Source organism: Hippocampus bargibanti, linkage group LG01 (genome assembly GCF_051943395.1).
Source record: "Hippocampus bargibanti isolate YZ-2025 linkage group LG01, ASM5194339v1, whole genome shotgun sequence".
In the NCBI taxonomy this organism is placed as follows: domain Eukaryota; kingdom Metazoa; phylum Chordata; class Actinopteri; order Syngnathiformes; family Syngnathidae; genus Hippocampus; species Hippocampus bargibanti.
The window spans coordinates 26789657-26925195 of record NC_142734.1 but is presented as its reverse complement, the minus strand read 5'-3'; the positions used below and the strand labels follow the sequence as shown (position 1 = coordinate 26925195).

The 135539-nt window shown below is 41.8% G+C and overlaps 10 protein-coding genes across 13 annotated transcripts in view; 3 read left to right on the top strand and 7 right to left on the bottom strand.

Annotated features, from left to right (window-relative positions):
• The window catches only part of cpne5a (copine 5a), a 73515-nt gene extending 63167 nt beyond the window's left edge, over positions 1 to 10348 (top strand). For both annotated transcript variants that reach the window (XM_089006458.1, XM_089006449.1), the window contains 5 exons: positions 197 to 324; positions 4930 to 5032; positions 9094 to 9151; positions 9770 to 9843; positions 9952 to 10348. In XM_089006458.1, the coding sequence (XP_088862584.1) occupies positions 197 to 324; positions 4930 to 5032; positions 9094 to 9151; positions 9770 to 9843; positions 9952 to 10143 (555 nt within the window). In that variant the 3' untranslated portion in view covers positions 10144 to 10348. The remainder of the gene's footprint in view (positions 1 to 196; positions 325 to 4929; positions 5033 to 9093; positions 9152 to 9769; positions 9844 to 9951) is intronic.
• A 6274-nt stretch (positions 10349 to 16622) lies between these two features.
• On the top strand, positions 16623 to 18331 carry lhfpl5b (LHFPL tetraspan subfamily member 5b). Its single transcript, XM_089015997.1, has 2 exons — positions 16623 to 17038; positions 18045 to 18331. The coding sequence occupies exons 1-2, from the start codon at positions 16630 to 16632 to the stop codon at positions 18329 to 18331; spliced, it is 696 nt and encodes a 231-aa protein (XP_088872123.1). The 5' UTR covers positions 16623 to 16629.
• A 1154-nt stretch (positions 18332 to 19485) lies between these two features.
• srpk1a (SRSF protein kinase 1a) lies at positions 19486 to 39381 on the bottom strand. Its single transcript, XM_089006421.1, has 16 exons — positions 39303 to 39381; positions 37412 to 37466; positions 36232 to 36359; positions 36044 to 36152; positions 35875 to 35962; positions 35692 to 35779; positions 34575 to 34681; positions 34341 to 34506; positions 34240 to 34265; positions 33842 to 34061; positions 32289 to 32606; positions 32100 to 32200; positions 29650 to 29757; positions 29428 to 29497; positions 27887 to 27979; positions 19486 to 22999 (listed from the first exon to the last, which is right to left on the bottom strand). Exons 1-16 carry the CDS (start codon positions 39364 to 39366, stop codon positions 22815 to 22817), a joined length of 1926 nt encoding a protein of 641 aa, XP_088862547.1. The 5' UTR covers positions 39367 to 39381; the 3' UTR covers positions 19486 to 22814.
• Positions 39382 to 40898: 1517 nt separating this feature from the next.
• mapk14a (mitogen-activated protein kinase 14a) lies at positions 40899 to 58918 on the bottom strand. The gene is made up of 12 exons (XM_089006431.1): positions 58538 to 58918; positions 55392 to 55521; positions 52410 to 52468; positions 49942 to 50053; positions 49833 to 49862; positions 49112 to 49159; positions 48900 to 49014; positions 46232 to 46303; positions 45772 to 45851; positions 44111 to 44189; positions 43842 to 44015; positions 40899 to 41655 (listed from the first exon to the last, which is right to left on the bottom strand). The coding sequence occupies exons 1-12, from the start codon at positions 58654 to 58656 to the stop codon at positions 41591 to 41593; spliced, it is 1083 nt and encodes a 360-aa protein (XP_088862557.1). The 5' UTR covers positions 58657 to 58918; the 3' UTR covers positions 40899 to 41590.
• Positions 58919 to 60591: 1673 nt separating this feature from the next.
• elapor1 (endosome-lysosome associated apoptosis and autophagy regulator 1) lies at positions 60592 to 83671 on the bottom strand. The gene is made up of 22 exons (XM_089006411.1): positions 83465 to 83671; positions 79309 to 79429; positions 79046 to 79226; positions 78574 to 78721; positions 78367 to 78447; positions 78140 to 78245; positions 75875 to 76024; positions 73960 to 74048; positions 73631 to 73811; positions 72002 to 72130; positions 71804 to 71894; positions 70547 to 70652; positions 70320 to 70457; positions 69910 to 70185; positions 69637 to 69813; positions 69401 to 69545; positions 69073 to 69166; positions 68855 to 68956; positions 65215 to 65341; positions 63119 to 63297; positions 61254 to 61419; positions 60592 to 61160 (listed from the first exon to the last, which is right to left on the bottom strand). Exons 1-22 carry the CDS (start codon positions 83534 to 83536, stop codon positions 61074 to 61076), a joined length of 2946 nt encoding a protein of 981 aa, XP_088862537.1. The 5' UTR covers positions 83537 to 83671; the 3' UTR covers positions 60592 to 61073.
• Positions 83672 to 84674: 1003 nt separating this feature from the next.
• smc5 (structural maintenance of chromosomes 5) lies at positions 84675 to 108998 on the bottom strand. Of its 2 annotated transcripts, XM_089006401.1 has the most exons (24): positions 108752 to 108998; positions 105769 to 105910; positions 105579 to 105631; positions 103692 to 103854; positions 103452 to 103586; positions 103163 to 103303; positions 99908 to 100069; positions 99219 to 99290; positions 98596 to 98851; positions 98373 to 98527; positions 96933 to 97046; positions 96735 to 96829; positions 95106 to 95238; positions 94082 to 94255; positions 92996 to 93165; positions 92772 to 92895; positions 90459 to 90581; positions 90251 to 90376; positions 90063 to 90158; positions 88906 to 89010; positions 88169 to 88288; positions 86626 to 86805; positions 85683 to 85778; positions 84675 to 85603 (listed from the first exon to the last, which is right to left on the bottom strand). In XM_089006401.1, the coding sequence occupies exons 1-24, from the start codon at positions 108901 to 108903 to the stop codon at positions 85466 to 85468; spliced, it is 3225 nt and encodes a 1074-aa protein (XP_088862527.1). In that variant the 5' UTR covers positions 108904 to 108998; the 3' UTR covers positions 84675 to 85465. The 2 variants fall into 2 exon arrangements, with proteins under 2 accessions (XP_088862527.1, XP_088862530.1); XM_089006404.1 differs by lacking the exons at positions 84675 to 85603; positions 85683 to 85778; positions 86626 to 86805; positions 88169 to 88288 and having other exon boundaries at positions 88903 to 89010; positions 90006 to 90158.
• Positions 108999 to 110647: 1649 nt separating this feature from the next.
• LOC148903648 (gamma-crystallin M2-like) lies at positions 110648 to 112632 on the bottom strand. The gene is made up of 3 exons (XM_089006389.1): positions 112517 to 112632; positions 111104 to 111346; positions 110648 to 110984 (listed from the first exon to the last, which is right to left on the bottom strand). The coding sequence occupies exons 1-3, from the start codon at positions 112523 to 112525 to the stop codon at positions 110709 to 110711; spliced, it is 528 nt and encodes a 175-aa protein (XP_088862515.1). The 5' UTR covers positions 112526 to 112632; the 3' UTR covers positions 110648 to 110708.
• Positions 112633 to 116097: 3465 nt separating this feature from the next.
• Positions 116098 to 118577, bottom strand: LOC148903647 (gamma-crystallin M3-like). Its single transcript, XM_089006375.1, has 3 exons — positions 118473 to 118577; positions 118143 to 118391; positions 116098 to 116423 (listed from the first exon to the last, which is right to left on the bottom strand). The coding sequence occupies exons 1-3, from the start codon at positions 118524 to 118526 to the stop codon at positions 116148 to 116150; spliced, it is 579 nt and encodes a 192-aa protein (XP_088862501.1). The 5' UTR covers positions 118527 to 118577; the 3' UTR covers positions 116098 to 116147.
• A 374-nt stretch (positions 118578 to 118951) lies between these two features.
• Positions 118952 to 119733, top strand: LOC148903646 (gamma-crystallin M3-like). Its single transcript, XM_089006365.1, has 3 exons — positions 118952 to 119011; positions 119083 to 119346; positions 119412 to 119733. The coding sequence occupies exons 1-3, from the start codon at positions 118976 to 118978 to the stop codon at positions 119688 to 119690; spliced, it is 579 nt and encodes a 192-aa protein (XP_088862491.1). The 5' UTR covers positions 118952 to 118975; the 3' UTR covers positions 119691 to 119733.
• Positions 119734 to 120868: 1135 nt separating this feature from the next.
• Positions 120869 to 135539, bottom strand: part of elk1 (ETS transcription factor ELK1) — a 17274-nt gene continuing 2603 nt past the window's right edge. The window contains exons 2-12 of one of the 2 annotated variants that reach the window (XR_016116251.1): positions 133376 to 133584; positions 131975 to 132139; positions 131736 to 131903; positions 131542 to 131661; positions 129278 to 129688; positions 127518 to 127644; positions 125768 to 125886; positions 125618 to 125701; positions 125442 to 125543; positions 122810 to 123227; positions 120869 to 122690 (exon numbers count right to left, since the gene is read on the bottom strand). Coding sequence is in view for 1 of the 2 variants with exons in the window: in XM_089006350.1 (XP_088862476.1) it covers positions 123129 to 123227; positions 125442 to 125543; positions 125618 to 125701; positions 125768 to 125886; positions 127518 to 127644; positions 129278 to 129688; positions 131542 to 131661; positions 131736 to 131903; positions 131975 to 132139; positions 133376 to 133584 (1604 nt within the window). In the remaining variant the exon portion in view is untranslated. Of the gene's footprint in view, positions 123228 to 125441; positions 125544 to 125617; positions 125702 to 125767; positions 125887 to 127517; positions 127645 to 129277; positions 129689 to 131541; positions 131662 to 131735; positions 131904 to 131974; positions 132140 to 133375; positions 133585 to 135539 lie in introns of both variants that reach the window. The other variant, XM_089006350.1, reaches the window with a different exon arrangement.

The window sequence follows — 135539 nt, the reverse complement described above, 5'->3', positions numbered from 1 at the left end:
TTCACGTGTACATTGAAATATATGTAGATTTTATAGGTGGGAGTTATTTTAAGTACTTTTCATGCTTTTTTGTGTATTGTTTTTACTCTGACTATTTTAAATTTTGTGAAGCACTTTGTGATTTTACCTGCGAAAAGTGCTGTATAAATAAATCTTACTTACATATTTATTAATTCATTCATTCATTTTGAACCAGAACGGCAACTTGGAGAACCCATACTGCAACGGCATGGAGGGCATTCTGGACGCATACCATCAAAGCCTCAAGACAGTGCAGCTGTATGGACCCACCAACTTTTCCCCCGTGGTCAATCACGTGGCAAGGTAGCGAACAAATGAACCAACGGCACAGCGACATCTCGCATCCCTTTCCCTCGCTACCATATTTTAATATGGAAAATACGGGAGTTTTTTTGGAGTCTCGCCATTCGTTGTAATTCCTCCCAAAAAGGGCATTTTCTACTTAAAATTCTTTGACATTTGATTCGATATTTTCCCTGTACTGCATATGGCCGCAAATGTTCGAGCCTTTTAATGATGAAGGCCGCTCATAAAAATGGACGGATGGATTTTCGCTGTACTTTTCAAATCTGCAATGCGCTGCACTTTAATTGCAACATCACAGGAGGTTTGGTACACACATGCACAGACAATAAATTGGCTTTTAATGCGACGGCGCACCCCGCACGCTTGATTCGCCCCTTAACAAGCTTTGCAAATGAGGAAATGATCATCCGATGCCTTTCCTGGCAAGACCACAAATTGGTGATGGGAGATGAGTGATTGCGCAATAAACTCGCCTTATTGCAGTAAAACGGGGCGACGCGAGGCAGCGTTGGATTCGAAAAATGCAATTTAGCCGCATAAAAAAGGCATCAAATTCAAATCTATCTTAGCCGTGTGAAGCAAAGCGCAAAGTACGACAAGACCCGTTCCCATTATTCCCTTACGTGGTCGGTCGAGATTAGTCGTCATTCAAAGGGGGGGAGAAATGCTTTTTTTAAAGCATCTGGTCGACGGTTTCCACGGCAACGGCATCACGCGGTTAACATGTTACAAAGAAGCTTGATTGTATGTAATGTCAAAGCATCTCCCGAGGCAAGTCGCAATCCATTCTAAAATGCAATTAGGGTTTAGAAAGAGGAAGTAAAAAAAAAAGGACATTTTGTTTTGGTAAAAGTGTCGCAAAACATGGCTGACCGATCTGAAGTGTTGCTCGATCACGACACAATTGGGAATCAATAAATGTGTTTGATGTCCCGGAAAATGACGGGTAGAAGGACTCCACTCGACGCCCGTGATATGGAGGGAAAAAAGAAAAAAAAAACAAAGGGTGGTGATAGATGGATGGATAAATTGATCAATAATAGGATAAATTGATGGATGCATGGACGGATGGATTAACAAATAAATTGGGTTTGGGATGGATGGATAAATGGATGAATGGATAAATGAATGGATGGGTGTCTGAGATATGACAGTCAGACACTGTGGACAGACTCGGAAACAGAAAGATTGTCCCTACTGCCGGCAGGAAACGTAGTCATTCATGACATAGTATGTCATGAAAAAGAAATTTTTATTAGCCTTCATTTGGTACAACTTTCAATGCTATAGCATCAACCTCCGGAAAGCTACAATAAAAAAAATGACATAATATCCCAAATTTTGCAGCGTTTTTCAAAAACAACAACAATAAAATTACATGGCTCTTGAGGAAGGCATAGCCAAGGTCCAAGATCACAATAACTGATATATTTAGCTAATTTAGAACTTGGGAAATGGCAATAATATCAGTTTCCAAATGTTTGAAGAAAAAGGTCGATTTTTAAGACATCATTGACCTACGTCTGAATTCTGTGGCCCTCTGCCAAGATTGAGATATTGAGAGTACATGCTAATTAAAGTGATACATTAGTAAAACATCGTTTTCTTGATTATAATACCACACACCTGGAACGTTCTGAGCCCCAACAGCTGTAAGCATTAAAACATTGTCTTTTCCATGAGCTGATAAATTTGTAACCTGGCGAATGAGCTTTCCCTGTGCAGGATGTTCAACTCGTAAATAACTTTGGTGATAAAGGAGTATGCCAAGTCCAAAATTCTGTGCAAGGACAGATCTCCTAGATCACAGGTGTCAAAGTCAAGGCCCGAGGGCCAAATCTGGCCCGCCATGTAATTTTTTTCGGCCCGCGAAAGCAAATCAAACGTGAAAGTCCATGATGCTTGCTAAAATCGGAGCCGAAATTTCATATTTTTGGATGTAAACCACAACAAAAAAATATCCTGTGACTGTAAAGTGTCCTTGAAAGCTTTGAAAGGTACTTATAAATGAAATGTATTATTATTATTATTATTATTATTATTATTATTATTATTATTATTATTATTATTATTATTATTATTATTATTATTGACTTCAGATTTGAAAACTACACCATAACCATAACTACAATGTGGCCCGCGGCAAAATATGACTTTGACACCCCTGTCCTAGATGAAGCTGACAGTTTAACCTGCTGTGTCTGTTGACCTGATTTACCCCAGGTTGTCTGTGCTTCCATTGTGTATTCAGTCTCACATGTTGGCTAAGCATATAACAGCATGAAACTTTTAAAAATGATAACTTCTTATTCTGTCTAATCTCTATCAATAGGTGGATGGATAAATGGCTAGATGGACAACTGGATAAATGGATAAATAAATCAACGAATCAATGAATAAATAAATAAATAAAAAATATTATCATGTTTCCAGATACGAGTGACATCCAGCTGGCACCAAGTTTCGCAGTCTAAAGCGCCCAGAACTGCTAGGCACAAGCGCTAACCAATTTAGCACCGCGCTAGAGCAGCTAATCTTATCGCTCTTGCTGCTGCCCACGAGCGTCCATTCAAACTCCCCCCCCCCCCCTTCAATCTCACGAGGTTGTTTGTTTTGTCCGACCGTCCGTCCCGAAATGTTTTTCAGGAAATGAGAATGGAAATAGCGCAGCTCTTGCATAAAGCGTCCAGTCAATTATGCATAAGTTGATGAAAGTAGGCCATGCTGAGTGCGCGCCGTCTCCGCCGCCTTTGCTCAAAGTGTCTGCAAAGACCCTCGGGGACACAATGCGCTACAGCATACTTCACTTATTTACATTCCAGCTCATACGGAACACTTACAGAAATTGATGCGTCGCGACAAATCTTTTATTCATTTGATTGATTGATTGATTGAATTATTGATTGATTGGTTGATGTAGACCTTTTGGTCCACTTTCCAAAAAACCCGGATTGAACATGAACATGTGGCTGTTTTTGATTGACATATAACGTGGTATGGTGGTTAACTAGTTTGCACGCCCCCCTCACAGTGCTTGCGTTTGGGTTTTCCCCGGGTGCTTGCCTTGGGTTTCCTCCCACATTCCCCAAAAACGTGACAGGCTCATTGAACATCCAAAATTGTCCCTTGGTGTGAATGTGAGCGCAACTGTTTGTACGTCTCTGCCCTGCGATTGGCCGGGTCATGGTGTCCCCCACCTACTGAATGAATGAATGAATGAATCAATGAATTAACAGGTGGACGAATGGACGGATGAATACATTTCCCCACTGTGGGACCATTAAACAATAATAATAATACATTTCATTTATAAGCGCCTTTCAAAACTCTCAAGGACATTAAAGGCTTTCTGATTCTGATAAATGGATGGATGGACGAGTGAATGAATGAATAACATGAATGAACAAATGAATGAACGAATGAATGAATGAATGAATGAATGAATGAATGAATGAATAGGTGGGTAAATGGATGGACGGATGGATGAATGGATTGAATGAAAAATTAATGAATGGACATATGGATGAAGGATGGACACATGAATGAATGGATGGATGAATGGACAAATGAACGGACAAATGAACAAATGAATGAACAGATGGATGTACGAGTGGATGGATGGATAAATGCATGAATGAATGGACAGATTAATGAACGAAAGAATAAATGGACCAATGGATGTACAGATGAATGAATGAACCAATGAATGAATGGATTAATTAATGAACGGACAGATGAATGAATGAATAAATGAATGAATGAATGAATGAATGAATGAATGAATGAATGAATGAATGAATGAATGAATGAACTGGCGGATGGATGAACGAATGCATGAATGAATGGACAGATTAAGTATACATAATAAAGCTGACTTTGACTTTGATGAACGAATGAAAGAATGAATGGACGAATGGATGTACAGATGAATGAATGAATCAATCAATCAATGAATTAATTAACGGACAGATGAATGATTGAACAAATGAATGAACAGATGGATGTACGAGTGGATGTATGGATGAATAAATGCATGAATGAAAGGACAGATTAACAAATGAAAGAATAAATGGACGAATGGATGTACAGATGAATGAATGAACCAATGAATGAATTAATTAATGGACGGACAGATGAATGAATGAACGAATGAATGAATGAATGAATGAATGAATGAATGAATGAATGGACAGATTAAGTATATATAATAAAGCTGCCTTTGACTTTGATTAACGAATGAAATAATGAATGAACAGATGGATGTACAGATGACTGAATGATTGAATGAATCAATGAATTAACGGACAGATGAATGAATGAACAAATGAATGAAGCGATGGATGTCCGAGTGGATGGATGGATGGATGAATGAATGGTCAGATGAATGTACAGATTGATGTAAATGTAATGAATGAATGGATGTACAGATTAATGAATAAATGGCAGCACAGCTTGTGTTTAGCACATCCGGCTTTGTCCGCATATGCTGGCACATTGTCTGGCGACCAATCCGGGGTTTGATCCGCAAGTTTGATCCGAGATGGACGGATATGGCGTCCATCCTTCATCCGCTGTTCTGACGATGCTTCTCCCCCCCCCCAGGTACGCGGCGGCGGTGCAGGACGGCTCGCAATATTTCGTCTTACTCATCATCACGGACGGCGTCATCTCGGACATGGCGCAAACCAAGGAGGCCATCGTCAACGTAAGTGCGGTCGCCCGACGAGCGCTTTGGGAACTGTGTGGCGTTTTCTCTACCACGTCTTTCCTCCTCGGCTGCTTATCGGCGAATATTCTCTTTTATTGAGACCGCCAGGGACCACGTGGTGTCACTCGGACTTGAATAGCCTTGCATCTGAAGGGAATTCGTTTCATCCATCCAAGATGGTGCCCAATTAGAGCACCCGCTCATTATTATTGTCGGCGGCGTTGCCTAACTTGCTCCCAATTATTCTCATTTGAAAGTCACGATGCGCCGTCCGCCACCCCCCGAAAAAATACCCTGGCCGCTCTTTGACTGGCCATGAGCCACATTTGTCATGATGTGAGTTTTATTCGACGTTTTGAAACTTCCGGTAGCACATAAAAAAATTCCTTCCCATTTCTGTCCTTAAATGAACTTTCATTCATTGCAAGTGTTACTCGTACGCACACGGTGAATGACGTCGGAATAATTAGCGGCGCCACGTCAAAGATGGATGTCTCTTTCATCAACACTGACGAACTAGCGAGGTGATGACAACGTGTCCAATTAATCCCAATCCATGGAGGGACGGAACGATGGCGCTCAAAGACTATAAAATGCCCGTGGGCGAGGAAAATGCATTTTCTCATCATACCATTTAAAAAAAAATCCTTTGTGCGGTTAAGTTTAGACCTCCGTTTTATTCGTGATGGCCGAAATGGGACATATTCATTTCCATGGACAGGCACACATGCCATGGGGGTAAAAATTTACTTCTTTTCATATTTGTGCCAAGGCAAGTCGAATTTACTGCATTTGGGAATTCGGCACCTCACCTGCACTGCCATTCCCAAATTTATTCTGTTTTTTTGTTCTTGTGGGGGTGTTCTGATAAAGCGCTGGTCAGACCTCTGCCAATGTTTTTCCCTTCCACGAGGGGGCGGCATTTGCCTTTTGTCCATGTTAGGCCTTTGTCACAACTTCAGCTGTTGTAAAAGTGCTATATCATTATGTATTGCATTGTATTGTATTGTATTTTGGACAGCCGCCCCCATTTCAAGCTCAGATAACTCCAGACCCATATAACTTAGGAATTAACTCTTTCTGCCTGATGAAAGAAGTGAGTCTAAGGTGTCTTACGCTGAATTGAATATTTATGTAGTCCTAAAGCTCAATATTCTGTGGGTCTTGCAATTTGAGTGAAAATGACAAAAACCCTGGCACTGGAGTGGACATATTTTTGCACATCGCCAGTGAATGAGTTAAAAGAATCAGAGGAACTGCTTCGATGGGGTAGGGATCAAGTTGGCGGTGTTTACTCCCACAACGGCGCAAACCCTCATTTCAATCACTGTTGGTATATGAAAATAATTAAAATGTGCGTGAAAATCGGGCCCGTGACGAAAGAACAGTCATAGACAACATCCCTTGCATTGTGATTTTGGGCTTGTGGGGGGTTGGGTGGTATCACATGGCATGCGGATGGCCTCCCGTAGACCCCCAGCAGACTGGGTTTAAAGGGAATTTGCGACTGTTAATCAAACCATTGGAACAGCCACACCTTCCTTTTAAGATCTTGTCTGCTGCTCTGCTCAACAGCTCTGAACGTCATGCTGCTTCACCTGGAACTCAACTCTCCTGCTTCCTTTTTGTCTTGCTCTGTGTGCGTGTGTGTGTGTGCGTACGTGTGTGTGTGTGTGTGTGTGTGTGTGTGTGTGTGTGTGTGTGCGTGTGCATGTGTGTGTGTGTGTGTGTGTGTGTGTGTGTGTGTGTGTGTGTGTGTGTGTGTGTGTGTGTGTGTGTGTATGACTAGTCTTGTGAGGACCACTAACATTTTATACCATACATACTGAGGACATTTTTGACAAGTGAGGACCTTTTGGCCGGTCCTCACAAGTTTTTCATTCTAAAGGCTCCAAGAGGGTCTATACATGCATCTGTTAAAATTTCAGAAAGGTCCTCACAAATTCACCCAAAATAATTTTTTGGGGTGTATTTTCATTTCACTTGGATACACACACTTATTACTCACTGTGTGTGTTTATGTGTGTGTGTGCGTGGTTAATGAGAGGAAAAATATCATACCACAAAAAGTAAAATGATATTTTAAATAAAATTCACGACAGGGGTGAGGACTTTGAATGTACCCATTCAGAGTCCTTACTCCTGCTGTTATTTCAGTTTCAAGTCCACTTTTTATTTCTTTGTTTTTAAAGAAGTTGAAGGGGGAAATAGGATGACATTTAGTGTTCAAATGTAACACTAGTTCTTCTCTAAACTTATCAGCAACCGTGGTCTCACTCTTTATCTGGAGTTATCCGCACCTCACAAAACCATTGACAGGAACGTGTGTGTGCGCGTGCGTTTCTTTGACAAGACATGTTCGATGCTAATTGACCAGTAAAAGTCTCATCCGACAAATCTATTTGCATATCTGTAAAGGCAGCCTGCAGGGTTTCACACTATCTTAGATGGTTTTTTCTTGCAAATTTAACATTGCAGATAATTTTTTTTCTGGGGGGGTGGGTTTGTTTGAGGGAGTGTTTGCACACAGGAGTAAAGTTGAACCTATGCTAAATCCCACATGAGGCTCTAAAAAAGTGAATTTGATTTCAACAGTATAGTTATTTGCTGTTTTCTGATTAGAAGCGCTGCTGCGACACGTTGCAGTCAGTAACTCTGTTTTATTTTCTTGGGGAGCTGCGCGTTTTGTCTTTGAAAACATTTTCTTCTTTCAAAATGAGCAATTTAAACCGTGACACTTGTATTATTAAATTCAAACATTTGCCGAAATGTATCCAGGGGGGTGGGGTCAAATCATCCACAGCCATTTTTTTTTATCAAAGGAAGAGGGATAAATGTGTTACGAAATTATACTGGATTCAAACAGTCCACCTAAAAGCCCAATTGAGGCAAAGCGCTCAGAATGCAAAACCGGGAGCGGAAAATACCTTTGACTTGAACCACCCGTGGTTAAACGGCAGCCCCCCCTCCCCCCCCACCCTACAAGTACCCCCACCCACCCCATCAGGGCCTTCGGGGAGGAAGACTGACCTACTTTTATCACTGTAAATGTCTTTCAACGACCAGCAGGCATCAATCATTTACGACATGTAACTGCTCCGAAGGAAATCGTGAAGATGATGCGTGCTAGAACTCGGGAGGGGGGGGGGGGGGGGGGGGGGGGCTGAGCGGCATTTTTATTTATTTTATTTAATGCCAAATGTACAGTTTAGATTGAGTTTAGTTGTTACTCTGAATCGATGAACCCTCTTTGCCCCATATTATGCCCATATTTGGACATCCTGGACCTGGTCAGGAAGTCCAAATATGGGCGCAGCAAAAAAAAAAAAAGATGATTGCGGCGTCATCTTAATTGTCTCGAAATTGCTCTTTGAGTATTCAAACTGTGAGCGAATGACTGTTACGTAAGATGGTGGCATTTTGTGACCCAAAGAAAGTTTTGTGGACGCTGACGAGTGAAGGCGTTTAAATTTGAAAAAATAGAAAGGAAGTTTTGTGACAAATTTCCAGTTGTGCTAAAGAAGCGGCGAAGGTAAGTGTGCATCGCTTCATTTTCTACGATTAAACGACATTAGCCCCTTCCAGTTGTCGTCGTGTGACTACATTTTTTGGGCTATTTTTATTTCATCGGTAGACTCTGGTGTCTCTGCTCCACTCATCCCACATGGGCAATATTGGAACTCCAACGGTTCTCTTATATGATGTTTTAAAATCCACCACATTGAAACATGCACAGTAAATGGCGCTTATAAAAGCCCCCACACTCGAGAGGGGGTCCTTATCACACAATAGATTTATTTATTTATTTTCCTCCAGGCCTAGCGGCCACTTGAGACAAACTACGTGATAACACTCTCGCACACAAAGCCATCAAATATTTACGATCTCATTCATCATTCATTTTCATAACCCGCCGCCCCTTCACAAGACCCTTTTTGCGTTTCTATTATTGTTTGTAACTGTTCCTGCTCTGGGAATCAGTAAACGGGCATGACGGGGGGCACCCTGCGACTTGAGTCCTTCACCCTGCAACTGACTTTTCTTGTCATTCACCACAGGCGGCCAAACTGCCCATGTCCATCATCATCGTTGGTGTCGGCCAAGCCGAGTTTGACGGTGAGTCAATCGGTAATCAACCAACGTGGGGCGGTGGGGGGTCGGCAAGTGACAGTCAAGGTCACAACATACTCATTCGAAAATAACAATGTGTCGAATTGCTGAACTGTCAACCCAGCAGAATTTCTCAAGCATTTGAAAACAACTAGTTTAGGCTCCGCCCCACCGAGCTTTGTTCTCGTTACCTTTTGTCGTGTCTGGTGGATCCAGACCGAGAAGCAAATTGGAGGCTCTTCAAATGCACTCGAAAAAGTAGGAGGGCAGAGTAGGAGCGCTGCAAAAAAAGGCGAGGAGCGGCATTTTGGAGCAACTGGAATGAAGGATTGGATTGGATTGAATTTCAAAGTCAAGTGCGTTACAGTGATGGGAAATTGGCGTTTCCGAGTGCTGACATGCGAAAGGAGAAATCAGCTGAGAAGAATGACGCCGGGATTGAGAATGGCGTCAATCTGCCTCTCCAATTGATCCCTTAAAACAAAATCAATAAATGAATTAAGAATGAAATGAACATGATCGCCTGCGTAAATGCCAAATTGACAAAGCCATCATGAATGATCTGAGGACAGAGTGGAATGACTGACAGGTGCTCATTTGCTGCTGATTTCCTCGATTCCGCAGCCATGGTGGAGTTGGATGGAGACGACATCCGAATCTCCTCGCGGGGAAAATTGGCCGAGAGAGATATTGTGCAGGTGAAAATGAAAAAAAAAAAAACACGATCATCTGTTTTTTAAAACTGTGTTGGTGAACAATGAAGCCTGATAGGCCAGTTCTCTTATACACCCAACCCCCGCGACCAGTTTGTCCCCTTCAGGGACTACATGGACCGCGCTGGAAACCACGTCCTAAGCATGGCCCGGCTGGCCAAGGACGTCCTGGCCGAGATCCCCGACCAGCTCATCTCGTACATGAAGAGCAGAGCCATCAAGCCCAACCCCGTCCCGCCGCCACCGTATTCGCCCGGCGACCGCCCCCAAAGCGATGCCGTGTGAAGCCACGCCCCTTTTTTGCCTCCCCCTGCAAAGGCGGAACGGAGAGAAGGGACTCCTCTCGGGCAAAAAGCTTTCGGGTTTTGAGGCGCTCTCCGCCAGAGATTTTGTCGTTTCAGCGCCAAGTGGAGAACGATGGCGTGGGAAAGCGAAGGAACTGGCACGATTCAGGGTGTGAGTAGATTCTTAGATAGTGCCATTTTATATATATATATATATATATATATATATATATATATATATATATATATATATATATATATATATATATATATATATATATATACAGGTAACATCCGAGTTACGACCGGGTTCCGTTACGACAAAACGGTCGTAAGTCAAACGGTCGTAAATCAAAAAACATTCAAAATGGCCGACGCGAGGTTCATACGACAGAATAGTATACGATGTCAACCTGTTGTTTTTAAAGAACGTTTTCTATTGAATACGATTATATACCAAACTGCTTACAGTTCAATTATAAATATAATTTTTTGTGTCATTTTTATCATTTTATATTTCGTATTATCGATTTCTATTACTTTGTCATTCTGCTGACCCAAATACGCACGGCTTCTCACGCATAGAGAAGCCAGAAGAGGTCGCCCAACACACACGCTCGGACTTCGGCGGTGGCCGAAGTAAAAAAGTCTCAAAGAGGCTTTCGCCCTGGCCGAGCGTCGACCCCCACCCGCCTCGGCGTCGGTGGACACTCCCCCCACGCCAGTGCCACATCATGACACATAGCGCAACATCACGCGCTGGCTGGCCAAAATTGTCATACGCGTTTGTGAAGAAAAAGTTATTTTGTATCCTCCTTTTGTACAATGCTGTAATATTCTCTATTAAGATAAATGCGGCATGCTGAATGTCGAGCGGATCTGGCAAGGCAGCCACAACGCTACACATGGTCCTTTGACAGCGATTAAAAAAAATGTTCTTATGAAATGCTGAGAGAAGCTGTTGCTCTCTGTGCTCTGGCAAATATACATCCTATTTGTTCAATCTAAACAAGAAGGACCATCTGGAGTCTTTATTCTACTAAATGCATCGCAAACACGTTGCAGATCTCACCGGAGCGGTCCCAGACGTAGAATTTTTTAAAAAAGGGTATGGCGGGCGTGGTCGTAAGTGCAGGTGGTCGTAACTTGCACCGGTCGTAAATCGGATGTTACTTGTATATACACAGTATGCTCACACACACACGCACACACACACATGTTGTATTCATACTTTTGGGGTAGGCTTTTAGACTTTTTCCCCTGTTGATTTCCAGATTGTCTTCTTGTAATACTCCAAATCACCCCAAATAGCCATTTCTATTTTGATACTGTGTTATAATTCTATTTAGGGCAAAAAAAAAAACAAGCATGTGATGATAAAAAAAAATGATATAACGATGTACAGTATATACACCGCCGTGTACGGATTTGTTTTGGAGCATTTTTTTTGGAGTGCAAATTGTTCACCTTGGAATTATTTCACCTGTTTGTAAGATTTCTATCCAAACGTTGCACTAATGGCTACAAGCGCAAAAGCACAAAGGTTCCCTACGTGAACAATAAGATGGAAGAATTATTTCATCTCTCAAAAGATGCAAATCTTTGCACCGCTCACTTAAAAACAAATGCTCATTTTGGCACAGGGCAGCCATTCACAGCCCGGCAGGGAACTCCATTTGATTGTTCCTTATTTTCAAAGAATGACACTGTCACATCGGTTGACTGTCGCATGCTTATTTTTAAGTCAGGTGCTGATTTAAAGCCCCCCCCCACCTTGCCTTCTCGTGGTCACATTGAGCGGTTTACCCTCAAATGCAACAAGCCATTACTTTGGCTGCTACTGTTAACAGTATGTGAGAAATGTTTCATCCTGAGTCACCCTGGGCCACAAAAATAAATTAATTAATTCACAAACACAACTAAATACGTTGTTAATTAATTAGTGAATTGGATTGGATTGGATGTACCTTTATTCGTCTCGCAGTGGAGAAATTTACATTTCACAGCAGCAAAGTTATGAAGGGAAGAGGAAAGGAAAGAAAGAAGTAGAAAACTTCTAGAAAACAGCTACTCTCGCGGTGCCATCGTTGAAGTAAAAAAACAAAACTATATAACAAATAACATGACAACACAAAGACACAGGCATTCATTCTTCAGCACTTGCTGTACCCTCTTTGTGACATGAAGCAGTTCTAGATGAGAGGATCAAAGCGTCTCTCATGAGCCTTTCTTTTTTTTGTTGTTTTTGTTTTCTTTTGTCACTTTGTGTTGTTGTGTGTCGTCACAGCAGCAAATAATGAATTGATTAATTAATTCCCCTTCTCAAACAGAGGAGGAATGCGACTCCTTGATTTGTTGCCGGCTTCTAATTGCGTGCCGACATCTCTCGCGTATGGGCGAGGCAGCGGCTAGCTAGCCAGGCTAAAGAACAACAACAACAAAAATAATAAACATGTGGCCATCAGGAAAACAGACAAACTCTATTAGAGAACCAATCGATCCACTGATTAATCGACTAAGCCATGGACGGATCCCCCGAATCACTTCAGTCACCAACCATGAATTGAGCAACCCACCGATAAAGCGCTCAAGCTAGAATCACAACAGTCAGCTGATTCGTCAATTTCCCAATCATTTTAAACTTATCAATTGACTAACTAAAGTGACTAACTCACAGGTGTCAAAGTCAAGGCCCGCGGGCCAAGTCCGGCTCGCCACATCATTTTTTTCGGCCCGCGAAAGCAAATCAGACTTGTTAAATTCCATGTTGATTGCTAAAATCTGAGCCAAAATTTAATATTTTTGGATGTCAACCACAATAAAAGTCATTATTCTTGACTTCAGATTTGAAAATGAGTTATTCATTAATTTGCCGTGTGCTCTATATGTAATATTTGAAGGGATTTAAACATTCTAATGGGTTCCCCAAATTCATAACGGCCCTCAAGAGGAAACCATAACTACAATGTGGCCCGCGGCAAAAAATGACTTTGACACCCTTGGACTAACTAAAGCGATTTGGTATCATCTAGCATACCGAGACGGTAACACATCTGCGATTCATTCAGCGATATGACATTTTTTGCTGGAGAACAAACTGTTGAGGAACGGCGGCTGGCGTTACACATTTGAAGACTTTTTATCCCACTTCTACGATGAACATTGTGATTAATTTGGCTGAACCTTGTTGGATATTTCAAGTCAAGACGTGTTTACACCCCCCGCCCCCAAGATGTGACATTGTTGTCATTTTTAAAGGACAACCGACGCCTCCGGACAAATTGTGTCCATAATTTGTAAAATCACTTCAAATGACTTCTACTGAGCGTATTTTACAAAGATTCCACCGCATATAGTTATATTTTACGTTTTAAGACGCGCGCTGAATATTCAGGAAGTCTTGTTTTTGAGTTGGTGACGATTCCTGACGTCACGTCACGGAAGGAACGCCCCTGACCGAGAAAGGACACATAATGCATTTTGCGGTACTTCGTTTGGTCTGAAAAGTTCGTGTTGATCCGTGTTGATGGCGAAATTAGAAAGAAAACACATAAATAACACGATGGTGAATCATTGTGTGTTGCACCAACTGATATTTGCTGATACAAATTCCGAGCAGACAAATCAGCCCATTTCCAGTGGAGCTTTGGCACCATCTTCTGCATTTACTGGATGCTACATTTCTGTCCAGATGTCTCAAAATGACACGGAATAACTTCTTTAATCAATTGCAAACATTTATGCTTTCCTCTTCAGAACTATTTGAATCATATTCATAATTGGATGAGTAACAAGAAAGCATTTTCTCCGAATCTGAAGCCATTGTTTTGATTCTCGAGCAAGGCAAGACGTCTTAGCGTGACATCACGAACAAGAGGGCGGGACCTTCTGAAACTGGCCACTTCAATTTGAAGTAGTTTTTACTTCATTTTTATTGGTGTTTTGCATTTGACTAAAAATATCAGCCTGTGTGTTTTGGGTATTTTAGATGCTATAACACATTTTTCTGATGTCAGTTAGGAAACAAAAAAAAATTGTCGGTTGTCCTTTAAGGGGTGGAGAAAATAGAAATGAATGCCTACTTTTGTGAACATTACGTTGTGTACTGTGGAAGCGTCATGTGCGCGGTGTTTTTCCAGAAAAACTGCACCTGACTTAGACAGATGATCAAATTGCATTTTAGGACCAAATTATGCTCATAAATGGTTATGGTTATGGCGATGCAGGTATTTTCCTCATATTTTTCCTGCTTTTTAATCGCAATTGGTCCAGACACAGTGTTTGTTTTGGTGGTTTTTTTTGGTGGGGGGGGGGGGGGTTACTGAAGAGAGAGCAGAAGAAGCCTTTTTGCAACGAAAAAGCACAAAACGATGAAGGGAAATTATTTTTCTTGGATGGCTGAAGATGTCAGTCCATGGGGACAGACAGACATGCGGACTCTCCTTATTCATTGTGTTCATAATGATTGTACCCCCTGCCCCCGACCAAAATTGGCAATTTTAGACCTCATGCATGCGCAGGCTGTAGCAAAGTTGGCGAGGGCGCCTTCGTTTAAGATGGTGAGCGTCTCGGTGAAATTCCTTGACATTTGTTTTGTTGGAGATAAGAAACGATGTCATCTCGACTCCCCCCATCCTCATGGGCCACCATCCTGCTCTGCGCTGCTACTTCACCTTTTCGAAACCAAGTACTACCTGAACAACACTGACTATGCACAATTTCAACTGACATCATAGTGCTTCAATATTGTCGAGAGAAAAAAATCCAACTCAAATGCATCACACAGAAAAATAATGAAACAAAAGTCCTACAACCTAAAATGTCTTACATTTTTTTGTTCGTTGGGTTTCTGGATCTGATTGCTATCCCTCTCCAGACCTCTGCCTTGCATGCTGATAAAGTTCTGAAGCGGCTGTTTTGACATGATGGTGGTCACGCTGTGTTTGTGAAATGCTTTGTCATGGATTGCCTTAACCTCAGATTAAAGACAAATGTTGACCATTTTGTCCTCTTCGTGGCGTTGGAGGTCCAGATTGGCAAACTTGATCGTGAACACTGCTCCAATGTGAAAATAGGATCTGACAAACCCTTACATAAGAAATCTACCCTCCTACATTTTGGTTGTTGTTGTAATTTGAGTCGTTGCACTAAATATTGACTGAAAAAATATTGTGTTGGGGTTTGGTAAAAAAAAAAAAAACACCAAAAAGAAGATGTTTGCATCCCCAACATGACACTTCAGGAGCACGAGCACCTACTGAAAAGCTCATAAATCGATCAGCCACTTGATCGATCAATCAATCAACACACAAAAATAAATATGCAGGAAAGAGAAAGACAGAGCTTGCCACCTAGATGGAGGGATATAAGGATTTTGGGTGGGTGGATGGAAGACAGACAGACAGACAGACAGACAGACAGACCGACCGACAGACCGATAGATGAGAGAGAAAGACAGAGAGAGAAAGGCAGAGAGATTTATGGAGTGCACTCTGCACCTTTTCTTCACGCTTCTACAGCCACTTTGTATTCGCCACTCCCAGCGCCCGGTTGATCGGAAGAGAGGCTGCACGTGTAACAACACTGCCCCCTGATGGAATCCTCTAAAAATCAGAAAAAGGCAAAAGTTGACATGGGTGGGGGTGTAAATTGAGGCCATATTATTTTCGCTTTTTGTCACAAAGTAGTAAAAGGTATGCATAAAATCCTAACTTGTATCTTTTTATCAATCCCATAGAACACAGGTGTCAAAGTCAAGGCCCGCGGGCCAAATCCGGCCCGCCACATCATTTTTTTCGGCCCGCGAAAGCAAATCAAACTTGTTAAATTCCATGATGATTGCTAAAATCTGAGCCAAAATTTCATATTTTTGGATGTCAACCACAATAAAAGTCATTATTCTTGACTTCACATTTGAAAACGAGTTATTCATTAATTTGCTGTGTGCTCTATATGTGATATTTGAAGGGATTTAAACATTCTAATGGGTTCCCCAAATTCATAACGGCCCTCGAGAGGAAACCATAACTACAATGTGGCCCGCGGCAAAAAATGACTTTGACACTCCTGCCATAGAACATGTTGGCCCAAATCCGGCCCACTAACTCAGGGGAGGGGGGGGGGGGGAATCATGTGTGACAACTTGCATCATCCTTGCTCAAATCAGTGCCGATATGTCAAAATGTCACGTCATAAAAAGCGTTTAGCTTTTGCGACCATTTTGCTCATTGACGAGCTGCACAAAAATCACACCACTGAAAGTCTCTCACACACACTCCTATACGAACCAAACTCATAGATAACCCCGCTCCCCCTTAGTTGACCCTCCGTCTCGTCCCACGTGAGCCCAACTAAGCCCACAGACACAACATCCCCATGGCAACGTCACGCCTCTGTCATGAAAACCGACCCCGCGGTGAGTTCACGCCTCCCTCCGACGCCAGAAACGCGCGATTGACTGACCTTGGAAAAGCGGCGCGAGCCAACGATGGAGCTCCTTCCGGCCCGGGAGGCAGCGGGCATCTACCACACCAACTACGTGAGGAACTCCCGCGCCATCGGCGTCCTATGGGCCGTGTTCAGCGTGTGCCTGGTCATCATCATGGTGGTGGTGTTCATCCAACCCTTCTGGATCGGCGACGGCGTCGACACGCCGCAGGCGGGTCACTTCGGCCTCTTCCGCTACTGCGTTGGCAACGCGCTGAACTCCGAGCTCATCTGCAAGGGGGGGCCGCTAGACTTTGGCTCCATCCCGTCGCCGGCCTTTCGCACCGCCATGTTCTTCGTGGCCACGTCTATGTTGCTGACGGTGGCCGCCGCCATGTGCTTCGGACTCTTCTTCTTTTGCAACGCAGGCAGCGTGTACAAGATCTGCGCCTGGATGCAGCTGGCCTCCGGTAAGGCGCAAAGTTTTTCTGGGAAAAAAGCAGATACAGTGAGACCTCAACTTACGAACTTAATTGGTTCCCAGAAAGAGTGTGTAAGGCGAAAAGTGTGTATCTCAAAAAAAAATTCCCATAGGAAACCATTAAAATGGGAATAATCCGTTCCCGGGTTTCCATGAAATATACTTTTCAACTAAATAAGCCTTAAAACTACACACAACATACCTTATTCTATGTATAATAAATGTGCTATTGTATTGTAATGAAAGAAATACACTGAATTGTATCATAAAGTCACTTTATTTACATTTGTGATGGTCATTTATGGCTTGATGGAATGGCGTTGGAGGTCGAAGGTCAACGGGAATTGCTGGTTGGAAAGAGAGGCGCATTACATGACGACTGTAATTAAAGAAATAAACTGTGCTGTAAAATAAAGTTGTATTTACCTTTTTGATGGTCGTTGATGGCTTATGGAAGGAGAGTCACCTTCCATAAGGACTGTTGGTAACTTAACCTCTGGTGCTGTTCGGTCGTGTGCTTCCGCCGAAGATCACTCCGCCAGCCGTGGTGGGTGTGTATTATGAAAATAGTGCTTATTATAAGGTTTAATTTTTATAAATTTGACGTTTGTAAGTCGAAAAGTTTGTAAGTTAAGGTGTTTGTAAGTTGAGGTCTCACTGTATGATTATTTCATTTGACTTTGCGTGTAGTCCCCCGCCCCACCTTTTTTGGATGGGGGGGGGGGTTGCAAAATGACTCAGGGTGAAGTAATCTTGCACCATCAATTGTAACTTTGGTGATGAAATCGAGAACTGGGCGTGTTGGGCTCTTGTTGCGGGTGGGTATTGTGCATCTAGTTCCACCTCATAGAGGTGGGGGGTTAGTTACATGTCAGACACCTGATCAGGTGTCGCTTGAACAGCGCATTTTGCACCTGCAACAATGGCACAATGCTAACTAACACACCAAGCTAACGTCTAAAATTTAGATTTTATTTTTTTTAATGACTGGACAGCCGTTTTAATGGTGATGGGCTGCATGATCTACCCCGACGGCTGGGATGCCCCCGAGGTCAAACAGATGTGCGGCCAGCAAACGGGCAAGTACAGCCTGGGGAAGTGCACGGTGCGTTGGGCTTACATCCTGGCCATCATTAGCATCCTGGACGCCCTCCTGCTGGCTTTTCTGTCCTTCACGCTGGGAAACCGGCAAGACAACCTGCTGCCGGAGGACTTTGAGGTGGAAGGTGCAGGTAAGGAAGCCCGGGAATCTGGGGTGGGGGCGCTTTTCACTATTGCGTAGTCATTGGTCCGCTTGGCCGATGCGCAGCGACAGCTGATTGATGTTTGCCATTTTACAAATTATGGACACAACTTGTCCGGAGACGTCGGTTGTCCTTTAACTTTGCGAACAAAGAAAGGGGACAGATTTGGAGATTCAGTAAGAGGAAAAAAATTAATGATCCCCTCTATACGTAAATAGAACTCCTCTTAACTCGAAAACCTTAGCCTGACCCTAAACCAGGGCTGTCCAGACGTTTTCGCAAAGGGGGCGAGATTTGGTGTTAAAAATGTTGGGGGGGGGGGGGGGGGGGTAACCTTGGCGGACGTTATTTACATATAACAGCACTTAACTTTAATATATTTCAGTGAGCTATTCTGTGTGTCACATTTGCTTTTTTATTTTTAGCTATCATAGGCATGTTTTGGTTCATTTGAAAGACGCATATCAAAATTGAATGGACATTGAAAACTGAAATAGAACTTAGCCTCTCTTTTTTAACACTAACTTTATGTGTTAGCAGTTGAACAGAAATAATTATTTGCTTGATTCTGGCCATTTTAATTTTTTTTTTAATTTTGAAAGTCGCCATTTTAGAAAAAAATAAAATTGTCATTTTAGAAAATTTAAAAAAAAGTTGTAAATCGCCATTTTAAAAAATAGGGGGGCCCATTCACCATGCATCTTGGATGTTTTGAGCACAACACACGGAGACTGTGAAGCTGAAGTTTATGGTAAGGTGTGAAGAAAATTTGCTGTTGTATGCAGCTGTGAAAAATCAAACAAACCAGAATTTTCCTGTCTTATCCACAGACATTAAAAAGGACCTGTCATGGTAACGTAGAAAAATGTTGCATTTTATATTGTATGGAGGTACCTTGAGATACAAATGTAATTTGTTCCATGACCACACTCATAGCAGAATATATTAGAATCCCACATTATATTTCTCAATTAAAGTGAATTGGAACATCATTAATCTGTTCCAGCTGCCTCAAACACCCATTTCGTCATGCCTTTTTGAAATAAGAAAAACAGCACTTAATAATAATGTACTTTTTGAATTACAGTCATAACCATCTTCATCTTTATTAAGCTCATCGAATTGCTTGTTCTGTAGCCACAAGGGGACACAAGCCAGTGTCTTATTGTGCCGGTCCCAAGCCCGGATAAATACAGAGGGTTGTGTCAGGAAGGGCATCCGATGTAAAAGCTTGGCCAAAACAAACATGCGAATCAAACCTCTGAAGACGGAGGACTGATTCGCTGTGGTGACCCCTGACGGGAAAAGCCGAAAGGAAGAGAAGAGGATTCACTCAATGAGTCATGATACTAATGTGCTGTTCCAAATAGACCCTCTAGATGGCAGTACTAAAGACGCAATGTCTTCATTCTACGTGCATTCCAGACATTATTAATTTTATGACAGAGGATGCAGGCACTTGACATGCTTGATTTGCTTTCGAGGGATCAATAAAATGAAGTGGATGGCCAGATTTGGCCCCTGGGCCTTGACTTTGACACCTGTGGTGTACATGATCCTCACTGGGTTGCATCTTGGTGCGCAATGCTGCTAGCAACCACCATGGCTTTGTAGTTTTTCCCGCTTTCCTCCATCTGGTTATCACCTGAGTGCACTGTCTTGACGGTGACACCACTACCAAAAACGACAACTGAATGAATTTGTTGAACTGAAAAAGCGATCCAATTCCAATATATTTTTTTGTTTTTCCCATTTCACAGAAAAGCCCTGACGAGGCTGTGTCACTTCGATCGGAGATGCACTAAGACGAGAAAGTTGTTGAACAGAAACCGTCGTCAAAATGATTGCGCTATGCAACATTTTTATTCTAGGTTGACTTTATAAGTTGGAGCTGAGCCACCCAAACACACACGCACACAAATGTTGGCCACACAACACAACCGAGCACAAACATCTCGCTTCCATTTCTTAAAACACAGCTATCCGGCCGGCTAAATGGCTTCAGCTAAGATAGAACATTTGTTAGAAACTGTACACAACCCATCATCGATAATATTTATAGAAAAGCAAATTCTTTGGTACACATATATACAATTATTTTTTATTGGGCTTTTTTTACAGCTTCCTGTCGCAGATTCCTAAATTGCGTCACTGTAGAACAAGTCATGAAATCGACCCAAAAGCATGCGTCTTTGAACGATCTATGGATGTCAGTGACGGATCGTGACAGGCACAAATCTTTTTGTTGGGTTTGCCGTGACATTTTTTTCTTTGAATATAAAATATGTGCCTTGATTTAAGCTGTGTTGGGAAGCACGTTTCTGGAATATCAGTCTCTTTTGCCCTATGAGTGATTTGTGACTAAATAAAAACATCAACTAAACCAGGGGTCGGGAATCTTTTTTACTAAGAGAGCCATGAAAGTAAAAGATTTAGAAATGTTTTTCAGTGAGAGCACACACACACACACATGTAAACACGCACGCGGCCACTTTTCAACAAAATGTCAGAATGTATTATTTAAAATAACTGTGATCGTACTCACCGTTAACATGAATGGTTTTCCGTTCCTCGTGATTGGTAAAAATCCAGCCAAACGATCGGAATGAAATTCAACTTGCCGGCTCCATAGGCGAAGTTACTGCTAGCTAGCATGCACACAGCTCATAAGCTTCCACACTTGCTATCTGCAATATACTTCTCGCAGAAGTACAGTAAAGTCTCATTATATCGATATTCAAGGGAGTCCGAAAAAATATCGATATAACCGGGACTATCGATATATCCGACCCTGTTTGCATGTAATTTTCTCCGTGCGTGCATAGAAATAGTGTCGATATAACCGGGACTATCGATATATCCGATATCGATAAAACGAGACTTTACTGTATATTGATGTTAACGTTAACATGGGGCTTGATAAAATGTCACTGACATTCGACTGTTTCATCGATTATATTGTTTCATTGCAAACCAGAATCAGAACCTTTTCTCTCCTCAAAGGTGAATCCTCCGGTGCATTCAAGCTGAAGTGTACTCGTCGGGCTCATTTTTTGTTTTTTAACTGATATTTTAGTCAATGCAAAACACCGATAAAAATGACTTAGTGTCCAAAATCTGCAAAAAAATGAGCTGCGAATTGGGCATTTTCAGAAAGTCCCGCCCCCAGTTTGTGACGTCACGCCAAGATGTCTTGCATTGCTAGTGAATCAAAACAATGGCTTCAAATTCGGAGAATAAGCTTTCTTGTTACACATCCAGTTATGAATATGATTCAAATAGTTCTGAAGAGGAAAGCATAAATGTTTTCAATCGATTAAATAATTTATTTTTGCCATTTTGAGGCAACATTGGCGGAAAATCTCGCACCCAAAAAAAGAGGCACAAAATGGCGACCTCCTGTGGCCACCTCCGTTTTCACAGGCTGATAAATTCCTTATATGGAGCTTGGACGCCCTCTTCTGGCCTTCTGGCGGCTTTTGGGTGCAACACGAGGTCCCCAGACCAAACAAGTACAGCAAAATACATTGATGTGATGGAAGGACCGTGACAATGCGTCTTTTTTACGGTCAAGGGGGGGTCCTTAAGTGACGTCACGTACGGACTCGTCACCAACTCAAAAACAAGACTTCCTGAATATTCAGCGCGAGTCTTAAAACGTAAAATACGCTCAGTAGAAGTCATTTGAAGCCATTTTACAAATTATGGACACAACCTGGAGTCCGGAGACGTCAGTTGTCCTTTAAAGGGGCGTTAAGCTGTTTCAACATGATGGCGAGTATCATCCAATCAAAATTGCGCTTTCCGCCAACTGCAGTCCCAACAGGAAATGAACAGCAAAAAAGTGAGAATGTGTATTTAGTTTAGTCGGCGAGCCATATGCAATCATCAAGAGCCATATATGGCTCGCGAGCCATAGGTTCCCGACCCCTGAACTAAACAAACCATGGCTGTGTGGAAAACTTATTTCCGAACCCTGGGAGGGGGGTGGGGGGGGCGGGTTGGTCGAGATTTGCAAACGACCGCGTCTATTATTTTCATCATTAACATCATTCTCAAGCTAGTAGACAGCGTCCAAACTTTTGTCGGCGCTTACGTAGGTGCATCGACAGACGAAGACACCCCCGCCCGCCCCCCCACCCCGTGTGCAATTTCTAACACCTTCTTCACAAATACAAACAAAAACGCATATGTATTATACATGTAGAACAGAAGATTAAAAAGAGCGAGTAAAAAGGAAAGCAGGAGCACTCACGAAGCGGCGGGGACACGGCTACATATCCCGGGGTCTGGCAGGGGGTATTTAGTGCACAAGAGAAGTCACCGACGGAAGAACAGGCCCCGCCCCCACACGCCCGGTCGGGTACAGCAGTGGAAGCCAACCGAGAAACATCCCCGTCGCGCTCCAGAGAACAACCCCACAAATGTATAAGAAAAATAAATATTTCGATGATATGCCCAAAGTGGAAAAGTGATCTGTTGCATTCTCAGAAGAGAGTTGGGGGTGGCGAGGAGGGGGCACTAGCGGGCTAGCCACGGGTGGCGCAGGCACTCGGCCGCCGTGGCCCGCTTGTCTGGGACCAGCTCCAGCATGGGGAGCAGGAAGTCGGCAAAGCACTCCGCCTCCTGACGGGGCCATGCGTACTTGTCCACCAGCACCTCCAGCAGCCCCCACGGCTTCAGCTTGGTGATGTGCTTCAGGTCGCCTGCGGGTAGATTCACACAGTTGATATTATTTTCATGGACCGTCCTGCAGCCTCGGGGCCTGCTAGGCCTTCTCTGCTGGCTGAGCTGGCCTAAAAATATCAGAATCACAGACTGATGTTAATTCTATTTTGTCCATGAATTCTTATGATTAAATAATTCAATTTGTCTTTCAGTGTCCTTTTATTGCTTTTCTTCCCCCTGTTGTGCTGCTTCCAGATGTGTCTTTTTGTATTGAAGCATTGAACCAATCCCATTTCAGCCATGATTTATTACCAGGGTCAGAAATCAACATCAGTTATGTGGGTCATGGAGCATCAAATACATGTCAATGAAGCTGTTGCTTTAACTCAAAGATCCCCAACCTCCGACACGTGGACCGATACCGGTCCGTGGGTCGTTTAGTACAGGGCCACAGACAAAGAATATATAACTTTCATTACCCTATTTCCTATATGTAAGGCACACTTTCAACGAATGAATAAAGTTTTCCAAATATAACATATAACTGCATAAAGGTTTTCCAAATATAAGGCACACTACATTATAATATAAAATTTACTAAATAAATATTCATAAGGCGCAGGGTCATCTTTTGAAGAAAATCCATGCTTTGGGGTGCACCTTATACCAGTGTCTGAAATAACATATGCCCGGATGCCCGGGCTTGCAACTTTTACGTCGGGCGTACAACTTACAAAACGTCTTCGCCCAGTTGGCCGACAACTTCTTCAAGGGAAAAAACAAAAAACAAAAAAAAAAACGAAAGGGTCAAACGTTGGCTTTATTCAATAAGCCCAACGTTTTAATGAAGATTTCGAAATCTGAATAAATTGTTCCGATTTCGAAATCTTCGTTCGGTTTGGAAATTTTGGAATTTCGGTTGGTTTGTCAATTTGCCTACTCGGCACGGCAGCCAATCAGAAGCCTGCTTTGTGCTTCGGACTTTCCCGAGCGTTATAAGGTCGTGCATTTGCATATCAATTTCCAAAGTAGATGCACAGAACTTCTGCCCCAGAAGATTCAAAAGAAGCGAACACAATTTATAACGCTACAAAACGTAAAAGTACATTATACCGTGTCTGTAAAGTGTCCTTGAGAGTTTTAAAAGGCGTTTAGAAATGAAATGATTCATTATTATTATTATTATTATTATTATTATTAAAAGCATCGTAGAAAGAGGTGTTCACATGGCTTGTAGTAGACAATGCAACACAAACATTGCATTGTGCAACATGCCAAACAGTGTATGGACAAACGACCAACTGGAACAAAAGGGATATTTACCATAAATTAAGCAAGGGAGCATTTGTGGTCGGTACTAGTGATGGGAATTGCGGCTCTTTTCAGAGAGCCAGTTCTTTTGGCTCGGCTCACTGAAAAGCTCCATGGCTCCTCAGTGTGTTTGTTTTTTTTTTGTTGCTTAAATTAACTACAAAAATCATGTAAACTTATGTGAAAAATGAATTACTCATATAAAAAATAAACTATATCAAATATTTTCTGTATATGGCTTAATTTATATGTGCACAGAGTTAGTGGATGCTAATTTTCACTTTCCCTGTGGTTACTCTGGTCTGATGATCAGCTGTCACGAATTTGCTTTTCATATTAATAATGCTATCATACTAACTAGTAAAAAATATAATAATTGAATAATAACAGCATAATGTGATCACATTTGTCGACCTGTCTACCTTAACCTCCCCCCCTTCTCCTCACTGCTGTGTGTGTCTGTAATTCTCACCTCCCTCCTCTACCACGGATATTGACAAATCACGTGCGGCTCTAACCGAAGACTGGGGGTGGGGAATAGAGGACAAAAAAAGTCAGCTCCCATTTCCGGCTCCTTGTTAGGAACAGACCCTCTTTGTTCACTTCCGAAATCCAGCTCTAAGAACCGGCTCGTTCGCGAACGACACATCACTAGTAGGTAATCCTTCATTAAAAAAAATCCTTTATCCTTTGCAACAATGGTTTTATTTGCGATTAGTTGTCTTATTGTGTTTCAAGTTGTGAAAAATGGGGCAGGCAACTTTATGGCCGGGCAGGCAACTTTTCAGAGTTGTCTGCCCTGGTGTCCGCTAACTTTTTGTCACGAGTTTCATACACTGCTTATACACCGGAAAATACGGTACTTCCATTTATTCATTTTGGAATTAGTTGTATTCATTTTGGAATCTGAAATGTTTTATTTTGAAAAATTACCGGATTGTCTGTCTACAATGTGTCACTCTTAAAGCACGTCAATAAGCGCTTTTCGGTCACGTTATTCCTAAAACAAAACCCAGGAACTGCGTCATATGAGGTGACAGTGAGTGGTTTTTTTTTCATGGATTTGCTGTGTACCTTATTTTGAAGGTACGTTTAAACATTACCCCAGCGTCCAACATGTGTTGAGTTCCTTTTGTCATGATTTCTGTTTTTTATTTGTTTCATATTCATTATTCGGTATCATCCTTTTTTTGTCACACCTTAAAGGCTGGTCCCTGAAAATGTTGTCTGACATTAAACCGGTCCCTGGGGAAAAAAGGTTGGGGGGAAACTGCTTTAACCAATCCGATTTGGAATTGGCGGGAGGCGTGGGGTTATTTCCTGGTTCACGCTACCCTGTAGTGCACTTGTAGTCAATAAGACCACACTTTTTAGATGAGTCGCAGCTGCAGTTAAGGTTGTATGTTTTATTTTCAGCGCCTTCCAAAACTCTCAAGGACACTCAAGGGTTGGATGGATTCAGATGTAGCAAACCTGACGGCCTGGCTGTCAAATGCACGGCTCGCCACTGCGTTTCATGGAGGGTGGAGAGGGAAGGGGGGGAGGGCGGTTGGGGGTGGGGCAGGGTCATTATTTTTTTTTTTTTTGGGGGGGGGGGGGGGGGGGGAATTTTGGTGTCCAGAAAGAAACATTGGAAAGTTTTATTTTGGTAGATCATTCCCAAATTTTAGAGTCGTAGTTATGAATGAAAGGTTCAGCAACTGGTCATTCATTGATTCATTTTTACTATTGGGTGGAGGCGGGGGGTGTCATAGGTCTATCTTGAAAGTCTTTGTGCAAGCTTTTATTGGGCAATAAAAAAGGATACCGCTCAAAACTGCCTCATATTGGTCGATATTTTGGAATGATTATTATCTGACGTTTCCAAATAAGAACCCAGAGGACACAAAATTAGAATTTAACCCATTTATGCCGAGCGTGTTCATATGAACACAGAGAAATTCATTTTTAGAAAATAAAAATAAAATAAAAACAGAGTATAAAATCGGTTCAAATGGATTATATAATTATATATAATTAACAATAATGTGGCAAGAAACAACATTAATTTGAAAATGATTTTTTCTGCGTTCATATGAACACGCTCTGTGTAATTAAGGTGCTCTTATTTTTTTAAATACAACACTTCATTTGAAACAAGCGGGGAAAACAATCCAGAAAAAGTCAAATGAACTGGTCAATTCAAAGATGAACGAAACTGCAAAGCATGGCTTCAGCAATCACAATTTATGCATTTCCCGCTTGTCTCTTGATAAGCCTCCCTCCCAACCTCCAGGTTACAAATTTGATATTGATCAGGTAGGTGATTGTTGAATCATATATAGAATTGCGGCTCAAAAGAAGTTAAGACATTCGTCAAATCGGCCTCAAAGTGACATTTCGGAACGCTTCAGGCAATCTTGCATTCAATTTTGCAGTTATTTTGTCCATGAATCAGATTTTGAATAAAAAAAATAAAAATAAATAGAATTTAGAAAAGTAATTATGATTTTAAAATACATGATTTCAAATGAACATTGCAGAAACAATCATTAACTCATTCACTGCCAGATGATGGGCAAAATGTGTCCACTCCAGTGCCAAGGTTTTTGTCATTTTCACTCAAATTGCAGGACCCACAGAATATTGAGTTTTAGGACTACATAAACATTCAATACAGCGGAAGAAACCTTAGACCAGGGGTGTCAAAGTCATTTTTCTGCCGCGGGCCACATTGTAGTTATGGTTTCCTCTCGAGGGCGGTTATGAATTTGGAGAAGCCATTACAAAGTTTAATCCCCTCCACATATTACATATAGAGTGCACAACAAATTAATGAATAACTAGTTTTCAAATCTGACATCATGAATAATGACTATTATTGTGGTTTACATCCAAAAATATGAAATTTTGGTTAGGATTTTAGCAAGCATCATGGAATTTCACAAGTTTGCTTTACTTTCGCAGGCCGAAAAAAATGATGTGGCGGGCCGGATTAGCCCCCCGGGCCTTGACTTTGACACCTGTGCATTAGACTCTCTTCTTTCATCAGAAAAAAACGAGTTGATTCTTAAGTTAGATGGGTCTGGAGTTATCTGAGCTTGAAATGGGGGCAGTTGTACAAAAGGCAAATGCTGCCCCCTCATGGGAAGGACAAATATTGCTGGAGCTCTGACAAGCGCTTTATCGGCACCCCCCACAAGAAAAAACCAAAACCCAAACAAATTCGGGAATGGCGCTCCACGTCACACTTTTGAATGGCCGAATAAATTTGGGAATGGCAGCGAATGAGTTTATGATGTTTCCGTTTCCCCAAGCCAAAATAACATTTACAGTTGAATGGCTGAATTTCCGATGTCTCAGCAACTGCGCAATCACCAAAACACCTCAATTTATGGATAAACACCCCCTGCTAAACACAAAAATACTGCTGGGAAGACAATTGCTTCGGTTTACCTGTCTTGGTGAAAAAAATTCGTTCAATATGAGTTTACGTGGGACACCCCCCAGCAGCTCAATGATCAGCGCTGTGTGGTCTGCACCACACACATACACACACAAACCGTCGCCAGGAAGGGGGGCAGAAAAAGACAAGATAGACAAAAGAGCGTCAGTGACTCGGAACAGCGACGTACCTTTCTTTGTGAAGTATTCCGAAGAGTATTTCCCACTCAGTGCATAGTGGCGAGGAACGCCACCGAGCAACTCGATCATGAGAGCAAGGTGGTCTGGAGATCAGGCCCGTCGGAAGCGGCGCAATGACAAAATGAGTGGAGGAGAGAGAACAGAGGGCAAAGGGTTACGCTTGTGGAGAAGGGTTGAAATGGAGGAGAATGCGTATCTACCTTTCTTTGTCTAGCGCAACCACGCATCGACAAATGTCTCCAATAGCGTCGAAACGAATGTTTGGTGAGTTAAGAAAGTCACAACAAAAACCATGAAGTGAAATGAATACCAACAAGAAGCATATGGTCAATCTGCTGCTGTGAAATGTGAATTTCTCCGCTGTGAGACTAATAAAGGCATATCCAATCCAATCCAATCTGCTGATGGGCCTGTCTCCAGTCGTTAATGGAATCGGGACACCCCCGCTCAGAAATTGAAATGTCATGCGAGCGATATTTTTTCACTCAGTGGGATCACGGTAACCTGGCAACCCGCAACTGAAGCAACAATAAAGCCAATCATTTAACAGGTCAACTGTTGTCTCAGTTACTGGGAAAACTACAAATTTGTCAACAAGACTGACAATTGAGAACAAACAATTGGGGTGTCCAAACTTTTTTTGCAAAAAGGGGCCAGATTTGGTGTGTTAAAAATGTAAGGGGAAGGAGAGCGAGGGAACAACCTTGACGGACATTTTTTACATATAACAGAAATTAACTTCAATAAATAGCTTCACATTGAACTCTTTAAAAATAGCCACTATCTCTTTACAAATGAGGCAGACACGGTTGTTACGTATTTCAAAAATAGTCCAATTTCCACCCAGCCACAAACCGTCCGTCGGCCCTCACAGTCAACGTTCCTGTTTTTTTTTGTTGATTGTCAAAATTGTACATTTTTTTATGTACAAACTCGCAATTTTTGAAAACAAAAATAATGGAAATTTGGCATTTTGGAAAATAAAAAATAAAAAAAGGTATTTTGGAAAATTAAAAAACAGAAAATTGGTATTTTGGAAAATTAAAAAAAATATATAGAATATCACCATTTAAGATTTTTTTTTATGTAGAAAATCACCAAATTAGAAAAATGGTAAAAATTTAGAAACTTGCCATTTTTGAAAAAAAAATAAAATAAAATAAAGAATTGCCATTTAAGACAATGTTTTGTTGTGTTGTTTTGAAAAAGTTGAAAAATCGCCATTTTCGAAACTCAGTCAATTACCCCAACACTAATTTGCTGTTCCTAATTGAGCCTCTAGATGGCAGCACTTGGCACACACTGGTAACAGCGCTACTGCCCAATGTCTTCAGTCCGCATATTGATTTTATGATCGGAGGCTGTGGGCCGGATGAAAAGTGACCACGGGTTACATTTGGCCCCCAGAACGGACTTTGAGCATGTCTGGATTAGCCGTGTGTCGTCACGTCATTCCATGAACTCTGTATGGGTATCCAATGACGCAATTAACAACGGGAAACTGGGGAGCACGAAGGCGTCTGAGTCCTACCTTCATCTCTGGAATAATCTTCACCAGAGTGCGGTTCGAACAAGTAGTCTCCAGTGGCGAGTTCAAAAGCCTGAGGCGACAACACAACAACATCATTGTCATCGACGACACAAGAACAGTTGAAGCACGACAGGCGACAACTTCCACTTCCCTCTTCCTGGAGCCAAACACTGTAAAAGGGGCCTTTTGTCACTGCGCGCCAGTTGACACAAAGTCTCTTACCATGCAGGCGGCGCTCCAAATATCCGCCGGCGTGCTATAACCCGCGCCGATGAGGACCTCCAAGGAGCGGTACTGCCGCGTCTGGATGTCCTCGGTAAAGTGTTTGTGCTGGAAGAAAACCACAAGCATGGACAAACATCAACATTTTTCTTCTTATCAGCCGGAATGAATGCCGAAAGGTTGAGATTTCATTGTGCCTTATGCAGATTCAAGAAACCTTACACCAGACATGTCCAAAGTCGGGCCCAGGGGTGACAGAGGAACTCACTTCCTCCCAACATTCGTAACATCGATTCTCTTCCCACCTTCAAATCCCATCTCAAAACCCACCTATTTAAAATAGCATTTTCTGTGTAGCTCTCTCTCTTGTTTCTATTATAATTGTATTTTATTTATTGCATTGTATTTGTGATTATATTTGATTTATTATAGTACCTATGCTTGTCTGTGACTGTAAAGTGTCCTTGAGAGCTTTGAAAGGCGCTTAAAATGTAATGTATTATTTTTATTATTATTATTATTATTATGGCCAATTTTCAGCGAGCCCACAGCCTCCCGTCATAAAATCCATAAGGTCAGGCCCGTATGTAGAATGAATCTATTGGGCAGTAGTGCTGTTACCTGCGTGGGCTAAGTACTGCCATCTAGAGGCTCAATTAGGAACAGCAAATTAGTAGAAGAGTCGTTGACTGAATCTTCTTTTCCTTTCGGCTTTCCCCTTCAAGGGGTCGGCACAGTAAATCAGTGTCCTCCATCTTTAGAGGTTTGATCCGCATGTTTGTTTTGGCCAAGCTTTTACGTCGGATGCCCTTCCTGACACAACCCTCTGTATTTATCCGGGCTTGGGACCGGCACAAGAAGACGTATGTCCCTTTGTGGATACAGAACAAGCAACTCGCTCAGTAAAAGGAATGAGACCCTTAATTTTAAAAAATGCATATTTTAATTTTTTGGGGGTAATTTCTAAAATGGTGATTTTCTATTTGTTTTATTTATAAAATGCAGATTTTCAATTTTTGTTTTTTTCGACAATGGTGATTTTCAATTTGTTTTTATTTCTAAAAGTTTTAAAGTTTTAAAATGGTGATTTTCTATTTTTTTCTAAAATGGCAATTTTCTATTTTTTATTTCTAAAATGTGGATTTTCGATTTTTTCTAAAATGGTGATTTTTAATTTTTTTTATTTCTAATTGTAATTTCCTTTTTTTATTCCCAAATGGCGATTTTCAAAAAAATGTAAAGTTTCTAAAATTTTAATTTTCTAAATTGTATTTTTTTTCTTCATAAAAACAGAAGCTATGTTTATGTCAATTCTACATTATGCTATCATGACAAACGTATGTGTGGATTGTGGAAATTTTTGTTGTTTTAAAAAAAAAAAAATCAACAAAAGAACAATTACTTCTGTTCAAGTGTTGCAAAACAGTGAATTAAAGGACAACCGACGTCTCCGGACAAGTTGTTACCATAATTTGTAAAATGGCTTCAAATGACTTCTACAGGGTGCATTTTAATAAGATCCCACCGCATATAGCTATATTTTACGTTTTAAGACTCGCTCTGAATATTCAGGAAGTCTTGTTTTTGAGTTGGTGACGAGTCCTTACGTAACGTAAAAAAAGACATTGTAGCAGTCCATCACCGCCAATGGATTTTGCTGTACATGTTTGGTCTGAGAACCCTGTTGCACCCAAAAGCCGACAGAAAAGGGCATCCAAGCTGCATATAAGGAATTTATCAGCCTGTGGAAGCGAGGTGGCCACTGGAGGTCGCCATTTTGTGCTCTTTTTTTCTTGGGTGAGAGATTTTCCCCAATGTTGCCTCAAAATGGCACATATAATTATTTAATCGATTGCAAACATGTATGCTTTCCTCTTCAGAACTATTTAAATAATATTCATAACTGGAGGTGTAAAAAGAAAGCATATTCTCCAAATCTGAAGCCATTGTTTTGATTCTCAAGTGGCGTGACGTCAGAAACGGGGCGGGACTTTCTGAAAATGCCCAATCCGCAGCTCATTTTTTTGCAGATTTTGGACACTTTAAGTCATTTTTATTGGTGTTTTGCACTTGAATAAAAATATCATACTGCGTTGCGTGTTTTGGGTATTTTAGATGCTCTAAAACGTTTTTCTAATGTCAGTTAAAAAACTAAAAAGTGACGTCGGTTGCCCTTTAAAGTGTGAAAAAAAGTGAAGTGAATATTCAATTTCAATTTTCAATTCCAGTTTGATCTGCATGTTTCAAATGAACCAAAACACAAGCTGAAGAGATCTGAAAATTAAAATAAGAAAATGAAATGTGAAAGAAAGAACGGCTCGCTGAAATCTATCAGCTGTCTCGCACGTATCACGAATCAAGCTAAAGCTGTTCTATTTGGGTAATTGGATAAAACGGTTGCATGATGGGTAATGGAGGGAAATCCATCGGGTGGCAGGAGGACAACTCACCACCCAGCAGGCATTTCCAAGGTCTGCAATCTTGACCTTGATCTTGTCGGCGTTGATTGGCTCAAGTGGGTTGACCAGCAGGGATCCCGCCGTTTGCTTGCCTGAATCGGAGCGGAGAGACAAGGAGGCGTTCAGAAAGATCATCCCGAGTGCTTGAATGAACAAGGGGATGGGGGTGGGGGTGCAGACCATTTTGGAATGTTTCCTCACTCCCATCTTCTTCCCGCTCGCAACAAAGGTTCTCCCGCAGTTCCTCCTCCTGGTCCTCCAACCTGCCGGAAAAGTGCCTGGCCGACATGGCGCCGCAAGGAGGACCTTCAACGTCAAGGTCCAGCTGGGCCTTGAGGTCGCCACAGTCCAAACCGTTCAAGAGGGGGCGGTTCTCTTGCTTCCGCGCAGGGTTGCCATTGTGCTGGTCGTCGTCCTTCCACAGAGGAAGTCTCTGCCCCAACTCTGCATGCCCGTTACAGTTTAGCTTGGACTGCATGTCGGCATCGGCGTCAATCTCTGGGACCGTTGGGAAAATAACAATAATAACAATCGGCACACAATCCACAGCTGCCGTACGTTGATCTGAAAAATTATTGCAAGAGATCAGCAGGTATGCAAATAAATTGCCATTTTGTGATCTTTTTGTCTGGTGACGGCTCGTGAGATTTTTCAAACGTACAGTTAACACGATGACCTTTGGGGGTTAGGCGAAAGCACAGGTGTCAAAGTCTCGGCCCGGGGGCCAAGTCTGGCCCGCCACCGCATTTTATTCGGCTCGCAAACGCAATCAAACTTTCAATCAAACATGAAATTCCATCATGCTTGCTAAAATCCGAACCAAAATTTCAAATTGTCCCATGTTCCGTTGAGACCTTCAAGTTCCTGGGAATCACAGTCTCCCAGGACATGAAGTGGGAGGTCAACACCAACTCTATACTGTAAAAGGCCCAACAGAGAATGTACTTCCTGAGGCTGCTAAAGAAGCATGGCCTGCCAGAGGAGGTGCTACAACATTTCTACACGGCTGTCAACGAATCAATCCTGTGTTCTTCCATCACCGTTTGGTTCGGGGCCGCCACAAAAATGGACAAAATCCGACTTCAACGGACAGTTAGGACAGCGGAAAAAATCATTGGCACCGCCCTACCCACTCTCGAGGACTTGCACACTGCAAGAATCCAAACTAGGGCGCGGAAAATCCTACTGGACCCTCCGCACCCTGCCCACCACCTTTTCCAGTTACTCCCCTCAGGCAGGCGCTACCGATCCATGCGCACCAAATCCAGCAGACATTTAAACAGCTTCTTCCCCCAAGCCATTAACTCTTTGAACTCTTTCAACAGTAGCCAAAATGGAACTGTATAGTGCAACAGTTTTTTTTTTTTTTTAACGACGATACTAGTGCAGCGTGTTCTACCGGAAACAAATTCCTTGTGTGTTCTACAATAAAGATGATTCTGATTCTGATTCTGATGTCAACCACTACAAGTCATTACTTTTTACTTCAAATTTGAAAACTAGTTATTCATTAATTTGTTGTGCATTCTTTAGGTAATATGTAGAGAGGATGAAACAATCTAATGACTTCCCTAAAATCATAACGGTTCCAAGGAGGAAACCATAACTACAATGTGGTCCGCCACAAAAAAATGACTTGGGCGAGAATCACTTCAGGACTGACAAAAACGATATTAAGCCTCCAAGGGGGCATTAAATACGAGACCGCCGGCCATCGACATCCAACCTCTCACCTCGCTCATCTTGGTCGCCCACGTCGTGCGGCGACGGCTGCCACAGAGGAGCGCAAGCCCGACCTTTGGGCGAGGCGTCGACCTCGCTGCCGTCGTCCTCCCGCGTCTCCCTGACCTTTTCCATCTCCTCCAGGTCCATGATGCACTTTTCCAGCAGGGCCGCCTGTCGCTTTTGTTTCTTTTTTAACTTCTTCTTTTTGTTTTTGGACATTTTCACAGTCTGGACAAGAAGGGAAATTGATATGAGCTAACAAGGGGCACAATAATGACACAAACACATCTTGGATCTCATGAGCTAATAAAAGCTGTCACGCATCTAACAAACTAGCACGGTGAGCATAATTCGGGCATTCGTATTTGTAAAAATTGCAGATGCACGATGCAAAAGGAAACTGTACCTGTTTTGGAGCAGGGGCAGTGCTAACTGCAAAATCAAAAAATGAGGTTAGAAAATGCCCGCCAGCACACCCGCAACGGACATCAGAAGCGCATTTCGTACTTGCTGAGCCCGAGGGAGGCGGAGCTCCCGCGCGCTGCCATTCCGCGGCTTCTGCGGCCAGCTTGCGGACGTACGGTTCTTCCACGCTCATCAGGATGTTCTCCGGCTTGATGTCGGTGTGGATGATCTGACACTTTGTGTGCAGGTAGTCCAGGCCTTGGAGGACCTGGCGTAAAAATTGGGATGTGATCAGCGGACCCAAATTGTGACGGTGTGCGTATTGATGGGGCTCACCTGCCGAATGATGCTCTTGACACAGGGCAGAGGCAAACCCTGGTAATTTGATTTGATGATCCACTTCAATAGGTGGTGTCCCAATACCTCAAATACCATGCAGACGTCTGAAGGGACAACATTAAGGTGGCAACACTGACGGCAGAATGAACGGCGGGAAGGTTTGGAGATTTCAATGTGCCCTGCGCAGATTCAAGAAACCTTACTGCAGACATGTCTAAAGTCCGTGCTGGGGGCTAAACGCGGCCCTTGATCATTTTCATCCGGCCCGCAGGCTACCGTCATAAAATCAATAAGGTCTGGAACGCGTGTAGAATGAAGACATTGGGCAGTAGTGCTGTTACCTGCGTGTGCTAAGTGTTGCCCTCTAGAGACTCAATTAGGTACAGCAAATTAGTAGAAGTCAATGACACAATGAGCCCCCCTAATTTTCTTTTTTTTATTTCTATTCTTAATTATTTTAAAATTTGTTTTAAAAAGTTTCTAAAATCAGAATCAGAAAGTCTTTAAAATACCCACAAAGGGTAAATTTGCATAATGGTGATTATCTATTTTTTATTCTAAAATGGGAACTTTCTATTTTTGAAAACCGTTTCTAAAATGGCTATTCTCATTTTTTTGTTAAATTCTACAATGGCGATTTTCTAAAACAAAATTCTAAAAAAAAGTTTTCAAAATGCTGATTTTCTGAAATTGTTTTACATTTTCTAAAAGGTGACAATGAACAGAAGAATTACTTCTGTTAAAGCGTTGCAAAGAAGTTATTAAAATATTTTAAAAAGTGAAGCGAATTTTCAATTAAATTTTGATTTGCATTTTTGCAATGAACCAAAACACATGCTTATGATAGCTGAAAATTAAAACAGAAAAAGAAATGTGAAAGACTGAATGGCTCGCTGAAATGTATTTCAATTAATTGCTGTTATATGTAAAGAACATCTGCCAATGCTGCCTGCCCCCATCCCCTACATTTTTAACAAACCGATTCTGGCCCCCTTTGAGAAAATTTGGACACCCTGACTTCTGCGATCGCAAGCGTGATTGGATCAAATGGTAAGCAAAAGCAGGTAGGATCCGAAAGGCAGCGTTGCGGGTGACAAAGAGTGATTAAAGATACGAGTTCCGTTGACACCGGAAATCTTAAAGTCATCTAACATCTGGACGACCGTCTCCCGTTTCGGATCATCGGGGTCAGAGTTTCTCACCTGGAAACAAAAATAATAATAATAATTAATCAATGCAGGAGGAATATGAAAGTGGTTTGAATGTGACGATTACATAAATACCAAGCTCGACTTACAGATTTGAGAAGTTTGATCTCATCCACCGCCGTTTCCGTGTAGTGTTCGGCACTCTTGACCACCTTCATCGCGACAAACCTTTTCATCCTTCACAGCACAGAGCAAAAGCACGCCTTTAAGGCCGGAAGGCAAAGATGGCTGTGAAAATGGAGGACAAAAGTTGCCTACTGGATGTCACGGGCAAGCCACACGGTCGAAAAATGTCCCCAGCCCAGTTTCCGAATGACGTGATACTTTCCATTGTAAAGGTCGCCGACTTTGACGTGATGGTAGCCTCCTGGAAGATAAAACGGGCAGACGATATTGACGCCCGGGAAGGTCAGGCAAGGTCGGAAGAAAGTTTCAAGCTAACTGGCCTTTGCAATAGTCATTGGGATCCTCCTGCTCTTCATCGTCAGAGCCCAGAATCTCCTCGGGTTCTTCTGGTTCTTGAGGAGAAGCTTCGTGTTGGGCCTGCTGGCGACTTCGGGGATGTGCCGGCTGCCTGTTGACAAAGCAGAAGTCTGCTTTGACCAAAGCTACTCATTTGGGCATTTTGTTCTACATATTTCACACACATTTTTTTTTTGAAGTTTTGAAATTTAAACGCGGCCCATGAGCACCAAAGTTAAAAAACATTTTTATGTCAGTCATTCACCTTTTTTCTTTGTGCTGTTATATGAATATTTTGATGTATTGTGACTGAAGCTAAGAAAAATACGCAATTTATTTATTTATTGCAGCAGACTGTTGGCAGGAGGCTTTGAAATATCATGAAGTTTACAGACACTGCTTCCTCGAAAATGGCAACAGTTTTGTCAAGTTAGAAGCTTTCACCCCCCCCCCCCCCCAGCAATTCTCTTTTAAAAAGGTTTGTGAACATCATCTGAAAGACAATAGATCCAATCAAGTCCAAATGCTGATGAAATCCTACTGGACCCCCACACCCTGCCCACCACCTTTTACAGCAACTCCCCTCATCCATGTGCACCAAATCAGGCAGACACTTAAACAGCTTCTTCGCCCTCGCCATTAACTCCTTAAAGAGGATCCAATTCTAACTGTATAGTGCCTCTTTGGAATTTGGCAACACTTTGTGGAACACCATCCCCGTTCTCGTCATTGTCGCTCCTGCTCTGTACTCACTTCAACGACTGTCACTGTTCAATATAATCTTCAGGACCAGACACTTTTAGGCACATTTTTTAGTACAAGTGTGCATAATTGCTATTATCTATTTTTAAAACTATTATCATATTTGATACTACCACTGATCACTTTAGCTCTGCTTGATACTTTGCACATTTTCTCCCAGTTGTTCTCGAGAGGTCAAACTTACATGAAGGAATGTCCTTCCGTATTTATTTGTCATGTCTTTTTTTTTAAATGACGATACTAATGCAGCATCATGTTCTACCGGAGACAAATTCCTTGTGTGTTCGACATACATGGCCAAGATAGATGATTTTGATTCTGAAAACACATGGGCTGGTAGGGGATAGCAACCATCACCGTGGCACACGGAGGGGGAAATAACACGGTGAAAAAAAAACTCACTTTTTGCTGGTCTTCTTGGCTTTTCCTCTCTTTTTCCTCGCCTGCAGTGCCATAACTGCGGAAATAAAAAGGGCAAATTATCTGGACATAATCATACCAAGCTACTAATAGGAGTCTATTAAGGCCAACAGTGATCAGGGTTAGCTTGCGGCTAAGGTTGGACTCGCTCGCAAGCTTTATGGCATTTAAAGGACAACCAACGTCACTTTTCTGTTTCCTAACTGACATCAGAAAAACGTTTTATGGAATCTAAAATACCCAAAACACGCAGTATGACATTTTTATTCAATTGCAAAACACCCATAAAAATGACTTGAAGCGTCAAAAATCTGCAAAAAATTGAGCTGCAAATTGGGCATTTTCAGAAAGTCCCTCCCCCAGTTTGTGACGTCACGCCAAGACGTCTTGCATTTCTGGAGAATCAAAACAATGCGAGCGTATTTTACAAAGATTTCACCTTTTCACATTTTCGGTGTTCGAACAGGGTTCTGGAACGGATTATGGTCGAGAACCGAGGTACTACTGTACATATAAACACACACACTCGTATAAAAAATAACAAAGTTTATACTGTGTTACTACAATATACAGGTGCTTTTCTGATCAGGTTTTCGAAAAGTAAAATAACACAAAAGCATTGCCACACAAAAGATAAATTAATGAATAAATAAAATTAACACCCCTGTTGAGTGTGCGTGTGTAAATGTGTGTGTGAGGCACGATTGAGGAAATGTCATGATCTATATCAACCTGTGAAACGAGCTGATCATGTGATACCCGGAAATTGTGAAGCCTTTTTAAGAGCATGCGCAGAATAAAATGTTTGTCGAGTTCCCAGAACAATAATTGACACGGCTGTGCATCATTTTTCTCTCGTGAGTACTTTCAATCGCTACGAAAAGTTACCATTTTGGTGACTGTTAAAACGCTAGGACTGCTGCCAGAATGACTAGCGCAACCCCTCACACCCATAGAAATGGGTATCTGGAATCCTTCATCCAATTTTAAAAATTCTAGCAGTGTCGAAGTCACGGCAGCTTATCCAAACACACTTTGCATGTTGACATATTTTACTTAGAGGGAAATGATGTCACGTTGATATCAGTGCATCCCGGAAGCGAGTGCATTTAATTTGATTTTGCAGATCGCTTTAAAAAACCATGACCGCTGAGCAAAGTGCTGTGCATAAAACAAAAATCACACATACGTGCAAAAAGAGATAACTATATGAGGGGGAGAATTGAGGTGTTATATGTTTATTTTTACAATTATGAAGGAATTCGTCATTGAAAAAGCTACGACTTGGGAATCCCACTTCGGGGTATGTTTTCCGCAACGCAGGTAATTATTAACATTATAAGAGTGGGGGCGTGTACAATTTGGTAATTTTTGACCCACGAATAGCGAAGGTACACTATATGTCATAATTATTGGTTCACACACAATGACTTATCATCATAATTTTCTTTCACACACGAGCGGCTATTCATCTTTTATCATCGTAAACCAATAATAGCGTTCAACCGAAGAACACGGGGACCGAGCCCAACCTGACAAATGTTAGTAACAGTGCAAATATCAGACACAAATACTAGTAATTCCTTTAAAAAAATGCGTGATGAAATAAGATATTAACAATTTAGACTTTAGAGAGTGGGAAAGGCACTGCAGATGTCACAGAAAGAGCGAGAAGCTTCTCCGTGCCCAGCTAATCCTCACAGGCTAGCTCTAGCTCATCGCGGGTAACTTGTACGAGGCAAACGCGTTCGATTCAACATTTACGTGCGTCTACGTCCAATAAAACTTCCCCGAATACGGGGTGGTCTGGCCATGACGTGGTGTCACGTTCGCCACCTGGTGTTTCGCCGAAAACGCGTGGGCAAACGTTTACCTTTTCTCTCCATGTTGTAGCTTAGCCGTGAGCCACAGCGCCAGTGACCGAATGTTGTGCGCATGCGCAATGGTTGAAAGGTCCGAGGAGGGCTCAGCCGGAGACATCAACGGCGGCACAGGTCGCCCAATGCGCATGCGCAAAACAAAGTGGATTTTTGTCTCACAATCATGATAAAACCCTTTTTTCTATTTCTGTGCTTTGATTCCAGATGACTCCGGTTCTTTGTACTGCTTAATTCTTTAATGTGATTTAATGTGATTTACAAACACGTATAAAAATATAGCTGACATATAAAGCTGACTTTGACTTTGACTTGCATTTGGACTTTACATCAATAAAATAAAACGTACGCAATAAAATCGTACAAACCACTTTGCCCGCTTTCTGTCCGAAATAGAAGTTTTGCTCTTTTGGCTTTTCCTTGCTAAACAGTACAGCGATAAAGCATGTCGATTTTCGCCGTCTTCTCAGTAAAATGAAACGTAAATAACGAAGAGCGGAAAACAAAACCTGCACCAGAAGCAATAACAAAACCAACGCAATGTCAACAAAATAAAGCACAGCCTTCTGCTGGTCAACTATGGGATAGCAGTCATAAACAAATGTATCAGCTGCAGTTACAATTGCGATGGGGGAAATCCCAATTTACAGCAGCAACATTAGGAAAGGGTGAAGTAGAAAAACAGTGTGCAAATAAATAGAAATTATAAAACTAAATATAAGCAAACATATATAAAAAGTGTTTGAAACGAATTGTTTCACGAACCAAGATTAGTACAGTACTTGAATGATGGATAAGTAGCAACATTCTCAACAAATTGACAAGAAAAACAAGACTTGTTCATTGTACATTTTCATTGTATTTATGAAAGATATATTGTACTATCCTTGGCTTGCCATTTTATGTTGATCCTTCTTGAGCCATTGGGTCCAGAAGACGGCTCTATATAAGTCCAATGTTATGAGTTATTGTTTGTTGATTTCCTGTAACCTACACGGTTTAATCAGAAATATAATAGAAATACTGTACATCGTAAATAGCAGATGTGTATATGCGCGTACACACACACATTTTCCTTCTTTTTAAGAAAACAGAAAAAAACTAAGCTACATGGTGATTATCTTTGGATTTTCTTTTTTAATAAATTCATCATTTTTGACGTTTGCAAAAGGCCAAGCTTTTTTTCCTTTCGGCTTTTCCCTTTAGGGGTCGCCACAGCGAATCAGTGTCCTTCATCTTCAGAGGTTTGATTTGCATGTATATTTTGGCAAAGCTTTTATGTCGGTTGCCCTTCCTGACACAACCCTCTGTATTTATCCGGGCTTGGGACCAACACAATAAGACACTGGCTTGTGTCCCTTTGTGGCAAGAGAACAAGAAACTCAATGAATTTAATAAAGATTAAAAGTCTCCGAGACACAAAATGGTCATCCGCACAGCAGCATTCAAATAAAGTAAAAGTATACTCACCATTTGATGACAATAGGCCAATCTTACAATTGAAATAAGATCGTTTTACATTCAAATATTTTGTACTGTATAGCACGTGAACTTTTTTGAATGATTATATTGACACGAAAGCATACAAAAAGGATGTTTTAAAAATAGCTTTTATTTTGCTTATCAAATGACAAGTCGAAACTCTATTATACTGAAAATAGATGGGAGTTCTCATTCATAAATAAATCCTCCACAAAGTATAAATAGATCTGAAATAGCTCTTTAACACATTTCAGCGGTATTTTTTTTTTAACCACATTATGACACTCGCATAGCAGTCAATGCAAGCAAAAAAACAAGGGGGGGGGGGATAAAGGACAGGGATGCACAATTCATTGTAAATGTGGCGCAACTTTGAATTTGCAAAAATCGTCAACCTTTATAAAAATTGCTGAATCAAAAATATTGTCCGAACGTCAACGTCAACATTGCAGCTGCACGAGTGGCGGGCAGATAAATACGTATTGACTTGAGTTGACAAAATATTTGGAAGTAAACGACATGGCACATCTTTCCAGTCTAACGTTCTTCAGCATCCACGTGTCACAGCAGTGAATAAAAATTTGATTTGACCAAAAATAGAATAGATGAAAATAGAATTTGGATGATGACAAGAAGCATCATATATTAGCAGTTTGCCATTTTCCCCCGGGAGCGAGAACCATCGTGCAAGGCAGACTGGTTTGGTGGTTGGTGATTGGTGCTTGCTGCGGCGTCTGGAAAGCTTGATGGCGAATATAAAAATATTTACAATTTGTCAGCTAGGACTTCTGGGTTCCGTTCGTTACTCCATGTCATCCTCGTCGAAGATGGGGGGCTCAAAACTGCACACCTCCTCGTAGGTCAACCCTTGAAATGGTCAGAATGTGTGAGCCTCATTGCCAGTCCTCCAAGGAGCCAATCACATTTCATTCAACATTTTTAGATTCTATTCAGGGGGGCCCACGTGAAAAGTTTTGGACTAATTAATTCATTCACAAATTTATTCGGGAATTGAAAATATTTCATGCTTGGGTGCCGCTAAAGCGCTGGTCAGACCTCTGGCAATATTTTTTTTTCACTTCCACAAGGGGGGACCATTTCCCCTTTTCCATGTTAGCACTTTGTTCCAGTTTTAGCTGTTGTTAAAGGACGCCTCCGGACAAGTTGTGCCTATAATTTATAAAATCACTTTAAATGACTTCTAATTTTACAAAGGCTCGAATTTATATGGGAGGACTCCTTTAATCGATTGCAAACATTTATGCTTTCCTCTTCAGAACTATTTGAATCATATTCATCACTGGATGAGTAACAAGAAAGCATCTTCTCCGAATCTGAACTCTGTGAGGCCATTGTTTTGATTCTCGAGCAAGGCAAGACGACTTGGCGTGACGTCACAAACTGGGGGTGGGACTTTCTGAAAACCCCCAGTTTCGAGCTGATTTGTGGCAGATTTTGGACACTAAGTCATTTTTATTGGTGTTTTGCATTTGACTAAAAATATCAGCCTGCGTGTTTTGGCTATTTTAGATGCTATAAAACGTTTTTGTGATGTCAGTTAGGACCGACGTCTCCGGAAAAAAATGGTGTCGGTTGTCCTTTAAAGCGCGACATGTATTACATTGTACTTTGCACAGCCCCCCTCATTTGAAGCTCATATAAATCCAGACCCATATCATTTAGGAATTAACTTTTTTTCTGACGAAAGAAGAGAGTCTGCGGTTTCTAACGCTGTATCGAATGTTTATGTAGTCCTAAAAGTCAATATTCAGTGCAGCCTGGAATTCAAGTGACAATGACAAAAACCCTGGCATTGGAGTGGACATATTTTTGCACATCTGGCAGTGAATGAGTCAATTTATTGATTAATTCTTTGATTAATTTAGTGCCTCATTAATCAATTACTTCATTGATTAATTGAAGAAGTACAGATGACAGCTGAACAAACCTTTTCATCGATTGATTAATTGAGTAAGCATTTAATCAAGTCATTAATTAATTAGTTAAACAATGAATCAACTAGCCAATTAATTAACTGTTGAAAAAAATATTAATCAATTAATTAACTAACTAATTAGGTAATACATTAGTTATTATTTAATCGCTTAATTAACTATTTCCTCAATACAGTAAAGTCTCGTTATATCGATATCGGATATATCGATAGTCCCGGTTATATCGATACTATTTCTATGCACGCACGGAGAAAATTACATGCAAACAGGCTCGGATATATCGATAGTCCCGGTTATATCGATATTTTTTCGGACTCCCTTGAATATCGATATAACGAGACTTTACTGTAGTTAATTTGTTAATTATTCATTAATTAATTGGTGAAATAATTACTTGATTACCTAATTGCTTGATTGGTTAGTAAATATGATCAATTGATTTGCTTGATTGATTACTGAATTAAATAATAATACATTTAATTTGTAAGCGCCTTTCAAAACTCTCAAGGTCACCTTACAGCACAGGTGTCAAAGTCAAGGCCCGCGGGCCAAATCCGGCCCGACACATCATTTTTTTTTCGGCCCGCGAAAGCAAATCAAACTTGTTAAATTTCATGATGATTGCTAAAATCTGAGCCAAAATTTCATATTTTTGGATGTCAACCACAAAAAAGTCATTATTCTTGACTTCAGATTTGAAAACGAGTTATTCATTAATTTGCTGTGTGCTCTATATGTAATATTTGAAGGGATTTAAACATTCTAATGGGTTCCCCAAATTCATAACGGCCCTCGAGAGGAAACCATAACTACAATGTGGCGCGCTGCAAAAAATGACTTTGACACCCCTGCCTTACAGTCACAGGATACATTTTTCTGTGGGTGGGTTAGTTAATTTAATTGATTTGCTTGATTAATTGTTCGGTTAATTATTGCTTAGTTAATTTACAAAATAATTTGATTGATTAATTGATTATTTAATTTATTGGGTGATTTTTGTGTTTTTTTTTGCACCAAGGAGTTAGGGGGGGCAGGCTTAGGTCACCCCCAAACGCATATCATCAATGTTTCGAGCAAAGAAGACTATGACGGACATACGTTTCCACTCCTCGATCTCCAGCTCGCGGCTCTCAAAGCTCTGGTCGTACGGTTCGGCCTCGGGCTCGTCGTCGGGGTCGTGATACTGAGCGAAGTACGGGTGGGCCAGCGCCTCGGCCGCCGTGATCCGCTTGTCGGTATCCAAAACCAGCATTTTCTCCAGCAGGTCAACGGCTTCATCCCAAAAGCGAGAGAGAACGGATGTGAGCACTTTGTGTTCAGCTTTTTGGAAGCGCCCAGTTTCAAAGAGTGGTGCATGGCCAAATGACCTTGCGGATTGGCACCGATAAACACGTCGGCAAAATTCCTCTTGGGCATGTGCGCCAAGGAGCGGATGTAGTTCCTGGCCTGGAAGAAAGAATCAAAACAGTTGTATCAAAGCTTCTCACAGGTCGCAAAGTGCGCATGATGTCAAGCTTTGTGCATTTTCATGTCGGCACTCGCTTTTAATAATCTCCACACTTGATTTCTCGAGGACATGTTTTTTTTTTCCTTTGAATAATTGCGCGGTTCAGAGAGAGCCGAGCCCTGGCTAGGACACAGACAAAAAGAAGTTTTGCCATCAAATGGTTTGGCAAAATCAGAAAGAGGCTATTTCATTTGATGACAAAAGGCCAATACAGTGAGACCTCAACTTACAAACTTAATTGGTTCCCAGACAGAGTGTGTAAGGCGAAAAGTGTTTATCTAAAAAAAAAAAAATCCCATAGGAAACCATTAAAATGGGAATAATCCGTTCCCGGGTTTCCATAAAATAGTTTTTAACTAAATAAGCCTTAAAACTACACACAACATACATTATTCTATGTATAATAAATGTGCTATTGTATTGTAATGAAAGAAATACACTGCATTGTATCATAAAGTCACAAAGAGAGGCACATTACATGAGGACTGTAATTAAAGAAATAAACTGTGCTGTAAAATAAAGTTTTTTTCCAACTTCTTCGATTGCCCGAGACCGTCGCTTTGAGAGTACGGAAACACCTTTTGCAACAGACGCACCTTTAATGGCTTCTGTGTTCCGGAGAATGGGAGCAATGGTTGATTTAGCATAGCCGTGCTCGGCTGCTAAATCACACAAACGCACACCTCGTTCGTGTTTTTCAATTATCTCCTTCTTCTCAGCGACGGTGATTTTATTTTGTGTCTTCCTGGGCTGAACACGAGCCTGTGGTGTTTTTTTTTGGTCCCATCATAGTAAAATTATCAGCAAAAAGCTCCAAGTAGGCGATCGACGTGTGCATTCAATGAGAGGGGGTGTGCAAAGTAGCGCCGGCTGGAGCGCTGTTCGGTTGTGTGCTTCCGCCGAAGATCACTCCGCCAGCCGTGGTGGGTGTGTATTATGAAAATAGTGCTTGTTATAAGGTTTAATTTTCATAAATTAGAGGTTCTTAAGACAAAAAGTTTGTAAGATGAGGTGTTTGTAAGTTGAGGTCTCACTGTATTACCATTGAAATGATAAGAAAAAAACTGGACTCTTGTACTGTAAATATGTGGTGATGCAATACAGCAACATATATATATATATATATATATATATATATATATATATATATATATATCAATATACATTTCTTGATGCTTGCACTATATAGTTTTTTTATGAAACGGTTTTGCACATTTACAGTATCCATCTCAGTCTGCTGACATTTTTTACTATGCTTAGAATATCTTGTTTTTCTATCCTTTCAACCCCCCTTTTAAATTGTAAATTTCCCCATTGTGGGACGAGTAAAAGGTTTTCTCATTCTGATTCTTTTCTTGGTAGTAGCAATGATGCTAGCGCACCGTATGCAGGACCAAAACCGCAGAAATAATTTTCAGCGTATTTATGTATTCCTAATTGAATCAATTTCTTCGTCCTTCACCTTATTTTATTCTACATTTGTCGTGCAAACGGTCGAGTAACGTGTTGTCGGCAACTCACAGACTCTGAAGAGATTTTCATCAAGAGCTCAGGGCCCGGCGTTCCCACCAGCAGCATGATTAGCTTCAACTGATCAATATCTACCAGCAAGTGTTCAAGGAAGCCGCTGACAAACACAAAAAAACGGAAACAACTCCCTTTCAAAATAAAACGCTTCTTTTCCTTTCGGCTTTTCAAGGCCTTCAAGGGTCACCACAGCGAATCAGTGTGCTCCATCTTTAGAGGTTTGATTCGCATGTTTGTTTCGGCCCTTTCAAAATAAAACAACTGTCCAAATCCAAATTCCTGTCACAGGCCCATGACACCTTCCTGCGGTCAAAGTGAAACACACAAGCTAAAACCCCGACGTGCTCATCAGCTAGGGTTGAAGAAAATGGAGAACGGGTGTGCCAACTGCCCCGCCACCCTTGCTCCCTCCTGGGGGCGGGGGGGCAGTCTTGCATGTGGAGGCAAAGGATACGGTCTGTTCCCGGGAACAACGTTCGTCCTGTAAGGAGTTCCGCCATGATGCAGCCCACCGACCAAATATCCACTGCAACACGCAAACACACAAAACACAAATCTGTCAATCAAACAAGCGGGTCGCGTTGTTTTCATCACAGTTCACAATAAAAGATGGCTACGGTGTCCACGTTTACGTAACATGGTTTCACAAAACAACGAATAGCTGCAGTGATTTGCGGGCGTGATTAACGGGATCCGATTCAGGGTTGATCAACTTGTGTTCGAGCCTCAAGAATTTCGTGAAGTTGCTGCCGCGGACACGTAAAACAAGTCAAAGTGTGAATAACTCGAATAATCAATGCCGGGAGAACAATCATTTGCCATCGATGTACAGTGATACCTCGGTTTACGAACCCCTTGGCTTATGAACTTTTCGGTTTACGAACGTTAAATTTATGAAAATTTTACCTTGGCATATGAATTTTTTTCGGGATACACGGAGATGCCTTAATGAGTGATGTGTCGTTCGCGAATGAGCCAGTTCTAACAACAAAATGGCAGCCGACTGTTTTTATTCCTCTATTTCCCGCCCCAGTCTTCGGTTAAAGCCACGTGATTGGTCAAGAATGCAGCAGTGAGGGGGGGTGGGGTTTACAGATAGAGAGAGAGTGAAGCCGTTCTCCAAAAAGAAAATGGCTGCCGACTTTTTTTGCCCTCTATTCCCTGCCCCCAGTCTTTGGTTAAAGCTACGTGATTGGTCAAGAACGCAGCAGTGAGGGGAGGAGGTTTAAACATGAAAGAGACAGGCAGACAACAGTGAGAGAGTTTCAACTTTGATAGTTCAAAGGCAGAGTGTAGACTGCAAGGTTAAAATATCCCATCAATCAGGCTCCACAAACAACCCGCACAAGCCATCTTTCCACTTGATGCAAAAAGCTACCAACCCAGCTAAACAGAACACAATTGATGAGGAACTAGATAAAATTATCACAGAGAAAGCACCTACAAGTGATCATTTCTCAAGATGGTGAAAGAATACTATGTTTCTCATCAAGTGTTTAATGCTGAGGAAACCGGCCACTCCATCAAGCCATCAACGACCATCACAAAGGTAAATAAAACGACTTTATTATATAGTACAGTTTATTTCTTTAATCATAATACCATAGCCATTTATTATACATAAAATAAGGTATATATATTAACCGTAATATTAACCGTCTCCGTCCCTCGCTCACCCCTCACACCACTGCTATCCTTATCCACAGTCTTGTCACCTCCCGAATCGATTATTGCAACGCACTTCTCTTCGGTATCAACCAGAAATTTCTCCATAAACTCCAACTCGTCCAAAATTCTTCAGCCCGGATCATCACTAGAACCCCCTCCTTTCACCACATCACCCCTGTCCTCCAGCAACTCCACTGGCTGTTAAACATCGTATCGAATTCAAAATACTTCTGTTTACATTCAAAGCCATCCATAACCTTGCCCCTCCCTATCTTTCTGACCTGCTTCAAATCTCTGTTCCCTCTCGGTCCCTCAGATCTTCATCCTCCCTTCACCTCTATGTGCCCTCTGCCCGTCTCACCACGATGGGTTGCAGAGCTTTCAGCCACTCTGCTCCCAAACTCTGGAATTCTCCTCCACCCAACATCCGCAATATTGACTCCCTCCCTATTTTCAAGGCTCACCTCAAAACCCACTTGTTTAAAATTGCTTTCAATGTATAATTTTATCTGCTATTTTATTATGTATCATTTTATTTATGGTTTTATTGTTTGTGCTTTGTTTTATTGTTTTTATTGTAAAGTGTCCTTGGGTGTTTTGAAAGGCGCTTGAAATAAAATGTATTATTATTTTATTATTATATTTTGTGTAGTTTTAAGGCTTACAAAATTAGAAAGTAGAAAATTATGTTTTATGGGGACCTGGCAACGGATTATTCTCATTTTAATGGTTTCCTATGGGAAATTAATTTTTGGGATACACACTTTTCACCTTACATACTCTGTCTGGGAACCAATTAAGTTAGTAAGCCAAGGTCTCAAACTGTATTAAATACGTATTTTTTATTTTATTTATTATACAGTCAAACCTGGGTTTTCGAACGTCTCACTTCTGGACCAATTCCGTTTTCGACCAAAAATTTAGTGCCGCGTCTCATTGTGAGCGAAGCATTAGTGTTGTCCAATCAAGTTTTTTTTTACAGATATCAAATATGCTTTTAAATATTTGTATACTTTGCACTATATAAAGTTCTTTTATTAAACTTTTTTGTGCAGTTGTACATTTCAGTACATTTTCTTTTGTGCATAGAATACTTTGTTGTATCTTTTGACCCGCCCACCCTTTTCAACTTTGCTGCTGTCGATTGCAAATTTCCCCATTGTGGGACTATTCATAGGCTTTCTGATTCTGATGCAGACGTGTTTGGCTTAGATCTCCGCAAATGCTGCAAAATAGGTAAAAAAAATGCTTTAAAAAAGTTGTTTTCGAGATTTGGAGCGTAATAATTTTTTTTTACATTGATTATAATGGGAACTGTTGTTTCTGGAACGAATTATGGTCGAAAAGTGAGGTTTGATTGTATATCAATTCATGACTTTATCTTAGCAAAAAAAAAAAGACATGTGAGAGGACCATTGAAAATTCGAGAACACGGATGTCGGACGGCAGCCTACCGGTCATGTTGTAATGCATCCAGTTCAACATGATCTCGGGGGCGCGGTACCAGCGCGTGGCCACGTAGCCGGTCATCTCGTCGTTGGTGTGCCTCGCCAAGCCAAAGTCCAAAATCTGTGGTGGTGGGGGGGGGGGGGGGGGGGGGGGGGGCAGTCATTAGATACAGATTTGTGTTTGGGTTCATGGAGAGTTTTGGTACACAGAAACACACCTTCAATTCACAATCCTCATTGACGGCCAGGTTGCTGGGTTTCAGATCCTGAGAAGGCGAGGTGGATAAAACACATGGAGGTTAAGACACACCCAATTATTTTTTTATTTTTTTATTTAACCGCATGCCTGATTTGCCATCAGACTGGTTCAGTTTGTGCTTAATAAAAAAAACTAAACGTATGGTTCTGTCTTGAAGTTTGTTTCAAGACTGTCCTCCAAGCTCACGGGAGCCATACACGATATTAATTCTTTTTTCTAAGGCATCATGACTTTATGTTCTGACGTTATTGTAGCATATTTGTGTTTTCAAAATAAAATATATGTATAATTTGTACATTGTTTTTGTATGCGACAAGACTTTTGTCCAAGCAAAATCTGACCTTTCTGTCCTAATTAAATAATACAACTCAACGAATGATACAAAACTTTATTTTGGTATAATAAGCATAATCTAGAGGGCTTTGCCTATCATATAAGCCATTTCTGATTCCAATAGATAAACTACAAGTCAACTTATTATTTGTTGTTCCTACAACTTGGATAAGCGACAAGACTTTTGTCAGGGACTGTAGATACATACACACGTATGTGTGTATAATTAATTTTGTATTTATTATTTTTATATACATATTTATACACACACTGTATATCATACATCATATCGAATTAGCGTCTCAGATCAAATTAGCGACCGAGTGACTCAACGGTGTGGCACTTACTCTGTGAATGATGTCTGCCGAGTGGATGTACTGCGGAGACACAACAGAGACTTCGCTCGACTTCAGTCCACCGCTGCCCGGGATCATAAAATGACCGCGGGATACTCACCTTCAAGCCTCGGAGGATCTGATAAATGAGGAACTGTACGTGGTCGTCTGTCAGCTTTTGACATTTCACAATGTTGTTGAGGTCTGCGCCCATTAAATGAGTGACCAGATATCTGCAGATGAAACACAGATTGAAAAGGAATCCTTGGACAAACTGGAGCGTGAGGATGGATTGGTTGTTTGGCTCTGCGTGGCCTGCGATGGGTTGCCGACCGGTTCAGGGTGGCCCCCGCCTACTGCCCAATACAACAGGATAGGCACCAGCACCTTCTCGCCCCACTAGCGAGCCTTGTGAGGATAAAGCCTTCCTTTCATAACTTTGCTGCTGTGTTACTTCCGGGTAGAGTGAACGCTGGTGCGAATGGTTGCCGCTGCTCACCCGCACAAAAAAGTCCTGTGACTGTAAAGTGTCCTTGAGAGTTTTGAAAGGCGCTTATAAATTAAATGTATTATTATTATTATTTATTTTTATTATTATTATTTATTATTATTATCATCATTATTTTTATTGTTATTATTATTATTATCACTATTATTATCATTATTATTATTATTATTATTATTATTACTATAAAGCGGATTTCAAAATGCATGTTAACTGTTCTGTGAAGCGCTTTGTTACATCTGAAACCGTCGAGAAAGCCCTTTATAAAGATGGCGCCGCGAAAGTGGCTGCCTTTCCAGCAGCTCCTGCGTTTAGTTTTTCTACTTCTTTCTTTCCTTTCATAACTTTGCTGCTGTGAAATGTAAAAATCTCCACTGCGAGATGATCAGAATCAGAACATAAACACGTATGTATTGTATTCTATAAAAATAATAAAATAAAAAGAATGCGTCAGGAGAGTCAGTCAAAAGTATGTCGCGCGATAAATACATGAAAAAATAGGTAGGTATATAAATAAATAGATAGATGAATCAATTAATTAATAAATAGTTAACTAATAAATGAGAAATCATCATCATCTTATACGTAAACAGAACTCTCAGAGCTGTCAGTGAATGAGCTTGGGGTAGGCAAGTGCTGTAAATATGTTTAATTAAAGACACAAAGCCTTAGATTCATACGGTAGATGAATTTGTTGCGCGGCGCAACACTTGGCTGTGCCGGATTGGAAATTGAGGCCATTTCCAGAGGTCCCCGTCACCTATAGAAAGCGATCCTGCGAGAGGCCTCGCCCCGGCGGGCTATTCTTAGAGCTTGCAAAAGAGAGCCTAACACTCTTGTATGCCCATATAACTGTTAGCAGTGTAGTATACGGGTGTCTTTGTGGCATGCGTGGCTTACAATGTCCTCAGGATCAACACCGCAAAAGGAATTATCAGCTATTTGTATGGTTTTTATTTCTTTTTATCTTCTTATTTTCTTTTTTATCTTTCACTCCCACCCCAACCCCATCCCTCTTCAATTGCTGCTGTGGACTGCAAATTTCCCCATTGCGGGACGAATAAAGGTATTCTGATTCTGATTCTGATTCTGAACAATGTGCTGAAAAAGAGCGCAGTTTCACCTGGATTATTAATGGCAATGACAAGCCTTCATTCAATTCAAATACCAAGTTACCTAGATTCCACCGCGTATAGCTATATTTTACGCTTTAAGACTGAATATTCCGGAAGTCTTATTTATCTGTGCTGATGGCGAAATTAGAAGGAACTAATATAATAAAATAACGCGATGGTGAATCCTTGTGTGTGGCACCGAGCATCTATTTGATATTCACTGACAAAAATTGTAAGGAATTAATCAACCTGTTTCCACGGAGCTTTCCACGGAGCTTTGTCACCCTCTTCTGCCTCTTTTCGGTGCTACATCCCTCCCCCCAGATGACACACATTCGGTGCTACATTTCCCCCCTCAAAATGGTACGGAATAAATTCTTTAATCGATTGCAAACATGTATGCTTTACTCTTCAGAACTATTTGAATCATATTCATAACTGGATGAGTAACAAGAAAGCATATTCTTCGAATCTGAAGTCATTGTTTTGATTCTCGAGCAAGGCAAGATGTCTTGCAGTGACACCACGAACATGGGGGCGGGACCTTATGGAACTGGCCACTTCCGGTTTCAAATTGAAGTACTTTTTAGACACTTTAAGTCATTGTTATTGGTGTTTTGCATTTGACTAAAAATATCATACTGCATGTTTTGGGTATTTTAGTGACGTCGGTTGTCCTTTAAACTTGACTTAAATTTCATTTGGAGGATCAACATTTTACACTCACCATGGGCAGAACACATACTTTGTTTTGTCCTCTTTGGTCCCATTTTCAAATTTATCCCCGTTAGATTCGATTCAGCTTTATCTGTCTCACATTACAGAAATTTACATTGTATTTTGCTCGTTTTAGCTCACAATAAGTCCTCTCAGAAGACAACATGCTCTGACTCCAAAGCAAAAGAGACGTGTCATTGAGACAGATAGCAACTGGTATTAATGATGAAGGGGGAAGAATGAACAGCTTACACATCCGTGAACTTCTTCAGTGAAGTGGCGGGGCTGAAAACATCCAGGAGGCCAATCACCTGCAAATACATGCGTCCAACTACATCAATAACAGAAGGCAAACAGAAAGCAATGCAGGTATTAGGTCACAAAATCGGACTCCAATTTATCAGGTTTACATGATAAAATGTGAAGTGTTAAAAGTTTCATTTTGATTTTTTTTTTTTGGGGGGGGCATCTGTTGACATGCTAGCACAAGGGTGTCAATGTCATTTTTTGCCATGGGCCACATTGCAGTTCCAGTTTCCTCTCGAGGGCTGTTCAGAATTTGGGTAAGCCATTAGAATGTTTCATCCCCTGCACACACAGAGCGCACAACAATTTAAAGGACACCCGACACCATTTTTTTGTTTCCTAACTGACATCAGAAAAACGTTTTACAGCATCTAAAATACCCAAAACACACAGGCTGATATTTTTAGTCAAATGCAAAACACCAATAAAAATGACTTCAATTGTCCAAAATCTGCCACAAATCAGCTTGAAACTGGGGATTTTCAGGAAGTCCCGCCCCCAGTTCGTGACGTCACGACAAGTCGTCTTGCCTTGCTCAAGAAACAAAACAATGGGCTCACAGAGTTTCAGATTCGGAGAAGATGCTTTCTTGTTACTCATCCAGTTATGAATATGATTCAAATATTTCTGAAGAGGAAAGCATAAATGTTTGCATTGGAGTCCTCCCAATTCAATTCGAGCAGTCAATTACAGCAATGTAGTGTCCCAGAAAATAGCACAAGATGGCGCCCAAGCTCCGTTGGAAATGGGCTGATTTGTCTGCTGGGAATTTGTGTCAGCTAATATCAAATAGTAGTCTTGGTGCAACACACAACGAGTCACCATCGGGTTATTTGTTTTTTTCCGTCTAATTTCGCCATCAACACGGTTCAACACGAAGTTTTCAGACCAAACAAAGTACCGAAAAATGCATTGTGTGTCGCTTTCTCGGTCAGTGGCGTTCTAAATGTGACGTCACGTAGGGGATCGTCATCAACGCGAAAACAAGACTTCCTGAATATTCAGTGCTAGTCTTAAAGTACAACCGACATCTCCGGACAAGTTGTGTCCATTATTTGTAAAATGGCTTCAAATGACTTCTACTGAGCGTATTGTACAAAGATTTAACCGCATATAGCTATATTTTACGTTTTAAGACTAGCGCTGGAAATTCCGGAAGTCTTGTTTTTGAGTTGGTGACGAGTCCGTACGTGACGTCACTGAAGGAACGCCCCTGACTGAAAAAAAGGACACATTGTAGCAGTCCTTCCATCACGTCAATGCATTTTGCTGTGCTTGTTTGGTCTGAAAACGTCCTGTTGCACCAAAAACAGCCAGAAGAGGGCGACCAAGCTCCATATAAGGAATTCATCAGCCTGTGGAAACAGGCTGATTAATTGCTCACAGGGAGCTTGGTCGCCATTTTCTGCCTTTTTTCTGGGACGCTACATTGCAGTCCAGATGCCTCAAAATGACACGGGAGGACTTCTTTAATCAATTGCAAACATGTATGCTTTCCTCTTCAGAACCATTTGAATCATATTCATAACTGGATGAGTAACAAGAAAGCGTATTCTCCGAATCTGAAGCCATTGTTTTGATTCTCGAGCAAGGCAAGACGTATTGTGGTGACACCACGAACAAGGTGGCTTGTGAAACTGGCCACTTCCGGGTTCAATTTTTTGCAGTTTCAGCACACTTTAAGTCATTTTAATTGGTGTTTTGCATTTGACTAAAGATATCATACTGCGTGTTTTGGGTATTTTAGATGCTATAAAACGTTTTTCTGATGTCACTTAGGAAACAAAAAAGTGATAAAACGTAAAATATAGCTATATGTGGTGGAATCTTTGTAAAATACGTTCAGTAGAAGTCATTTGAAGTGATTTTTACAAATTATGGACACAACTTGTCCGGAGGCATCCTTTAATGAATAACTTTTAAAATTTGAAGTCCAAAATAATGACTGCTATTGTAGTTCACAAGGGACCATTTGAAATTTTGGTTGGGACTTGGTTGGGACGTCATGGTACTTGACTTGCTTGAATTGCTTTCGCGGGCCGAATAAAATGAGGCGGTGGGCCAGATTTGGCTCCCGGGCCTTGACTTTGTGCACCTGTATGCTCGCACTTCCCACCAGAATTCCAATCAAAGAAACATGGCGTTAGGCAGAGAAATTAGGTGGGAGGAGGTCAAAATCTTTTGGGCAAGTGTGCTCGATGACATGCTTCTTGAGGCGTACGAGAAATGAAATGACAGGTGCGATCATAACATGATCAAACAAGTATGAAAAAAAGTAGCTGCCATTCGCTCGACTTGAAAGAACTGTTGCGGATTTGCATATTCCGACAAGTGTCAAAACAATCAAGCAATTGTTATTCTATCATGAAAGACATTCGTATCTCATTCACTGCCATTCCCAAATGTATTCGGGAATTGAAAATATGAGCACCATTCCCGAATTTGTTTGGGTTTTGATTTCTCACCCTTGGGCGCCGATAAAGCACTGGTCATAGCCTCTGGAAGTTTTTTCTTTTCTACAAGGGGCACTATTTCCCTTTTTTCCATATTAGCGCTTTATTCCAGCCTCAGCTGTTGTTGCAGCGCTATATAAACCAATATGTATGTATTGTATTGTTTTCGTACAGCCGCCTCCATTTCAAGCTCAGATAACTCCAGACCCATATAATTTAGGAATTACCTCTTTTTTTGATGAGTCTAAGGTTTCTAACACTGTATTGAATGTTGATGCAGTCCTAAAGCTCGATACTCTGTGGGTCCTGCAATTTGAGTGATAATGACAAAAACCCTGGCACTAGAGTGGACACATTTTTGCACATCGTCAGGCAGTGAATGACTTAAAATTAGACATGTGCGCGTGTCAATGAAGGTTCACGTTGTGTCGCTGTACTTGTTCTTACGCTCAAATATGAATCGATCGCTACTCACGTTTTCATGCTTCATGTGCTTCAACAGGCGGAGCTCCCTGTAGGTGCGCTTGGCGTGGACGATTGACTGAAAGGGTCTGGAGAGCTTTTTGACAGCCAATTTTAGGCCGCTCTTCACGTCGTAAGCAGAACTGTCAGAAGAAGACAAACAATTGGTGCGCTGAACCTTGTCAATCGTTTCCAGAAGGCACAGCAGGGGGTGAGGGGATGGGGGTGCAAGATCAGCAGGAAACGTCAGGTCACTTTCTCCACACTAAAAACTTCACAGCTTTCCGCCAGATTGTATGAAACTACATTGCACATGAATAAATGCAATCATAATAATGAGGGCTGTCATTGCATTTTCATTAATTGAGGAGAAAATGATCAATTCATTGTTTTCGTTTTGAAAACCTCTGAATGGAATAGTAGTTCACAGTCAATTTCGGCTTTGGCCATCTTGTGGAGTTTGCATCTCCTCCCCATGCTTATGTCCATTCGTATCATATCTATCTCGCCTCCATGATGATTTTTTTTTCATTAAAAAAACAAAACCTTTGTATGTGATCTGTGATTCTGCCCTCTAGTGAATGATCATGCCCCTACACAGGAAGCTCAAGTTTTGTTTTGGTCATTTCCAATGGTTGCTCCCAGCGTATCATGCTCTTGGGTTTTTCAGGAAAATCATTGCTAATTTTTGGGATGTTACGGTGAGAATAACAATAAAGGACAACCGATACCATTTTTGAGTTCCTAACTGACATCAGAAAAACGTTTGATAGCATCTAAAATACCCAAAACACACAAGCTGATATTTTTAGTCAAATGTAAAACACCAATAAAAATGACTTAAAAACTACTTCAAATTGAAGTGGCCAGTTTCAGAAGGTCCCGCCCTCTTGTTCGTGATGTCACGCCAAGACATCTTGCCTTGCTCGAGAATCAAAACAATGGCTTCAGATTCTGAGAAAATGCTTTCTTGTTACTCATCCAATTATGAATATGAGTCAAATAGTTCTGAAGAGGAAAGCATAAATGTTTGCAATCGATTAAAGAAGTTATTCCATGTCATTTTGAGACATCTGGACAGAAATGTAGCACCCAGAAAATGCAGAAGATGGTGCCCAAGCTCAGTTGGAAATGGGATGATTTGTCTGCTGGGAATTTGTGTCAGCGAATATCAAATAGTTGTCTTGGTGCAACACACAACGATTCACCATCGCGTTATTTATGTGTTTTCCTTCTAATTTCGCCATCAACACGAACTTTTCAGACCAAACGAAGTACAGCAAAATGCATTGTGTGTCCTTTCTCGGTCAGGGGCGTTCCTTCCGTGACGTGACGTCAGGAATCGTCACCAACTCAAAAACAAGACTTCCTGAATATTCAGCGCGAGTCTTAAAACGTAAAATATAGCTATATGCAGTGGAATCTTTGTAAAATACGCTCAGTAGAAATCATTTGAAGCGATTTTACAAATTATGGACACAACTTGTCCGGAGGCGTCGGTTGTCCTTTAAAAATGACAACAATGTCAAATCTTGGGGGCGGGGGGTGTAAACACGTCTTGACTTGAAATATCCAACAAGGCTCAGCCAAACTCATCACAATGTTCATTGTAGAAGTGGGATAAAAAGTCTTCAAATGTCAGAAATCTGCCAATTGGCGGAAAATTCTCATCCCTGTTCAAATGAACCAAAACACATGCTCAACTCATTTTCTGCCATTCACGAATTTACTTGGGAATTGAAAATCTGCCATAGAAGGCCATTCCCGAGTTTTTTCGGGATTAGCTTTTTTTTTTTCGCTGGAGAGTGAAGATTTGGTCCCGATCTATCTTGTGTGTGAATTTCAGAACTGTAAGTAATGCATTTCCGTCTCATGAGGGGGCAACAGTTGCGCTTTCATCCCAAAAAATGCAGCATCCAATCGCCACATAAAGAATACGGAGGAGGCAGGTCTTCCTGTAGCTGTTTTAATGGAGACGCCAGCAGCGATCATGGCGAAGCGTGTTCGTCATGATTATAAGCAGCGTACGCTGACACAATATTGGACTGGCAGCTACAACACTGAGGGTGATCTGTCGGGTGACTCGGAGCCAGAGCCGGATTCCTCCGATGAGTGGCTGTCATGAAGCTCTGTGAGCTTCTGAGATGCAGAAACACGCCAGACTACCCACCCCAAAGTACAGGTGCGCATTCACGTGTGTTAGTTTTATTTTGTTTGCAAGGTGAATCCCTTCTGCAATAATCTGTTATAGTTCAGATGTTCAAAAAGCCCAGTTCATCGACTTATGTTCCGTTACGTTCATCCTGTGAGATCACAAGCGCACGTGATGTGACTGTTAATGTCTCAAGCGCATTGTCGATGCTTTTTTTCCCTTTTTGATGGTGTGAGATGAAAACGGTATTGTAAGATGATGACGTTAGTAAATATTGTGACAGAGCTTGGTCCAAGTGGAGTATTCCCCCCCAACACCCACTGAGAGTGCTAAAAGGCAGATGGAGAAGCATCAGCTGCTATCGATATCGATACTATTTCTATGCACGCACGGAGAAAATTACATGCAAACAGGGTCGGATATATCGATAGTCCCGGTTATATCGCTATTTTTTCGGACTCCCTTGAATATCGATATAACGAGACTTTACTGGAATTGCTGTTCTATGCAAAGAAACCCCCCTGCCCCCGACATCACGAAATTTGCCCCCCTTTGCAAAAAAACGCTTGGACACCCCTGCCATACACTGACGTCCAACCCGTCGTCCATTACTTGTCAATACCCTTCGTGTTCATGTCCACAATATAATTTTAATTCAAGTTATTTCTTTCGGCTGAATGCCAATTTGAATGCATTTGGGAGCACTTAATGGGGGGGTGGCACCACAGCGTCCGTGAGTCGGGCTACGTGACGCTAGTGGATGTCAACGAAACAGCCTTCTACGTTCTAATTAGGACTACGTCAACGTTTGTTGAGGGGGTGTATGTATGCAAGCATGGTCGGCGTTTCCAAACGAATAAAATCATTAAAGCTAAAAGTTTTCTGATTATTAATGCTAACAAGCTTTAGCACGACGAACCTAGGCCTCGTTGGAATGAATGGGCGGCTGAGGGGTGGGGGTTGGAAAAAGTTGGGTGGTATACTGAAAGCAGCATAAAGTTGTTTACCAAACGGATCCGTACGCGCCAGAGCCGACCGGGGACAAGTTCTGATAGCGCTCCGGAACTTCCCATATGGCTTTGTTGACTTCCTGGAGGTAAAACTTGGGATTCTCTTTCTGCGACATTACTGCCGACCACCGGACTGCCAAGTCGACTTCACTTTTCGTCTCGTCTGCAGCCGGACTTCAACTTCCCCAAAAGTTACGAAACCGCGATCGAAGCGGCCTTTCTTTGTTTCCTCCTTGAACGCGCGACAACTTGAAAGTTCGCCTTGTCCTCTTGCGAAATGTTGCAAAATCCCAGTTTGCTTGCACGCACGGTCCTAATAACGTTCACGTTGTTTTCGACGCCTCCCGACGCAACAGTGTCCCACTTTGCTACTTGCGTCAAAGCTCGCGAGAACAAACGCAGGGCCGAATGTGACCGAGACTTGCGCTGCATTCAAGTATCACCGATTGTGGGAGATTGAAATAACCTCAGCGAGGTGATCGACGATTTGAAATAGTTCTGTGACACTGCTTGAAATTCAAATCACAGATGTGACTTTAATCTTTGTCATTTAAATAAATAGGAAAACAATGCATCTATCCCAAAGCCACAAAAATATCAAAACCATGACACCAAAAATGCTTTCTAAAAGGTACTGTGTACTCAGTAGTATTGGGAATAAATATCCAAAACACGCTGTATGATATTTTTAGTCAAATGCAAAACATCAATAAAAATGACTTAAAGTGTCCAAAAACTACTTCAAATTGAACCCGGAAGTGCCCAGTTTCAGAAGGTCCCGCCCCCTTGTTCGTGGTGTCACCCCAACACGTCTTGCCTTGCTGGAGAAACAAAACAATGGCTTCAGATTCGGAAAAGATGCTTTCTTGTTACTCATCCAGTTATGAATATGATTCAAATAGTTCTGAAGAGGAAAGCATACATGTTTGCAATCGAATAAAAAATGTATTCCCGTCATTTTGATGCATCTGGAGAGAAATGTCGTGACAAACTCTTTAGCACTCACAGTACCCAAAAAAGGCAGAAGTGGGCGACAAAGCTCCGTGTAAATTGTCTCCTGGGACGTTTTGTAAGCGAACATCAAATACACTGTATAAGTCTAGGCGCAACACACGATTCACCATTGCATTATTTATGTGTTTTCCTTCTAATTTCGCCATCAACACGAAGTTTTCAGACCAAACAAAGTACCGCAAAATGCATTGAGGTGATGCAAAGTATGTCCTTTCTCGGTGAGGGGCGTTCCTTCAGTGACGTAGGGTGAGGACTCGTCACCAACTCAAAAACAAGACTTCCGGAATATTCAGTCTTAAAACATAAAATACGTATACGCGGTGGATTCTTTGTAAAACTTGGTAACTTGTCCGGAGACGTCAGTTGTCCTTTAAATTAATTTACCATAAAAAATAATGTAAATTTATTTTTAAAACGAGTTATGAATGGAAAAAAATAGATACATCATATCAAATGTTTTTATTTTATACGACTTTATTGAAATATTTGTCTTATATTGTTGTCTTCCTCTAAATCACAGGTGTCAAACTCCGGTTAGAGGGCCAAGGCACTCCATGTTTACTAAGTCTCCCTGTTGCAACGCATCTGATTCAAGGGAACAGGTTCAATGTCAGAGCCGGTTGATGATCTGATCATTTGAATCAGGTGTGATACAACAGGGATACTTGGAAAACATGCGGGACAGTGGCTCTCGAGGACCAGAGTTGGACACCCCTGCCGGGAGTCTAAATGGTTCTTATTACTGTTTCCTCCACTGGTGTCAAAGTCAAGGCCTGGGGGCCAAATCTGGGCCTCCATATTTTATTCGGCCCGCAAAAGCAAATCAAACTTGTGAAATTTCATGACGCTTGTTTCAAATTATCCCATGTGAACCACAATAGCACTCATTATTTTTACTTCAAATACGCAGATGTTTTCAAGATCTGTTTGGCATTTCTTCGTTGATGTGCTCATATTTTGAACTACATTAATATTTACTTGCTGAAAATGTCTGAATTCTAGAATGACTCATATACATTATACAAGAGAACAAGGTTTTTGATAGGATTTTATTGGTAAAGTAGAAGGCACAAGAAGGTTTCAAATGAAAAGATCTGAAGCAATATTTGCCCAGAAAGCTGAAGCCGTTCTATATGACATATTATAAAATGGTACAACATTAAATACACCTAGGTTGCCAAATACAAAATAGCCAATTAGAAATGATAAAAAGACAAAAAAAATCACATTTACACAACCCCCAATCAGACTGTAATGGGAATTATATTATTATAGTACGATATTCAGTGTTCCACCAATTGTATTTATCATTCTTTTCCCGCTGTTTTCATATTGAAGTGAACTGGTAAGCGTTCAGTGTTGAAGCCATCAAGGCAAACAAAGTTTCGTTCCAGGTGCTCCCATTTTTTTTGCATATTTTTTGGAAGGCTTCTGTCTCTCATGAACATGTCTGCTTCCTACAGCCTTAAGATGCAGCCACCCCCCCCAAAAAAAAATTGCTTCCGTCAACACTTTGCATTTACGCCTCATCGGAATCGCCGTCCTCTTTGCGCAGGTGGCAAGATGACGACTTCAGGGGTACCGAATCGAATCCGTCCGATGTCCTCTAAACAAATCAGGAGAAAAGATTGAAGCAAGGTGAGAGTGTTTGCATGGGAGGTGAGGGGGTGTGGGGGTAATGGGCTGGGGTCTGACTAACCTCACGCGAGTAAGCTTTCATTTTCCTTAAAAAGGATTTGTGAGTGAGATGGATGAGGTCGTCCTCGGCGTCCTCTCCCTCCATAATGGCGCAACTGTCAGCGGCGGGCAGCTCGCATTCTTTGCCCCCGGAGCTCATCATCAGCTTGGAGTACTTGTACTCCAATCTGGAGATAGGAAGAAAGACCACTTGAGAAACCCGGTACTAGTCCATGGACTCTTTGTTGTGAGGACCTGTGCTATAGAACAGAGGTACCCAACCCCCGGGCCACGGACCGGTACCAATCCGTGGGTCATTTGGTCCCGGGCCGCACAGAAAGAATAAATAATTTACATAATTTCCGTTTTATTTATGATCTGAGTCCGAACTGTTTTATTTTGAAAAATGAAAAATTACCAGATTACATCCGTCTATGACTTACTCTTGACGCATGTCAAAACGCTTGTCTAGGTCACGTGATACATACTGCTAAAATTAGCCCCACCGTAAGCTAGCAAAATGAGTAAAAAACAAACGTCTTTGGAAAGTTTCTTTACGAAGGGGAAAAGGCCCGGTGAGGAGACGGAAGAAGAGCCTACGACTTCTCAGAAAAAAAGTCTGATTTTAACAGACAATACCAGGAGTCCTATTTAAAATTTGGATTTATTGCGACAGATGATTCCCACGCACCAATGCCACTCTGCGTAATATGCGGCGACCGGCTCTCTAATGAGACAATGATCTGCTAATAAAGTTGTATAAAAATACACAATGGATTCACGTTTATTATTATATTTAAAGGACAACTGACATCACTTTTTTGTTTCCTAACTGACATCAGAAAAACGTTTTATAGCATCTAAAATACCCAAAACATGCAGTATGATATTTTTAGTCAAATGCAAAACACCAATAAAAATGACTTAAAGTGTCCAAAATCTGCAAAAAAATGAGCTGCAAATTGGGCATTTTCAGAAAGTCCCGCCCCCAGTTGGTGACGTCACGCCAAGACGTCTTGCATTGCTGGAGCATCAAAACAATGGCTTCAGATTCGGAGAATATGCTTTCTTGTTACATATCCAGTTATGAATATGATTCAAATAGTTCTGAAGAGGAAAGCGGACAAACATGTTTGCAATTGATTAAAGAAGTCCTCCCGTGTCATTTTGAGGCATCTGGACTGCAATGTAGCGTCCCAGAAAAAAGGCAGAAAATGGCGACCAAGCTCCCTGTGAGCAATTAATCAGCCCGTTTCCACAGGCTGATAAATTCCTTATATGGAGCTTGGTCGCCCTCTTCTGGCTGTTTTTGGTGCAACATGACGTTTTCAGACCAAACAAGCACAGCAAAATGCATTGACGTGATGGAAGGACTGCTACAATGTGTCCTTTTTTTCGGTCAGGGGCGTTCCTTCAGTGACGTCACGTACGGACTCGTCACCAACTCAAAAACAAGACTTTCGGAATATTCAGCGCTAGTCTTAAAACGTAAAATATAGCTATATGCGGTGGAATCTTTGTAAAATACGCTCAGTAGAAGTCATTTGAAGCCATTTTACAAATTATGGACACAACTTGTCCGGAGACGTCGGTTGTCCTTTAAAAGACAGAAAAAAAACAGTTTCCATGCCTGTCGTATCATTTTATTTTGTTGTATTTATCCGCCGGTCCGTGAAAATATTGTCTGACATTAAACCGGTCCGTGGCGCAAAAAAGATTAGGGACCACTGCTATAGAAGACTAGCGTTTATCGGAATCAGACTAACATTCGTCCGATCATAGCTTCATTTGCTACGTGGATGCCCAAGGGGTGAATTATTTGCTCATAAGGTTCTCCCAAGAGTCTTGACGAACAACACGTCAAATAGTGTAAATGAGTTGTCTCACTTGCGCGTCTTCTTCCAGAAGTAACAGATGAGGGTGACGAGCAGAGCGGCGGCCACCGTTCCCGTGGAAACGCCAAATTTGAGCCAGAAATCCAGACTCACACAAGCGTTAACCGTCTGGGCTGGGAGAGCCTCTCCTCCGTGGCACCGCAACGGCTGCTGCCACACGTAGGTCGTCCTCTAAAAGAGAACCCACATTTGGGTAACAACAGTCCAACCTGGGTTTTCGACCATAATCCGTTCCAGAAACATGTTTAAAAACCTTTTTTTTTTTTCGAAAACTGAAACAGCACATCCCATTATAATCAATGTAAAAAAATTTGACAGTCAACATTAACATTGGAACATAAAAACGTCTGTCTCTCATTCTGTCTCCAATCTGTCTCTCATTCTGTCTCTCATTCTGTCTCTGTCTGGCAAATTTCCCCATTGTGGGACGATTAAAGTCGCTCTCTCCCTCTCCCTCCCTGCCTCCCTCCCATCTCAGGCCATCCTTTATTGCTTTTTTGCTTCATACTCTTCAGGACCAATGCTAAGATCTTTTTTCCCCCATTTGCTTTGCTGTAAATCGTATCTTGGCTCAGACTGTCTCCTGCCAACTGTTTCTCATTGTTGAAAACAGCCAAAGCTTTCTCCGCTTTGAAATGCAAGACAAGGAAGTGACGCTTAAAGGACAATCGACACTATTTTTTGGTTTCCTAACTGACATCAGAAAAACGTTTTATAGCATTTAAAATACCCAAAACATGCGGTATGATATATTTAGTCAAATGCAAAACACCAATAAAAATGAGTTAAAGTGTCCCAAAACTATTTCAAAAAGACCGCGGAGATGTCGAGTTTCAGAAGGTCTCCCGCCCTCGCTTGTTCGTGACGTCACACAAAGACGTCTTGCCTTGCTCGAGAATCAAAACAATGGCTTCAGATTTGGAGAAGATGCTTTCTTGTTACTCATCCAGTTATGAATACGATTCAAATAGTTCTGAAGAGGAAAGAATAAATGTTTGCAATCGATTAAAGAAGTCCTTCCAGATCAATTCGAGCCATCAGGACTGATGTGGAGCATCCCAGAAAATGCACAAATGGCGCCAAAGCTCCGTTGGGAATGGACTGATTTGTCTGCTGCGAATTTGTGTCAACTAGTATCAAATAGTAGTCTTGGTGCAACGCAACAATTCACCATCGCGTTATGTATGTGCTTTCCTTCAAATTTCACCATCAACACAAAGTTTTCAGACCAAACAATGGACCCAAAATGCATTCTGTGTCGTATTCTCGGTCAGTGACGATACCTACCGTGACGTCACGGTAGGTATCGTCACAAACTCGTCACTTATCAATATTCAGCGCAAGTCTTAAAACGTAAAATATAGCTATATACGGTGGAATCTTTGTAAAATACGCTCAGTAGAAGTCATTTGAAGCCATTTTACAAATTAGTGATTTGACAAATTAAGGAAGCAGAGGGGAGTAGAGTGGTGCATTTAGGTGCGCTCAGTTTGGTTGAAAACCAAATTTCGGTTGTAAACCGAGGCATTAAAACACAGGTGTCAAAGTCAAGGCCCGCGGGCCAAATCCGGCCCGCCACATCATTTTTTTTCGGCCCGCGAAAGCAAATCAAACTTGTTAAATTCCATGATGATTGCTAAAATCTGAGCCAAAATTTCATATTTTTGGATGTCAACCACAATAAAAGTCATTATTCTTGACTTCAGATTTGAATTCATTAATTTGCTGTGTGCTCTATATGTAATATTTGAAGGGATTTAAACATTCTAATGGGTTCCCCAAATTCATAACGGCCCTCGAGAGGAAACCATAACTACAATGTGGCCCGCGGCAAAGAATGACTTTGACACCCCTGCATTAAAATAAAACGAATTATAGTATTTGCTCAAAAACCAAATTGGACGTCACCTAAGCCCAGAGCGAGCAAGCATGACGCCGTTTTCAGTCCACAGCGAGTGGCAAAATGGCCGCCCCTCTGTGATGGATAAAGTATGAGAGCAACTCTCACTTTCAAATTTCACAGCCCAGTACGCCCCCGCCGCGGTTTGTATTCCTGAGAAATGGACAGCGGGCGGTCTTTTGTCCTACCTGTATTCCTTGTTCACAAGCGCTGACAATCTCTCTGTAATTCTGTTTGGTGCACAGCGGGCACGCATGCTGACTGCGCCAAAGGAAGTGGAAAGAGCAGCCATCGCACGTCCCCTCCGAACAGTTACTGGCGAGGAGAAAACAAACGGGGAGACTTGGTAGAAATTGATGGGATTTGGGCAAAGTTGTCCCATCCTTTTAGCATCTGATTTGCAAATGTTTTTCAGATTTTTTTTTGTTTTGTGCCTCCATTTATTTTGCGGAAAAGCTAATGAACGTAGCTTTTTTCTGTCAGGGCCTTTTTCTAGTTCCGCCACCACCACCAATGACGGATGATAACATCACCTGAGATAAGAGCATCTTTTTATACTTCGGGAGAAATTTCAGCGCGATTGCAGCACACAGCAGATTGTGAAAAAAGACACTAATTTAAAGGACAACCGACGCCTCCGCTCAAGTTGTGTCCATAATTTGTAAAATCACTTCAAATGACTTCTACTGAACAAAGATTCCACTGCATTTTACATTTTAAGACTCGCGCTGAATATTTAGGAAGTCCTGTTTTCGAGTTGATGACGATCCCCTACGTGATGTCACATTTGGAACACCCCTGACCGAGAAAGCAACACACAATGCATTTTGGGTACTTTGTTTGGTCTGAAAAGCCGTACTTTGTTTGGTCTGAGCCGTGTTGATGGCGAAATTAGAAGGAAAACTACATAAATAACGCAATGGTGAATTGTTGTGTGTCGCAGCCAATTGCAGTCACACGCATGAAGAATGTGTAAGTTTACACAGACCATTTCAAACGGAGCTTGTGCGCCATCTTGTGCATTTTCTGGGCGCTACATTGGAGTCCAGACGGCTCGAATTGATACGGAAGGACTTCTTTAATCAATTGCAAACATTTATGCTTTCCTCTTCAGAACTATTTGAATCATATTCATCACTGGATGAGTAACAAGGAAGCATCTTCTCCAAATCTGAACTCTCTGAAGTTTTGATTCTGGAGCAAGGCAGTTTGTGAAGGAGTATCTTGGCGTGACGTCACGAACAAGGGGGCGGGACTTTCTGAATCTGCCCAGTTCCGAGCTCATTTTGTGGCAGTTTTGGGACACCGTAAGTCGTTTTTATTGGTGTTTTGCATTTGACTAAAAATATCAACCTGCGTGTTTTGGGTATTTTAGATGCTATAAAACGTTTTTCTGATGTCAGTTAGCAAACAAAAAAAATGGTGTCGGTTGTCCTTTAAGACAAAACATCTTTTGAGTGATAAAGCAGCTTATAATAATTATATAGACGCTCACCAACTTACGAATATTCGAGTTACGAACAACGGTCCATACAAACATTTATGCAGGTATGTCGAAAAATGTTTGGACAGAGACGCTGTAAGTTAGATTTTGTATTACGCGCCTTATTCCGGCCGAGCTCACTTGCGATTGGCTGCGTGCGTGTACTTCACGCACACGCATGCACACAGACAAATTAGATATTTCAAGCGCTGCATGTTCATGCGACGGACACCAAGGCTGACCAATCAGCACCCGGGCTATGCTGAAGTGTTGCCAACGAGTTCAGGCCCCGATCCGCCGACCGCGCTTACGATTAGCTGCGTATGTGGGCGAGGAGGAAATAATTCTTCCTAGTTGACGCACCAAGAGAACGCAATTCATTATAAAAAGTAATTTTATGTAGTAATTGCTTACTGAAGACCCAAGGATATATGTCGTCGGACTAGAGTCGGTGTGAATTTATTTTACGCCTGTTCAGTGTTTCACTTAAACATACATCCCATACAAAAGATAGCACTGAAGCAACTTACGAACAAATTCACCTTACGAACGACCGCTCGGAACGCATCTCGTTCGTAAGGTGGGGAGCATCTGTATATTATAATATGCTGCTAACTTAATACAAAACGTCTTTTAAGCGATTAAGCAGCATATTATAATTAGTGGTATATGCTACAATTATAATATGCTGCTTTATCACTCAAAAGACGTTTTGTATTAAGTTAGTGTTTTTTATAAAACAAACAAATAAACAGATAAACGGACTTATGAATAAATAAATATAGACATAAACGGACGGACAAACAAACAAATGAATGAATAAATAAACAAATGAACGAATAAATAAAAAAATGAATAAATAATAATAATAATAATAATAATAATAATACATTTCATTTATAAGCGCCTTTCAAAACTCTCAAGGTCACTTTACAGTCACAGAATTTTTTTTCTGCGGGTGAGCAATGAACAAATAAATAAACAAATAAATAGATAAATAAATGGGCGGACGGGCGAATAAATAAATACATAAATACATAAACGCATAAATAAATAGACGTAAATGGATGAATGAAATAAATAAATAAATGAATGAGTGAATAAATGACCCAATAAATAAATTAATTAATCAACAACATAGACAGGTGGACGAATAAATAAATAAATAAATACATACATACATACATACATACATACATACATACATACATACATACATACATACATACATACATACATACATACATACATACATACATACATACATAAATGTAAACGCACGGATGGATGAATAAATCTAGATATCCATTAGCTAGCTATCTTTTTGAGTTATTCCGGGTTGAGTGAACGCGCGTGTGGCTGCCACTGCTCACTCACAGAAAAACGTATCCTGTGACTGTAAAGTGACTTTGAGAGTTTTGAAAGGTGTTTATAAATCAAATGTAATATTATTATTATTATAATATAAACAAACTAATAAATAAATAAACGGACGAATGAATCACCCAATTCTACACATTAAACACGCGCACACACACACACACACACACACACACACACACACACACACACACGCACACGCACACACACACACACACACACACACACACACACACGCACACGCACACGCACTCCTGTTTCAATGGTTTTGTGAGGTCCGGATAACTCCAGATAAGGAGTGAGGACCACGGTTGCTGATAAGTTTAGAGAAGAACTAGTGTTACATTTGAACACTAAATGTCGCCCCATTTCCCACTTCAACTTCTTTAAAAACAAATAAATAAAAATTGGACTTGAAACTGAAATAACAGCAAGAGTGAGGTTTTTAATTGTTACATTCAAAGTTCTCACCCCTGTAGTGAATTTGGTTAAAGTATTGTTTGACGTTTTGTGGTATGAAAGTTTTCCTCCCATTAACCACGCACACACACACATAAACACACACTGAGTAAAAAGTGTGTGTATCCGAGTGAAATGAAAATACACACCAAAAAATAATTTTGGGTGAATTTGTGAGGACCTTTCTGAAATTTTAACAGATGCATATATAGACCCTCTAGAAGCCTTTAGAATGAAAAACTTGTGGGGACCAGCCAAAAGTCCTCACTTGTCAAAAATGTCCTCACTACGTACGGTTTGAAATGGTAGTGGTCCTCATAAGACCAGTCAAACAAACAAACAAACAACACACACACACACACACACACACACACACACACACACACACACACACACACACACACACACACACACACACACACACACACACACACACACACACACACACACACACACACACCAAGCCCTTCCTGAACGAGTGAAAGTTTAAGAACTGAAAGTGGCACCTGGGCAGTGTGATGCGGTCAATGGCGCTCACGGCCGGCTCGCATCTCAGCCTGATGGTGGCTAAGCGACCTCCTTTACAAGCTTGCGTTGTCCCGGCGGACCTGAGACAGAACACAAACTTGATTTGATTTTTTTTTTAACAAAACAAAGCACCACGGTGGATCGGAGGCATGAACATTAACCACAAACAGTTCTTCAAGGGGCGCCTCGCACTTACTTGTAATAGAAGATAACATCGGCTAAACCAGACGTGGAGGGGAAGAGCCACGGCGGAGAGGAGATGTTTGCCACGGTCGCGTCCGTACTTACGCCTTCAACAATGAGCAAGCGTGAGAAGGATGATTTCCAACTTGGCTAAAATGAATATTTTATATCCTTTGGGTTGCGTCGTTCGGTTTACTGCGTGAAAGTAGCAATTGGTCCTTTTTTTGGCAGCGACATACAGTGCACACCAATATCCCCACACTGCATTTTGGGACGGTGAGGAGACGTGGACCCCCCCCTTCACACACCCCATTTCAACTCAAAAGCACACGAGCGCCTACCGACGAGAGTGTCGCCAATCACGAAAGGCTGTGACGCCACCATGTTCTCACTCCTGATGTCCGAGGGTACCACCAGGGACTGGCACACCCGACCTCGGACCGCCTGGCCGTGTTCCGTCACGTTGTCCACGCAGGTTGCTGGGCCCTGCAAAACACAGATGCCAACTGAAGCAGGACAGATATGGAACGGTCCGAAAAGGACGCCACGTGGGAAGCACGCGGGTACAGCGCCTCACCTCTTGGCCGCAAAGCGCCAAGTTGAAGTGATGGAAATAGCGCAGGCCTTTGCTAGTGAAGCGTGGTCCACTTTGGATGGAGGTGATGTTTGATAGTGGAGAAAAGTCATAGTGCAGGAACGCGCCAGATGCTGTCCGGACTTTGGCCGTGCAATCGCTGAAGCAAGCCGTGTATGCCTAGGAAGGTACACAAGACCCGAAAATAGGTCAGATGTCTCAACCCCTCGGCGGTAGCGCCGTAGCGTTCACAACGCCGATAATCAAAACCCGAACCTGGTTGTTTTTGGTGTTTACGCCGCAGGTAAGGCAGGCCGGCTCTCCGGTAGGACCCTCGACCGCCACGATGGAGTTTGGGGGACAGCGCCGGCACGTTCCCTCGGCTCCTTTCTCACTGACCAGGCGATGGCCCGGCGGGCAGGGGACACAGGCCGAGCGGTCGCCGGGGCGAGACGTAACGGCGCACTGTCGACATTTGGAGGCCACGCCCCCTAGAACGTTGGTGATGTGAACGGAGAAGATCTTTGCCACATCGGTGCTGTACCGCTTTTCCTGAGATGAGAAGGAGGAGGGCACAGTTGATTTCTATTCAAACACTCGCCGATCCCCCGCCCCCTCCTTGCTACTAGAATCAGATTGACCCCTTTCTCATGAGGTCAAAAAAAGCGATTGATTAAAATCCCGACCGCTGCGGAGTTGTCCGTTCGCTGGAAAGTCCAGGTGAAGCTGACGGTGGTGTTGCTCTGAATGAGGTACGAATAGGACTGCTTCCCATGGGAGCCCTTCCACTGCTCCACCGCCTTGTTGTTCCACTGATTGTGGCCCTGTGAAGAAAGCCAAACGCCCCCCACACCCGTAAAAAGGGCCATCATGTTTTGTTTTTTTACATGAGCATCTGTTTGTGACCACGTACCACCATGAATAAGAAGATGCAGTCTGCCGAACACGAGGTTTCAAAGACAAAGCTGATGCGAGACAGTTCGCTCAGCTTACCGTCTTTTGCCGAAGACTCTGGCAGCCTGGAAAGATCAGAATCGGGTTTATTGGCCGACAACGAATTTACTGTTGCATTGACAAGCGGTCCGGAGGAATTGTAACAAAACAATGACCGGCAGAATGGTAATCCTGGCGGTTCTATGTTGCGGGTCAACCACAAAGTAATAATAATAATAATAATAATAATAATAATAATAATAATAATAATAATAATAATAATAATACATTTTATAATACAATATAATACTATATAAAATAATATATAAAATATAAAATAATATATAAAAATACTATATAAAATAATAATAATACATTTTATTTCAAGCGCCTTTCAAAGCTCTCAAGGACACTTTACAGTCACAGACAAGCATAGATACAATAATAAATAAAATACAATTACAAATAGAATACAAAAAATAAAATACAATTATAAATAGAAACAAGAGATAGAGCTATACAGAAAATGCAATTTTAAATAGGTGGGTTTTGAGATGGGATTTGAAGGTGAGAAGAGAGTCAATGTTACGAATGTTGGGTGGAAGTGAGTTCCATTGTTTGGGGGCAGAGCAGCTGAAAGCTCTGTCCCCCATCGTGCTGAGATGGGCAGGGGGTGGCACACAGAGGTGGAGGGAGGAAGAGGATCTGAGGGAACGAGAGGGAATAAAAATTTGAAGAATGTCAGAAAGGTATTGGGGGGCAAGGTTATGGATATTTGACCGGGAGCCAGTGGAGCTCTTGGAGGACGGGCGTGGTGTGGTGAAAGGATGAGGTTCTAGTGATGATCTGGGCTGAAGAATTCTGGACTAGTTGAAGTTTGTGGAAGTTTCTGAGGGACACCAAGGAGAAGTGAATTGCAATAGTCAATTTGGGAGATGACAAGACTATGAACAAGGATAGCAGTGGTGTGAGGGGTGAGAGACGGGTGAAGACGATTGATATTGTGTAGGTGGAAGTACAGGTTAAGTTATTGATACGGGAGTGGAAAGATAGTGTGCTGTCAAGGATGACACCCAGGCTCTTGACCTGATGGGAGGGAGAGACGGTCGAATTGTCAATAGTGAGAGAGAAAGTCATTTCAAAACAGCAATTCTCATTTTGTACATTTCTCAAAGTGTCTTCTATGTTCTTTGGAATGTGTGTCCATGCACGGAATGCAACCCTCGCGGAAGTTCACCTGTATCCAGGGATTGTGAGCGTGAGCATGAGGTAGTCCGAGTCTCGGTCGTTGGGCGTTGTGTACACATACTCTCCGGCCACCTCCCACCCTAACATCATGATGGCAAAGAACAACAACAAAAATCTCAGATATCACTGACAGCCCTAGTCTCTTGCCCCAGCGCCCCTCCACCTGTGTATGGAAGCGTTCATTCACCAGTGCGTTTCACAGAGTCATCCAAATCTGTCCGTAGGACTGAACTCTTCATGTTGCTTGGCAGTGTGTTCCACCATTTGTACTCCAAGCCAACCACCGCTTCTGTCCCTACGGGGCACTTTTTACACACTGTCAAGCAAATGTTAAAATCACTTTGGGTCAGTCAGTACAGTCAAGAGCAGGGTCGGGAACCTTTTTGACTAACAGAGCCATAAAAGTAAAATATTTATGTTTTTCAGTGAGCGCGCCACACACACACACACACACACACACACACACACACACACACACACACACACACACACACACACACACACACACACACACACACACACACACACACACTCGTGCGCGCACACACAAGCACACGATTTCAACAAAATGTCAGAATATATAATTTTAAATAACTTTGTGATAATACTCACCATTAATATGAATAGTTTTCCATCCCTCATAATTTATTAAAAAATTCCAGCCAAACGATCGGAATGCCTATGGACCCGGAAAGTTGACTTTCATATGGATTGGATTGGTAAATCCATTCCAATCCAATCCAATCCATAGGCGAAGCTACTGCTAGCTAGCCTGCACACTGCTCATTAGCTTGCACGCTTGCTTTCTGCTGTCTCTCACAGAACTATATTGATGCTAACGTTAGCATGGGGCTTGTAAAAGTGCCACTGACATTTGACTGTTTCATCCATGGTATTGTTTCATTGTATTTAGAATCACGACAGAACTTTTTCTCTCGACAAAGGCGAATCCTTCCGTCCATTCAAGTTTACGATACTCGACGAGTCATTTTTTTACTCGTTAGGTTTATAGAAAAGGGGGCGTTTACTTGGTTCAACATCAAAGGCCATAGGTCAGTATGATCTAATCAAAATTGCGCTTTCCGCCAACTGCCGCCCAAACAGCTAAATGAACAGTGTAAAAGCGAGATTATGTACAGTACAGTATTTAGTTCTATCCGCGAGTCATATGCAATCATCAAAAGAGCCATATATTAGCTATCTAGCTTGCTTTCTATCTATTTGAGTTACTTCCATGTTGAGTGATTGCTGGCGCGTGTGGCTGCCGCTGCTCACCGACAGAAAAACTTCTCCTGTGACTGTAAAGTGACCTTGAGAGTTTTGAAAGGTGATTATAAATGAAATGTATTATTATTATTATTATTATTATTATATATGGCTCGCGAGCCATAGGTTCCCGACACCTGGTCTAGAGCTAGCTGGCGCGGTATCTGTCGCGCTAGCATGCTGTCGCGCTAGCATGCTGTCACACTAGCTAGTGCGACAGGTAGCTCGAGAGATAGCTATCTAGCGCACCAGCAAGCTAGTGAGCCAGTGAGCCAGCCAGCCAGTTAGCAAGCCATCTATTGCGCCAGGTAGCGAGCCATCTATCGCGCTATCGCGCCAGCTAGCACGCCATCCATCGTGCTAGATCAAGCTAACTAGCGAGCAAACTAGTGAGCTATTTATCAAGCTAGCTATCTAGCTAGCTTGCTGGTGAGCTATCTCGCTAGCTTGCTGGTGTGTAGCCAGCTCACAAGCTAGCTCTTTTATGTATGGATGGATCAAATGTATGTCTCCACCCATTCATCTAATAAGGAAGAAGAGGAGTGTCCACCTGTTCCATTCGAGTAGAAATTGTCAGCGCAAGGTTGACAGGTGGCCGAGGCGTTGCTCACAGAAAACCCCGGGTTGCACGGCGGACACATTTGCTTGTGTCCTGAAGCGGGCAGCTTCACAGACCCCTTGGCGGTCTCACTACAGATTTTCGGCTCGATCCATTTGTACATCAGCTGCGTCTGAGGCACACAACATACATGCAAAGAGAATACACGGTGCATTTGGACACACTGAGTAGTTGAGTATAAGCACTATTTCAATCCAAAATCTTTTTTGTAAGCAGGCCATGGCGAGCCGCTGAGATAATTTTGTCAATGAGGACCGCACCTTTCCGTGAGCGTCACAGGGCGTGTGCGTGTAGAAGTAGTCTGTGCTTTTGCACGGCGGTCTTGCTTTGCAGCTTCCCGATGAAACCTCTGCATAAGAGCCAAAGGGAATAAAAGCTAAAGTCAATGAGCCACACAGCTAACATGATTTAGAATCAATTTTCCGGCAAATAATGAATGACCAAACATTATTTTGGATTGGATTGGATTTGCCTTTATTAGTCTCACAGTGGAGAAATTTACATTTCACAGCAGCAAAGTGATGAAAGGAATGAAAGTAGAAAAAAGAAATACATTGTATTGTATTGTTGTTAACCGTTTGGAGAGCTTCTTTAGCTAGCAATTGTCAGGTTCAACGTATCCTCAATGAATATGTTCAGATATCTGTCGTCTGCAGGGTGGCACAGTGTTCAATTAGCATGCTGCTAATTAAACACAGGTCTAAATAAAGGGTCCCTTTTTACTAAGGGAGTGATACAACAAAAATATTTAGAAATGTTTTTCAGTGAGAGCCACGCGCGCACACATATATATATATATATATATATATATATATATATATATATATATATATATATATATATATATATATATATATATATATATATATAATGTGTGTGTGTGTGCGCGCGTGGCTCTCACTGATTTTTAAAATATGTCAGAATGTATTCTTTAAAACAATTTTGTGATAGTACTGAAGGAAATAAATACATTTAGTTAGCCATGTTAAACATTGTGTAGGATAAACATTAAAATAGTGACTTAATCAGCTTCAATAGAGGTTTCCTTTCAATAGGAGGATGTGCGAGCAGAGTGGGGAGTGGGAGTTGTTTTTTCAGGTACCAGGGGGTCAAGGGTCAGATGGTCCTCATCACCCAAGGGAGGTGAAAAGTTGCGACATGTCCAGCGCTGCGCAAAGGAGGTGAAAGGTAACGACCTGACCAACGCTGATTTGGCAGACTGCTGATTTCTTTGTGTAAGCCAAATTTTAATATGCGTGTAGTACCCTTTAAAACTGGGCTCCTCAGTCTCAGTCTTTGTCTGTCTTTTGTCTCACCTACTGATTTTGAGGACACGTGAATATTTTATGTGTCAAAGAGCTGAGACCCAGAATTCTGCATTAGATCAAATTGTTCGGAATAATCTGTGAGTAATTTGCCGGTTTCTTAGGCTATCCCTCTCACAACGAACATGCTAATTGTTAGGTTATAACGTTGCGCAATAAGGTAAATATTTAATTCAGTTCATAATATTTACAATTTGAAAGGGAACTGTTACTGCTAATATTAGCCTGTAATATTTTAACCTTACCATTAATGTGAATGGTTTTCCGTTCGTCGTGAGTGTTCAAAAAATCTAGCCAAACTATCAGAATGAAAGTCAACTTGCCGGGCCCATACGAAAAGTTACTGCTAGCTAGCCTGCAGGCTGCCCAGTAGCTTGCACGCTTGCTTTCTGCTATCACTCGCAGAGTATATTGATGCGAACGTAGCATGGGGCGTGTCAAAGTGCCACTGACATTCGACTGTTTCATCAATATTGTTTCATTGAAAATTTGAATCACGGTAGAACCTGTTCTCGCAAAAATGAGAATCCTTCAGTCCACTCAACCTGAAGTGTACAATACTCGTCGTCTTTTTTTCTTTTCGCCATTTTTTTCAAAAGTTTACCTGTTTCAACAGCAATGGCCAACATAGGTCAGTAGCATCATATCAAAATTGCCAATTGCAGCCCAAACAGCAAATGAGCAGCAAAAAAAGCGAGAATAGCGAGCCAGATGCAATCATCAAAAGACCCATAGGTTCCCGACCCCTGCTCTGAATTGTCCCTAGTGTGAACGTGGACGTTGGGTTGTGTGTGCCTTGCAATTGGCCGGCAACCTGCTGTGAAATGCAAGCTGAGTGTTTGTAGCGTACTTGCGTATTCGTCAGGCTCGCACGGATGGCAAGCGGTGGCCCCCTTGTTCGAATAAGTATCAGCGGGGCAGGGGGCGCAGCGGGCGGATCCCGGTTTAGCGCTGTGGGTGCCGGGTTTGCAGTGGAAGCACTCGGATGTGTAGGCCACCCCTGGAGAGAAAGGGGCAAGTGTACATGGTGGAGATTGACACCCAACGTCGCGATCCGTATTTTTAGGTTCGGGGGGGGGGGGGGGGGGATTATTTGTTTACAGTGAACCCCTGTTTATCACGGTACCCGAGCACATAGTCACCAGTGTAACCGCTCTAAAGTTTTTTTTTCTCCTAATGTCCAAGGATTTGACAAGTCGACCAGTGTTCAACAGCTTTCATCACCCACACGTCCATCGCTATTATTTTTTTAGGGTGGGGGGGATTATTTGTTTACAGTGAACCCCCATTTATCACGGTACTGTCACGATTTGCGAGGTGGTTATGGCGGGTTCGGATCCCAAAAAGCAGACAGGAGGGAGCAGGAGGTTGTTTGACAAATTGTATTAAAATAAAGTCAGCAGGAACAAAATGTAAAACATCAAAACGATCTGAATGGAAAAAATACAAAGTAGCAAAAGAAAACCAAGTGTAAAAGTCCGCCAAGGTTAAACAAACACGTACACGATGCATGCAGCAACCAAGCAGCAAACAAACAATGAATCGGCACCGGATGATCGTGCCAGGTGTCCTTTTAAGTGTCATTGATTATAACGACCAGCACCTGCGAGGCTGCCGGCAGGGCTGACGTCGCTACCCGCTGGTCGCCAATCTGATCGGGACGACCAGCACCTGTGCAGGTGCAGGCGGGGCCGACAGCGCCCCCCGTTGGTCGCCAACCAGATCATGACAGGTACCCAAGCACATAGTCACCAGTTAACCGCTCTATTTTTTTACTCCTAATTTCCAAGGATTTGACGAGTCGACCCGTGTTCAACAGCTTTCATCACCCACACCTCTATCGCTATTATTTTTTTAGGGTGGGGAGGGGGGCAATTATTTGTTTACAGTGAATGGTCATTAGCGATTTGCTAATGACCATTTTCGGATGGAAAAACTCGGACCAAAATATCCAACGGCACAATTACACAGGGCGGTCCGGTAGTCGAGTGGTTAGCACACCGGCTTCACAGTGCAGAGGTTGCCGGTTCACGTCCCGGTCCCCCTGTGTAGAGTTTGCATGTCCTCCCCGGACCCGCGTGGGTTTTCCCCGTTTCCTCCCACACTCCAAAAACATGCATGGCAGGCAGATTGACCACTCCAAATTGTCCCTAGGTGTGTGTGTGAGAGTGACTGCTGTATGTCTTTGTGTGCCCTGCGATTTGCTGGCAACCAATTCAGGGTGTCCCCCGCCTCGTGCCCGAAGACAGCTGAGATAGGCTCCAGCAACCCCCGCGACCCTAATGAGGAATAAGCGGTACGGAAAATGAGATGAGACAATTACAACATACCGACGTGTCAACAACACAAAACACGAAATAGTCGTGGACACCTCCCTTTTCGCCTTCTCAACGTGAATTTAAGAGTACCGAAAAGAAATCGAAGTTCTTGCCAACTCTCAAATGTAACAGCAGAGGGCGTAACAACCCAAATAAACACGGTGTCTCATTTTTTTTTACCACCGCGCGTAGAAAGCGTGAAAATAACGACACTGACAGTCCGCTTTCTTTGTTCATTATTATACTACTGTATAATAGAATGAAACCAAAGACCAAACAAAACCTGCTTTTGTGGCAAACCTAAAATTGGGAAATTGTGCGGAGACGGTTGACGTTTGTCTACGGTGCCTTAGCCAATCTGGACAGACTGTTAAAAAAACCCCACTCCCTTTCACTCCCCCCCCCAAAAAATAAATAAATAAATAAATAAATAAAAAATCGGCGAAAATAGCAAAGTCCTGAAATGCGAACGGCGTTGTAGTGAGGGTTCACTTTAGTCCGAAGAAATGCATCATTCTTTTGTCAATGCTTCTGAGAGACTAACAAAAGCTAATCTAATCTAATCTAATCTAATCTAATCTAATATATTATAATCTACCACTATGAGACTAATAAAGGTTAATCTAATCTAATGTAATTGAATCTAGTCTCACATAATGTAATCTAATCTAATATAATCTACCACTGTAAAACTCATAAAGACTAATCTAATCTAATCTAACATCAACTGCAAAATAGTCTTCCACCATTGACCTCAATGTCACTGGCTATTTTGTCCTCCGATTCGGGCGACGTACCGGAGATGGCGATGTTTCGCAACAGCACGGCTTTGTCCGCCCGGCCCTGAAAAGTGAAGGCGGTGGTTCTCCAGAACAAAACGTTGTTGCCTTTGTTCAACTGGACCTGCAGTAATCGACAGGTAGATCATAACCCGTAACGACGCTAGTCGCTAAAATTCATACGTGTCTTTCAAAGGACAAGATGCCCATCAACTCCTGGATATGCTTTGGAAAGAGTCTAAGACCTCATGGTTGCTCCAGTCGCTCTCGGAGATCTTCATCCAGCGGCTGGAGGAGTCGGTGGACTGACATTGGTCATTTTGCACCTAACGGGGAGAGAAACTTGACTTGAGAGCACATTTCATTGTATCCCAAGGCAAATTTAACGATGGAAACGTGCGGCAAAGGCCGACATGAAACAGACTGAATGAGACTGAGCTTAGCCCACTCACATAGAACTCAAAGTAGATGCTGCTGTCAGAATAGGAATACTCAAAGGACACCCGTCCCGGTTTCTTCAGGTTCACCGAATACGACAGTGTGGCCGTGCACTCGTCCGTGTTTGAGGCCACATAATCGCCCATCGGAGTCCAAATGGAGCTGGACAAAGGACACCATGAACCACCGGTGTCAAAGTCAATGCCCTAAGGCCAAATCTGGCCCGCCACCTAATTTTATTCAGCCCGCGAAAGCAAATCAAGCACCTCAAGTGCCACGATGCTTGCTAAAAAATCGAACAAAAATTTCAAATTGTCATATGTAAACCACAAGAACAGTCATTATTTTTTACTTCAGATATGAAAACTACTTATTCATTCATTTGTTGTAAATTGTAATTAATTAGTATGTAATATGTGGAGGCGATGAAACATTCTAATGACTACTATTTCTTCACAGACAATGTGGAATGACCCCCGTACTCACTTAGAGCAGTTTGTGCGGACATCCAAGCCGTTGGTGTTGACCCCGAGCGTGACGAAGCCCGCCGGGAGGCGGTCCCACTCGTCGAAGGCCACGCCGGAGCCGAGGGAGTGGGTGCCGGCGGCGCATTTCCTGCATAGCTGAGTACTCATGTCCAGGAACTCGCCCTCGTTGCAGGAGAAAGCTACCAAAGGGGGAAAAAAAATAAAAATGAACGGCGGCGCCATATTTCTTAGCCGGACAGAACGTCAAAGCTGGACACTCACTGCACTGAGTGCCTTTAACTGGATCAGGGAGGCCCGTGCAGGTCTGGGGCTTGTTGGGAAGGGCCACCCTCCAGCGGGAGCCCAGCACGTCACACTCGGTGTATTCAAAGTGATAATCCGACTGCCAGGGGAACAAACCGGTGGCCCATTTGGAGGGTTGAATTGTTGTGTGTTGCACCAAGACTACTATTTGATATTCGCGGACACAAATTTCCAGCAGACAAATCAGCCCATTTCCAACGGAGCTTTGGCGCCATCTTCTGCATTTTCTGGGATGCTACATTTCATCCAGATGCCTCAAAATGACACAGAATTACTTCTTTAATCAATTTCAAACCTTTATGCTTTCCTCTTCAGAACTATTTGAATCCTATTCATAACTGGATGAGTAACAAGAAAGCATATTCTGTGAATCTGAAGCCATTGTGTTGATTCTCGAGCAAGGCAAGACGTCTTGGCATGACGTCACGAATAAGGGGGCGGGACCTTCTGAAACTGAAACTTTCTCAGATGATTTTGAAGTAGTTTTGGGAGACTTTAAATCATTTTTATTGCCGTTTTTCATTTGACTAAAAATATCAGCCTGCATATTTTAGATGCTATAAAACATTTTCCTGATGTCAGTTAGGAAACAAAAAATGGTGTCGGTTATCCTTTAAGCGTGTGTTTTGGTTATTTTCAAACAAATCAAAATTGAATTGACATTGAATATTAACTTCACTTTTTTAAACACTTGAATTCACTTTTTTTGTAACAATTGAACAGAAGAAATTGTTCTTTTGTTGTTTGCGGCCCGTGGTCAATTTTCATCCGGTCCACAGCCGCCATCATAAACTCTATAACGTCTGACTTGAATGTTGAATGAATCTATTGGGTTGTAGCGCCGTTACATGCATGAGCTAAGTGCTACCATATACAGGCTCAGTTATTAGATGTGTCATTGACTGAGTGAGAGCCCTCAAATTTCTAAAATGGCGATTTTCTATTTTTTCTGAAATGGTTATTTTCTCATTTTTCTTTTAAATCTAAAATGGCGATTTTCAATTTTTTTAAATATTCTAAAATGGCGACCTTCAAAAAAGGAGGAATCATATTCATAACTGGATGTGTAACAAGAAAGCATATTATCCGAATCTGAAGCCATTGTTTTTATTCTCCAGCAATGCAAGACGTCTCGGCGTGACGTCACGAACTGGGGGCGGGACTTTCTGAAAATGGCTAATTCGCAGCTCAATTTTTTGCAGATTTTGGACACTTTAAGTCATTTTTATTGGTGTTTTGCATTTGAGTAAAAATATCAGCCTGCGTGTTTTGGGTGTTTTAGATGCTTTAAAACGTTTTTCTGGTGTCAGTTAAAAAACAAAAAAGTGACGTTGGTTGTCCTTTAAGACATTTTGCTTCCGAGTTGAGTGAACGATGGCACGTGTGGCTGCCGCTGCTCACCCGCAGAACAAATATCTTGTGACTGTAAATGCAAATGGATGGGCGAACAAAACTAATGAATAAATAAATAAATGAATGAGTGAATAAATGATCCAATAAATAAATTAATTAATAAACGACAGACAGGTGGACGAATAAATAAATAAATACATGAATAAATACATACATACATACATACGCACGGATGGAGGAATAAATCTAGTTATCAATTAGCTAGCTATCGTTTTGAGTTATTCCGGGTTGAGTGAACGCTGGCGCATGTGGCTGCTGCTGCTCACCCGCAGAAAAAATATCTTATGACTGTAAAGTGTCCTTGAGAGTTTTGAAAGGCGCTTATAAATGAAATGTATTATTATTATTATCATTATGAAAACATAATACCATCTTTCCACATTCAATCAAATCACATTCAACCGATATATAAATTGTCTATTTTCTCCTACAGTTGTTGAAAAGGACGTTGGTTAACCTTGACCTATCCTCTCTCGTGAACGACTGAGCATTTGAAAGAAGCGCTTTTTCCAGCCACCTTTTTCATGGCAGTCACCTGCTCACGTGTTGATTTTCCAAGCGTGTGTTTTATGAGCATTCCTTAATTTTTGCCACCCATTCCATCTTTTTTTGTTTTGTTGATTGAAATCGTGCTTTGTAGAAAACTGGACAAGGTGATCATCATCATTTTGAAGCGCATGAGTCAGCGTTAAGAAACGGGTTTTCACTTTGAACACAAACACGGCCTCCTTTCCAAATAAAAGATGAGGCTAATATTTACGAAGGAGCTCGTTCCCAATCTTGTTTTCATATTCCTTGTTGAGGGCGGCGTGCAAACTAACTCCTTTACCTCAGCGCTCCAACCCCTTTGTCAACAATGGCAGGGGCCACTGAGTTGCTCTTTTATTTGTCCTTAAGGCCTTAACAGGACTGACTAGGTGACTAAAAAATAAAATAAAAACAAGGGAACACCTGCATGAATGTCATTTAGAGTGAAAGCAGACCGTTATCTGGTCGCAGGGATACTGGGCTGAAGCTCATGAGGCCAACTAAGCTTTGTGGGATTAATGGTTAACAGAAACACAGCATAGGCGGGAGGGGGGGTCTTGGCTTTTCCATGAGCCAGTGGTTGCGAGGCCGGGAGAGGAGCCTCGCACATCGTTTCTCATGTTAAAATGCATCTGATGGGACACGCGCCAGGCGCTTGAAAAGGTCACTTGAACAAAAAGGAGCTAGTGACTTACAGGATTACCATAAACAAGAAAAATAAATGTCGCCGATTTCAAACAGCATCTTATAAACAAGCTTCCAAAGAGTGATGTTATATATATATTTTTTGGTGTAGTCATAAAAAAAAGCGAGATAATGAAGCCAAAAAGCTTTCGGCAAAACTTGGAACGTGTTATATTGCTTAATGCGTGTGCCACGTACAAATATGGCGGACAGGAAAAGTCGACTATGGTATGCACATTCTTGCCAGACTGGGATTGCATGCAAATTTAAATTGAATGATAGTTAGCAGGCGATCCGATAGTCGCAGGTTTCACAGTGCAGAGGTCGTGAGTTCAAGACCTTGTCCAGCCTCCCTCTGTATAGTTTGCACGTTCTCCCTGGTACCGCGTGGGTTTTCTCCAGGTCCTCTGGTTTCCTCCCACATTACAAAAAAATGCATGGCAAGCTAATTGAACACTCCAAATTGTACTGAGGAGTGATTGGGAGTTGAGAATATTTGTTTCTGTGTGCCTTGTGATTGGCTGTCCACGGTGTCCTCCCCGCCTACTGCCCAAAAACCGTTGATTTAGGTTTATGTGTAAAAAGCGGTTTGTAAAATGAATAAATGGTTGTTAGCACCCAGCCTCTGATTTACACCATGTCGTGTTGGCGTGTTCTACTAGGCTTTCCTCATTTTCCTCCTCTAGAAGCCTCAATGGTTTTTAGCTAACACGGACTGCAGCGCAACAAGAACCCCCCCGCCCCCGAAAAATTATATCTCTTCAACGTAGATCTGTTAGTCCCCAGGTGTCAAAGTCAAGGCATGAGGGCTAAATCTGTCCCGCCACGTTATTTTATTCGGCCCACAAAAACAAACCAAACGTGATAAATTACATGATGCTTGATAAAGTCTGAAGTAAAATTTCAAATTGTCCCATGTAAACCACAATAACAGTCATTATTTTGTACTTCTAATTTAAAAACTAGTTCTTTATGATTTTTTGTGTGCCTTTGATGTAATATGTCTAGGGGGTGAAACATTCTAATGGTTCCGCCAAATTCAAAAGGGTCCTCAAGAGGAAACTGTAGCAATGTGGCCAACGGCAAAAAAATGACTTTGACACTCTTGTGTTAGTGTGTAACAAATGAACGTGTAGCGCACCCACCCCCAATAAACAACAGTCAGTAAGACGTTTGCGACTATGCTCGTGCAGTAGAAGCAGCCTCTATGGACGACGGAGTTGGTCGTGGAAGCATATGTTCACTTCCCACACACCCCAATGGACTCTGAGCTATCTTTCCAACGGCCACTGCCACGTTAAATAAATCATAAACGCGAATCTAAATGAAAAGTTTCCATAGAAAACTCCTCATTTGCTTCGATAAAAGAGATCGGGATACAAATCCACTTTCTTTACGACTTTACACACGACTTGAGAACACGACGACACGTTTAAGTACACTCGGAAAACACATATTTACATGGAAAAAATAGAAGACAAAACCTTACCTCCTTGCACATGGGCAAATCCGCCAAGGCGTGCCCGAAAAGCAAGCCGAGCAGAAAGTGTTGGAGGTGCATGGCCGACTGCTGTCAGGGTCCGAGTGATGGAGGAGCAGGTGAAGGACGATGACGGCGGCGCTGCACACCTCCCCCTCCGCCCATCCATCCTCAGGTGCGGCCCTGTTCTCGACAAACACTGTTGAGTCAGCGTTCGCTGTTCAGTAAAAAAGTGGCGAATAAGAAAGACTCAAGCTCTAAATTTAAAAGGCGCAGGGGCGGGATTAGGGGGGGGGGGCTAATCATCGATTTACCTTACTGACCCGGTACATAATTTGATATGGACTTAATTACAAAACAGGTTTTGTTTAACAAATGGCTTGGGATAGGCAACTTGAAGGACAACCGACGTCTCCGGACAAGTTGTGTCCATAATTTGTAAAATGGCTTCAAATGACTTCTACTGAGCGTATTTACAAAGATTCTACTGCATATAGCTATATTTTTTTATATTTTTTTTTATATTTTATATTTTACGTTTTAAGACTTGTGCTGAATTCCTTGTGTGTTCTACATACTTGGCAATAAAGATGATTCTGATTCTGAATATTCCGGAAGTCTTGTTTTTCAGTTGGTGACGAGTCCGTATGTGACGTCACTGAAGGACAGACAAAAAGGGCACATTGTAACGGTCCTTCCATCACGTCAATGCATTTTGCTGTGCTTGTTTGGTCTGAAAACGTCATGTTGCACCAAAATGAGCCAGAAGAGGGCAACCAAGCTCCACATAAGGAATTTATCAGCCTGTGGAACAGGCTGATTAATTCCTCACAGGAGCTGGGTCGCCATTTTCTGCCTCTTTTTTGGTGATCCATTTCCCCCCAATGTTGCCTCAAAATGGCACGGAATAAATTATTTAATCAATTGCAAACATGTATGCTTTCCTCTTCAGAACTATTTGAATCATATTCATAATTGGACGTGTAACAAGAAAGCATATTGTCCGAATCTGAAGCCATTGTTTTGATTCTCCAGATATGCAAGACGTCTTGGCGTGACGTCATGAACTGGGGGCGGGACTTTCTGAAAATGCCCAATTCGCAGTTTTGTGTTTTGCATTTGACTAAAAATATCATACTGCGTGTTTTGGGTATTTTAGATGCTATAAAACGTTTTTCTGATGTCAGTTGAAAAACAAAAAAGTGACGTGAGTTGTCCTTGAAAAGGCTGGGGAGGGGGCACATCGGATGACGCCCCTTCAAATCAGGTGGATGAAAATTTGCTCTTTAAAATACCGACATAAGACGTGCATATGTTTCTTTTTTTGTTCTATTTTGGCCAATGCTCATTTTTAAATGCACGACCTCAACCCAACAAAATCACATTTTTTGGGGGACTGGGCTGTACAAAGGCATGTCTTGCATAAAAATTCAGGGCACACACAAAATGGTGAGACAAGACACTTTAAAAGAACTCACTTTGTCAAATGTTTTCACCAAATTAAGCTCATGCAGAATTTTAATACCGATGACATATTTGGATATTTGTCCACCTCTGGTTCAACCAAAAATGGCAGTTGCTGATCTTACAGATTGAAAACCACAGTTGAGCCTTACATTGTCGAAGTTGTGCACCCGTGTTTATATTTTCATATTTGCATTTTTTCAGTATTTTACCCCCTTTTTTGCGGGAGTGAATAAGAATTTGGATTAAAAAAAGCCTGTAAAGAAACAAACAAAAAATAAAATAAAATGCTGTGTAAAGTGGATTGTGACAATCAGGAGCTGGAAAAAAAGGAGCCTCTCGTGAGATCAAAGATTCACAAAAAGAGATCAAAGCGGAAGAAAACAGAATTCATTTTGGTGGGGAACATTTGTGCGACAAAAACATCTTTCCGCTCCTGTAACCCAGTTTAAACGGAGCTAAAGTCTCGCAAACTTGGCGAAAGGAGACGGCGTTCAAAAATTAGCAGTGAAAAAGGGGAGGGGAGGATGGGCGGGGATTCATCCATCAAGCCTGATCTTTATTCTTCCGCCGAGCGCGTCGAAGGAACTTCTCGTCTTCCCACTCGCTGGACCCGAGCATCAGAGGGCCGTTGTGGATGCAAAGGATGGTCATCTCATCAACATAGCTGAGGTTCTTCAGCAGCTGCGGACCGATGCGACAAAAGCTCAATTTTGCGGTGGTGGGGTGGCTTAAAACATCAATCGGCGGGTCAAATTCTCACTTTTGGAGTGATGAAGAAGTACTGAGACGTTCTCTCCTTGCAGGCGGTGCGGACCAGAATGTCAAAGGCTCTCCTCTCGTTGATGGGATCCATACCCTGGACAAGAAGACCAAAGTATTGTCGAGAGCTGTAGGTCCCTAACCTTTTTTGCCCCCACGGACCGGTTCATGGTCAGACAATATTTTCAGGGAACAGCCTTGAGGTGTGACGGGCAAATACAAGAAAATAATATGATGCAACCTGCATAAAAACTGTGGTACAGTGAAACATTGGTTTTCGACCATAATCCGTTCCAAAGACCTGTTCGAAAATCGAAACAGGATTTCCCATTATAATCAATGTAAAAAAATTAAATGTGTTTCAAGTCTAGAAAAAACTTTTTAAAGTACTTTTTAAACTTATTGTACAACATTTGTGGAGATCTCAGTACGTCTGCTCCTTCTTGATTCAACAAAACTCATGCGTTGGTCACAACGAGACACGACACAAGGAAGTGACATACAGTATAAGAAAGGGAAGAGGAGTCCAGTGGTGCATTCAGGTGCGCTCATTTTGCTCGAGAACAAATTGAGAACCGAGACGTTCGAAAACTGAGGTTTGACTGCATTATTAAAACATGATAATAAACACAAATGTCCTACCTGACCAGAACCCACTCTGGTTGTTACGCTAATGTTGAAATGTGCCTTAAATGACAACCGACGTCTCCGGACAAGTTGTGTCCATAATTTGTAAAATGGCTTCAAATGACTTCTACTGAGCGTATTTTACAAAGATTCTACCGCATATAGCTATATTTTACGTTTTAAGACTTGTGCTGAATATAAAATGTGTTTATAAGGAAATTGCAGAAATAGCATTTGGGGAACCCAAAAAGAGTGAAGAGAAAGAAATCAAAAGTGGAATAAAAAACTGAAAGGGTGTGTGTCGCGGAGGTGGTTACCTGGTTGATCTCATCCACCACCCTGAATGGACATCGGTTGAGCTCCTGCAGGGCCACGAGGTACAACATGGTGGAGACGCTTCGCTCTCCTCCGCTCTGATGGAATTGCGTCAGCTCGTGTAGCTGACTGCTCTCATGGAACTTGACCCGAATGGTGATGCCATACTTGTCATATTCTTCCTGCGACGGATCGGCGGGGTTCCCCATCAAACACACAGAAACTTTGACTTTGCTGAGTGTCAATACGGAACGCATATGAAATGCCGACTAATGTGGAGTCCGCATCAACAGAAAAAGGTGCAACTGGATTATGAGGTGCACCTTCAACGAATGGGTCTGTGTAAACTCTCAGTCATACAGGAATTGTCCATCGATCAAAAGGTTTCATCAGCCGTCATCTGTACTTCTTTGAAGGTATTGGACGTTCCTTTAGTTTGCTGACGAAGCTTCTTGGATATGAAGCGAAACGTCCGACACCTTCAAAGAAGTACAGATGACGGCTGAAGAAACCTTTTCATCCTTCAACGAATTGCCGATTTTTTTTTTTTTTTTCATACATTGGGCGCATAGCATTAATGGACGCAATCTATGATGTATCCACCATCTCATGGGTGTCAGTCATTTTTTGCCCTGAAATTTTGGTTCAGACTTTAGCATACATCATGGCACTTAACATGCTTGATTTACTTTTGCGGGCTGAATAAAATTATGCAGTGGGTAAGATTTGGCCTACGGGCCTTGACTTTGACACCTATGATATACAGTATTGCAAGGCGTTTTGGGCCTGAAAAAAAAATGACCATGTGTAGCGAGGGTGTCAATCTCATTTTTTGCCACAGGCCACATTGTCGTTACGGTTTCCTCTCGGGGACAGTTATGAATTTGGGGAAGCCAGTAGAATGTTTCATCCCCTCCATGTATTACAAAGAGAGCGCACAACAAATTAATGAATAACTAGCTTTCAAATTTGAAGAAAAAAAAAAATCATGATTATTTTAGTTTACATGGGACAATTTGAAATTTTGGTTGGGATATTAGCATCAAATCTGAAGTAAAAAATAATGACTGTTATTGTGGTTTACATGGGACAATTTTAAAGTTTGTTTTGGATTTGAGCAAGCATCATGGCAACTGATTTGCATTCGCGGGCCGATTAAAATACTGTGGCGGCCCACATTTGGCCCCAAGGCCCTGACTTTGACACCTGCGCATTAAATGCAGCTCCGCTTAAGGAAATGCGACCAGAACAATCAGATGTCACTTCAATTTATTTCATAAAGCGTTAATTTCCATGTTCAACTGTGTTGTAAACAGCGGCAACAACCTTGTGGGGTGAATGGCTGGAAGTTTTGGCGGGTTAAAAAAAACAAAACATGATTGTTTAATCGAATCCTTGTGACCCCAAATTAATCAATTTTGTAAACTTGAATCTTCAGTTAGCATTGAATCGCTAGAAAACATTTCCATTGAGACGTTCGCCACATTGAAAAGCACAGCGATGGAGTTCAGGAGTGGAAGAGTGAAGAGCGGACGGACGTATTACCTCGTTGTCAAAGTGCAAATCCACTTCTCCGGCACATTTCATGGCATGAAAGAAATCACTGAACTTCTCGTTAATTTGCTCCACCAGTTGTTTCAGAGGATTGAGCCAGTTTTCTTTTACCTGTGCGTGCACACACACACGCACGCACGCACGCGCACCCACACACACGCACACACACGCACACGCACGCACACGCATGCACACACACACACACACACACACACACACACACACACACACACACACGCACGCACACACACACACACGCACACGCACACGCACACACAACAGATTGCAGCTCCGTCACTACCACGGATGACAAATGTCCAGAAATTAATCAGCATGACGACGTATGTCAGTGATCCCCAACCCGTGGGCTGCGGACCGGTACGCAAGAATTATTCATTTCCGTTTTATTTAATGAATGAGTCAAGCAGTATTTTATCTTGAGACATCTTTCATTTTGAATTGACCAGATTCTCCTCACTGTTGCGTCTCTTCATTTAGCGCCAAAATTTACCCCAGCTAGCAAAAGTTCTTTATGAGTAAACAGTGGATTCACGTTTGTTTATATCCCCCCCAACCCCCGCTTTGGTCAGCAACTTTCTAACGGACATACATCATTTGAAAAATGCAACCTCTTACAATGAAAAATGCTCACATTAAGGAAGTTTTAATAAGAAACGACATATTTAGAGATTGCATTTCAACTATGCGCCAAATAACTTGTGCTGTACCTGTGACATCCTCTGCCTGAAAGTAGTTAAGGTGGCATTCTTCTCCATCAGCTCTTGTTCCATATCTTTGATTTCCTGCTCCAGCTTTCTGCATTCCTCCACAACCTAGGATGCAACAGCCAACAAGGGGGCACACAAACAAATTTCAGCCTTCAACTATTTTCCTTTCTTGTACAATAACAATGAGCTCCGCCACAAATAGTTATTAATGTACAACTTAAAGAACACATTTACATCATTTGTTTGAACCAGTAATAAGCTTCATGAAGGCCTGCGATAGTTTTTGACTGTATGTGGCACTCTTGGTTTCAGGATGCAGAGGAATTTCAAATAATTTCCATTACGCAAATCGTTATATTCAAACCAAGAGCGCCATCTAGACAAGTTAAAAATTATGACAAGTGCTTCATGAAGCTTTATTTTCCTAATCATTTGCGTAAACCCTAAACATACTTACATAGAGTTTCAAACTCTTTTACACCAAGTTCCTCAAAAGAAATGTCTCACAATTAAGACCCTCCCAGACATACACATTTTGTCTTTCTGTTGAGATAACTCCAACGCAAACTATTTCCAGACAACGACAAGGCTTTTTGGTCTGGGTGCCCGCCCATCCATCCGGCGTAAAACTACAGTAAAGTCTCGTTATATCGATATCGGATATATCGATAGTCCCGGTTATATCGATACTATTTCTATGCACGCACGGAGAAAATTACATGCAAACAGGGTCGGATATATCGATAGTCCCGGTTATATCGATATTTTTTCGGACTCCCTTGAATATCGATATAACGAGACTTTACTGTATATTCCAAAATGTGTGAGTATGAGAACCGTTTTCATTTTTGTCACCGCCCCTGGAAAAAAAAATCCAACACACTTTGATACCATCCCACCTCTGTTGTCATATCCGTTATTTTGATGTTGTTTTGACTTCAAGAAGGTGCCGCTTGAGTGGCTGCCTTTACAGCAGCTCCTATATTTAGTTTTTCTACTTTTTTCCTTTTCTTTTCATTTCATAACTTTGCTGCTGTCAATGTGAGACAAATAAAGATTATCTCATCTCAACTGCAGAGTTTATCCACCCTTGAACTTACTTGTTAAGTAAGCTCGGATTCACCGTTTCCTGGCCATGAGTGTCAAAGCGATCTTACATTTTTACTGAGTCCAGTAAAGCACTCAGCTCGGGATCGCTCTTCATTCAACATGGCGTCCAACTCGTCCAGCGTGTCGGGGAGTTTACTGAAAGCCTGAAATTGACACAAAACAAGGAGCGTACGGCAGTTGCACTCGCACAACCATTGGATCAAACGACACAAGAGGCGGACAGGGATTTGCTAACACAATGGAGGCGTTCGGGCAACGCCTCATTGGACTGCATGTTGCAGATTTCCTTGGCTTTCTTTAGAATTTCTTTGCACTGTTGTTTCAGCCGAACTGCACTCTCCTCCAGCTGGCTGCACCGTTGCTACACAAGCACACGTGAATATCAGTAACGCAGAGTTGAAAGATGATGGGCTGCTACCGGGGTGTGTGTGAACATTATTTACATTCACACTTTTGAGTTCGTTGGCGCTTTCTCGACAAATGTTCTCCAGCTTGTCCTTCTCCGCCAATTGGCCGACCATCTCCAATGCCAGGTATACCTTCTCCATGTTCAGCTTGGCTCGCAGCTAAAGGTGGGTGGTTGGGGGGGGGGGGGGGGGGGGGGGGGGGGGGGGGGGGCAGACACGAGGGACCCCTGAGGTCAAAATGAGAGTCTCACAACAGCGGGCATACACACAGACGTGTCAACGGAATCTTAAAAGGGTGAGAAAAATCTACAAAAATTGGACTAAAAATTAGCCCCGCACCAAAGTAAAAGTGACAACCAATCAAAATCTGGTTGACCTGATTCAACTTTTTGCAGACAATGTGGTTTTGCACGAACTTTTCTTATTGAAGCAGTTTAAGACCACAGTGCCTCCTTCAGGTTTGGGGTAAAATTGTGCCTCAAGTCTTGTTCACTAAGTATGAAGAATGGATTTATTTATGCATTTATTTGTTTGTTTATTTATTTATATGCTTATTTATGTATGTGTTTATTTATTCATACATTTATTTGTTTATGTGTATGTCTTTTTATTTATTTATCATTTATTTATTATTTATGTGGCCCGGTAGTCGAGTGGTTAGGACGCAAGCTTCACACTGCAGAGGTCGCCCGTTCGTGTCCCGCTCCAGCCTCCCTGTGTGAAGTTTGCATGTTCTGCCCGGGCCCACGTGGGTTTTCTCCAGGTCCTCCGGTTTCCTACCACATTCCAAAAACATGCATTGCAGGCAGATTGACCACTCCAAATTATCCCTAGATGTGAGTGTGAGAGTGACTGTTATTTGTCTGTGTGCCCTGCGATTGGCTGGCAACGAATTCAGGGTGTCCCCCACCTAGTGTCTGAAGACGGCTGGGATAGGCTGCAGCACCCCCCGCGACCCTAATGAGGAATAAGCGGTACGGATAATGGATGGATGTTATTTATGTTTAGATTATTTACATATTATTCATTTATTTATTTATAGATTTATTCTTTATTATTGTATTGTTGCTACAAGGGGACACAAGCCAGTGTATTATTGTGCTGGCTCCAAGCCCGGTCCCAAGCCCGGATAAATACAGAGGGTTGTGTCAGGGTTGCAGCTGACGTAAAAAAAAAATTGCCAAAACAAATATGCGAATCAAACCTATGAATGAATGTCATACCGGATCGGTCGAGTCCCGGGTTAACAACGACCGCCTTTGAAGAATTGATGAAGGTGGAAAATGAGAAAGAAGAAAGACTAGAAGATGTGACTGTTGTGGACCAAGACGTAGCAAAGATTAGCAAGGATGAAGTGAGCAGTGCGCAAAAGAAGATGAAGGGTGGAAAGGCACCTGATGGAGGAGAGTTGGGAGTGGTGTTCCTGATTGGGTTGTTAAACAAAATCTTAGCTGGTGAGCAGATGCCTGAAGAATGGAACAAAGCAGCTGTGCAGAGTTGTAGTAACTACAGAGTAATACAGTTGATGAGCTATACAATGAGCTATACAATGAAACTATGGGTAAGAGTAGTTGAAGCTAGACTAAGAGCAGAAGTGAACACTTGTGAGCAGGAGTATGGTTTCATGCCAAAAAAAAAAAAAAAGAGTACGACAGATGCAGTTTTTGCTTTAAGAATGCTGATAGAGAAGTAGAGAGAAGGTCAGAAGGAATTGCATTGTGTCTTTGTAGATATGGAGAAAGCATATGAAAGGGTGCCCAGAGAAGAGCTGTGGCATTGCATGAGGAAGTCTGAAGTGACAGAAAAGTATGTCAGCGCGGTGCAAGACATCTATCATGACAGGGAGGTTTATGGATGTTGTCGAAGAGGACATGAAGGTAGCTGGTGTGAGAGAAGAGGATGCATAAAATGCATAGATGGTGGACACTGATTCGCTGTGGCAACCGCTGAAGGGAAAAGTCGAAAGGAAAAGCTGAAGATTTATTATTTATTATTCATTTCTCTATGTATTTATTATTATTATTATTTACTATTCATTTACTGTGCATATACTGTATTTATTTATTCAATTATTGATTGGTTTCTTGATTGATTTAGTTTTTTTGGGGGCGAGTCATATTACATAGTGCTCGGGCAGTGCTCGGAAAGTTACTTGAAGAAGTTCTTCTCAGCCATTTTGAGCAAGCGACTCTGCCCTTTTCTCGCACATGAAATAAAGCAAAAACTGTCGATCTCGAGATTGTTTGGTCGATCATTTTGCCCACACCGAATGAGGAAAACAGCAAATGGCAAGGTACAAACCTTCGAATTTGCTGCAACGACATCCATCACAGTTCTTTTTAGCCTCACCTTGATGTGTGTCATTAATGCAGTGACGACGGATTTCTTCTGGGAATTGACAGTGCGGATTTTCTCTTTTGTCTCTGCCTCAATCTTCTTCAGGTCAAGTGCACTTTGCTCCAGCTGCCTCAGTCTGAAACAAATGGAAGTCTTTCCAATTGAAAACCACCAGAACGGGTCTGTGGAGCGTACCGGTTGATAAGAAAAAATGGCATGGGTCCCTGTGATCTTACCTGTCCTCTTTGGTGCTGATCTTCTGCTCAAGCTGTCTCTTTTTGCCCTTTATTTCCAAGAGGGTCTTCTTTTCTGTCAACAGTTCATTATCACGGCGATCCAGGGCGGTCGCTTCCGTTTGTAAGGTGTTCATTTGCCCGTCGATGTCATGTAACCTTGATTGGCAAATCTGAGTGAAAGGCAGAGATCAAATGCATGACAGTATACATACGATTCATTTTTTAGAGAGAGACCAGGAGGATCAAACCATTTTTTAGCCAATGTGGAATATACTTTTTGAACAAGTACTGTATGTTTAAATGTTTTTAAGCTTGTTCAAAAAAATAGAGTAAAAATACTTCTAACTAATAATATAAATCTTCTCCTTTGGCTTTTCCCTTCAAGGGAATCAGTGTGCTCCATCCACAGCGAATCAGTGTGCTCCATCTTCAGAGATTTGATTCGCATGTTTGTTTTGGCCAAGCTTTTACGTCAGATGCTCTTCCTGACACAATCCCCTGTATTTATCCAGGCTTGAGACCGGCACAATAAGACAATGGCTTGTGTCCCCTTTTGGCTACAGAACAAGCAACTCTATGAACTGAATAAAGATGAAGATGCACAGTAAAAGGCTCCCAAACACAATATGGTCATCGGCACAGCAACATTCAAAAAAGCAAAACTATACTCACCGTTTGATGACTGTGCAAATAATACAAATAACACTATTAATAATAACACTACTACTACTATTAATCGTAATACTAATAAAAATAACAACAACAAATATAATAATAATAATAACAATAACAATAACAATAACCATAATAATAATAATAATAATAATAATAATAATAATAATAATAATAATAATAATAGCAAATAAGGTTTATTGTGATGTCATTTAGTAGGAAAGCATTGTTCAGATATTTGGGGTGTCAGAAATGGGAAAAATATGAATGGAAAAGTTCCATAAAACTCCCCCACCCAAATTCCAAAAACGTTCAGCTTGTTTCCTAAAGAATGGTAAAAGATGGAAATGTACTTTTTCACCCCTGATAAAATAAACTTTCTTTTGGTAGTTCACAACACCAAGCGGCGCTCACCTTCATCTGCTGCTCCATCTGCCGCTTTTGCTCAGTGTCCACCGTTATGCCGAGGAACTTGGGTGGATACACAGTCGTGTTTTTGGTCGAGGTAATGTTGGAGTAGACGGATTTCTTCACCATATACTTCTGGTCACTGGTGAACAGCACCTTGATGTAGGGTTCCTCGATCACCTGCCAAAGAAGACTTTGTATTGTTGTGGGTCGTGTGGAGCGGATGTTGTTTTTCAGTATTTTTGGCTACGACATCCATCGAGGAGGAGACTGTGCTGAGCGTTTACGCCTTTTTGGCAGCATGAATATGCCAACACTGTTTTTGATTGGGAGGAATGTCATTGCTGGACAGCTCTGAAGCGATTGTGCTTTTCTGCGCCTGTAATGGGAAGCATTTTCACAGCCCCGCTTTGTTCAGCGGAAAGGTCTGTGCTGTTGGACAGTCTGCGGCTGGATGGATGCATGGCTTGAGGAGCCCGTGATGATAAGAAAGGAGCGTCAGCGCAGAGCACCGATGCATATGTGGAACTGTCATGGCTTGGAATTGAAGCGGATTTACGTGGGACAAGAGATGTGAGACAATCTCTTTTCGTTAATTGATGCTACAGCTTCGCCTTTGCTTTCAACATTTAGCTTGCAGTAGACGTGCAAATTCTACCAAGACGTCCCTGATCCACTGGTGAAAAGGACACTTTGATCCTCTCCTCTTTTATCTATAACTGCTTCATGCAACAAAGAGGGTGCAGGAAGTGCTTAAGATTGAATGACTGTCATAGTATTTGGTATTTAGTTTTTGTTCTTTTGACTTCAAGATGGTGCCGCGTGGCTGACTTTCCAGCAGCTGTATTTTGTTTTTCTACTTCTTTCTTTCCTCTTCCTTTCATTACTTTGCTGCTGTGAAATGTAAATTTCTCAACTGCAAGACTAATAAAGGCTAAGCTCATCCAATCCAAGAATGCGTAAAATCGCTTTTCATTCACGCAACCTTATCTGATGGCGAGGTTTCAGGTTTCTGTGTGGAACTTCATACCGTCTTTATCATGGCTTCTGTCTGCTCATTGCCGATGGGGATCTCGTGCACTTTATACTGATGGCACAAGTAACTCATCACCTCCTCGGGGGCATCAAAAGTCTCACGCAAATAGGTGAAGAACCCAAAACGCCTGCAAAGACAAATTGTGAGGAGGGGGATCAAATAAAATCACCCAAATGGTCCTCCAGCACTCCAGTCCTACAGGGTGACGTAAGTCAGAGAAGTATAGTATGTTTAAATGTTTTTAAGCTTGTTAAAAAAACAGTAAAAATACTTATAACACTAATAATAATACAAATCTTCTTCTCCTTTTGGCTTTTCCCTTCAAGGGGTCGCCACAGTGAATCAGCGTGCTCCATCTTCAGAGATTTGATTCGCATGTTTGTTTTGGCCGAGCTTTTACATCAGATGCTCTTCCTGACACAATCCTCTGTATTTATCCGGGCTTGAGACCGGCACAATAAGACAATGGCTTGTGTCCCCTGTTTGGCTACAGAACAAGCAACTCTATGAACTGAATAAAGGTGAAGCTGCTCAGTAAAAGGTTTCCAAACACAAAATGGTCATCGGCACAGCAACGTTAAAAAAAAGCAAAACTATACTCACCATTTGATGACAATGATAATACAAATAATACAAATAACATTATTAATAATAATAACACTACTACTACTACTTATAATAATAATAATAATAATAATAATAATAATAATAATAATACTATTAATCGTAATACTAATACAAATAACAACAAATATAATAATAACAATAACCATAATAACCATAACCATAACAATAATAATAACAATAAGAATAACAACAACAACAATAATAATAATAATAATAATAATATCGATGAGAAGGTTTCTTCAGCCGTCATCTGTACAAATTTGAAGGTTTCGGACGTTTCGCCTCCTATCCAAGAGGCTTTGTCAGCGAACTAACTTAGAGAACTAAGAAATAATAATAATAATAATAATAATAATAATAATAATAATAATAATAATAATAATAATAATTTAACTCCAGACCAATATAATTTAGGAATTAACTCTTTTTAAGATGAAAGAAGAGAGCCTAAGGTTTCTTACGATGCATTGAATGTTTATGTAGTCGTAAAACTCAATATTGGATTGGATTTCCCTTTATTAGTCTCGCAGTGGAGAAATTTACATTTCACAGCAGCAAAGTTATGAAAGAAATGAAAGTAGAAAAGCTAAACATTAAAAATATAATAAAATATTCTGTGAGTCCTAGATTTTTGAGTGAAAATGACAAAAACTCTGGCACTGTAGTGGACATATTTTTGCACGTCTGGCAGTGAATGTGTAAAAAATTAATCGTTATTTGCTAAAAATGGTCAGGTTGATTATTATTTGTCCTAATTCTCTATTAGTAATCATTTAAATTTGGTGTAGGTTGTATGATTCGTTGGGTTTTGTAACAACAAAGGCAAATCCAATCCAATCCAACACTTTCTTCCTGACTAGGTACTGACACGTCTCGGGACTTGAGAATGGTTATTGCATCATTTATAAGATAAGAAAGCCTTTAATATTGCCACAATGGGGAAATTTGCATCATGATTGTATCATGTATAATATTTATTTGAGTTTTTACGCTCACCTCAGGGACTCAATGTGCCTCGATGGAGTCGCTCTTGAGCACGTCTGCGTCGGAGCAATGATGGCGTTGACTCTCAAGTTCATGTTGTCCCGCACCTGAGGTCAGAAACATTCACGAGATTTGTTATCTGCAGGTCAAATTCGATTCGGGGTTTGCTTTGAAAGTAGTGGAACAACAATAATTATAAAACTTCCTCACCTCGGTCAGGAAGTTTGCCATGTCATCTTTTTTCTGGAAGACAAAGGCCCGCAGGTCATTGAAGGAGATGTGGTTCTCCAGGTACTTGGCGAAGCGATGATCTTTCATGTTGATCTGAGGAAGGACACTTGACACTTTAGAAAAAGTGCATGGTGGGATATTAGAAACAGTGTTATATATATATATATATATATATATATATATATATATATATATATATATATATATATATATATATATATATATATATATATATATATATATATATATATATATATATATATATATATAAAAACAGCGCATCATTTTGGAAATCTCTTAAAATTACTTTGCGAGAGATTTTTTAGGGACTTTGCCACAATTAGAAGTGGAAAATTTGTCATTGTTTGCTTATTTTTTTATTTTGTCTCCCCCCCCAAAAAAATCTGAAAATTTTAAGGCCAAAATATTCCATGAAAACCTCTAAGGAACATAAATGTTTTAAAGAAGGAAGACTGGTCATCTCTGAAAATCTTCTTTTCCTTCCGGCTTTTCCCTACAAGGGGTCCCCACAGCAAATCAGTGTCCTCCATCTTTAGAGGTTTGATCCGCATGTTTGTTTTGGCCAAGCTTTTACGTCGGATGCCCTTCCTGACACAACCCTCTGTATTTACTCGGGCTTGGGACCGGCACAAGAAGACTTATGTCCCTTTGTGGCTACAGAACAAGCAACTCGCTCAGTAAAAGGCTCCCAAACACAAAATGGTCATTGGCACAGAGACATTCAAAAAAGCAAAACCGATACTGCTCATCACTAAAAATGATATTTATGATTGTATTGTAATCAAATCTTATAAAGCCGTGGGATATTGTTGCACTCATAAAAAATGGAGAAAATACCACACACTGAATTGTTCTGCAATTTCTATTTTCTTGTTTGACATTAAAAAAGGAAAATGATGGTGAAATCTGACTATTTTTTTGCACCTTCTAATGAATAGGTGTCAAAGTCAAGGCGCAGGGGCCATATGTGCCTCACCACTTTTTACATTTTATTAAGCCCCCCCAAAAAATTGTCAAATGTAAACCACATCGTATGTCAACCACAATAACAATCATTATTCCTGACTTTAAATTTGAAAACTAGGGATTCGTCAGTTGTTGTGTGGTCCATAGGGGATGAAACATTCTAATGGCTTTCCCGAGAGGAAACCGGAACTACGATCTGGCCCCCGGCAAAAAATGACTGACACCCTTGGTTGAACGGGTGCATTGCGTAACCCCAGCCTCTACTGTCGTGCTTTATAATCCGGTGTGCCAAATTCATGGAAACCTTTTCGAAACATGTCATTCATTGAATGAAAAGTTAGAAAAGACACCATTCGTTGGGGGTGCGCCTTATAGTCCCTGTATAACGTGCACACCGTTATAAAGGGACAATATTTCAGCATTTGGACTGACCACGAGCATCAGGGGCTCGCAGACGTTTCCAGTGAAGCGGTGTCGGTTCTGCCGGAGCCATTGCACTGCCGCGTGCGTGTCTCTGTGGCGCGCGCGCAACTTCTCTTCTTTGACCATCTGCATGTTGTTCATGTCGCTGAGCTTTTTCCCCAACACTGCCGACAGTCACAAAATCAAATCGGGCGCTCTCAAGCTCATGTCAACCTCCCAGACGGATACTTGCTTCTCAACTCTGCAGTCCGGTTGTCCTTTTCTGGGCGCAGGCTGCTTTTCTCCTCTTCTATTTTGCTCCTCTCCAGCTGGATACGCCTCAACTCGTCGTTGACTTCGCCGATCCTGGGCGCCACGTCGGGTTGGTTGTCGACTTCGCCCAGCGCCACTTTTAAGTCCTCGATCATCAATTGGACGTTTTTGACGCGCTTCTGCCGATCTTCTTCTTCCATCTGCTTCATTTTAAATGACTGTTTGATATCTTGGATCTGCGGACGGGAGCAGACATTTTGAACCATTGCTGCTGTGACAATTTTTTTCACCAAGCAATTTTGACAGCTTTTTTTACATGTTGTTTTATGTATGGAATGGCGTATTGTTATATTTTTTACTTCAAGATGGCTCCACGAGAGTGGCTGCCTTTACAGCAGCTCCAATATTTTGTTCTTCTATGTCTTCTTTTTCCTTTGCTCTTCCTTTCATAACTTTGCTACTGTGAATTTGGAATTCCTCCATTGTGAGACAAATAAAGGGTATCTCCTCCGCTCTGATCTCGTCTGCTCTCATCTTATTTTATGACGTGTTGTCGCTATGAAAGGCAGCACCCTTGGCAGGGGTCTGCAATTTGTCACTCACCTCTTTGTGAATTTTATCCAGTTGATCTTGCTTTTGTTTGGATTTCAAGGATGCTTCTTTGATGGCAGCACTCTGAAAACAAAGTTCGTTTTATTCACGAAAAATCAATGATTAGCTTGCGCATTTGCCATCAACTGTAGTGAGCTCCTTCACGACATGAGCTTCAATATAATGGAAATTCGAACAAACTTGAAATGAAATGAAACATTTCAAAAGGTCAAGTCTGAGTCATTGAAAAGTGACAGCGAACCTGACGGGCGGAGCTGCACATTTCAGCGAGCAATTGAGGATGACTTCATGCATATTTTTTTTTTTTTTACTTTTTACTTCTTCGGGCACTTTTTCTACCCGAGAGACTGACGGTGGTAAGGATGTACCATTTTTTTAAACAGACACACAATTTCAATCACTTTCTTCCCCTACCAAAAATAAAAAAAGGAATAAGGCATCACCCAAAACAGATTTTGCTTTTGATTCCAACTTTTTGTATTTGATCTTCGTTATTTAATAAAAATAAATAAAAATAAAAACCAAGCTAATGGGTGTTGGCTCTTCCTTGTTTACAAACTATGTCATGCAGCCGAGGCTTGGGTGGTGTGTTAACATGCTGACAAGACCATAACTTCTGGGGAAAAAATGCATGGCTGTAGATCCCGCTTGATGTGGATAATTATGCAAAAATCAGTCACCTTTGCCTTATGTTGTGCCTCACCGGGCTTCAGCTTTTCTCCGACGGCCTGAAGCTTGTTCAACGCGGACACATGGGACTGCTTGAGCGCGGACAGCTGCCTTTTTGCTTCGTCTCGGTCCTTCCGCACAACCTCCAGCTCCTTGCGGGTGGTTTCGTACTCCTATAGGCAGAAGGAACAAGTGGCACAAAATTTTGAAGGAACATTCACACGGGTTAGGGCTTGTGTTCTACGTTCACCATGTTTAAAAACAATTCCTGGAATTTTCAAAGCTGTAATCTGTCCATTGGGATCAACGCTTTTCCAGCTTTAAAATATATGAGAAGAGGTAGTAGCCCAACATTCACAAACTGCCCCACTGTGATGTGGTGTCCCACAGAGTTTAATTATGTGACCACTGGTGTTCTCAAATCAGAATCAGAATCATCTTTATTGCCAAGTACAGTAATACCTCGGTTTACAAACCTTTTGTCTTACGAACTTTTCGGTTTACGAACGTTACATTTATGAAAATGTTACCTTGGCATACAAACTATTTTTTGGGATACACACGGAACTGCCACAATGAGTGATGTGTCGTTCGCGAACGAGCACGTTCTCCTAACAAGAAAATGGTGGCCGACTGTTTTGTCCTCTATTCCCCGCCCCCAGTCTTTGGTTAAAGCCACGTGATTGATCAAGAACGCAGCAGTGAGGGTGTGGGGGTTGCAGACAGAGAGTGAGTGAGGCCGTTCTCCCAAAAAACAAAATGGCATCTTCGGTTAAAGCCACGTGATTGGTAAAGAACGCAGCAGTGAGGGGGGGGGGTTAAACATTAAAGAGACAGGCAGACGACAGAGAGAGTGAGAAAACACACACACACGAAAGGGAGACAACAGAGCTTGAAACAAAAACACAAAAGTGAAAAAAAAAAAAAAAAGTGAAATGGTGAGAAAATGGATAGAAAACTGAAAATTGGACTGGTTTCAACTTTGATAGTTCAAAAGCAGAGTGTAGACTGGCCACTTCCGGGTTCATTTATTTGCAGATTTTGGACTCTGAACTCTCTGAAGCCATTGTTTTGATTCTGGAGCAAGGCAGTTTGTGAAGGAGTATCCTGGCGTGACGTCACGAACAAGGGGGCGGGACTTTCTGAATCTGCCCAGTTCCGAGCTCATTTTGTGGCAGTTTTGGGACACTTTAAGTCATTTTTATTGGTGTTTTGCATTTGACTAAAAATATCATACTGCGTGTTTTGGGTATTTTAGATGCTATAAAACGTTTCCATGTCAGTTAGGAAACAAAAAATTGATGTCGGTTGTCCTTTAATGCAAAAAGCTATCAACCCAGCTAAACAGAACACAATTGATGAGGAAAAAGGTCAAATTATCGCAGAGAAAGCACCTCCAAGGGATCATTCCTCAAGATGGTGAAAGAAGAAGGCTATGTTCCTCATCAAGTGTTTAATGCTGATGAAACCGGCCACTCCATTCCATCAAGCCATCAACGACCATCACAAATGTAAATAAAACCACTTTATTATACAGTACAGTTTATTTCTTTAATTATAATACCATGGCCCATTACTTATACGTAAAAAAAATATTTAGTGTGTAATTTTAAGGCTTAAAAAATTACGTTTTATGGGAGCCTGGGAACGGATTATTCTCATTTTAATGGTTTCCTATAGGAAATTAATTTTTGGGATACACACTTTTCGCCTTACACACTCTGTCTGGGAACCAATTAAGCCAATGTAGAACACACAAGGAATTTGTCTCTGATAGAACACGCTGCACTAGTATCGTCAAAAAATTGAGAAAAATAGAGGCACTATACAGTTCTATTGGGTTACTGCTTCGAGAGTTAATGGCTTGGGGGGAAGAAGCTATTTAAATGTCTGCTGAATTTGGTGCGCATGGATCGGTAGTGCCTGCCTGAGGGGAGTAGCTAGAAAAAGGTGGTGGGCAGGTTGCGGAGGGTCCAGTAGGATTATAAATACGGTATTTCCTGCCACTTCTATGCAGATGGCTTTCAAAATGATGACCTGCTGAACAAAAAATATATTTTCTTGTTGAGGCCGTTTTGATCCTGTCTATAAGAAATTCAGATGTGGACTGAAATTTCAATGAAAAGAAAAAAGGAAGCGATGGTGTTTGGTCCCACTGCCTTCCCTTATTTTAAGCCAACAGTCTCAGACTGACCCACTGAAGTTCTGTTTGCGATGTAATGTAGGGAAAGAGATGCCCATTTCGCAATAAGATTAGAGCATTGTCATGAAATGGTGAGTAATTTTACTTTATTTGAATGTTGCCAATGACAATTATCCTTGCTGTCATTGCCTTTTAATTGAGCATCTTCATCTTTATTAAGTTCATAGAGTTGCTTGTTCTGTAGCCACAAGCCAGTGCTTATTGTGCCGGTCCCCAGCACGGAAAAATACAGAGGGTTGTGTCAGGAAGGGCATTCGATGTTAAACTTTGACCAAAACAAACATGCAAATCAAACCTCTGAAGATGGAGGACACTGATTCACTGTGGCGACCACTGAAGGAAAAAGCCGAAAGGAAAAGAAGTCTCACACATGACCTCTCGAAGCTCTTCCGTACCCACTCGATGCATCTGGTCTGCTAACCAAACAAGACTAGAAGTAGTGAGAACTGACTTTTGACTGAGCGTGACTTTTAATTTGACACTTTATGTACTTTCTGCTCTCTTTAACTGATTTGCTGTATTATTGCTTGTTATTGTAGGATTTATTTTTGCAGGTGATCTATTAAATAAGATTAAATTAGCCTTCAATAGTCTCGATGAAAGGAAGAGGGAAGGAAAAAAGTTAAAAAATAAAATACAGGAGTGCTGGAAAATCAGCCACTCTCACGGCACCATCTTGAAGTCTATAGAACAAAAAAAAAAAAAAAAAATTAATAATATAAAAACACAAAGACACAGTCATTCAATCCTAAATACTTTCTGCACCCTCTTTGTTGTATGAAGCAGTTCTAGATGAAATAAGAGAGGATCAAATCGCACTTTTACCAGTGGATCACGGATGTCATGGTGAAATGTGTCTGCTGTCATGTCTGCTGCATGCTAAGTTTTGAAGAAAAAAAAAACAAAGCTGTAGCATCCATAGACGAAAAGAGACTGTCTCACATCTACTGTCCCACGTAAAGCCACTTCAAATCTGAGCCGCGACAGTTTCACATATGCATCATATTTAATTGCGCTCTTGAAATACACTTGAGTTGAAGAAACTGTCCACAAGCCTCCTCACCACCCACGGTGTCTTTTTCTCCAGCAACTCAATCACATCCAGGTGCCTCTGCTTCTCATAATAGCGATTCTCGTCAAGTTTGTTTCTCTCGTATCGCTGCTTTGTTTTCTCCAGGTAGCTGATTCTCTCCTTTATGGCATGCTGGAAAATAAGCAACAATTGCAAAATATGACCCTTCATTTCCTGTGTCAGAATCGTAAAAAAAACGAGTTCACTTGTTCTCATTTTTAATGGGTTCACGGGACTGTCAGGCTAAATAAAAAAACATGGCTTTGTTGTATGGATTTACCTCCATTTCTCTATCTTTGGTGCGAAAGCTTTTGAGCTCGCAGTGGAACTCGTACAGCTGCGGGGGACCTATAGATTTCTCAGTTGCCTCCAGCAATTCGATTTTGGACATTTTGGCAAACTGCCCCACTTTTTCCTGCCTCGGAGAAACCATAAGCGTTAGTAAAAAAAGACTGACACAAATAAATGTCTGTGGCGTGATGACTAGCCGAGCCCAGAGAGAGCCCAGACCGGAACAGACCTGAGGCAGGAACTGGCAAAGGTTGTTGACTTGAATTTTCAGAGCCTTGACTTCCTCCTCAACTGCTTTCTGGTTACAAATTCTTCCATTCAGCTTCCAGACTGAATGGTTGTTCTCCACGTTGATCTCACGATTAATTATGATGTTGCCGCCACTCTTAAAACTGAAAAAAAAAAATCCGTTTGGCGTTTGAAAGTCTCTCGTCAGGAGATTTTATTAAATGAAGTTAATAAAATACTTGCAGAATTTTAAGGTTGGGAAATAGTTTGAACACTGAAGGCCATGAACAAAAAGATTTTAATCAGATTGTAGATTAATAATATTAATCGTCACAGTTCGGGTTTTTCCTTTCTTTGCCGAATCAAACATCACAGTCGAGGTCCGAAGGCCAAATTATTTTATTCAGCCCGCAAAAGAAAATCAAATTTGTGAAATTCCTTGACCAAAATTTCTATTCACTATTTTTTTTGTAATTTGCTGTGTGTTCTACATGCAATATGTGGAGAGGATGGAACATTCTAATCATTACAATCTATCACTGTGTGCGTGTGTGTGTGTGTGTGTATATATATATATATATATATATATATATATATATATATATATATATATATATATATATATATATATATATATATATATATATATATATATATGTGTGTGTGTGTGCGTGTGTGTGTGTGTGTGTATGCATGCCTCTCATTGAATATACAGTAAAGTCTCGTTATATCGATATTCAAGGGAGTCCGAAAAAATATCGATATAACCGGGACTAGCGATATATCCGACCCTGTTTGCATGTAATTTTCTCCGTGCGTGCATAGAAATAGTATCGATATAACCGGGACTATCGATATATCCAATATCGATATAACGAGACTTTACTGTATATATATAATATATATATAAATATTTTGCTTTTATGACTCTCTTAGTCAAAAAGGTTTCCGACCCCTGATCTATAGGTTACATTAAAGTTTAAAGGACAACCAACACCATTTTTTGTTTCCTAACTGACATCAGTAAAACGTTTTATAACATCTCAAATACCCAAAACACACAGAATGATATTTTTAGTCAAATGCAAAACACCAATAAAAACGATTTAAAGTGTGCTAAAACTGCAACAAATTGAGCTGCGAATTGGGTATTTTCAGAAAGTCCCGCCCCCAGTTCGTGATGTCACGCCAAGACTTGCCGTGCTCAAAAATCAAAACAATGGCTAAAGATTCTGAGAAGATGCTTTCCTGTTACTCATTCAGTTATGAATATGATTCAAATAGTTCTGAAGAGGAATCATAAATGTTTGCAATCGATTAAAGGAGTCCTTCCATATCAATTTGAGCTGTCAATGACAGCAATGTAGCACCCAGAAAATGTGCAAAATGGCGGCCAACCTCTGTTGGAAATTGGCTGATTTGTCTGCTGGGAATTTGTGTCAGCAAATATCACATAGTTCTTTTGGTGCAACACACAATGATTCACCATCGCGTTATTTATGTGTTTTCCTTCTAATTTCGCTATCAACACGGATCAACACGAAGTTTTCAGACCAAACAAAGTACTGCAAAATGCATTGTGTGTCGCTTTCTCGGTCACGGGCGTTCCAAACATGACGTCACGTGGAGATCGTCAACTCGAAAACAAGACTTCCTGAACATTCAGCGAGAGTCTTAAAACGTAAAATATAGCTATATGCTGTGGAATCTTTGTAAATACGCTCAGTATAAGTTATTTGAATAGATTTTACAAATTATGGACACAACTTGTCCGGAGGCGTCGGTTGTCCTTTAAATAACTAACAAAACAATATTACATGATTAATGTGTAAACCCAATGAGTCATTGTCAAATATCTTTCTCCGAAGCCACATTACAAACAACTTACAGTTCTATTTCAACAAATCCTCTGTCACATCCTTTTTTCACATAGCCCCCGATCTAGGAGACAAAATTGTCATTGATTATGTTATAACCTCCACGACATCATAAGAAAATAAAAGAACTTGCAGTGTTTCTTTATGTGTAATGTTATAATGTTATGATTTGTTCATTTAATTTGGGTTGTGACTTTTTACCTTGTCGTCTCTTTCTAGCACAGCTGTTTTGCCTGCGAGGCTGAGACAGATGGCGCACACAATGCTGGACTTGCCGGTTCCATTTGCTCCAATAACCATGTTCAGCTTTGGTCCAGGACGAACCACGGCGTGGTCGTATGTCCTGAAAGAAAGAGAAATAAATATGCAGCGCAGTGTAAAATGACATTTAAATGAGCTGGAAGAGTGCTATTATAATAGGAAGAATAAGAATTAGAAGAAAGCTCTTAATAGTGCCACAAAGGGGAAAATTGCAGCGTTGAAAGGGGTGCGGGTTGGCAGGGGATCAAAAAGAAAAACTAAATATTGCATGCACAAAAATGTTTCACAATATATTTACATTGTCAGTCGTGATTTTTTTCATCAAATTTGAGCATCTTCTGTGGAATTTTCCTTTACACCACAATATTGTTTGGGGGAAAAATGTTCAGTAAAATGGTTCTCTATTGTTCTGTTTGAAATTTACATTCTATTGCAAGGTTGTCAAAGTAATTTTTTGCTGCAATCCACATTGTAGTTACGGTTTCCACTCAGGGGCCATTATGAATTTGAGGAAGCCATTGGAATGTTTCATTCCCCTCCCACATATTTTATCTAGAGCAGGGGTCCCCAAACCCCGGGCCGCGGACCGGTACCTGTCCGTGGGTCATTCAGTACCGGGCTCAATGAACTCAATCTGTCACTTCAGGGGAAAATGACAACTGTCTTCAAGTTGGCTGATAAAGTCGCTGAATTTAAAGCCAAACTGGATTTGTGGGGACGGCGCGACAACAAAACAACAACAAAAGGTGCGAGTCCGATGATTCCACGTACGCGGAATAAAACACGACAAAAGAAGGCGGGCGGGGCGAATAAAACTGCACTCTCGCGTCTAACAATCAACTCGTGCAAAGCAAACTTTTGGAGCACAAGACATAGCGATGCACTTGCGTCGTAATCATGTCACTGGTGAGGTGACAGTGACTCGTTGAAATGAAATGAAATTGAAGTGTCGCGAGTGGCAGCCACGCCCAAGCTGTCAACTCGCACGTGACAATTTAGCGTGACTATTGACACGCTGTTCCGGTGTGTGTGAAAACACTAGCTCTGATTGGCTTACAATGACACATGACCCTACCCTTTAGCCAATCAAAATTACTTCTATCGCATCTTGACAGGGGGGTGCGTTCAAGTGTAGCAACACAAAAACGTTGGCAAGTGTTTGTCACCACTCATTCAGTTAGACAATGCTTTCCAAACAGCCTACAGTCATAAGAAGTCGTGCGCTATTGTCGAACCTGAACGCACCCCAAGTCTTGGATGACAAACAAACAGAGCAGAGTAGACGTGTACGGCTGGTAGTTTCTTCAATGTATTCATAGTAATGCACCACATTTGAACTGAGGCTGAACACGAGCCTGTGGTGTTTATTTTCCGGTCCCATAATAGTAAAATTATCAGCAAAAAGCTCCAAGTAGGCGATCGAAGTGTGCATTCAATGAGAAGGTGTATGGAAAGTAGCGCCGGCTGGAGCGCTGTTCGGTCGTGTGCTACCGCCGAAGATCACTTTCGCCAGATGTGAAGGTCGTGCGCTTGATGGACCGGCCGTGGTGGGTGTGTATTATGAAAATAGTGCTTATTATAAGGCTTAATTTTCATAAATTTGACGTTCGTATGATGAAAAGTTCGTATTATAAGGCGTTCGTAAGTTGAGGTCTCACTGTGTATATATATATATATATATATATATATATATATACGTATATATATATATATACAGTAAAGTCTCGTTATATCGATATTCAAGGGAGTCTGAAAAAATATCGATATAACCGGGACTATCGATATATCCGACCCTGTTTGCATGTAATTTTCTCCGTGCGTGCATAGAAATAGTATCGATATAACCGGGACTATCGATATATCCGATATCGATATAACGAGACTTTACTGTATATATATACACACATATATATATATATATATATATATATATATATATATATATATATATATATATATAGTCCTTAAAATTACACCATGACGTCCCTGATCTACTGGTGAAAAGCACTCTCCTCTTTCATCTAGAAATGCTTCAAGTAACAAAGAGGGTACAGAAAGTGCTTCAGAATGAATGACTCTTTGTCTTTGTGTTATTATTTGTTATTTTGTTTCTTTTTGTTCTTTTGACTTAAAAATGGCGCCGCAAGAGTGGCTGCCTTCCCAGCAGCTACTGCATTTTCTTTTTCGACTTCTTTCTTTCTTATTTTCATCTTCCTTTCATGACTTTGCTGCTTGAAATGTAAATTTCTTCACTGCGAGACTAATAAAGGTAAATTCAATCCAATCCATAAAACAAATTGGAAACGAAATGATAGCCTTTTACTGAGCATCTTCATCGTTATTAAGTTCATAGAGTTGCTTGTTCTGTAGCCACGAGGGGACATAAGCCAGTGTCTTCTTGTGCCGGTCCAAAGCCAGGATAAATACAGAGAGTTATGTCAGGAAGGGCATCTGACGTAAAAGCTTGCCCAAAAAAAACATGCGAATCAAACCTTTGAAGATGGAGGACACTGATTCGCTGTGGCGACCCCTTGAAAGGGAAAGCCGAAAGGAAAAGAAGAAGGAAACGAAATTATAGCATTGCGTGTTCGTGAACTAATGTTATTTATCATTGGTCCAATGCAAGATTTTATTTACCAACCAACCCAAGCTATGACAATTCCTGATAACAGGGCAATTTGAATTTCAAGTACATCAAATGTAAGATACGTTCAGAATATTTACAAAAGTAATTCAGCTATCTACCAAAACCGACATCTGTCACGATACTTGCACTTTTACTAAAGTATCAGATTCGGGTACGTTACCGCTTGTACCAGAAACACGATTTTTAAGAAGGTTGTTTTGAGCTGTGCTTAATTTCATTGTACATCGATTGTCCAAAATGAATAAGAAAGTAAATACATTCTGACGAGAAACTTACAGGAAGTTTTTCATGGTGATGCGAAGTACGGAACCCTCCACAAAAGCACAGCCAGCCTCGTTAGCTTCACTCGGCCCATTGCCCGCGGGGAAGCCAGCCGGTGAGCTTCGGTCGGCACGACTGTGTCGAATTCTTTTCCGGGGAATCGCCATGAGTGTGATGAAACCAAGACAAACAGTCGACGCTCAACGTTTGACCAGACGAAGAACCCCGACTGGCATCTTTAAGGCGAACCGCGCACCTTCTACCTCGCTTTGATGTTTGTGGCGCGTTGCACACGACGTTTGGGCTCGTTACTGCTATCTATCGGCGTGGGGTGGGAAACAACAATTTTGTCTCACAGTACAACAAAATTAGGGGATTTCATTCCTAAAATGGTGTATGCCCTTCTCTGCTGGCCTAAAAATATCTGAATCACAGACGTGTTAATAATATGTTGTCCATGAATTCTTATTAAATAATTCAAAATGGTCTTTCATTGCTTTTCTTTCCCCTGCGGTACTACATCCAGGTGTGCGTTTTCGTATCTAAGCATTGAACCAATCACATTTCAGCCATGATTCTTCACCAGGGCCTTCACGATTAGTTCTGCGGGACACCTAGCACCAGCTCTCTACTAGCTAGCAAGCTAGCTAGCTTTCGATCTATTTGAGTTACTTATGGATTGAGTGAACGCTGGCGCGTGTGGCGGCCGCTGCTCACCCACTGCAAATCTTATCCTGTAACTGTAAAGTGTCCTTGAGAGTTTTGAAAGGCGCTTATAAATCAATTATTATTATTATTATTATTATTATTATTATTATTATTATTATTATTATCCATCCATCCATCCATCCATCCATCCATCCATCCATTTTCCGTACCGCTTATTCCTCATTAGGGTCGCGGGGGGTGCTGGAGCCTATCTCAGCTGTCTTCGGGCACGAGGCGGGGGACACCCTGAATTGGTTGCCAGCCAATCGCAGGACACACAAAGTCGTACAACAGTCACTCTCACACTCACACCTAGGGACAATTTGGAGTGGTCAATCTGCCTGCCATGCATGTTTTTGGAGTGTGGGAGGAAACCGGAGGACCCGAATAAAACCCATGCGGGTCCCGGGAGAACATGCAAACTCCTATTATTATTATTATTATTATTATTATTATTATTATTCTACATAAGTGATGATCAAACTGTTGCTAACAGTACCCTCTAGTTGACCTGTCAATCAAACCACACTTTTTAGATGGAGTCCCAGTCACAGCTGTAGCTGCAGTAATCAAATAGTTATTAAGGGTTAGATTGATTCAGATGTAGCACTACTGAATGCCTAGGTGTCAAATGCATGGCTCGCCACTGGTATTTATTAAATATATGTCACTGTCCACAGTTTGAACATTAACACTTAATGTATATATAGGGGAAAAAAAGTATAGTAAAATCATGATGCATTTATTGCACAGAAAACAGCCTCTCTGTGTGAAGATACTCGGGTTTACTCCCACATTCCAAAAAAATTGGCTCTGAATCACTGGTGTCAAAGTCAAGGCCCGGGGGCCAAATCTGGCCCGCCATATTTTTCAATTTGGCCTGCCAAAGCAAATCAAGCATGTTAAGTGCCATGATGCTTGCTGAAATCCCAGCCTAAATTTCAAATTGTGCCATGTAAACCACAATAAGTCATTATTTTTTACTTCAAATTTGAAAAGTAGTCAGTCATCAATTTGTTGTGCACTCCGAATGTAATATAAGGAGGGGATGAAACATTCTAATGGTTTCCCCAATCCCCCCCATAGAGGAAACCGTAACTACAATGTGGCCCGCTGCAATGGGCTGGAAATGCATCCAGGGTGTACCCCGCCTATTGCCCAAAGACAGCTGCTATGCTTCGCGAGGACGTGTCTATCAAAAGATCAAAAAGAAGAAAAGAATGTGACTCAGCTGATCTTTTATTGATGAATTGATGAGAGAAGACTAAAATTCGGTGACCCTTCGGAAGGAGCCGATGCCAGGGGAGGAGGCGGCCCAGTCGGCGTGCTGCCGATACTCGCCCTGCTCCAGGAGGTACTGATGGCCTCTGTAGTTAGGCAGATCGTAGAAGACCCACGCGCCGTCGCTCACCACGCAAGAGTAGGCCTCGCGCACCTTGTAGGCCTCGTACAGCGAGGGGCAGTCGTCGGTGCATTCCACCATCTGCCCGCCGAAGTTAGGCCTTTCGTACAGCCTCAGTTTCCACGCGTTGCCGTACACCTACCAGCACAGCACCCGAGGGCACGTCTCCCAGTGTTGTCTTTGCTCAATGAAACCCGCAAGCATCGCAAGATGCCGCAAATGTCGCCGAGGGACAATTGAAACAAGTCCATTCTTACGTTCTTGACGGAGCGGCAGGATTTGACGCTATCGTTGAAGGCCATCCACTGCTGGTTGTCGGCGTACTCGCCCGGGCAGAGGACATACTGGAAGCCCTTGTAGTTGGGCCTCTCGTATATCACCCACACACCCCCTTCCACCCGGACGGAGCCGCAGCGGGTGAAATAGGAGTGCAGGTCGGTGCAGTCGCTGCTGCAGTTGTAGCAGCGGCCCTGGAATTTTTTCTCCTCATAGAAGGTGATCTTGGGGGGCGGAGGGGGCAAACAAAACCCAGCGATACTCAGTCTGGGAGCCTTGGCTTGGAATACGTTTGTACAGTCAAACCTGGGTTTTCAACTATGATCCATTGAAGAAACCTGTTCGAAAATCGATTTGTTCGAAAACCAAAACAGCACTTCCCATTATAATCAATGTAAATTAAAATTATTTGTTCCAAGACTTGAAAACAACTTTTTGAAAGCACTTTTTAGATACAGTGAGACCTCAACTTACAAACACCTCATACAAAAACCTTATAATAAGCACTATTTTCATAATACACACCCACCACGGCTGGCGGAGTGATCTTCGGCGGAAGCACACGACCGAACAGCACCAGAGGTTAAGTTACCAACAGTCCTTATGGAAGGTGACTCTCCTTCCATAAGCCATCAACTACCATCAAAAAGGTAAATACAACTTTACTTTACAGCACAGTTTATTTCTTTAATTACAGTCCTCATGTGATGCGCCTCTCTTTCCAAACAGCAATTCCCTTTGACCTTCGACCTCCAACGCCATTCCATCAAGCCATCAATGACCATCACAAATGTAAATAAAGTGACTTTATGATACAATGCAGTGTATTTCTTTCATTACAATACAATAGCACATTTATTATACATAGAATAAGGTATGTTGTGTGTAGTTTTAAGGCTTATTTAGTTGAAAAGTATATTTTATGGAAACCCGGGAACGGATTATTCCCATTTTAATGGTTTCCTATGGGAATTCTTTTTTTGAGATACACACTTTTCGCCTTACACACTCTGTCTGGGAACCAATTAAGTTCGTAAGTTGAGGTCTCACTGTATTTAACTGCATTTGCAAAGATCCCAGCCAAACACATCTGCTTCTTAGGATTAAAAAAAAAAAAAAAAAAAAACTTTATTCAACAGCACAAATGTGTCGATCACAATGAGAAGCGACACAAGGAAGTAACATATAAGGAAGCGGAGCGGAGTCGAGTTATACATTCAGGTCCGCTCAGTTTAGACAAGAACCGATTTTCGTTTGCAAACCGAGGCGTAAAAATACAAAATCTTTGGTCGAAAACCTAATTGACCGAGAACCGACATGTTGGAAAACGAAGGTTTGACTTGTAAATGCACAAATGGCTTCCCCCACAATTGTCGCGATGCGTTTCGTCTCACCTTTCCCATGGTGATTCTCAGGGATGCTCTGTGGTTGCCGAAAGCCCCCCGTCAAAGTATTTATCGATTAGCAAAAATGTGCTGAGTGTGGAGAGTCTTTGTAACCCAGACGAGGCGGATTAACATGGTGGCAAAATGGGCCTGGTGCCGTTTGATGGCCTTTTGTTCTTCTGTGATGATCAGCTGCTATCAAAAGTGTGCTGGAATGGGGAAGGTGGGTGGTGGGGTTCTGTGTGCGCACACAATAACAGGCTGTCGACGGGGGGGGGGGGGGGGGGGGGGAAACAAAAACAAACGGCAAGTTACAAACTTGTGAATGCTCAGAGTTGCTTTGGGTCGCCCAAAACGCTTTGGTAATTGGTCCAAATGCAAAATACTGTATGCTGCCAATTGAAAAAAAATAGCGCTCAACCCGTATCGAGGTCTCATGTTAGGATTTTAAATGACGGGACTGGTCGCCGGTCCATTTGAGGGCGCCTGTGACCAAAAAAATTGCGTGGTCACCGGTGCGTGGTCAAATTTGTGGACAAGAAAATGGACTGGCCAACCATAGGGGCCATTGAGACAAACAGTGGATTGGTCGCCAAATCGTGTCATTTTTCGACAAACAAGCCTCGACAACAACTTTCCCACTGATGAACTCTTTTCAGGGTGTTGAGATATTAGCAACGAACTTCCCTCTGTCGAGGTCGACCTTGTTATTTGATGATGCTTCCTGAGATGAGAGGCAAACTTCCTTCTCAGTGACAAATGGAGCGAAAGCTCCGTTTGTCACTCTTTAACACGTTAGCTTCCGTGAGGAAGCACAGTTTATTTCTTTAATTACAGTCCTCATGTAATGCGCCTCTCTTTCCAAACAGCAATTCCCTTTGACCTTCGACCTCCAATGCCATGAGGCATTCCTTCCTTCCTTGAGGAAGCTAACGTGTTAAAGTTTTGCGCAACGCGAGGGGAGAACATGAATGCAATCTTATCCTATTTGGATGCTATGCACACGAGTGGTCTGCCTGTACTTCCTGAGGCTGGTGAAGAAGCATTGCCTGTCACTGGATTTGTTACGACAGTTCTACATGGCAGTCATCAAATTAGTCCTATGTTCTTCCATCACCGTTTGGTTCAGGGCCACCACAAAAATGGACAAAATACGACTTCAAATAGTTAGGACGGCGGAAAAAAGTATTTGGCATCCCCTACCCACTATTGAGGACTTGCACATTGCATAGAACCAAGACAATGTCACGGTAAATCCGACTGGATCCTCCAAACCCTGCCCACCACCTTTTCCAGCAACTCCCCTCAAGCAGGCGTTAGCGAACCATGCGCACCAAATCCAGCAGACACTTAAACAGCTTCTTCCCCCTCACCATTAACGCTTTGAAGGGCAACCTAAATCTAACTATATAGTGCCTCATTGGAATTTTGCACAACTCTGTGTAATACCATCTTCTCTATAATCTCCCACAGCAGACACTTTGAGGCGCTTAAAGACATCTGAATAATATGATGTACTACAAATACAGCGACCGATCACTTTAAATTGGTTCACTAATTTTCTGCACCAACTGTACAACTGTTGTTGTATTTCATTCTACCACTGATCACTTTCGCTCTGCTTGTATACTTTGCACGTTGTCTCACAGTTGTTCCTGAGCGGTACCACTAGGAAATATCCTTCGATACTTATTTTTCATGTCTTTTTGATAGAGAATAAGAAGTTATCATGTTTAAAAGTTTCATGCTGTTATATGCTTCGTCAACATGTGTGACAACCTGGGGTCAATCTGAGGTCAACACACACAGCTTGTTAAACTGTCATCTTCATCGAGGAGATCTGGCCTTGGACAGAATTTGGGACTTGGGAAAACTCACTTTATCAATTTAAGACTTAAAACTCCATCACAGGAAGAGCTAATTAGCCAGGTTACAAATGTATCAGTTCATGGAAGAAACAATGTTTTATTGCTGACAGTTGTTCACACTTAGAACTCCCAGGGGCGTGGTATTCTAATCAAGAAAACTATGTTTGACTAATTTGTTACTTAAAGGACAACCGACACCATTTTTTTTGTTTCCGAACTGACATCAGAAAAACGTTTTATAACATCTAAAATACCCAAAACACGCAGGCTGATATTTTTAGTCAAATGCCAAACCAAATAAAAATGACTTAAAGCGTCCAAAAACTGCCACAAATCAGCTCGAAACTGAGGATTTTCATAAAGTCACGCCCCCAGTTCGTGACGTCACGCCAGGTCGTCTTGCCTTGCTCAAGAAACTGTCATGATCGGGTTGGCGACCAACGGGGGGGCGCTGTTGGCCCCGCCTGCACCTGCACAGGTGCTGGTCGTCCCGATCAGATTGACGACCAACGGGTAGCGACGTCAGCCCTGTCTGCAGCCTCGCAGGTGCTGGTCGTTTTAATCAGTGACACTTAAAAGGACACCCGGCACGACCATCCGATGTCGGTTCATTGTTTGCTGCATGTTTGCTGCATGCATTGTGTATGCTGTGCATGTGTTTGTTTAACCTTGGCGGACTTTTACTTTTGGTCTTCTTTTGATACTTTGTATTTTTGATGTTTTACATTTTGTTCCTGCTGACCTTTATTTTAATACAATTTGTCAAACAACCTCCTACTCACTCCTGCCTGCTTTTTGGGATCCACACCCGCCATCACCACCTAGCAAAATGTGACAGAAACAAAACAATGGGCTCACGGAGTTCAGACTCGGAGATGTTTTCTTGTTATTCATCCAGTTATGAATATGATTCAAATAGTTCTGAAGAGGGAAGCATAAATGTTTACAATCGAGTAAAGGAATCCTCTCATTTCAATTCGAGCCATCAATAACAGCAATGTAGCGTCCCAGAAAATGCACAAGATGGCCCCCAAGCTCCGTTGGAAATGGGCTGATTTGTCTGTTGGGAATTTGTATCAGCGAGTATCAAATAGTAGTCTTGGTGCAACACACAACGATGCACCATTGCGTTATTTATGTGTTTTCCTTCTAATTTCGACATCAACACGGATCAAGGCAAAGTTTTCAGACCAAACAAAGTACCGCAAAATGCATTGTGTGTCGCTTTCTCGGTCAGTGACGATACCTACCGTGACGTCACGGTAGGTATCGTCACCAACTCAAAAACAAAACTTCCTGAATATTCTGCGCGAGTCTTAAAACGTCAAATATAGCTATATGCGGTGGAATCTTTGTAAAATACGCACAGTAGAAGTCATTTGAAGTGATTTTACAAATTACGGACACAACTTGTCCGGATGCGTCGGTTGTCCCTTAAATTTGCATATACTCTCAATAAATAGCTTGGCAGAGGGCTGCAGAATTCAGACGTCTGTCATGAATGGCTGCGTCTCCTGCCGGCAGTAAAGACAATCTTTCTGGTTCCAAGCTTTCGTCCACAGTGTCCGATCGAACATCTCTGACACTTTTTTATCATGATACTAGTGCAGCGTGTTCTACCGGAGACTAATTCCTTGTGTGTTCTACATACTTGGCCAATAAACATTATTTGGATTTTGATTCTGTCCAAGAAAAGTTCCTCGACGAAAACTAGAAGCCGAGTTCAGGTTTTCGGATTTCAACTGGCTTTATTCAACAATAGAGCAAACAAGCTAGCAGGCGTCTGTGATACGGCGGATGGAGCTCAGTCGGATAATGTTGCTGGCCCCCAGCTCGCGCAGGTTGCGATGCTCGCCAGGCTTCAGGTAGAGCATCCTCCCTCGGAAGTTGGGCTGCTCAAACATCAACCAGTGGCCCTCCATCACGTTGCAGGATTGACAGTCAGACATGCGTAGACGGTCCACATTGTCGCAGTCGTCGGTCAGCTCATGCATCTGGCCTCCAAAGTTCTCCTTCTCGTAGATCCTCACTCGGAAGGGTCCTCTGTGCTGTGGGGCGAGTGGCGGCGGTCAGGTCTTAAGTTGCCATGACCAGGATTACGAGGCTAAAGGCTATCGCCCGTGTGCGTGTTAAAAATGTAGGGAGGGGCCACCTTGGCGGACGTTCTTTACATATAACTGCAATTACTGTAATTTAAATACATTTCAGCGATCCATTCTTTGTGTCACATTTGTGTTTTTAGTTTAATTTCAGCTATCTTAAGCACATGTTTTGGGTCATTTGAAACATGCAAATCAAAATTTAATGGACATTGACAGTCAACGTTGCTCCTTTTGTTGATTGTTGCTATTTTAGTAAATGTTAAAAAATGGAAAATTGCCATTAAAAAAAATTAAACATGAACATTGCTATTTTTCATTATTTTTATATATTACTTATATATTATTATATTTAAAATAAAAATATTTTATATATACATAAATGTTTTCATAAAATGATATATAATAATTTTGATTAAAAAAATTGAAAATTGCCGTTTTAGAGATTCATCTGGAACTGCTTTATGTCACAAAGAAGGTACAGAAAGTGCTGAAGAATGAATGACTCTCTGTGTCTTTGTGTTGTCATATTACAGTATTTGTTATTATTATTATTAATATTATTATTTTCTTTCTATTTTATGTTACTTCCGGGTTGAGTGAACATGGCGCGTGTGGCTGCCGCTGCTCACCCGCAGATAAAATATCTTGTGATTGTAAAGTGCCCTTGAGCGTTTCGAAAGGCGCTTATAAATGAAATGTATTATTATTATTATTATTATTATTATTATTATTATTATTATTGTTATTATTATTATTATTATTATTCGTCTGTGTAAGCTCTCAGTCGTACAGGAGTGGTCCATCGATGAAAAGGTTTCTTCAGCCGTCATCTGTATTTCTTTGAAGGTGTCGGACGTTTCGCTTCTTATTATATGATATATATTATTATATTATTCGTTACTTACTATATATTATTATTATAATTATTATTATTATTATTATTATTCAATCAATAAATCAGGGGTGTCAAAATCCGGTCCTCGAGGGCCGCCGTCCTCCATATTTTCCAAGTCGCCCGATTGCAACGCACCTGATTCAAGGGAACAGGCTCAATGGACACACCTGATTCTAATGATCAGATTATCAGCAAGCTCTGCGGAAGTCTGACATGAGCCTGCTCCCGTGAATCAGGTGCATTGGAATAGGGAACTTGGAAAACATGTCTAGATGACAGCACTTAGCACACGCAGGTAACACCGCTACTGTATTAATTCGACATGCGGGCCAGACGTGACTTATTTTATGATGGGACGTTATGGGCCGGATGAAAATTGACCGCGGGTCACATTTGGCCTCCAGGCTGGACTTTGGACATTCATAATGTTGAGGATTGGCATTTTGATGGATGTCCACTTACGCCAACTACCTACTGCCTTGGAATAATGTCATTCACTCATTTAATTTCATTTTTAGTGCTTGCAACTGGACTGGCCACGTTATCTCCAAAATGTTTTGGTGAGGCTAGTTCGAACATGAACTATGGAAACCCCTTTGCACTGCAATGAATTTTGAATAATATCCTTTCGCACGACTTCCATCGGATTAGTCCTCCTGTCAACGTTCCCATCAATGATGTAAATCAAGCAATCATTAGACCCACTGTCACTAAGGGGCGCTCTACGGCTCCCGCCAAGGCCGACAGGTATTTCGGCCGAGGTCACCTACCAACGGAACCATCCGAGAAGATCTGATGCAGTCGCTCATGTTAATTCCCATCAGACGCTGGCTGTCCGGATACTCGCCCCTCCTGACCAGGATCTGGTGGCCCTTGAAGTTGGGCTTCTCATAGACCATGAAGAGGCCGCTCTCCACCCGGCAGGAGTTGCACCTGCTCAGGTAGGTGGTCAACTCGGGGCAGTCGCCGCTGGTCTCATAGGAGCGACCCTGGAAGTTGCGCTCCTCGTAGAAGATGATCTGGATGAAAACAGCAAAGAGGGAGGCGTTGACGGGAGGGCATAGCCGAGTCATCTCGTTTACCCATGTTGTGTTACTTACCCTTCCCATGGTCATGGTATTGGCCAGATCGGTGCAGATGTACAGTTTGGGCATCAAGCCTGGACCCCTTTTTATACATCTGGCGGGCCTAGAGCAAAAGCCCTGGAGTCATCACTCTATATTGTGTGCCAGCTAGCATCACTATAGGGTCAGGACTTTCCCCGTACTGTACGTCCAAACGCAGCTTTTGTTACACATTGACGTTTAATGCCGCAAAAAAAAAAATCAAACTCTGGAGATCAATGTGATCGCCTGACACAAAGGCCCTCTGGCATGGCTGGAAACTCCTCCATTGAAGGACACGGCTGTACAGTTGGGAATAGGTCATCCGAGGAGCACGGAGCTTCTGTGATGAGCTTGCAATACCTCGCCGGCGTACAATGGCGGCCAAAGAATGCGAAGGCCCGCCACGCTTTTGATGAGTCAGGGGGTTTGGCACAAAAGGTGCCCAAGGGTTTCTGAGGCCGATGGGGGTCGCTATAAAAGGCCCTGATGTTGTTGGCATGGGTGCAATCACGACAAGCGTCACCATGGGCAGGGTAACGGCAGCCCCGTTCTTGGTTGCTCGGCGACAGGGGTTCGTCTTTTTTACTTTGTGTCTTCCCTGCAGATCATCTTATTCGAAGAGAAGAACTTCCAGGGCCGCTCTTACGAGTGCAGCAGCGACTGCTCTGACATCCACCTGCACATGAGCCGCTGCAGCTCTTGCCGGGTGGAAAACGGCTGCTTCGTCCTCTACGACCGCTCCAACTTCCTCGGCAACCAGGTTTTCCTGAAGAGGGGCGAGTACTCGGACCTGGCACGGGTCGGGAACGTGACCGGCGTTGGGGCGGTGGCGCTGGATACCGTTCGCTCTTGCCGTCTGATCCCCATGGTAAGTCTGCCTTTCCCTGGCAGGGGTGCGACAGACCGCTGTCACATCTGCTTTGGGTCCAACAGCACAGGGGACAGTTCAGGGTGAAGATCTACGAGCTGGAGAATTTCGGAGGCCAGATGCAGGAGCTCCTGGAGGACTGTGAATCCCTGCAGGACCGTCTCTACATGTCTGACTGCCAGTCCTGCAGCGTACTGGAAGGTCACTGGTTGCTCTTTGAGCAGCCCAACTTCCGGGGTCGCGTCGTCTACGTTAGACCCGGCGAGCACAGGAGCCTGCGTGAGAGCGGCCTGGGCGGAGTGACCAAAATCAGCTCTGTTCGACGTATCATGGATGTGTGCTGATTGCATTTCGTGGCCAAGAAATAAAATGAATTTTGAAAGACTACTTTGAAAAAAATGATCTGTGGACTCTTGCTTAGAATATCTTGGTTCTATTCTTTCACACACCCCCACCCCAGCCCCTTTCAAATTGCTGCGGTGGTTTTCTGATTCTGATTGGTGAGCAGTCAAGTCCCACGTTGTCCTTCGCTATCAGATGAAAAAGCCAAAACAGCCGAACATTGAAACAAAGTGTCCGAAAAGGAATCCGGATGGAAAATGCTGGAAGGTCCAGCGAAACAAGCTCAAGTCTCCTGATATTATGTGTTACAATTTATGCATTGATACATGCACAAAATTCCACAAAATTATGGTTGTTAGTATCATCTTGGGTAAAGAAAAAAACATGCAAGTAAAGCTGCGAAATGGACTCACTGACGTTTGATGGCCTTTTGTTCTTCTGGGAGGATCAGCTGCTATCAAATTTGTGCTGGAACGGGGAGGAGGTGGCGAGGAGTGGGGGGGGGGTGCTTTATGCTCACACCATAACAGGCTCTCGATTGGGGGTGAAACAAAAACAAACGAGAAGTTGTAAACTTGTGAATGCTGAGAGTTGCTTTGGGTCGCCCAAAACTGGGTCTTTGGTAATCGGTCCAAATTCAAAATATGCTGTCTGGGGTGTACCTCGAGGTGTTGAAACGATCAAATATTAGTTTTACGCTTAGCTGATTTCGAGAGAAAAAAGCTGAAGAATGGCTTATGTGAAAGGCAAAGGCCTCTAGATTATGCTTATTATACCGGTAAGATCAGAGCATTGTCATCAAATGGTGAGTATAGTTTTTGCTTTTTTGAATGTCGCTGTGCCGATTACCATTTTGTGTTTGGGAGCCTTTTACTGAACAAGTTCCTTGTTCTGTAGCCACAAGGGGACATAAGTCTTCTTGTGCCGGTCCCAAGCCCGGATAAATACAGAAGGTTGTGTCAGGAAGGGCATCCGACATAAAAGCTTGGCCAAAACAAACATGCGAATCAAACCTCTGAAGATGGAGGACACTGATTCGCTGTGGTGACCCCTTGAAGGGAAAAGCCGAAAGGAAAAGAAGAAGACCGTTGTATACAAAATCCTATAAACAGGAAAAAAAAAATGTCTAGCGGTGCTCAAATTGCTTCAATCGAGAACCACACAAAAGATGACTCAATGCTTTCAACCAACGGGACACTTTAATAACACTTGCCCCCTTGATAAGTGCTTGCGTTTGGACGCGTTGTAGGCATATCATAGAAAAACAGACATCTGTACAACATTAACAAACACGAGGGACGAAGGGGTGGTCCGAAAAATAGTGCCCGCAAAAATAATCTGTCCTCTTTATATTTTCCAGTAAATACGAGTTAACAAGTTTCAGAAAAATAAATTCCTGCCTCTTTGACGTCAATCAACTCCTCAGCGGATGGCCAAAGGGGATTCAATATGAATTGCGTCAACTTTGTACATCCTTTCACCTCACCCTCTCGCATTTATTTTGATAGAGAAAACCGGAGGCGAGGACAGACTTTGAAGCACCATCACCCACATAACAGCGGCAATAATGGAATCTTAACAGCCAATCCAGCAGAAGCCATGCCCCTCCAAGTATATAAAAAACATTCTTCCTGCTCTGCTGGTGAATCGAAAACATTGTCCAAAACGTTCCGTCGTCAATGGCTTCGTGTAGGCCACGCCCACTTGAGAGGAAAACAATAATAATAAACATCAATCCCAACATCGTATCTCTTCGCATCACCGGCGGCAACATCTTTAAGGCTTTTTTTGTGTGCGTGTGTTCCCGTGTTCTTCAATAGACAAAATAAAGCAGCGGCTTGGCTCTCTGCTAGAAAAATAGAACAGTCGAAAGAACGCAATGGCTTCACGTTGCATTCAGGAGACTGTGAAAACGGCACCAGGGTCTCATCGACAGTTGGGGGGGGGGGTGGTGGTGTTATACCGAAGAGTAAACCACACTCGGTTCAAATTGGACATCTTTGGCATCTTCATTTTGGTGATGAGGATGTGCGAGATTTCAATAGGGGGGGGGTCACATTTAGGGGCCATCTCAAATCCCTACCCCTGAAGAAATAACAGTTCAACTAAAAGATAAAGTGATTTATGCAGTTTTTCACTGTATTTTTTATAGTTGAGTAGATTATAATGAAATAATTAAAACTCAAATGTATTTTACTGATATTTTTGCATTGCAAGGTAACAAATTATTTTAGTATAAGAATTCCCCCATTAAAATAAAAAAATAAATCATCAATTCAAATTATCAATTATACCAATTATTTGATTAAAAATTAAATGTCATTATTCAATGAGATTAATTAAAAACTCCATTTGCAAATTTTGGATAAGAAAATGCAGATAAACAGATACAGCAAATATTGCGGAACTCTTTAGAAGTGCTTGATGGGTCTGATTAAATAACAGAATGGCCAGATAGCGTGTAGGCCCTGGGCCTCTTTTGTCCACCCCCGATTTCGACATCTTTCCATCCTTTTACACATTTATCACATGCAGGGCACCTTTAGGGATCGATGCCCGGCCCGCATGGGTTCATTCGCTGACCCATCTGGGAAACAAAAACAGTCATCTTGTCATTCAGGGTCCAAAAATGGTCCAACTGTGTGTAAATGTGGATATATATATATATACAGTATATATCGAAACAACAGTCAATGTCGGCTTGCCACGGAGGACACGCAAGCATCAAAGTAAACAACCGTTTGGTGTTCTTCTGTCATATGTCATATGTTCAATGACACCACAGACATGTTGAACCCCCTAGTTTTGTTTTTTTGATTGTTTTTGGTCATTGTGTTCCAAATGCCTGTCCAGTAAACAAAGACATCACATCACGGCTTAAAAAAAGGTGCAGCGGCAAATATCATCCATGGCTAAAAAATGCTCACAGATGAAATACTGTAAAGCCCAAAATATCCTGACGAGAACCTCCGGTGGGCCTCGAGGAATACCCGCGGGCACCCCTGAAACAAAAAAAAAAAAGAAAAAGAAAAAAGAAAATGTCTCTGAATAAGAAACTGTAGATATGTTCATCATTGTCATCACGATGTCCAATAAGACGTGGTGTGAAAAAAATCCTCACCTGAAATAAAACAATCAGAGCGAAGAATGGTTGTTGGTATAAAGATAACATTTACCTAGCAGGGAATAAATACGTACAAAAAAGAGCTTCCTCTTCATGGATATTAATGAGAAAATCAACTTTGGACAATCCAGGGGAAAAAATCAAAAATATTTTCCTCTTCTTCCAAAACAGGAAAAATCCAATGGGTGTTTGTTTACGTCCTGCCAACTGGAGCGCGTGTACATCACGACGGTTGACTGTGACAGTGCCATCTTGGCCTGCGGCACAAACAATAAAAAGTAAAAAATAAGGAGCCTTCTGAGTGCAAACTGAGCGTTCAAGGCTTCTGGGGACCGGGGGACAGAACCACAGGGGTGGACAGACCATCCACGCTCAGCGCTGGGATGTGGATCTGGTTACTGCCATTTGTCGGGAACTGAAGGAGACACAAGAAGACACAAGGAGACACAAGGTGATTTTAGTTGTTTTTCTTCTGAAATGGCACTTTTTTAAATTGTGTAAGCATTTTCTAAAATGGAAATTTTCAGGTTTTTTTGTAATTTTCTAAAATGGCAATTTTCTTTAAAGTGTCCCCTGCCTCGTGCCCAAAGACGGCTGGGGACGCCTACAGCACCCCCGCAACCCTAATGAGGAATACGCGGTACGGATAATAGATGAATGGATTTTGTAATTTTTGTTTTAACTTTTATAAAATGGTGATTTTCTAAATGTAAAAAAAAAATCTAAAATGGCAATTTTTTTTTTCCTAAAATGCCGATTTTCTAAATTAAAAAAAAATATAAAACGGCAATTTTATTTATTTTTTTATTTCCTATAATGGCGACAATCAACAAAAGTAGCAAAGTTGACAATCAATGTCCATTCAATTTTGATGTGTGTTTCAAATGAATCAAAACACATCCTAAAAGGACAACTGACGTCTCCGGACAAGTTGTGTCCATAATTTGTGAAATGGCTTCAAATGACTTCTACTGGGCGTATTTTAATAAGATTCCACCGCATATAGCTATATTTTACGTTTTAAGACTCGCGCTGAACATTCAGGAAGTCTTGTTTTTGAGTTGGTGACAAGTCCTCACGTGACGTCAGAAAAGGACCGCCTCCTGACCGTAAAAAAGACACATTGTAGCGTCTTTCCATCACGTCAATGTATTTTGCTGTACTGTTTTTTTGAAACCTTTGTGTTACATCCAAAGGCCGCCGGCAGAGGGAGTCCAAGCTTCATGCAAGGAATGTATAAGCCTGTGGAAACGGGATGATTCATTCCTCACAGGAGGTGGTCGCCATTTTTCTGCCTCTTTTGTGGGACGTTACATTGCAGTCCAGATGCCTCAAAATGACATGGAAGGACTTCTTTAATCGATGGAGAACATGTATGCTTTCCTCTTCAGAACTATTTGAATCATATTCATAACTGGATGAGTAACAAGAAAGCATATTATCCGAATCTGAAGCCATTGTTTTTATTCTCCAGCAATGCAAGACATCTTGCCGTGACGTCACGAACTGGGGGCGGGACTTTCTGAAAATGCCCAATTCGCAGCTCAATTTTTTGCAGATTTTGGACACTTTTTTAAGTCATTTTTATTGGTGTTTTGCATTTGACTAAAAATATCATACTGCATGTTTTGGGTATTTTAGATGCTATAAAACGGTTTTTCTGATGTCAGTTAAAAAACAAAAAAGTGACCGACGTCTCCGGACAGGTTGTGTCCATAATTTGTAAAATGGCTTCAAATGACTTCTACTGACCGTATTTTAATAAGATTCCACCACATATAGCTATATTTTACGTTTACACATACACACACACACACACACACACACACACACACACACACACACACACACACACACACACACACACACACACACACACACACACACACACACACACACACACATATCTATATATATATATATATACACACACACACACACACACACACACACACACATACATATATATATATATATATATATATATATATATATATATATATATATATATATATATATATATATATATATTTCGGCTTTTCCCTTCAAGGGGTCGCCACAGCAAATCAGTGGCCTCCATCTTTAGAGGTTTGATCTGCATGTTTGTTTTGGCCAAGCTTTTACGTCGGACGCCCTTCCTGACACAACCCTCTGTATTTATCCGAGCTTGGGACCGGCACAAGAAGAGATATTTCCCTTTGGGGCTACACAACAAGCAACTCGCTCAGTAAAAGGCTCCCAAACACAAAATGGTAATCGGCACAGCAACATTCAAAAAAGCAAAAACTATACTCACCATTTGATGACAATGCTCTGATCTTACCGGTATAATAAGCATAATCTAGAGGCCTTTGCCTTTCACATAAGCCATTTCTGATTCCAATAGATCAACTACAAGTCCACTTATTATTTGTTGTTCCTACAACTTGGATAAACGACAATAGTTTTGTCAGGGACTGTATATTTAAAGAACCTCCGCCAAGGTTGCATCCCACCTTACATTTTTAACGCACCAAATCTGGCCCCCTTTGAAAAAATGTTTGGAACCCCCTGACCTAGAGTGAGGGTGAATGCGTTTGCAAACCGTTTCCTTGACCCGAGAAGTGACAAAACGGCGATGGTGAGTTACCTGAAAGGAGAGCTTGGCGGGTGAGCGAGGCGCGATTGGACTGAGCGTACTCCAGAAGTGGATGGTGGATGGAAGTGGACTGGGAGTCAACAGGACGGGCGTCTGGGGGACAAACAAGTCAGCGGGGGAGCAGTGGGCGTGGCGCCTCGTCAGCGCGGCCAGAGGCGTCACCTTACCAGAGCATGTGAGGTGATCACAGTGGGCGTCAGCGTGTTGGTTGCCGAGCCGGGCGCCAGTAAACTGTTGACGGCGGCGGTGACCTGCCCGACATAAAAATTGGATGTGAGAGGGAGCAAAGCCGCCGAAATTGATTCGGGCGTGGTCACCTTGTCCTGGGAGAGGCCAGGCGGGAGGGAGGGCAGCTCCAAGCCTCTGGGCTTCTTCGGTTTGGGAGGAACCACGTCTGGGGCCGAGCTCGATGACGTCGCCGTTGACACAGACGAGCCTACAAAACACAACAAATTTTGATGCATTTTGAGACCGTTTTTTTTCTGTCAAGAAAAGAAACAACAGTAATTATTTGTACTAGTCAAAACATGGTTTTTGAACTTCAAAAATTTGTGTTTTTTTTCTGCCTGGGTTACAACCTAAAACGGGATCTCGATCAAACTGAATGCACCACTCCACTTCCTTATATGTCAATTATTCGTGTTGTATCTCATTGTGACTGATGTAATATATAGCTGCCAACATGCCGCACGACAGACAGCGAGAGAGAGAGAGAATGTTTTTATGTTCCAATGTTAATGTTGACGTTTAAATTAGTGAAAATATTAACATATTACAGTTTGCTTTTATAGTACAGTAAAGTCTCGTTATATCGATATTCAAGGGAGTCCGAAAAAATATCGATATAACCGGGACTATCGATATATCCGACCCTGTTTGCATGTAATTTTCTCCGTGCGTGCATCGAAATAGTATCGATATAACCGGGACTATCGATATATCCGATATCGATATAACGAGACTTTACTGTATTTTACAAATGACAGTATCTGAAACTCATGACAAAAAGTTAGCGGACACCAGGGCAGACAACTCTGAAAAGTTTCCTGCCCCATTTTTCACAACTTGAAACACAATAAGATGACTAATCGCAAAAAAAAAAAAACATTGTTATGGAGTATGAATGATTTTTTTAAATTAATGAAGTACCTACCACAAATGCTCCCTTGCTTAATTTATGGTAAATATCCCTTGCTGAAGATTTTGCTCCAGTATTTTTGCAAATTGCCAAACGAACGGTCGTTTGGCAATTTGCATACTGGGCACGGCAGCTAATCAGAAGCCTGTTTCATGCTTCGGACTATACCGTGACTGTAAAGTGTACTTGAGAGTTTTGAATGGCGCTAAGAAAGAGGAGTCCACGAGGCGTGTAGCGGTTCGCTTGTAGCTTTTGCTTTATTGAATGAAACAAACGTTTGATTTGAAAACAAAACCTTTTTTTTTTCTTGAAGAAGTTGTCAGCCACCCGGTCCGAGACGTTTTGAAAGTTGTAAGCCCGCCATAAAAGTTGTACGCCCCAGGCCTCCGGGCAGACGTTATTTCAAACACTGCAAATGACCCTCTCTATTATTACCTGTGTATAAAGCTTATGGTGTAAAATAGTTAAAAAGTACTTTAAAAAAAGTTGTTTTCTAGACTTGGAACGCATTATTTTTTTTTACATTGATTATAATGGGAAATGATATTTCGGTTTCTGAACAGGTTTCTGGAACCGCTTATGGTCAAAAACGGAGGCTTGACTGTATTTCAAGCAACCGAAATATGAGAATGCTGGAGCTGGAGTGGCCCTCCCTCTTTCCAAGAAGGGTAAGTTCCGAGTGTGCGTCATAATGTCTATCGAGGGGTACCACAGGGTAGGGCGTCCAGCTGAAAGTGGAATCTCAAATTCAGGCGAGCCGGTAACCTTCAGCAGGGTCACCAAGGTTCATTGGTAGTTCGCCTAACTAGTCTACATAAATATTGTGGAATATGTAGTGGAATGGATCCCAAAAGCCACGATTCATTCGAGTTCTCGGTTTGGCGCTACAAGTTTTTTGTCTAGTTCTGTATACTTTTACGGCTCGCTACCTGTTGGTGGGTCCTTTCCTTCTCCGTCCGGTTTCCCCTCCCCTGTCTGGATGGGGGAAAGGGGTGCAGCTTCAATGATGGCAAGGGTCGTCTGGGGATCACCCGAGCCACCGATCAGCTGAGGAACCTGAGGAATGGCACAAAGATACGGATGCCAATGAATGGGCGGGGACGACATACATTGCGATTTTCAGAAACAGCTAAAAATTCACGACTTAAAAAAAAAAACTCATTTACACCACTTTTGTGTTGCAGGTCGAAGTGTTCTAGTGGCTCAAGCTTCTCAAATCAGGTTTTTAAGGCAATTCAACAAATAAATCCATCAAATCATCCACTTTCCAGACCGCTTCATCCTCATTAGAGTCACAGGTGGTGCCTGAGCCTATCTCAGCCGTCTTCGGGCACAAGGCAATGGACACCCTGAATTGCTTGCCAGCCAATCGCAGGGCACACAGAGACAAACAACCATCCACACTCACACTCACACTGAGGGACAATTTGGAGTGTACAATCAGCCTTCCATGCATGTCTTTGGAATGTGGGAGGAAACTGGATGACCCGGAGAAAACCTACGCAGGCCTGGGGAGAACATGCAAACTCCACACAGGGAGTCCGGACCGGATCTTGAACTCACGACCTCTGCACTGTGAAGTCAGTGTGCTAACCACTCAAATTCAAGGCCCGGGGGCCAAATATGGCCCGCCACCTCATTTTATTTGGCCCGCGAAAGCAAATCAAACATGTCAAGTGCCATTGCTAAAGTCGCAACCAAAATTTCAAATTGTTATTCAACCACAATAACAGTCATTATTTTTTACATCAAATTTGAAAACCCTGTTATTCATTAATTTGTTGTGAGCTCTATATTTAATATGTGGAGGAGATGAAACATTCTAATGGCTTCCCAAAACTCAACACTCAACACTCAAGCCCTCGAGAGTAAACTGTCACAACAATGTTGCCCGCCCGCGGCAAAAAATTAGTTTAAGACCATAGATTCAAAAGATGATAATAATAATAATATTAATACATTACATTTTTAAAATATGCGTCTTTTAGTAACTTGGCATATTGACCTCTAATCTGACTCCTACAGTGACCTTGCGAATGATCTTTATTTGGTTCTTCTACTTTTTTCTCTTTCTTCCTCCTTTCATCACTTTTGTTTCTGTGAATTGTGAATTCTCCACTGTGAGACTAATAAAAAAATAATCTAATATAATTTAAATATCTTTTAATCTAATCTAATATAATATAATACAATACAATATAATATAATATAATATAATATACTATAATATAATATAAAATAATATAATATACAGTAAAGTCTCGTTATATCGATATTCTCGGGAGTCCGAAAAAATATCGATATAACCGGGACTATCGATATAACCGGGACTATCGATATAACCGGGACTATCGATATATCCGACCCTGCGCGCATGTAATTTTATCCTTGCGTTCATAGAAATAGGATTGTAATAAGCGGTACTATCGATATAACCGATATCGATATAACGAGACTTTACTGTAATATAATAATATAATATTAATACCCTGAATTGGTTGCCAATCCAATCCAATCCAATATAATCTGATCTAATATCATATGATATCATGTAATCTAAAATGCAAACATGTTCATGAAATGTCATCTCTCACGCGTAAAAAGACTCAGAGCTGTTATATGTTGAGCATCAATAATCGGCTCAGACTACTTGTGATGACGTCTCAACCGTCTCGGACTGGGCTCTCACCTCCTCGACTCGTTTCTCCTCCAACCCCACCATCTCCAGTAGCTCCACCTCCGACGGGAGGGTCTCTTCCTTGACAACGATGGGTGGAGGGGGTGGGCGGTCTAGGGGCGGGACTCCGGAGGGGGGCGTGGACGTCATGGGGGTGCGCTGCTGCTGCCCCTGCTGCGAGGGAGGGGGGTTGATGATGACCAAGACGGGCTGAGAGGGACTCGGGTGGGGAGGGAAGCCGGCGACGTTGGCCAACCCCCCGCCGTCATCCTGCGGTGGCGTCTGCGGGCTGACTGTGGCGTGCGGCGGCTGGACTGAACTAACCGAGCCACCGACGGGAGCCAGCGGGAGGAGGGGGGTGAGGGAGGACGGGTCCCTGACGCTGGTGAGGTAAATGTGGGGATGCTCGCTCAAAGGGGGATTCTGGGAGAAACACAGGGCAAAATTGATTTTTGGCACTCAGACCAAAGTACCATTTCAAATCAAAGTATTGCGCTGGCATCACCTTGGCGCAAAGGAACTACAGTATGTAGAAGTGATTCGAAGGAGCGACCAGGAGGTGTTTGCCGCCATTTTGTGGCATTTTGGTGCGACGTGGAGGTGAGTTTGGGGAGTTTCATGGTGTGCTTTCAGGTGGTATCTAGAAGTAAGTCTACACCTGATTGTATATTTTTTTAAAGGCAGGTCCTGGTATGAACCATGTGACAGGCATTCATGCTTCCAATTTGGAGCCATCAGTCATTTTATCTCCTGGTGGTATACAATGGCGTTTTGGAAATGGACAGCATAAGCCTAAATCAGATACAGTGAGACCTCTACTTACAAACACCTTATCTTACAAACTTTTCGTCTTACAAACGTCAAATTTATGAAAATTAAACCTTATAATAAGCACTATTTTCATAATACACACCCACCACGGCTGGCGGAGTGATCTTCGGCGGAAGCACACGACCGAACTGCACCAGAGGTTAAGTTACCAACAGTCCTTATGGAAGGTGACTCTCCTTCCATAAGCCATCAACGACCATCAAAAAGGTAAATAAAACTTTATTTTACAGCACTTCTTTAATTACAGTCCTCGTGTAATGCGCCTCTCTTTCCAAACAGCAATTCCCTTTGACCTTCGACCTCCAACGCCATTCCATCAAGCCATAAATGACCATCACAAATGTAAATAAAGTGACTTTATGAGGAATGCAGTGCATTTCTTTCATTACAATACAATGGCACATTTATTATACACAGAATAAGGTATGTTGTGTGCAGTTTTAAGGCTTATTTAGTTGAAAAGTATATTTTATGGAAACCCGGGAACGGATTATTCCCATTTTAATGGTTTCCTATGGGAATTTCTTTTTTGAGATACACACTTTTCGCCTTACACACTCTGTCTGAGAACCAATTAAGTTCGTAAGTTGAGATCTCACTGCATGTCCAAAATCCATCCCGGGGGCCAAATGAGGCCCGTGGTCTGGCTCGCATATCGAGCATACATTGGGCAGTGCTATATATTAACTATCTATCTAGCTAGCTAGCTATTGGCTATCTATTAGCTAACTAGCTAGCTTTATATCTATTTGAGTTATTCCAGGTTGAGGAAACGCTGGCGCATGTGGCTGCCGCTGCTCACCCACATCAAAACTTATCCTGTGAATATGAAGTGACCTTGAGAGTTTTGAAAGGCGCTTATAAATGAAATGTATTATTATTAGTAGTAGTAGTAGCGCTGTTACCTGCGTGTGCTAAGTGCTGCCATCTAGAGGCTCAATTAGGAACTGCAAATGAGTATATGAGTCATTGACTGAATGAGCCCCCTAATTTTTGAAAGTGGGGACTTTATAAATAAAAAAATCTCAAAAGCAATTTTCATTATTTTTTTCATCTCTAAATTGGCGATTTTCCAAATGAAAAAACTAACATGATTTTCTAAAATGGCGACAATCAACAAAAGAACAATTACGTCTGTTCAACTGTTACAAAAAAGTTAATTAAAAAAGTGAAGTGAATGTTCGAGTTCAATTTTCAGTGACAATTCAATTTTGATCCACATGTTTCAAATAAACCAAAACACTTGCTTAAGATATCTGAAAGGAAAATAAAAAAGCAAATGTGAGACACAAAATGGCTCACTCAAATGTATTGACATTAATGGTTGTTGTATATAAAGAACGCACGCCAAGTTTGCCCCCCCCCCCCTTCCCAATCTGGCCCCCTTTGCAAAAACTTTTGGACACCCCTGGCCTAAAGTATTGAATTGTCAAGACGACACTGACCTGTGATTGAGCAGGGGGGTTGGCCGCCGTCTGGGGGCCGACGACGGGAGTGGGACATGGTGACGGATGCGCCACGATCACCTGGCGAGATGGATCGCCCAGCACAGACTGAGAGGCAACCTGGGAAGAAGACTATATTTAAGTGTGGGGCGGAGGGCACCCTGGATTCCGGCGCCACTTTGTGTCCCTTCTACCTCTTTGGGCGCACGGTCCAGTTTGGGGACGGGATCCAGCAGCAGTTCAGCTTTGACGGGGCGGGGGTTGGGGGCGGCCTGCAGCGACTGGATGGTGAAGGTGGAGTACAGGCCCGACTTCATGTAGTCATTTCGAGAACTCTTGTGCGAGTTGCTGGGCGATAAATTCTGACCATACACACGCTAATCATTTGAGGTTCTGACGCGTCGCATCGCGGTCCAGGCGGTCTCAACCCTACCTGCGCGGCATTCTTGGACGGGCAGCTTTTCGATTGGCCGTTGGCGTCCGGGAGGTCCCGTCTTTGGCCTTCTTCAGGATTGTGAGTCCCCTCGGTCATGGACGCGTCAGGCTGGCTCACAAACCGATACACAAACTTCTGGCCGCTCACCTTCTTGATGATGTTCTGGAATAAAAATAAATGAATAAATAAAAACACATTATCGAATGGGTATTTGTTTTATGTTATTCTGAAAAACTTCACCCTTGATGTCAAACACCAACAATAAAAATTGAAGAATAGTAGAATGTGTGGCATTTCCTGCATTTTTATGAGCTCAAAAATATTCCAGGGTTTTATCGCAAGATAATAATAAATATCATTTTCAGATATGTATTACCAATCATTCTTCTTTTAAACATTCATGTTCTTTAGGGGTTTTCATGGTTTGATTTGGCTTAACAATTTTCAAACATAATTTTTGGGGAGACAGACAGAATAAATAAATAAATAAATAAATAAATAAATAAATAAATAAATAAAAACACCAAATATTCCATTTATAATCATTGTGCAAAAAACGGAAAATTATGGCAAAATTGAGAAAAATATTCTGCCTGGCAAAGTAATTTTAAGAGATTAGCAAAATGAAACGCAGTTTTATATGTATACATTTTGACCTTAAAATTGTCAGAAATATATTTTCTTGAAACCAGCAAAAAAACACCAAATTTTCCATTGCTAATCATGGAAATGGAAAATTTCCTTCATTTTAATCAAACTCACGCGCAAGTCGTCTTCACCACCCCCCACTCCATTGAAGATGGTCACCTCTTTCCAAAGAGGACGAACACCAATATATATATATATATATAACGCAGTTTTGGGCAACTTTTTTATTGGTGTTTTGCGTTTGGGTATTTTAGATGCTATAAAATGTTTTTCTGATGTCAGTTAGGAAACAAAAAAATGGTGTTGGTTGTCCTTTAAAAACAGTCAAACCTGGGTATTCGAACGGTTCTCTTCCAATTCCGTTTTTTACCAAAAATTTCAGGTTATGCCTGGATTTACAAACGAAAATAGGTTCTCGAGCGAACTGAGCACCCCTGAATCCACCATTCGACTGCCCTCCGCTTCCTCATCTGGTCACTTCCTTGTGTCGTGTCTATTTGTGCCTGACGCACATATTACCCTGTCGTGTTCCATTGTGAGTCGACGTGTTTGTATTGTTTAATCACCAAAAACAAAATCTGACATTGATTCTCGATTTTCGCCCAAATCACTTTTCAAACAGGTTTCTGGAACAGATTATGGTCAAAAACCCAGGTTTGACTGTATTCTTATAATCAACGCACGGGGTTCTAAAATCTGTGATTGGAAGTCTATTCCTGGATGACACAGAACATAAACTAGCGGCAATACCTTATCGTAGTAGTATCTGAGCGCTCGGCTGAGTTTGTCGTAGTTCATGTTGTGTTTGTTCTTGCGCAGCCCCCACAGGCGAGCCACTTCTTCAGCGTCCAGGAGCTTGAACTCGCCGTCCTCGCCGGTCCACGAGATCAAGTGACGCTGGCGCTGGTCGTCCAGCAGGTGGAGCAAAAACTGCCAGAGTGTGATCGATGGGTCCATGGCTGATATGGAAGAAATCAAAAAAGGAAGCTCACTAGATTGGTCGCCGGTTCGTCAAGGTAAAATAAGCACGCGGCGACGACACGTGTGGATGCCGAGCCTCCTCACACATGCAAATGAGCATTATTGCCTCTGGCTGGATGGTTATGCAACATACGCGTCAATCATCTTGAAAATTGTCACCATGGCGACCAGCCACCACGAAACCACAGAGCCGAGATCAGGGGTGCCAAGCTTTTTTTTCATGGCATAATTTGGCCTTAAAATATTCAGAAATAAACGAATGTACAAACTAAATTCGTTAACTACATACAAAAACAAGCACAAAAAAGGGAAGTTTTCCATTTCTAATTGTGCCGAAAACTGAAAATGATGGCGAAATTGAGAAAAAAATCTGCCTGGCAAAGTCACTTTATGGAAATGAAACATCTTTTTATATACCCCAAAATATCAAATATAAACAATATCCACACAAAAAGGAGAGCACGCCCATTCCCCATTTACCTCTTGAACTGCTCGTGATCGACTTGGGACCAGTCTAGGGACAACCGGTCGATCGTGATGTGACGTATTGGGCACGACATCAAGATGGCGGCTGAGTTGGCAGCAAGAGCGCCTCAGGAGCTGTGTTTTTTTTTCCTTTAAAGGACAACCGACACCTTCGGACAAGTTGTGTCCATAATTTGTAAAATTGCTTCAAATGACTTCTACTGAGCGTATTTTACAAAGATTCCACCGCATATAGCTATATTTTACGTTTTAAGACTTGCGCTAAATATTCGGGAAGTCTTGTTTTTGAGTTGGTGACGAGTCCTCACGTCACGTCACAGAAGGAACGCACCTGACCGAGAAAGGACACATTGCAGCAGTCCTTTTATCACGTCAATGCATTTTGCGGTACTTTGTTTGGTATGAAAACTTTGTGTTGATCCGTGTTGATGGCGAAATTAGAAGGAAAACACATAACGCGATGGTGAATCGTTGTGTGTTGCACCGAGCATCTATTTGATATTCGCTGACAAAAATTCTAAGGGAAAAAAATCAGCCCGTTTCCACTGAGGTTTGTCGCCATCTTCTGCCTCTTTTGGGTGCTACATTTCCCACCCAGATACCTCAAAATGAGATGGAAGGAGTTCTTTAATCGATTGCAAACATGTATGCTTTCCTATTCAGAACTATTTGAATCATATTCATAACTGGATGAGTAGCAAGAAAGCATCTTCTCCGAATCTGAAGCCAGTGTTTTGATTCTCGAGCAAGGCAAGACGTCTTGGCGTGACACCACGAACGAGGGGGCGGGACCTTCTGAAACTGTCCACTTCCGGTTTCAAATTGAAGTAGTTTTTAGACACTTTAAGTCATTTTTATTGGTGTTTTGCATTTGACTAAAAATATCATACTGCGTGTTTTGGGTATTTTAGATGATATAAAACGTTATTCTGATGTCAGTTAGGAAAAAAAAGTGGTGTCGGTTGTCCTTTAAGCTATAATATGCGAATGTGTGCGTTTGCTGATCTAATTTTCCCCATGGAACTACAAGTTGATGGGTGTGTGTGGGTCGCACTTGTTTCCCGTGCCATGCTTTCAATTTACTTCCTGTTCTTTTGATATTGAGGAGCAGTCGAGTCTACACGGCGTCTAAATATTTTTTTTAAGCCAAAATGTTGATTTCACGAAGAATGCAAGGAATGTGGACAGGCACTTTCAGGCCGGCATCGGTGAACTCCAGGTGGCTCGACAGTCACGGAATGGCCCCGGGCAATCAGACCGCCACTGATGTCGAACCCCGGTACTGCCTTCTAATCGTTGTTGGTATGTGACAACAGCTTGCTTGGCATGCGCGTGCTATGTTGTTGTGACTTGTTTTAGTGTGAGAAGAAATTTTGTGAATGTGACTTCTCATTGTAGTCTTCGCAGCACTCCCTCGTGTAGTTAAGAGACGATTACAATAGGGATT

Coding starts and splice junctions, on each gene's coding strand:
- srpk1a (XM_089006421.1), bottom strand. CDS start 39,366: ATGCGCACAACATTCGGTCACTGGCGCTGTGGCTCACGGCTAAGCTAC. Junction 35,780..35,874: donor AGATCAAACTTCTCAAATCT/GTAAGTCGAGCT, acceptor TTTTGTTTCCAG/GTGAGAAACTCTGACCCCGA. Junction 34,266..34,340: donor GCCTCCCTCGGGCTCAGCAA/GTACGAAATGCG, acceptor TTGATTTTGCAG/TTAGCACTGCCCCTGCTCCA.
- lhfpl5b (XM_089015997.1), top strand. CDS start 16,630: ATGGAGCTCCTTCCGGCCCGGGAGGCAGCGGGCATCTACCACACCAAC. Junction 17,039..18,044: donor CTGGATGCAGCTGGCCTCCG/GTAAGGCGCAAA, acceptor ATGACTGGACAG/CCGTTTTAATGGTGATGGGC.
- LOC148903646 (XM_089006365.1), top strand. CDS start 118,976: ATGGGTGCAATCACGACAAGCGTCACCATGGGCAGG. Junction 119,012..119,082: donor CAAGCGTCACCATGGGCAGG/GTAACGGCAGCC, acceptor TCTTCCCTGCAG/ATCATCTTATTCGAAGAGAA. Junction 119,347..119,411: donor CTTGCCGTCTGATCCCCATG/GTAAGTCTGCCT, acceptor TGGGTCCAACAG/CACAGGGGACAGTTCAGGGT.
- mapk14a (XM_089006431.1), bottom strand. CDS start 58,656: ATGTCGCAGAAAGAGAATCCCAAGTTTTACCTCCAGGAAGTCAACAAA. Junction 50,054..52,409: donor CTGAAGAAGTTCACGGATGT/GTAAGCTGTTCA, acceptor TTTCATCTGCAG/ATATCTGGTCACTCATTTAA. Junction 44,190..45,771: donor TGAAAATCTCTTCAGAGTCT/GTGAGTTGCCGA, acceptor TCTTTCTTCCAG/GCCAGGAACTACATCCGCTC.
- LOC148903648 (XM_089006389.1), bottom strand. Junction 110,985..111,103: donor CCTGCCGCTCCGTCAAGAAC/GTAAGAATGGAC, acceptor CTGTGCTGGTAG/GTGTACGGCAACGCGTGGAA.
- smc5 (XM_089006401.1), bottom strand. CDS start 108,903: ATGGCGATTCCCCGGAAAAGAATTCGACACAGTCGTGCCGACCGAAGC. Junction 99,291..99,907: donor AGGCACAACATAAGGCAAAG/GTGACTGATTTT, acceptor CTTTGTTTTCAG/AGTGCTGCCATCAAAGAAGC. Junction 97,047..98,372: donor GCGAGCCCCTGATGCTCGTG/GTCAGTCCAAAT, acceptor GTCCTTCCTCAG/ATCAACATGAAAGATCATCG.
- LOC148903647 (XM_089006375.1), bottom strand. CDS start 118,526: ATGCCCAAACTGTACATCTGCACCGATCTGGCCAATACCATGACCATG. Junction 118,392..118,472: donor ATACCATGACCATGGGAAGG/GTAAGTAACACA, acceptor GTTTTCATCCAG/ATCATCTTCTACGAGGAGCG. Junction 116,424..118,142: donor CTTCTCGGATGGTTCCGTTG/GTAGGTGACCTC, acceptor CTCGCCCCACAG/CACAGAGGACCCTTCCGAGT.
- elapor1 (XM_089006411.1), bottom strand. CDS start 83,536: ATGCACCTCCAACACTTTCTGCTCGGCTTGCTTTTCGGGCACGCCTTG. Junction 79,430..83,464: donor ATTTGCCCATGTGCAAGGAG/GTAAGGTTTTGT, acceptor TTCCCCTGGCAG/TCGGATTATCACTTTGAATA. Junction 69,814..69,909: donor TAAACACCAAAAACAACCAG/GTTCGGGTTTTG, acceptor GTACCTTCCTAG/GCATACACGGCTTGCTTCAG.